Here is a 144,179-nt window from a genome sequence, read left to right as displayed (position 1 = left end):
CCGAAGTGCCGAATTTTGGAAGTGCCGAAGTTCTTCGGATTTCTGAAAAGTGGCAAAGCAGGAGAGGGAGGGAAAATTAAAGGAATGATGACAGGAATATAACCCTAACCCTACCCCTAAACTTAGCCCTAGACCTAAACCTACCCCTTCCCCTACCCTTCCCCTAACACTACCCATAACCCTACCCCTAAATCTATGCCTGACACTACCCCTACACTTAACCCTAACCCTAACCTTACCCTTAACCTAACCCCTAACCCTACCCATAACCCTAACCCTACCAGTAACCCTACCCCGAACCTAACCCAAACCCTAACTCTACCCCTACCTCTAACACCCCTACCCCTAACCCTGCAGTTTGGGGGGTTAGGGGTAGGGCTTAGGGGTAGGGTAAGGGTTAGGGTTAGGGAATTGCTGAAGTCCTGTATTCCCGAAGTCCTGTATTCCCGAAGTCCTGAAGTGCCGACGGCCTGAAGTGCCGAAGTCCCCAATTGCTGAAGCCCCGAATTTCGGAATTGTCGAACCAAACCGAAGTGCCGAATTACCGAAGTGCCGAATTGCCGAAGTGCTGAATTGCCGAAGTCCTGAATTTCAAAAGTGCCGAAACGAAACGAAAGGGCCGAAGTGCCAAATTGCCGAAGTCCTGAATTTCGGATGGGCCGAACCAAACCAAATTTTTTGTCCATGCACATCCCTAGTGTCCAAGATGAAATTTGTGTCTCCTCCTATCACAACTTTCCCTATTCTCCATTTGTCCAGTTTGTGAAAGATTTTTGTAAGAAAAGCTGCTTTGTCTGTATTTATAGATTAAGTAAAGTGAATGAGGCATTGTTCAGCAGGCATTGCAAAATTAAGTATCTCCTTTGTTTGTCTGTGTGTTTTTGAACTAGTTTGAATGCCAAATCTCTCTTAGAAAAGCAAGAGTGAAAATCAAACGGGTATAGGTGAGAATTGAATTTAGGCCTCTTACCACATTGAAAGTGGGTTTCCTAAAAAATGCAATTTGGACTTTTGCCTTTTTCACTTCTAAAAGTGCCAATCTCCTTTTGTTTGGGGAATTGAGTTTATTTGTGTTCAATGAGAGAAATGTCAGCACCATTTTGTCACGGATCTTAATTAGCAGTCCGTTCCATCTGAATATATGTCTATGGTCTTTCATCATGGCCCGCCTCTAACAACATCTGTGTTAGAACTAGCGCCCCCGTCAACCAATAAATGCCAAACCAGGGATTCTTAGGTCTGGGGTATCAGTCCCTTGCCTTTCTTTCCATCCTTCACTTCAACATACCGTGGTTATTTAAGCCATCCTGAATTTAGGAAATTTGGATCCCTTAAAAGAAAGTATAGAAAGGAAAATAGAGAGAACAACATAAGAATGAAACAGATAAACTTATGTACATTTGCCCGATTGTCATGTAATGGGCATGTGATAGGCACGTAGTAGGAGTGGCGCATACTGCATATGCCATTTTGGCCTGGACTAGGTCAATGGGGGGTGATGTGATGGAAAGTACCATCCAGTGGGTTTATCATGAAATCTAAAACTTTCCTTTACCAACTGTTGCTGTAACTTTCCAGCTCTCTAACAATGGGCCTAGATATAGATGCATTTGTGTATAAATATAGAGAACACACATTAAGCATAATGGTTATGCAGATTACATTGATATCTGCGATCGTGACCTGGGTAAATTTGCAGTACACCAAAATCATTTTAAGCATGAAAGTGCTCCAAACAAGTCAAGTTGTCCTAACTATTTCTTTTTTTTTTTGCTTTGTTTTTTGTACACAACTTTGATCTAACCTAGATGTGGCATTCCCAGGGCCACACTTCTTGGGACGGATTTTTCTGGCTGCAAGGGAGTCCGTTCTTCTGAACAATCAGGGCAATTCTAATTGGCACCCCTGCAGCCCCAAACCATCTATTCAACCTCTATGGGGCTGAAGATCCCTGTTCCACATTGAAACCCATGTTAACATGCAAACAATAACACATTCTACCCCCACTAAGTGAAGCAACCCAATTGTATATTGTTAGCCTTTCACTTAGCTGCGACGATTCTGTGCCAATCTCCAGCCACTCGGGGGGGGGCAGTAGTAGCCTTGTTGGTGAGTCCATCTGTGGTAGGGGGATATTCCATTGTGCCAGCATGTTCTTTCCATCCTCTGGGTGAAGGATCACCTTCTCAACTCCATTCCTCCTTGTGAACAGGCGAGTTGGGAAGCACCACTTGTAGGGTATGGATGCCTCTCTGAGTGCTTTAGTGATAGGGCCGAAAGCTCTTCTTTTCACCATCATCACCAGTGACAGGTCCGAATACAGTTGAACTCCTTTTCATCAATCTTCCAGGTCATGAGCATCTCGAGCCGCCATCATGAGTCTCTCCTTAACTGTATAGAAGTGTACCCATACAATGGCATCCCTTGGGAATGCTGCCAGCAGATTCTGGGATTTCATAAACCAGTGGATTCTGTACAGGTGTAGATCTTGATCTGATGCATCCAGTAGTAAAGAGCGGAAAAGTTGAGTGACGTAGTCTCTCAACTTGGGCTTCTTGATTTCCTCAGATATGCCATGAAGACGAATGTTATTCCTGCGGGCTCTATATTCGAGGTCCACAAGTTTTATTTCCAGCTGCTGTATCTGAGTCTAGAAAATGGTGTAGGCATCTGCCAGGCAGGGCCGGACTGGCCCACCGGGATACCGGGAAATTTCCTGGTGGGCCGCGGCACCTGGGGGCTGTTCTGGCAATATATGTGCCACCGGGTGGCCGGTCCGGTGGCACACACTTTGAGGGGGCCGGCCGGCAGGCGGCCGCATTGCATGCTGCAGCCTCGCTGGTCCGGCGGCACACCTAATGCTGAGGGCTGAGGGAGGAGCATGTCTCTCTACCATGCTCCCTAGCGGTTCCCACAATCCCCAGCAGCATCCGTGTTGGGGATTGTGGGAACCGCGAGGGAGCATGGTAGAGAGACATGCTTCTCCCTCCCCCTTCAGCCCTCAGCATTTACAGTGCTGCGGGACCGGCGAGGCTGCAGCGTGCAATGCGGCCGGCCCCCTGACTCCTCTCAGGTGGGTGGGGGGGTGAATAGAGCGAGAGGGGGGTGAAAAGAGAGAGAGAGACAGAGGGGGGGTGGAGAGAGACAGGGGGGGTGGAGAGAGACAGAGGGGGGTGGAGAGAGAGAGACAGAGGGGGTGAAGAGAGAGAGAGACAGAGGGGGGGTGAAGAGAGAGAGAGACAGAGGGGGGGTGAAGAGAGAGAGAGACAGAGGGGGGTGAAGAGAGACAGAGGGGTGGTGAATAGAGAGAGAGACAGAGGGGGTGAATAGAGAGAGAGAGACAGATGGGGGTGAATAGAGAGAGAGGGGGAGGGTTAATAGAGAGAGAGACAGAGGGGGGTGAATAGAGAGAGAGAGACAGAGGGGGTGAATAGAGAGAGAGAGACAGAGGGGGTGAATAGAGAGAGAGAGACAGGGGGGTGAATAGAGAGAGAGACAGGGGGGTGAATAGAGAGAGAGAGACAGAGGGGGGTGAATAGAGAGAGAGACAGAGGGGGGTGAATAGAGAGAGAGACAGAGGGGGTGAATAGAGAGAGAGACAGAGGGGGGAATAGAGAGAGAGACAGAGGGGGTGAATAGAGAGAGAGACAGAGGGGGTGAATAGAGAGAGAGACAGAGGGGGGGTGAATAGAGAGAGAGAGACAGAGGGGGTGAATAGAGAGAGAGACAGAGGGGGTGAAGAGGGAGAGAGACAGAGGGGGTGAATAGAGAGAGAGACAGAGGGGGGTGAATAGAGAGAGAGAGACAGAGGGGGGGTGAATAGAGAGAGAGACAGAGGGGGGAGAGTGCCACAGGGAGAGGGGGAAGAGTAAGACACAAGGGGGGAGAGAGGGGCGAATAGAGAGAGACAGAGGGGGAGGGAGAGTGCCACAGGGAAAGGAGGGATAAAGAGACAGAGGGGGAGAGTGAGACACAAGGGGAAAAAGAGGGGTGAATAGAGAGAGACAGAGGGGGAGGGAGAGTGCCACAGGGAAAGGGGGGAGAAAGAGACAGAGGGGAGAGAGTGAGACACAAGGGGAGAAAGAGGGGTGAATAGAGAGAGACAGAGGGGTTGGGAGAGTGCCACAGGGAAAGGAGGGAGAAAGAGACAGAGGGGGGAGAGTGAGACACAAGGGGAGAAAGAGGCGTAAATAGAGAGAGACAGAGGGGGAGGGAGAGTGCCACAGGGAAAGGAGGGAGAAAGAGACAGAGGGGGGAGAGTGAGACACAAGGGGAGAAAGAGGGGTGAATAGAGAGAGACAGAGGGGGAGGGAGAGTGCCACAGGGAAACACTAGCCCTGGAGCTATGGGCTAGAGTTCACTCTCACCACTGCGACCACCAGGGATTCCTGGTGGTCCAAGTGGTGAGAGTGAACTCTAGCCCCATACAAACACTGCCCACACACCATACACATTCACATACTGCCCCCCCATACACACACACAGACCCCCATACACACATTCCCCTACACACACAGCCACCCATACACACATTCCCCTACACACACAGCCACCCATGCACACATTGCCCCACGCACCCTACACACTGAACCTTTCACACACATTGCACCCCTCACACATTGCACCACTGCTCCTATACCCTACTACAGCCCCATATCCCAGCAGACCCCAGGTAAGTTGTCAAACTGTACTTAAACGGTTTGACTACTTACTCTGGGAGCGGGTCCCGGCACTCCTGGCACCATACCCACTACACAGAGCAGTAGTGGTTATTGTGCATGGATTATTTCTTTAAATAATCTATAGGTGCCCCTCCTGAGATCAGGCTCTGGATCTGCCACTGATTTATATTATATATATATAGAAAATTCAGAGGGATGGTTGCACTCACGTGATTTAAAAGTCCAAAGTTTAATGGAAAAATTAAAACATATCCAAGATCAACGTTTCAGTCACTACTGACTTTCATCAGGATCATATGTACATTTATATATGCATAATACACTAAGAAATGTCATTGATATGTACAATATGTAATAAGCAGATATTGGCCCAGTCTTGTTGCTAGGTGCATAATTATAATAATATAATATATTTTAAATTTAATTTGTTTTGAATTTATTTTGAATTGTAATTTGATTTATCTTGGTTTCCTGAAGTATATATCCCCCGTGGGCTTTGTACAACCATAACACGTCTATACTAGAGCAGGTCCATGCTCTATTTCATGTGAGTAAGGTACTTATTTTTTCATAAGCACATTCGTATGCACATGTTGCACTATTGGATATCCTTTTTTTTACATTTATTTATTTATGATTTCATCTATTATTTTAACACACAATACACTACAATAAAAAACATATCATACAAAGTGGCATTATGACAATCAATGTATGCATAAATCACATACAGTCATGAGCATGGTTCCCATACAAAATAAATAACCGAACAGCCACGTCACTTAAACAAACAAAAGACGAACACTGCGACTGAGAGACCGATCACTACTTTAACTCGTATTATTCCCATTGCATTAGATAAAAACAAACTATTTTTTTGACTCGATATTAAAGGGCAGTAACCTTTTCTATTAGTTCTCTGTAAATGGATGAAAATCTATATCCCGAGTGATAATTGTAAAGTAGCATATTTTATCCATCTCCGATAGATAAAGCAATTGTTTTATGAATAATGCTTTTGTTGGAATAATTACTTGTTTCCAGTGTCGAACAATTAATATTTTTGCTGCCATTAAGCAATGGGTGATAAAAAAAAATATATCATGTTTTTTTAACACCTATCGTACTATTTATATTTAACAAAGCAATTTCTGTTTTTTTAATCAACGGTCTCCCAATAATCTCCTTTACAGTTTTAAATACTAAGTCCCAAAATTGAACTATTATAGGGCAATTCCACCATGTATGATACATGGTTCCCTCCTGTTGTAAGCATCTCCAACAAACTGGATAATTTGAAGGGAAGATCCTTGAAAGCCTTACTGGCACCATGTACCACCTGTACATGACTTTTACTTGTGTCTCTAAGATGTTAAGACAATGTAAATGTGTAGAATCCCAAACCCTATAATTTATAGAGATCGCAAAATCTTTTTCCCATCGTTTCATAGCGGACTATTTCAATATCAAAGTTTTCATGTTTAATAATTCCATTGCATTAGAAATAGATAATTTTTTACTTGTACCATTGAATGTTTTCTAAAGTAGGTTAATTATATCATTATTCGACTTTAATAGATGTTCTTTAAGAAACCCTTGAACTCGAAGGTATTTAAATATATCTTGTTGCGAGAGGTTCAATTTCTGCTTCAATTTATCAAAAGATAATATTTGATAATTCTCACATAATTCCCCTATTGTACATTTCCGTTGTTTAGTCCAACTTCTTAAGTCTTAATGTCAGGCATTACTGTCTCCAAAATTCTAATATTAGAACCTTCATAAATTGTTTTATTAATTTTTAGATATTTCTTTATACCTTGCCATTCTTTCAATATTTGGGATATTATTAATTAATACTTTGTATCATTAATACTTATCTTCCTTCCTATATCATTCCACAATAGAAAATCTATTTTTATCAATGTCTACTCTACTTGTAATTTATGGGCGTGCATAATCACATTCACCTGATAGGTGTTTCTGATTATCGGATATCCTATTCCACACTGATGGTCTTTTTTGGACAAAATCCTAGAATTTATTTGGGGTCTTTTACCTCTCCATATATAATTAGTAAAGCTGGACTGTATGATATTTAACCATTGTTTTGAGATTGCCAGTGGAATCATTCAAAATAAGTATGCCCACTTGGAGAGAATACATGCTTTGATAGTATTAATTCTCCCCCACCAAGAGATTTCATAATATCTCCATTCCCTGAATAGCATGTTGGTATGTTTAATGAGTTTTAAAATATTTACTTCCATTATCACTTTTGGATCTGCAGTAATATCTATACCTAAATATTGTGTGGCCTTTGATGTCCAAGTAAAATCAAAATCCTTTTTAAGTCTTTTAAGGTTATTGGCTTCAATATTTTTTATTAGAACTGATGTTTTATTCATATTTAAGTTATAATTTGATACAATACTATATCTTTTTTTATTCTTTTTGCAAATTTTACATACCGTATATACTCGAGTATAAGCCGACCCGAATATAAGCCGAGGCCCCTAATTTTACCCCAAAAAACTGGGAAAACGTATTGACTCGAGTATAAGACTAGGGTGAGAAATGCAGCAGCTACTGGTAAATTTCTAAATACAATTAGATCCTAAAAAAAATATATTAATTGAATATTTATTTACAGTGTGTGTATAATGAATGCAGTGTGTGTGTATGAATGCAGTGTGTGTGTATGAGTGCAGCGTGTGTATGAATGCAGCGTGTGTGTATGAATGCAGTGTGTGTGTATGAATGCAGTGTGAGTGTATGAATGCAGTGTGAGTGTATGAATGCAGTGTGAGTGTATGAATGCAGTGTGTGTATGAGTGCAGCGTGTGTGTATGAGTGCAGCGTGTGTGTATGAATGCAGTGTGTGTATGAGTGCAGTGTGAGTGTATGAATGCAGTGTGAGTGTATGAATGCAGTGTGTGTGTATGAATGCAGTGTGAGTGTATGAATGCAGTGTGTGTGTATGAGTGCAGTCTGTGTGTATGAGTGTAGTGTGTGTGTGTGTGTGTGTGTGTGTGTGTTGAAGAGCCTTGCTGGGGGGGTGGGCAATTTTTTTTAATTATTTTAATTTTTTTTATTATTATTTATTATTATTTTTATTCATTTAATTTAATTATTATTATTATTATTGTATTATTATTTATTTATTATTATTTTTTTATTATTACTAATTATTATTTTTTTGTCCCCCCTCCCTGCTTGCTACATGGCAGGGAGGGGGACTCCTTCCCTGGTGGTCCAGCATTGGTAGTTCAGTGGGGGGAGAGGGGGGCTGGCAGAGCTGTACTTACCTTTCCTGCAGCTCCTGTCAGCTCTCTCCTCCTCCCCGCCGTCCGGTCAGCTCCCTCTGTCAGCTCACACTGTAAGTCTCGCGAGAGCCGCGGCTCTCGCGAGACTTACACTGGGAGCTGACCGAGGTGCTGAACGGACGGCGCGGAGGAGGAGAGAGCTGACAGGAGCTGCAGGAAAGGTAAGTACAGCTCTGCCAGCCCCCTCTCCCCCCAGTCTGTATTATGGCAATGCAAATTGCCATAATACAGACTCTGACTCGAGTATAAGCCGAGTTGGGGTTTTTTAGCACAAAAAATGTGCTAAAAAACTCGGCTTATACTCGAGTATATACGGTATGTAACATCACAGACAAAAACAGTTCAGAAATTAGAAATTAGGCTTTGATTTACAATAGAAGGATATATGAACTGTTGAGTAAACTTCACACACAAAAACACAAATATCACAATTTAAAAGGACTGAGCGGATTAGGCGGGCCTAAACTATAATAATTAGGTTACTTGATAACTTTCCTGCATACAGTACCATAGGGAAAAACTAGAGTGAGCTTTATATATAAGGATATTCGTAACAGAGAACGCAACAAGGTATATAGTTATATCAGATTATCTAGCCAAGGTAAGCATTTCTCATCAAATTTTAAGTGGCTATCATATTGAAAAGATATTCCCCTTTCCATATCGTGTTGGTATTTAAGATGAGTTAGCACTTGGGTCCAAGATGGAGTCTTTTTATGTAGCAAATATCTTGATATTTCTATTTTTATGGCCATCATAAGTTGAATTAATAGCTATCTATTTTGAGTTGAGAATCTTCTTAAATTAAAATGAAAAAGAGCAACCATTGAGTTATCTTCCAAATCTTCTCCCACTAAATCTGATATAACTCTAAATGCATTATTCCATACAGGGAGTGCAGAATTATTAGGCAAGTTGTATTTTTGAGGATTAATTTTATTATTGAACAACAACCATGTTCTCAATGAACCCAAAAAACTCATTAATATCAAAGCTGAATATTTTTGGAAGTAGTTTTTAGTTTGTTTTTAGTTATAGCTATTTTAGGGGGATATCTGTGTGTGCAGGTGACTATTACTGTGCATAATTATTAGGCAACTTAACAAAAACCAAATATATACCCATTTCAATTATTTATTTTTACCAGTGAAACCAATATAACATCTCAACATTCACAAATATACATTTCTGACATTCAAAAACATAACAAAAACAAATCAGTGACCAATATAGCCACCTTTCTTTGCAAGGACACTCAAAAGCCTGCCATCCATGGATTCTGTCAGTGTTTTGATCTGTTCACCATCAACATTGCATGCAGCAGCAACCACAGCCTCCCAGACACTGTTCAGAGAGGTGTACTGTTTTCCCTCCTTGTAAATCTCACATTTGATGATGGACCACAGGTTCTCAATGGGGTTCAGATCAGGTGAACAAGGAGGCCATGTCATTAGATTTTCTTCTTTTATACCCTTTCTTGCCAGCCACGCTGTGGAGTACTTGGACGCGTGTGATGGAGCATTGTCCTGCATGAAAATCATGTTTTTCTTGAAGGATGCAGACTTCTTCCTGTACCACTGCTTGAAGAAGGTGTCTTCCAGAACTGGCAGTAGGACTGGGAGTTGAGCTTGACTCCATCCTCAACCCGAAAAGGCCCCACAAGCTCATCTTTGATGATACCAGCCCAAACCAGTACTCCACCTCCACCTTGCTGGCGTCTGAGTTGGACTGGAGCTCTCTGCCCTTTACCAATCCAGCCACGGGCCCATCCATCTGGCCCATCAAGACTCACTCTCATTTCATCAGTCCATAAAACCTTAGAAAAATCAGTCTTGAGATATTTCTTGGCCCAGTCTTGACGTTTCAGCTTGTGTGTCTTGTTCAGTGGTGGTCGTCTTTCAGCCTTTCTTACCCTGGCCATGTCTCTGAGTATTGCACACCTTGTGCTTTTGGGCACTCCAGTGATGTTGCAGCTCTGAAATATGGCCAAACTGGTGGCAAGTGGCATTTTGCCAGCTTGCACGCTTGACTTTTCTCAGTTCATGGGTAGTTATTTTGCGCCTTGGTTTCTCCACACGCTTCTTGCGACCCTGTTGACTATTTTGAATGAAACGCTTGATTGTTCGATGATCACGCTTCAGAAGCTTTGCAATTTTAAGAGTGCTGCATCCCTCTGCAAGATATCTCACTATTTTTGACTTTTCTGAGCCTGTCAAGTCCTTCTTTTGACCCATTTTGCCAAAGGAAAGGAAGTTGCCTAATAATTATGCACACCTGATATAGGGTGTTGATGTCATTAGACCACACCCCTTCTCATTACAGAGATGCACATCACCTAATATGCTTAATTGGTAGTAGGCTTTCAAGCCTATACAGCTTGGAGTAAGACAACATGCATAAAGAGGATGATGTGGTCAAAATACTAATTTGCCTAATAATTCTGCACTCCCTGTATAGGTCTTAAAAGCTTACATCCTCACCAGATACGTTAGAGCTACCTTCAGCACAAGTACACCTCCAACAAAGTTTGGAATTATCAGGGTTGGTTCTATTTAGAATTTTTGGTACCCTATGCCATTGATGAAGAATTTTATAATGGAGCTCTATGATATTTAAACAATGCAATGATTTTTTAACTTTGTGAATTGATCTATACCACTGCTCTAACTCGATTGGAGACCCACTTTCTTGTTCCCAGTTTTTCCAGGCTTTTGGTTTAGACTATTTTTCTTCCTCTCTCAATATTTCATACCAACTAGATATCGATTTACGATTAGTATTATTTTTAAGTAGATAATTTAATTGTTTATTTATCCTAGTGTTGTCATAAAGCAGATGGTTATCCAAATAATTTTTGATTCTTAGGTATGAGAATAACTTTCTTGAATTAAGGTCAAGACTTAACTGAAGATATGAAAAAAACCTTATATTACTCAATTCTAATAAATCATCTATTTTAGTTGAACCAAATTTGATCCAATTACCTAAATTGAGGTCATTAATATTATATTCCATTGTCTTAATTGGACTATACTTAGAAATTTTATTTAAAATGTGATTTATTTTCCTGTATTTTACCCAAATTTCATAGATATCTTTTATGTATGAAGTTTCTATGTTGGAGATTAATTTTGCACTAGTCCCAACGTCAATCCATAACATATTAGAAAGATCTTTTGAATTACACAGAAAGGATACAATTTTATACCAAGGCTCTTCTATTGTTGTCGGGCCCTGCCATCTCCACAGATGGTACTGTGTAGAGGCTTCATAATATTTGATAAGATTTGGGACAGCCAGGCCACCCTTACTGGACTTTTTCATTACATGTAAGATCGAGATCCTTGACCTCTTATAATCCCATATGTAATTCAGAAATAATTTATGAATCTGCCTAAATTTAGTTATTGTTATAGATAAAGGGATCATTCTGAACAGGTATGACCAATGAGATAGAATATATGATTTGATGATATTTATTCTTCCCAACCAGGAAATTCCTATGTTTCTCAACTCTTTTAGTAATTTATCACTTGTATCTTTTATAAGATTATCCACGTTTTTATCGATCATTTCTTTTAAGCTATAAGAGAAATGAATCCCAAGATATTTAAAACCTTGTGATGACCAAGTGAAGGGATATTTAACTGATAATCTATTAGTTGTTGTAAAATATAAATTGATGGGCATAACTTGGGATTTACCAATATTTAATTTATAGTTTGAAACTCTACCATAGTCTTCAAACTCCCGAAACAAGGCCCCTAGTGATTTATCCGGATCAGACAATGTTAGTATTATCTCATCAGCATATAGGCTGATCTTAAATTCAGAATAACTCCTTTAATTTGATAGTTGTTTCTTATGCTCACTGCAAGCGGTTTAAGAGTCAAAATATATAAAAGCGGGGCCATGGGACATCCCTGCCTGGTCCCGTTAGAAATTGTAAACCAATCTACGGAGATGCCAGGGCCAACGGTTTTAGCCGTTGGAGTAGAATAAAGAGCCCTTATTGCAGTTTAATGGAGCCAACAAATCCAAATTTGTCCAGAGTCTGGTTCATAAAACTCCAGCTGACCCTGTCAAACGCCTTCTCAGCATCCAGTGACAGGGCCAGCATAGGGATCTTGCTCCTTGTTACATAATCAATCAGGGCAGTCAATCTTTGAGTGTTATTACTTGGATCTCTATTCTGAACAAAACCTATTTGGTCGTGAGTAATTAAAGTTGGAATAATTGATTTGCAATGACAGCAGAATACATTTTAATATCTGAGTTTATAAGAGATATAGGCCGGTAATTAGCCAGATTAGTTGGGTCCTTATCAGATGTTAATATCGGTGAGATATTAGCCTGTAATAATTCTTTCAAAGAGAGACCTGATTCTCGAATCTCATTAAATGTATCTACTAGATGTTGCAAAGGCTCATTTTTAAATTTCTTAAAAAAACTATTATTATACCCTGGGCTTTATTCAGCTTAAGCCTGTTAATTACCAGACTAACCTCAGATTCAGAGAAAGGTAAGTTTAACTCTTTCTGCTGGCCATCTGTAAGAAATGGCAATTTAATCCCATCCAGATATTCATATATATATATATATAATTCTTGGGGCCTGGAGGAGAGATTATAAAGTGGTGCATAGAATTTATAAAAGGCATTACCTATTGATTTTGGGTCATTATAACTATGACCATCTACTATGATCTTTTCGACTCTCGATCTAGCTTTTCTATTTTTTTTAGTCTATTGAAAAGCATTGTATCAGCTTTGTTGCTTTTATGGTACCAATTCTGATTTAGCTTTTGTAGAGCGACATTCACTTTTGCCAATAAAGTAGTATTGATCTTCTTGGATATTTCTGATATTTGTTGATCAAACTCCTTTGTAGGGGAAATTTTTTTTTTTTTTGTTTAAATTATAGAATTCAAGGTATAGTTGATTTAAAGATAGGCCTTGTTCCCTTATTTCAGACTCCAATTTATTTATATAACCCCTCATTACACTCTTAAAGGCACACCATAAGATTTGCTTTGAGATTTTGTGTCATATTTTCTTTATAGCATAATTTAATCCTCTCCGACATATAATCAATAGTTTTAGAATCAGTGAATAATCTCTCATTCAGCCTCCATTGTGATTGTGGTTCATTAGCAACTAATCCTATTTCCATAATCACAGCCAAATGGTCCGACCAGGTGATATTCTCAATTTTAATTAGGTAACATTGTTGAATTAACTGTATTTTAACCAAAAAATAATCTATTCTAGAATATGACAAGTGAGGTTTAGAGTAAAAAGTTAACTGCTTTTCATCAGGATGTTTTACTCTCCACATGTTATATAGATTAAATTTAGGTATGACATTCTGCAGAACCAATTTTTTTTATGATATTTTGTTGTTTCCTTTCTTGTGGAACCTTTTTTATCCATTTATACATCTACCACACAGTTAAGGACTCCTCCAACTATAAAGGACCCCTGTACCTTGTTTTCAAACTTGGTTAATATGTTATTAATACATTTTTCAGGTTCTTTATTTGGAGCATATATATTAAGTGGTGAATAGATTTCCCCCTGCAATTCACAGATCAAGAACACATATCTGCTATTCATATCCACTTCTCTATATAGTTCTTTATAAGTTACATTCTTTGAAATAAAAATTGCAACTCCTCTGTTTTTAGAACTGTAATTTGAGGAGACAAGAGTTGGATAATAGAAACTTTTCATTTTTGAGTTTCCAGCTTTCCAGTGTGTTTCTTGTATACATCCAACAGTAATTTTCTTTTTCCATAAGTGATCTACTAAAAGCTTACGTTTCTGTGGAGTATTCAAACCCTTAACGTTCAAAGTTATAATCCTAATCTTATTCCCCTCTAACATTAATCCTCCCTCTGCTACATAATTCCTCAGGTTGGCCACACACAATCTGCTCAACATATAAGACAAATACAACCATATAACAAAAAAAAAAACTCAAAGGGTTTTAAAAAGAAAAAAATGACTCTCGAAAAACCCTTACGAGCGTCATTGTCCCAAATAGTGTGTCTTACCCCCTTCCTGTTGCTAGACTCTTCCATTTATAAAGAAAACATTTTCTTGTACGCATTGATTCTTCTTTCTTACTTTAATAAACTTTTTCTAGACTTTCTTAATTTTATTTCATGTGCATTTACTTCTTTATTTAAGATAATTTAGCGTGTCTATATTCTCCTTGTTAATTTATGTGCAATACAAATATTTCCTTATTCCCTATTCATATTAGCAGATATTTAAACTCCCCCTTTTTTTTCTCTTTCCTTTCTCCTTTCTCCTTCCTTCCTCTTTCCTTTCCCTTTCCTTTCCCATTCTTTAAAATGAGCGTGGTCACATATATAGTACGATTTGCAATTAAATTGAATGTCTTAGTCTCAACCAATTTGAACATATACACTTAATCACTTTTATCTTCCTCGATATAGTTAGTAATCGTGAGGGCCCCAAAGCTGCAGAATAATACTCTAGTCGTTCTCTCTCCACCTATCTAATTGCAACCTTCTTGTTTCCCCTATTTTATTCTATCCCCCTAGTGAATAGTTACATTATTTATTCTACAATATTAATACACATTCATCCATTATTAAACATAAGTTATCAAAATTAGTTAAATCGTGAGTATATCCCAACATTTAATAGGTGTGAATATTATATTTAAACTATGATGTTTAATTAATAGATATTGCATTATCTATCAATTCTAGCAAACTTAGTCAAACTTTCCATAGTTGTGCAATTTCAATTAAACTATAAAAAATCCCATGTGAGTCTTGTTTAATTATTTTTACCCGTTATTGTAAATATTTAAATTATTTTATTCCATTATCTCCACTCCCTATCCATACCCTATCCCTCCCATCATATGTCTACTCCCTACCTCTCCCTCTTATTTTATCCCCTCTCATCCTTATTTTATCCCACCAACTCTGTTTCAAATTTTATCAAGTTTATAAGAGTGCCAACTAACTAATCATTTTGTCTAATTCATGCTTGTACATATTTGTGAAACCATTATCAATAGGGATTCTATGAAGTGCATTTATCATAGGAGGGGATAGGTATACTAAATTAACTATACTTTATAGTAGGGAGGAAAGAAAAACATAAGCAGAGCAATAATTAGTTTAACTATTGAGACTTTACATTTTACCATTCTCATCATTTAGGAAAAACATTTTTTGACTTCTGCCAAGAAGTGGCTTTTTGGACCGAGTCAAACACAATGGAGGAGTTCTCATAGTGAACAACCAATTTTGCTGGGAAACCCCAACTATATTTTATGTTGTTATTTCTTAGAGTGGTGGTAGTCTCATAGAAAGATCTTCTGAATATTCTAGTGGATCTGGACAAGTCTGGGAAACATCTTAAGTGTTGGAATTTCTTTGTAAATGCTGATACATCTCTGAAAGCTTGTGAGAGTAGTTCTCTGTGTTTGTAAGTATGGAATCTTATAATTATATCCCTTGGAACAGACTCTGGAACGCCTTTTGGCTTAGATATTCTGTGTATTCTCTCGAATAATATTTCTTTATATTGATCTCCAATTTTTAGAACAGATATAAATTCTGTGAAGTATTCTTCCAGATCCTGAGATTCTATATCCTCTGTGACACCTCGTATTCACAGGTTTATTCTTCTATGTCTGTCTTCTAGGTTCGGAACATTAAGCTCCAGTGATTTGATTTTATCATGTAAGTTAGCCATTGTTTCTTCAGCGGTATTCAGTTTAGTCTTACATACTGATAGTTGGATTTCATTTTTTAAAAATTTTCTTTCCAGTCTTTTAACTTCTGACATTATTTCTTTTGTGTTCTTGAACATATAATTTTGTAACTGAGCAAATTGTTTGTCCAAGTATATTTTTAGGGAGTCAAGGGTGGATACCTGTGATTTTGATTCCCCAGAGGAATCTAAATGAGATTTATCTAAGTCTGTATTACCCATTTCCATAGATTCATCGATTAGGCTATGTGAGGCATCGCTTGAAGTGGTTCTGGTAATAGTTGGAGAGAATATGGAGGCCAGTTTTTTATCTTTATCTTTCCTTTTTTTCCAAAGATTTCTCTTCCTTTTTCTTTTGATATTTATTCTCACCTTTATTATCTCCAGTTTTTTTAGTTGCCATTGATGTCATATTAGGGTTTAGAGAAAGTAATTTTATATCCCTAGTAGGACAGCCTTAGGTAATTTTTTCTACAATCTGGTAGTGGAAAAATTAGTCAGAATGGACCACCTCCCTTGAACTCCAGCGATAAAAATTGGAATTAGGCTAGTTAGGCTAATTAATAATAGACAATATGACTATGTAAAGTTAATCTTAATATTATAGGATCTTGAGAATAATTTCCGTTGCTTTGAAAATATGCTGTTTATCAGAGGATTTTCTCTCTTTTCTCTTTCTTTTTTTTCTCTTTTTTTTTTTTAGAAAAAAATCAAGAAGTCAGAGAATGTAGCTACAAAATTCGTAGTCATGTAATTTAAAAATAGATAGTTAGCTTAATGCAGCCCTTTTCTTTAAGATAAACTCAATTTTACAAGCTCTGGAATGCCATTAATCATTACCAAGTGTAACACACGCCAAGTGTGACAGATGTGGATAACAAAGTCATCAAGTTGATTTGGTTGCATCCAGAGTTTCTCTTTTTTTTTTGTAACTTTGCAGTTAACAATCAGCAGTGGAATTGAATCAATGTGTCAAGTGCTTAGCAGAAAAACTAAGATTACACTGCTATTAGTTTTATAGCATCTATACAGCAGCTATACAATTTATCTACCAAAAAAAATTAAAAGATACAAATTTCCTTATCACCTGACACTTTAAGTTCCAATCTGTTACCTCTCCTTGGAGTTGATCCTTTTGTTGAGGAATTCAGCCTTTGTGTGTTGCTTTCAGTTTTATAATTCCACCACTACAGCCAGGAATTTGAAGCAGGGACCTCCAGTTGTAATCTCAGCAATGCCTGCAATGCATGCTGTAAGGTTAATGAGCCCCTGTAGAGTTGACAGCAGAGCTTTCTGTGTTTAGGAAAAGTGACTGGGAACTGAGAACTCACTGCCAGATGTACTTGGAAAAAATATCTTCTTGTTCCAAATTCCTGTCCTCATGATAAGAAGAAAGAAGGAAAAATCACTGCTCTCAAAGTGTTCAGCGTTCAATGTTCAGCGTTCAGTGTTCAGCTCCATGAGGTGGACACAGTTTGAGAGACAGGTGCTGTCTTAGTGCATTTGCGCTTTCCTGTTGCCCTTAGCTCCTCCTTAGCGTCCTACATCACGTCCTGACAATCTTTTAAATTCCTGCATTAAATGTGGTAAAGAGAGATGTGGATCTGTTACTGAAATAAAAATGTAATCGGTATATAGACAAATCTTTAATTCCCTGTCTTTTAATAACACTCCTTTGATCTGAGGGTTGCTTCTTATTGTCAGGATTACTAAATGAACTAGTAACGTATTACCAGGTCTTAGAATGGCCGGACTTAACGCATCAAAGAATAGTCAGAATACTAGCCGAGGTCAGGGGGTACAGAATGAGACACAATGATAAGGGAAAGCCAGAAGTCAGGGATACAGGGAAGTCAAACGAAACCAAAGTCAAATACCAGAAATAAATGCTCAGGAACACACTCTCGGACAACCACCAAGGAAACCACAACCGGGCAATGAGGAAAAGTATAATTGAGCTTAAATAAGTGCTTTACATTTCTGATTGGCCAAAAACGGCCTTTGACCACAAAACGTGCACACGCGTCTCCCACGGCACGCATGTTCCGACGTTGTCATTAGAAACCTCAGAGACAATATTGTGAGGGATGCCATGTAATCGGACAATTTCACGTATAAAAATAAGAACCAAGTCTTGAGAGGAAAGCAATTTTTTGAGTGGAACAAAATGATCCATTTTGTTGAAACGGTCAACAACCATAAGGATGGTGGTATAGCCATTACAGCTAGGAAGTTCCACGATGAAATCCATGGACAAATGGGACCATGGAACACTGGGTACAGGAAGTGGATGTAATAATCCACACAGAAGTTTATGAGGTACTTTAGAAACTGCACATACAGAACATTCCTGCACATATTCTGCAACATCTTTCCTGAGAGAATCCCAGCAAAAAGGTCTCATGATCGCGGATATGGATTTATTAATGCCCGGGTGTCCAGCAGTCACGTTGTTGTGGAACACCTTCATGACATTTTCACTTTCTCCCAATGGAACAAATAATGTATGCGATGGTTTATTGCATGGCGCCTGAGACTGAGCCTCCATGATGGTGCCAAGCAGAGTAGAGGATAAGGAAAGGAGAGTGGAAGTGATGATAGGGGATGTCTCTTGTCCCTGCACTGATTTGGTATCAAATTGTCTAGATAAGGCATCCGCCTTTACGTTTTTGGGACCAGGTCTGTAAGAAATTAGAAAGTAAAAGCGAGAAAGGAACAGAGACCATCTAGCAAGTCGGGAAGATAGTTGTTTAGCATCCCCTATAGAGGCCAAATTCTTATGGTCAGTGATGATCAAAAGGGGGTCCTTGGAACCCTCTAAAAGATGCCACCACTCCTTAAGCGCAAGTATATTGGCCAACAATTCTCTATTGCCAATGTCATAATTGTGTTCAGCATGAGACAACTTTCTAGAGAAGTAACCACATGGATGTAAAGGGGTGTCCTGACTATCCCTCTGGGATAGAACAGCCCCTACCACCGTTTCAGATGCATCAACCTCCAGTATGAAAGGTTTGCTTGTGTTGGGGTGTCTCAATATGTCAGCCAAGGCAAATCTATGTTTCAGAAGTTCAAAAGCCTCTTTAGCCTCTTTAGACCATATCATACTGCTAGCCCCCTTGTGTGTCATATTGGTGATGGGTGGTATCACAGAGGAGAACCCTTTGATAAATCTCCTGTAATAATTGACAAATCCAATAAACCTTTGAATAGCTTTTAGTCCAGTGAGTAGTGGCCAATGTAGGACAGCTTTAAGTTTCTGAGGGTCCATCTGAAATCCAGAGGCAGAAATGTTATACCCCAAAAACTGTACTTCTGTTTGATCAAAGATGCATTTTTTCCAGTTTACAATAAAGTATATTTTTCAGTAAGGTTTGCAACACTTGTTTGACATGTTCATGGTGAGTCTGAAGGTCAGGGGAATAAATAAGGATATCATCTAGATAGACTAAGACAAATGAATAAATATAATCCCTGAGTATGTTATTAATAAAATCTTGGAACACAGCAGGAGCATTACACAACCCGAAGAGCATCACAAGGTACTCATAGTGCTCATTTCTCATATTAAATAATGTTTTCCATTCATGGTTTTCCTTAATCCTCACCAAATTGTATGCACTCCTAAGGTCAAGTTTAGTAAAGACTTTAGGACCCTGGAGTCTGTCAAACAATTCGGAAATGAGGGGAATTGGGTAGGGATTTTTAATGGTGATTTTGTTTAATGCTCTGTAGTCAATAGATGGACGTCACTCACCATCTTTTTTAGATACAAAAAAGAATCCTGCACCAGCAGGTGATGATTATTTACATATATGGCCCTTCTTAAGGGAGCCTTTGATATACTCCTCCATTATTCTACACTCCTGTGGCGATAACGCTTATACTGCTCCCTTGGGTGGCATAGCACCCGGTAACAGGTTTATGGAACAGTCATATGTCCTGTGAGGAGGTAGAATATTGGTCTGAGTTTTGTTAAATACCTCCTTAACTTCACAGTTTTGTTTGGGAACTTCGGAGGTTTGAGGCATAGTAGTAGGTAGTATAATGATGCCCACTCTCTTGGTATTGTGTAACATACACCTCTGAGTACAATCCTTGCCCCATTCCAATGTTTCCCCATTAGCCCAGTCAATATGAGGATTGTGCTTGGTAAGCCAAAGAAAGCCTAATATGATAGAGCATGAATGAGAAGCAATAACTTGAAAAGTTATGTCTTACTTGTGTAAGGCACCAATGGAAATGTTAATGGGAAAGGTTTCATGGATAATTAAGGATTGAGAGAGTGGTCTACCATCAATAGCCACAATGGCCAAGGATGATAGTCTCTCCTTGATATGTATTTTTTTTTTGTTACAAAATGTACATCAATGAAGTTCCCTGCCACACCGGAGTCCAGGTGCAGGAAAAGTTCTTCTTGTTACATTTAATTGTAATATCGAGGAGGAATCTATTTTTGATATTCCCAGAGGACGTATCCATTACACCTAAGACCTGTCCCCTTAAGGCTCTTAGGTGAGAGTTTTCTTGACATATGGGACAAGCACTCCTCATATGTCCTCTTCTACCGTAGTATAGACGTAGGCCCTCCTTTCTCCTATATTGTCTTTCTGCCTCTGACCGTCTAGTGTCCCCCAACTGCATTGGTTCAGGTTCAGACTGAACAGGAGGATCAGGAACAATAAGTCTGGAAAAACAAGGTGCTAATGACATAGCCATATGTCTAGTTTTATTTCTGGTAGTTTCTCTGGTTCTTAATCTATTATCAATTTGCATGACAAATGTTTTAAACTTGTATAATTTTTTAGGTAGATCTTTGGCAGCAATCTCGTACAGGATTGCTTCAGGCAATCCTTTTTTAAAAGCAGAGATCAACCCGCTATTAGTCCAGTATACCTCAGACGCCAAGGTGCGAAATTCTATGGCATGATCTGAGATAGACCGGTTCCCTTGTTTTATATGCATTAGGGCAGTGGAGGCGTTATCCTCCCTACCTAATGGTTCGAATGTTAATTTGAATTCCACAAGGAATTCTTGGTAGTTGTGTGCGATACTCCTATTACTCTCCCATAACGGATTAGCCTAAGCTGATATACTTTTAAGCCTTACTTTAAAGTTGATTCATTTGGTAACCAATCTTCACTCTATACGAGGGAATGATCCCAGTGAGGCCTAAAAATAATACTCAATTTGATTCATGAATCCCCGGCATTCTTGACTATTCCCATCACAAATGAGGGGGATAAGATAGGGAAATGATAGGTGCCTTATGTACTATAGGTGTGTGAGGATATTTATGGGGTGATACATATTAAAATAATATTTTCATAAAATTATCAAAAATTGATTTAATAATTTTTATTATGTCAAACATTGATATCTTTGCACTATTTCCCCAATTAATTAATTAAAGCTGAGAATTACCCACTATTTTAACTCTCCTAGATCCTAGAGTAAGTTTCATTAGTATATTTTATTTCACTAATTAATCACAAATGAATTATAACAATATAATTTATTGTGACAATAATAATAATAATAATAATAATAATAATAATAATAATAATAATATGTAACATGCATGACAATAATCAGTGACTATTTAGGTATACCATAAGTATACACCGTGGCAGTGGTTTAACACAATTAGACAACTAAATAGCAAGTTATATGCAACAGTTGTATGCAGTTTTCAAACAAGATTTACGACAGGACAAAAATCAACTTAACACAGAAAACAGCATCTCACAGCAGCATAGCGTGAAACAATAATAACTTTGGCTGACAGTCAAATCACACTGAATGAACTCTTTCACTGCTGGCTACAATTATCATAGGCAAGATATATTATTATATTGTAATTTTACAAATACAATATTTCTCATACTTGATCATTGACCATTCCTCTGTCCATCCAATAAGAATAATCCTAACTAGATTTTACGTTTGAAGAATTTTAACTTTCCTAAATAAGATTCACTATCCTTAATTTCAGAACAAATCAATACCTCTGGATAAAAATGTGGTATGCTAACATTTGGCAAATTTACCATTAATATATTGTTATCTTTATTCCACCTGCAGGAATTTTGAAATCTGACCCACATTTATCCAGATATATATTCCTGCTATTAGTAAAATGTAATTAATTGAATTTAATTAAATAAAACCAGCATCATTACCAGTTAGGTTGTAGATTTTCTATCAGATGTGTAGATATGTCCCAGGAATTTTTAATGCAAGTATGATGAGATAATTGTATGAAAATATATAAAAAATATTAGAATTCTGAAGTTATGTTAGTTGGAAAAAAATATATAAAGAATTAGGTGTGTTCAGCTTTGGCTCTAGATGTCAGATCTTAGATGTTAAGTGTGAGTCTTGAGTTTGTGTCTAAGAGTGAGAGTCCAAGAGTTTGAGTATGAGTCTAAGAGTGTGTGTCTTCAGTATCAAAGTTCTTCCTCTCTCCTTTGTCCTTAATTTTTAAAGGACAAGTTCCCTATAGGTCACTAGTTGATATGACTAATAGGGAGCTGTGGGTGTGTCTTCCCTACAGACTGCATGTAGCTGGGTGACAGTGGGGCGAGGAAACATGGGGGGAGAGAAGAGGAAAGGGCTAGCTAGTCCTGATTTGGTGCAACCTAGCAGATTTGCCCATTTGAGGGAAGATGTTGAGAGCATCAGCTCAGGAGTAGCTGTATTAGAGGAAGCTGTTACTTCTAACAGCCGAGCTAACAGCCCCCCTAGTACGGGTGGGAATCAAAATGTAAGGAAGGCAAGACAGGTTGTGGTGATATCATTAGGAGAGCAGATAGGGCAATCTGCCACTCTGATCGGCTCAACCGGACAGTTTGCTGTCTCCCGGGTGCTTGGGTCCGGCATGTTGCTAACAGAGTGGATGGATTATTGGGAGGGGCTGGGGATGACCCAGCGGTCATGGTCCATGTTGGTACCAATGACAAAGTAAGAGGAAGATGGAAGGTCCTAAAGAATAATTTCAGGGCATTAGGTAGCAAACTTAAGAAAAGGACCTCCAAGGTGGTATTCTCTGAGATATTACCTGTGCCACGCGCTACAGTGGAAAGGCAGCGGGAGATTAGAGAGGTTAATGCGTGGCTGAAGTCTTGGTGAAGTCTTGGTCTTTGGGTTTTTAGAGCACTGGGCCGACTTTGCGATTGGGTACAACCTTTATAGTAGTGATGGATTGCACCTAAACGGGAGAGGGTCTGCAGTGCTGGGGGATAGGATGGCTAGAAGGTTGGAGGAGATTTTAAACTAGTAGTAGGGGTGGAGGGTCATAACAATTTACAAAATGGAGATAGGACAGAAAGGAGATGGGCTTTAGCACAGTATATGGAGGGTGGAGACGGGGGAGGGGGAAGCTCAGAACAGAGAAGCTATGTAATGTTGATAATTCACAAAATATACAAGTGACGCATGATATTAAATGTATGCTTACTAATGCAAGGAGACTAAGTAACAAAATGGGGGTACTAGAGGCATTAGCATACACTAAGCAATATGATATAATAGGCATAACTGAAACATGGTGGGTTGAGACACATGACTGGGCAGTTAACTTAAATGGGTACATGTTATTTTGGAAGGATAGGAAATACAAGAAGGGTGGTGGGGTATGTTTGTATGTCAACCATGATTTAAAGCCAAATCTTAAGCAAATGGAATGTGATGAGGAAAATGTGGAAGCTTTATGGGTATATATCTGCTTGGGGGAAAAGAAGGGAAACCAACTATTGGTTGGGATATGTTATAAACCACCTAATGTTAATATTGACGAGGAACAACAGCTGTTTGAGCAAATTGAGAAAGCTGCAAATCTGGGTAACACTTTAATTATTGGAGATTTTAATTACCCGGACATAAATTGGGACAGAGGGACTAGTAGCTCAGCAAAGGGAATTAGGTTTTTAAACTTGTTAAATGACACCTTCATGTCACAACTAGTACAAGCACCAACTAGAATGGACGCTTGTCTGGACCTGGTTTTAACAAACAACGTTGATCTTTTGACCAACATTCAAGTAGGTGAGCACTTGGGAAATAGTGATCACAATATAGTGTCCTTTGAAATAAACTCAAAAAAACTAAAGCACATGGGTATACTAAAACATATAATTTTAAAAAGGCCAATTTTAATAAGTTAAGAGAAGCTTTACAATATATTGACTGGCATAAACTCTTTAGTGAAAAGAACACTGAGGACAAATGGATCATCTTCCAACAAATATTAGAAAGGTACATTTCTCAGTATGTACCATTGGGAAATAAATATAAAATAAACTAATTAAAACCAATGTGGCTTAGTAGAAAAGTAAAACAAGAGATTAAAAATAAGAAAAGGGAATTTAAAGCATTTAAATCGGGCAAATCAGATGCATCTTATAAAAGATATAAGGAAGCAAATAATGCGTGCAAAAAGGCAATTAGACTTGCTAAACTTCAAAATGAAAAAAATGATAGCTAAAGAGAGCAAAACCAACCCCAAAGCATTTTTTAAGTACATAAATTCTAAAAACCCCAAAAATGAAAGTGTAAAAACTGAAACGGGGGTGTTAGTCAATGTAGACCAGGAAAAGGCAGGAATTTTAAATAACTATTTCTCCTCTGTATATATTAAGGAAGGACCCATGGCAATAGATGTGCAAATGATTGCTACTAAAAACTTGCAGAATAATTGTAATTGGTTAACTCAAGACAAGGTGCTGCATCAACTAAAGAAAGTTAATATAAACAAAGCTCCAGGGCCTGACGGTATCCATCCATGTGTACTTAAGGAACTAAGTGTAGAAATAAGTGAAGCTCTGTTTTTAATCTTTCAAGATTCTTTTCTTTCAGGAAGTGTTCCAGAGGATTGGAGGAAGGCAGATGCGGTTCCTATATTCAAAAAGGGTTCAAAATCCTTGCCTGGAAATTATAGACCTGTGAGCTTAACTTCTGTGGCTGGTAAAATATTTGAAAAGTTATTAAGGGATAATATTAAAGAATTCCTTGAGAAGAACATGATTATCAGCAAAAATCAGCACGGTTTTATGAAGCACAGGTCGTGTCAAACTAACTTGATTGCATTCTTCGAAGAAGTAAGTAGAAGTATAGATCAGGGTGTTGCAGTGGATGTGATCTACTTGGATTTTGCCAAGGCATTTGATACAGTTCCACACAGAAGATTAGTGTTCAAACTCAAGGAAATCGGTCTAGATGAAAATGCTTGTTCTTGGGTAGAACATTGGCTTAAAAACAGAGTACAAAGAGTTGTCGTTAATGGTAAATTTTCAAGCTGGACAGAGGTGGCACATGGTGTCCCTCAAGGGTCTGTTCTGGGACCCCTTCTATTTAACATGTGTATAAATGATCTTGAAGACAGCATTGAAAGTCTTGTTTCAGTGTTTGCAGATGACACAAAACTTTGTAAAATAATACAATGTGAGCAAGATATTACTTTGCTGCAGAGGGATTTAGATAGACTGGAGGACTGGGCACTCAAATGGCAGATGAAATTTAATGTTGAAAAATGCAAAGTTATACACTTCGGCGTAAAGAATACACAATCAACGTATACCCTTAATGGAAGCGAATTAAGGATAACAACAAACGAAAAGGGCTTGGGAATTGTTATAGACAACAAACTATGCAACAATGTGCAATGCCAATCAGCAGTGGCCAAGGCCAGTAGGGTATTGTCATGCATGAAAAAGGGCATTCATTCTCGGGACGAGAATATCATTTTGCCTCTTTATAAATCACTGGTAAGACCACACATTGAATATGCTGTGCAATTTTAGGCACCTGTTCTAAAGAAGGATATTATGGCACTAGAAAAAGTGCAGAGGCAGGCTACAAAATTAATAAAAGGAATGGAACATATCAGCTATGAAGAAAGGTTAACACATTTAAACCTATTTAGTTTAGAAAAAAGTCACCTGAGAGGGGATATGATAACATTATACAAATATATTCGGGGCCAATACAAACCATTGTGTGGAAATCTATTCACAAACCGGACTTTACATAGGACACGAGGCCATGCGTTTAGACTGGAAGAAAGAAGATTTCGTCTGAGGCAAAGGAAAGGTTTTTTACTGTAAGAACAATCAGGATGTGGAATTCTCTGCCTGAAGAAGTGGTTTTATCAGAGTCCATACAGATGTTCAAACAGCTACTAGATGCATACTTGCAAAAACAGAATATTCAAGGATATAATCTTTCAATGTAGGGTAATAACTGCTTGATCCAAGGATAAATCTGACTGCCATTCTGGGGTCAAGAAGGAATTTGTTTCCTAGCTTGTTGCAAAATTGTGCTTCAAACTGTTTTTTTTTTTGGCCTTCTTTTGGATCAACAGCAAAAAACAAATGTGAGGAAGGCTGAACTTGATGGACGCAAGTCTCTTTTCAGCTATGTAACTATGTAACTATGTAACTATCATCTAGATTTTGATCTGTAGATGGCGCAATTACATCACCAAAAATTCTTGTCAGGGTGTCCATTTACCTTTTTGTATAATGGGTTAACTGTATTTAGTGATGCGTTTGACGTCATCTTGGTTATCTTTTATGGCTACTATACATCACAGAAGCTGTCATCTTCAAAGGTTTTTACCCAGACGGAGCATCTGTAATTTGGCTATACGTTAGATTCCTGACACGTCCTAATTCCTGACACGTCCTAAACACGTCCTTAATTTCACCCTTCCTTACAACTAATGGAACTTTGTAAGATTCCATTAGTTTTTAGTAAGTAAAATTAATTACTTAGTGTTATCTGTCATTTGGTGATCCTGTCTGGTTTTCTTGTGTGAAACTGTAGTTAAGATTACACATATTCCACTATAAGTAAATAATTGGCATTTCTTCATTGATATTACATCCATGGATATTCTATATTATTAACATAGTACTAATTATATATGATTAATATAATAATAGTAAGTTATATGTGGATAGTGTGTGTATATATATATTTGTGTTAGGTGCCGGAACCGAGGATGAGGTAGGATGAGGTAGGCCTGAGAAAGAAGAGGGCCTACCCAGGAAAAATAAATAGAAAGGAAATAAATGTTAAAATGTGGTGTGGTGGGAGGGTCATTCAACACTGACCTCGAACGGTAAGGAGCAAGGTAAGGGGAGTGCCTTTAGTACGCTAGGAGTGGATACCAGCACCTCCCACAAATCCAGGCCAAATACTTAATACTTGTGTTAGGTGCTTATGATAGTACAGTGTGAAATACCATAATTAAATGTAGGATAGTAAAAAGGGCAAGTTGGTTGTGGTGTGCCGTAACCGACGATGAGGTAGGCCTGAGAAAGAAGAGGGCAAAAATTAAGTAATCAAATTTATTACAGACAACCAAAAACAGATACATTTATCAACCAGACATGTTTTTGAAAGCATCCCTTAACCCCTTCAGGACCGGCCTGTTTTTGCGATGTTTGTACGTTAAGGACCAGAGCAGTTTTAACACTTTTGTGGTGTTTGTGTTTAGCTGTAATTTTCCGCTCTCTCATTTACGGTTCCCATACAAGTTATATATTGTTTTTTTCAGGACAAAAGGGGCTTTCTTTACATACCATTATTTGTATTATGTCCAATATTGTATTTAAAAAAAATAATAAAATATGGTGAAAAATTAAAAAAAAAACATGTTTTTGGACTTTTACTTGAAAAATCTTTTACTTATCTACAAAAGCTAATGAAAAAAACTGCTAAATAGATTCAAAATTTTGTCCCGAGTTTAAAAACACCCAGTGTTTACATGCTTTATTGCTTTTTTTTGCAAGTTATAGGCCTATAAATACAAGTAGGAAATTGCTGTTTCAATATATATATATTTTAAATGTATCAATAGTGACCTTGTAACACCGTTATCTGTCATAAATCCCCGAAACACACCTAACATGTACATATTTTTTTTAAAGTAGAATACCCAGGGTATTCAAAATTGGGTATGTCCAGTTTTTTTTAGTAGCCACTTAGTCACAAACACTGGCCAAAGTTAGCATTTATATTTGTTTGTGTGTTAAAAATGCAAGAAACGCTAACTTTGGCCGGTGTTTGTGACTAAGTGGCTACTAAAAAAGGCTGAACATACCCCATTTGCAATAGCTTGGGTTGTCTTCTTTTGCAAATGGTATGCCATCATGGGGCTAATTCTCATTCCTTGGCTACCATACGCTCTCAAAGACATCCTAACCAATCCGACAAATTTCAATAAAAAAAAAAGTAAAATCAAGCCTTATATTTGACCCTGTAACTTTCACAAACACTATAAAACCTCTACATGTGGGGTACTGTTATACTCAGGAGACTTCGCTGAACACAAATATTAGTGTATCAGAACAGTAAAATGTATCACAGCAATAATATCCTCAGTGAAAGTGCTGTTTGTGTGTGAAAAATGCAAAAAAATTCACTTTCACTGACAATATCATCGCTGTGATATGTTTTACTGTTTTGAAACACTAATATTTGTGTTCAGCGAAGTCTCCCGAGTAGAACAGTACCCCCATGTACAGGTTTTAGGGTGTCATAGAAAGTTACAGGGTTAAACACAGTGCTAGCAAATTAAATTATCTGGACTTTCGGCCTGGGTTGGCAGGCAGGTCCCTCAAATTGCAATCATTAAAATTACTTAATTAGGTAAAAATATTACATAAATACACATGTAGAATTTTAATATATATACATATTTATATATTTGACGTCTACGTGTATATTTATGAAATTATTTATGTAATTATGTATATGGACATATGTATATTTCGTATTGTTTTTATTTATTTATTTATACATAGATATATATATCATTACATTCTAAGTATATTTTGATATAAATATATATATATATATATATCAAAATACTGTTAGAATAAAATTGCATATATAAATATTTTTTTATAATTATTAAAAATTGTTTTTATTTTTTGTTATTTATTTTTATTAACATATTATTTGTATTTTATAATAATATATATACCATATATATATAGCAATTATATATATATTGTATATATTTGTGTGTAATTTAAATATAAGTGTATTTTTATATTAATATACGTATATATAAATATAAAAATACACTTAATATGACATTATATATATGATACATATACATATATTATATATAGATATAATACATGTGTATATATATCATATATATATATACACATATTATTTATTTATTTTTACACTGATTTTACACTTTTTTTTTTACTTTATTTTTTGGATTTTTTACTTGCAGGGAGACTGCCTGTCAGCACAGACAGTCCCCCTGCAGGCAGATACACAGACCCCTATTGCGGTCATGTGATCGAGTGATCACATGGCCGTGGGGTCCTGATCTGCCGAGGGGGGACTGCCCGGGCAGACAGGCAGTCCCCCTGGACCGGGTGGAGCACTGATCGCTGCCGTGGGACCGACGGCGATCAGGTAAGTAGCCCCAGACCGTTATGACGGTTCAGGACCGTCAGCGGTCCAAACGCACGTTTTACCACTGACGGTCCTGAACCGTCAGCGGTCCTGAAGGGGTTAATTCTTGTACTTACTCCTATATAAACACAAACAAGCCAGGTTGTATGTTTTAATCCATTGAAAAAGCCTGTTGGCAAAAACATATTTTGGATGTATTTATTTGCTTTTTTATGTAATAGATAGATTTTGGTTACTACATTTGTTACCTATGCCATTATCTATTATTATTTCACTTTCTACAAACAATCTGGTATCAACTTTTTTTTTTACCTGCTCTACTCCAAAGAATCCCAGGTGGGGATCATACCATCTATGTTGTTGTCATAGAGCCTTTGCTCTACCTTTGTGAGTATTTTTTTTTATAATATCTTACCGATTATTTAAATTTTATTGAGAGCACTATCATTGCCTTTTATCTGTTTTCTGGGTTCCTGGTACCATCACCCTCATATCCTATAAATGGGGATTGTACTGCTGTATGCTTTACACACACCAAAGTTTGCTTAAACTCTATCAAATGTGAGTGAAACCTGTGAAACACTGAATAATACATATTGCACATATTGCATATTAGTTTATCCGTCTCTTATCGCCCTTTTTCTGTATATACGGATATCTGAGAAGTGCAAGGACCACCATCATTTGGCTCAAAAAGACCTACATGGAACTCAAGTACCTTATACTATACTCTGTATTCTATTTGGGACTATATTTATTTATACTTACCTTTTGTTTGCTATATTGTTGTACTGTGACGGTTTTGAGGGAGCCCTTGCATAGGGTTGTTGCTCTCCTTTGTTTTTTTTAGCGATGACCCCAAGTGTTCTTTTTATCACAGGCTGTGGTGGTAGGGGGCATTGGGGCTGAGGAAGGGGGGCAGTGGCTGAGGGAGGGGGGCAGAGGAGAGGGAACAGGGGCAGAAGAAGGCAAAAAAACCTAAAGTGTATTCCCCCCCTCCCTGAGGCTTACCAGGGAGGGTTGGGACAGGTCTGGAGCATGCAACCTGCAGTCAGTGAAGTCGGCCGAGCTCTTCTGATGATGTCAGGAGGAGAAGGCATGACTTCGTCTGCTCTTCTCCGGCAGCAGGGGATTCGGATTTTTGTGCCTCCCCTGCTCTGGCGCCCTAAAGTGCCACTTGTGCTGCCTTATGGACATGTCGGCCCTACTTGTGGTGCCTCCCGTGATTAGTGGGCTAAGACCTACCTCACCTCCTCTTCACCAGCAGTAACTCCAGGGGTCAGCCGTTAGGTAAAAATCCACTTTCATGCAATAATTTGTATATGTTTATTACAAACAAATTATCAAACAACTAGCATGAATTTAAAAGATAAAATGGGCCCAAATAGTTACTTCTTCAGAGACACAATGAGGTAAGTTAAAATCAAACTGCAATAGTGCAAAAACAATTGCCAAACAAAAAAAAATCAGCAGAATAACAAACCCTCCCTCCTCCCCCTCCCCCAACCCCCTCTCCCCCTCAAGTCCTTATATAGGGTGAATCCCCAGAGTTCATTGGTGGCCTGGTGGGCGTTTTTCAAATACTTCTCCTTATTGGCTGAAGCTCCTCCACTTCATGCATCTTCGTGGGCTCCCCCTTTTGCTTCTAGCTGATTGTTATATATATTGAAGTCAAACATTTTGAGGGCATGGCTATGGATTAAAGGCATAGGATATAAAATGGGGAACTTAGAGTAAGGATAATTGCCCTGTTGTGATTTCTGTTTACAGTTCCCAAGATTGCGTTATATTCTGTCTCTATTTTTGTTATTTTGATCTTGGCTTTCCTCTGACTATTCTCTGTTCTGTTCTTCTGTGACTCGCCTATCGGTTGTTCGCTTCCCTGATTTCTGTCATCCCTGACTCGGCTTTTCCCAGAGCATTCTTTATCTAACAACGTATAACCTGGCCATTCTAAGGACCGGTAAACCTTGTCTCATCTGTTATCATATACACACTGTGTTGGGTCACTAGGTATCGTGACATAGGAAAACTATTGTGCCTGCATTTTGAGGCTGCTTGTGGGATTGCATGCTATATATTGTGAGGGAGGTAAGAGCAGAGCAATGTTATTTAAACATACACCCTGTTCCAAATTATTATGCAAATTATATTTTTCTCATTTACCTAAATAATTGATGTAAATAACAGTCAGCATAATTCTCATGTTATCAACTATTAAGAGTACAATTCAAATTGTATTGAACAAACCCCCTAATGATAACAGTATTTATTTTAAACATAAAAAAACTTGCAATGCACTGTTCCAAATTATTACGCACAGTAAGTTTCAAAACTCTTTATAGGTTGTAAAAAACTGAAAATTGTCATTTGTTGTGTTTGCAGCATATTTACTGAAATCAAAAGCTATTTCAATCAAACCTATAACAACATTTTAACTTTTTAAACATTTTAACAGGTAACGTTACATTTTAACATAGGACTCCTTATTTGATAGCAGCTTCACAAGTCTTGCATCCATTGAACTTGTGAGTTTTTGGACAGTTTCTGCTTGAATTTGTTTGCAAGATGTCAGAATAGTCTCTCAGAGCTGCTGTTTGGATGTAAACTGCCTCCCACCCTCATAGATCTTTTGCTTGAGGATGCTCCAAAGGTTCTCAATAGGATTGAGGTCAGGGGAGGATGGAGGCCACATCATGACTTTCTTTCCTTTTATCCCCATAGCAGCCATTGATGCAGAGGTATTCTTTGCAGCATGAGATGGTGCATTGTCATGCATGAAGATGATTTTATTACGGAAAGCATAGTTCTTCCTTCTGTATCAGGGAAGAAAGTGGTCAGTTAGAAACTCCACATACTTTGCAAAGGTCATCTTTACACCTTCGGGGACCCTAAAGGGGCCGACCAGCTCTCTTCCCATGATTCCGGCCCAAAACATGACTCCACCACTGCCTTGCTGACGTCGCAGCCTTGTTGGAACAGGGTGGCCGTCCACCAATCATCCACTACTCCATCCATCTGGACCATCCAGGGTTGCACGGCACTCATCAGTGAACAGGACTGTTTGAAAATAAGTCTTCATGTATTTTTCGGCCCAATGCAGCCTTTTCTGCTTGTGAGCAATGGTTAGTGGTGGCCGAATAGAAGGTTTATGCACAGTTGCAAGACTCTGGAGGACTCTACACCTTGATGTCCATGGGATTCCAGAGGCACCAGCAGCTTCAAATATCTGTTTGCTGCTATGTGATGGTATTTTAGCAACTGCTCTCTTGATCCGATGCATGGATCTGGCAGAAATCTTCCTCAATGTGCCTTTATCTGCACAAACCCGTCTGTGCTCTGAATCAGCCATAGATCTCTTAATAGTGCGATGATCACGCTTACCCATATTGCATGAAAATGGTGCTCTGCTTAATAATGTGGAACACCCACCTTTAGAGTTTTTCCTTAAATTGTTTTCAGTGATAAAGAAAGCCCTGAGACACAATGCCATCCATAAATTAAACTGAAAAACAAAATATTTAATCTTTTTGACACTTAAATAGAATTTGCATAATCATTTGGAACAGGGTGTATTTATTTTTGAAAAGAATAAACTGCATTTCTTACTCCCTGCTTTTTACATTGGCCAGATAGGGGGTATATGCCAATCCCAGGTCACAAGCTCTGGTCAAGTGTATCAGGTCAGTAAGGGAGATCCTTTATCTCCCCATTGGTCCATGAAGGCAAACAGCAAGGCCAGTGCTTGGATAGAATCAGCCCTGCATGTACTCAGAGTACAGAGTTTATAGTTAGTATGCAGTAAAACATTGGTCCATTGGTCCTAAAGATATAAAGATATAATAAAGATATACTAGATAGGAGAAGTATCAATCAGGAATTCATGAATGATAAGCTACCATTTTATATCACAAATAGTTAATCAATTATATTGATGTATTCACCCCAGTATGAATTGTTTTATGATCCTTATACACTTCTTACATTCTTATATTATTCAGAGAATTTCTAGCCACCACTCTTAAAAAAATGAGTCCTTACCTACCCCCGCCCTAATAAAAGTAAAGGGGGTGGCAATAAATCTAAAACTTGTTTAAATAAATATGATTACCACCATAAGTCTACCTTCTTCTAATCCTTCTCTTCTTCAACTCCAAAAAGGCCAAATAAAATTCCATAATTCCATAAAGGTTATTTAATAACTCCAATTACCACTAGATGTAAGCCCACCTGCTATATCAACGTGTTGAGATAACATTGAATTGAGTTTGAGGTGAGAAAAAAAACAATCAGCAATAAACTTTTGTTGACAATTTTATAACATGACAGGAGGCTTCGTATTTGCTTAAGTCTCTCTTTACTAGAACTCCACAGCAGCACAGAAAAACAACCAATCAGAAAAAAGTTAGGTAATATAAAACTCCCCTCCCCATACATAATTTCCTCTTTCTTTGCTGCTCTGCAGTCAGTACAGGTCAGAGTACCACTGCCTCCTGCTGATTTTAGTGTGTGGCTTTGGGATTTTATTTGTATTTCAGTGTTTTACATGTTGAATTATTTGGGGACTTGTTTGTATATCTAGCTTATGCACCACTGTCTTATGTTGCTCTGGGCTTTGTGGGGAGTTTTGATTTCTCTCTGGCTACTTTTTTCCTTTTGGGACTCTTTCCCCTTTGTCTGTCCCCTTATGTATATTGCCTTTTTGTTACTTTCCCGTTTTTGCCCTTGCGGGCGCTTTTTGCCGCTCGGGGGTTGCTGGAGGCCGGCCTGTTCTGCCTCTTCCATTCCCCCGAGCCTCAGGACCGCGGAGTGCACGTCCAGCGGTCCCATGTGTGTTTTTAGCTACGGTCGCGGAGTGCCATGATATCGATCGCGCCCGCCGACCGGAGCCTCCACACGTGGCCGGTGACCGCGACCGGCTCGATCCGCGGACCGCGTGTGTCGCCAGGTGAAGGAGGGAGCAATAACGCATGCCCCCTCCCCTACCTGTTAAATTAGAGAGGCTTGGTCTCCCCATCAGGGAGGCAGGAGTCATTTTAGACCGCGGCCTGAGGCGCTTTTCTAGCTGGCGGTCTGGGAGCAGTCCCTCCCCCCTGCATCAGGCCTGGGTTTCACCGGCCTTTAGTTCATTTGAATATATACATTTTTTTCTCAGGTAGTTATTCATTGGTGGCAGTTGGGGGTGCCCCACAGTGTATTACACCAAGCATCATACACATTTTCCAGGAGAGTCTGAACCCTGCATCCTGCCTATCCCTATATCAGAGGCTTATATCTGTTTTCTTAAGACTAAAGGCCCCTGGACCTATATCTACAGAAGGGAATCCTTCAATAAAGTGACCCTCTATGCTACCATATACATTTAAAGTGACTTGGCATGCTCTATCTGTGCCGCATTACCTGCACTTAACTGGAATTGCAGCCTGCATACACCAGTGACCAGTGCCTGCAGGGCGTTTGGAAAACAGCAGATTTCTTATTTAGTACTCCTAACACACCTTTACTCTACCAGGGAGGCTTGGTATTCGAGTTGGATTTGCATCTATTACCCCAGGATTCTATATAAATATATATAAGGGGGCTCTGACCCATTGATTGTGCCCCATTGATTGGCCTGCTATATCTGTTCCTCATTGATTGGCCTGCTATGTCTGTGCCCCATTAATTGGCCTGCTATGTCTGTGCCCCATTAATTGGCCTGCTATGTCTGTGCCCCATTGATTGGTCTGCTATGTCTGTGCCCCATTGATTGGCCTGCTATGTCTGTGCCCCATTGATTGGCCTGCTATGTCTGTGCCTTTTGTCCGACCCGCTCCGTGGTTGGTCGGTACCCGGACTCTCTTTTGGCTGCAGGCCTGAGAGAATATTACTGAGGAATGCCAAGTTACCCACTATTGACACCGAGATGGGGGGGTGTCCGGGTAAACACTGCTATCATACTATGGAGGTGACACCAGTATAGGTACACCTAAGTATGTTTGGAAGGGTGAAGGCCCAAAACCGCAGGCCCACGGGGCAAGCCTTCTACGTAAATCCCTGGACGGGCAGCCACGGCTCACACCAGCCCGGCGGCGGCACATCTCCACTGAGAGTTCTTTCTGATGCAGGTACAGGGACCAGTGTTCAAACGACGACAGGGGGACATGGTAATTCCTTGACTTTAGTAACAAATCCTTTAGCTGCAGATCCGGTATCCATTTGGGATCTAGGTAGTTTTTTTCTACGTCATTCTTAGTTCTCGACCCAGTTGGGTTTACCTGTCTTCTACCTTTCCTGTCTGTCATTTACCTTCCCCCCGAGGTAGAGACTGTTTGGAACTGGCAGCCTCGATACAGCTCCTAGGACTGCTACACTTTATGTGTACCCTATACACCCCCTGTTAGATTTACGCCGGGAGATTGTATGTCTGATGGGTGAACCCCAACTATTACAAGTGTGTAGGTTTTGGCATAACTGGTGTTGGCCGAACAAGCAAGCACACCCTGGTTAGGCTTTTACACGCCGTTTTGGACACACTGTCCAGACAAATTTTATTTAGATTTTTCCCCCTATCAAGGGTAGCATGTGATTTGAGGCCTTCATGGAATGTACAGACACTGCCTTTACTCGGGCAACGGAAATAGGGAAGCCCTCACCACGGTCTACAGACACGGCATATGCACTGGTCAAGACCGGAGTCCCGGTGTTTTTTGCGCTCCCTGACGGTTGGGATAGGTGACAGGACTGCCCCTACTCCTCCGAGAACATATCTGTAGAACACAATTTGGATATAGAGGACCTTCCTTCACGGAACCGTCTTGAGTTTTGAGTTTTACCGTCTATTGAGGTACCGTCAAGGAGGACTGTCGGGCTCTGGTGGAACCCTGTTTAACGTTGAATCGACCACGGACGTCACAAAGTCGGGACGCACCCTCTCACTGGAGTACTACCCAGGAACGGTGTCGGGTTCGAGTCTGTCTACCCAACCTTCTCAACCGGGACAGCCTCGCACCTGGTCTTGTTATATCTATTATCTGGAGCCAGCTGTCCTTGGTGAAGGGATTTCCCATTTTATCTACGTAGTAGAGAACGCTATGAGATCACGGTTCGCTAGGCGAAGATGAAGATATTCCTTTACAGGGATACCTAGACCGCAGACGCATAAGCCTGGGTCCCTCATCCGGCAATCCACTATTGGAGATAGCAGGTCCTGACAGTTAAGGATACAGAGTCTTAGATGCCTCTCCGTATTATACCCCAAGTCCTTCCACGGGCTTTTGGCAGGGCGGAGCTGGTACGGGATTGTACTAGCAGGTATTTGGATTATTCCACTCTCTCCCGAGTCAGTCGACAGTCTCGAGGATGGAGGTCCTAATCCAAACCCTTGTTCACCAGGACCGATTTGTTTTTTCCTTCAACTCGCCTACTCTTCGAACCGCTTTCAACTCCTTGGTGGTCCATACGACTACAGCTTGTGACAACTCCTACCCATCTAGGCTGGTCCCAGCTACCTCTTGGCTTCGGACGCCTTTTCATTCCTCGACAAGGATACTTTTGGATGAGATTTCTCAACTACTGGTTACGTTTACCTCTTTTTGGTATTTCTAGGGTAGAGCACCGTTTCACTACACAGATTCGGATTAAACAATGATAGGACGTCCCTTTGGGGTACTTGGCCTACCACAGTCACAAGTTCCACAGTCCAGTGGGAGTACTGGATTAATTTGGTAAGCGACTGACTTGGCCTGCATTTTTAACAGCATATTTGTTTCCTTCCCGGATGAGTCCACTTGACTGCTAGATCATGAGGGAACGAAAAGACCCTATCCGGTTCTTGGTAGGAATTGGTGATGGACTCAGATGCTTTGCCTGAGGTTGGAAATTTGCCTACAAGGCCACGTCACCTGTTGTTTCTGGCACGATCAAAGAAGCCATCTCCCACATCAAAGGTCGAGACCTGGTGGCAGTTTTTCTCACGATCCTGCATCTACGGATGACCTTCGGTATTTTACACCTACGGGGAAATGGCTAATAGGTCAGCTTTGCAGTTCACGGACGTCTGCTAGGAAACAGGTCACATCCCTATGTACTATGGATCTAACAGCGGATGGAGTTTTTTCCCCCTTGTTTTGGGGTACATCGACGGCTGGCATCTTCATCGATCCGTCTACTGTCACTTCTCGCAGTTTGAAGGTCCATTTGGGATTGCTCTAGTATCTCACGGAATAGGTACCAGTGAAACAAACAGCTTTAGATTTGTTGGCTGAGCGTTAAAACAGCAAATGCGAAGCTTCCTGTCATGTTTAAAATTGTAGATTATGCTAGCTTTAGTGTACCTATAATCTTAATTTTATTAATGACAGGAGGCGAGTATTTTCCACCCATTCTTATTCCTCCCTTGTTTAAATTTAATAGTCTGGATTCATCAGGTACATATGCAACTCTGTTTGTTGTCTCTGCTACTTGTCTCTGGTTCTTGAGTCAGTTTCCGAAGTAAGGGTTGTGATTTCTGTATATTATGATATTTCTGGTTGCTACACTGGGTTACTATCTGTTTTGTTCAGAGTACATTTCATTGGCTAACCAACCTTTTCGATTCTGTTTTCTCTCTCATTTCAGTTTACAGTCCATCAACTCTATCTAGATTGGCAGTTCTTCTCGGATGGTGGACATTGTTGTATTCATTGTATCTAGGACTTCGGCTCTTCCCCATTATTTTCTGCCTTTTGTTTTGTTTTGTTGCAGCTTGAAAGAGGAAATAATGTATGGGGAGGGGAGTTTTATATTACCTAACTTTTTTCTGTGCTGCTGTGGAGTTCTAGTAAAGAGAGACTTAAGCAAATACTCGCCTCCTGTCATTAATAAAATTAAGATTATAGGTACACTAAAGCTAGCATAATCTACAATTTCATTAAAGGACATCATTTTGACAATCACAGAAATATGCTTCTATTTTGAGGAATGCATAGTTTGATTCTACATGAAGACATAGCAATAATTGTACATTTTAGAAACAATCAGAAAATAAATTGAACTTGTTGAAAGCAAATTATATATATTTTTTTAGATTAGTAAAAATAATCTAATTATCTTTTGCAAAATGCAATAAAAAGAGGGGGAGAGGTTTGGCCTGCTAGATGTGCAGTCACCATTTCTTGTAGGGAAAATAACTCTCTAGAAGAGTGGGAGTACCAGGAGCTGGCTAGGTGACTAATGGCTAAAATACTACTAAATAGAGAATAAAAATATAAAAATATAAATATACGGTACTATGCCTTTAAATCTGGAATAGACAAAGTATCCCTATAAATGTGCAAAAATGTGTATAAAGGTGCTATGAGTGGAGATCTCAAATAAACGGGATATCCCTTTAAATGTGCAAAAATACAAAGACAATGCTGCTATACCTTTAAATATCCTTTAAGAATGTGCAAACATGCAAAGCAGTGCTATATAGGGGGATGAGAAATAGAAAAAAATTATATATATATATATATATATATATATATATATAATAAATACACAAGATCCAGCGCACTCTCCTATCTACTAAACAGCAACTTCAATGTTGACAGATTTTATTAGTTTGTAAAAGTTTTTTTTTAAAAACACCTAATCTAGGCAAAAAAAATGGGGATTTAGTTACATTATATGATCATACATTGCATAAGCCTGCCACAACGTCAATGTACCCAATCTTTGGCAGGTCCTACTCTCACAGTCTAATGTCTGCTCTTATGAGATTAACCACTTACTTGGGAAAATATTCCATCTGAGGCTCTCTGCAGTACAAGGCTAAATAGGGACCTGAGATGAGGCACCTGTAACAGGGAGGGGTGCAGAACCAAGGAGTTGGCTAGACTCCCAAATATATATAGGAAACATGGGGGGATGGTTGCACTCACCTAAACATGCTTAAAAGGGGTGCTGCTGGGGGCCATATTATACAATAAATACACAAGATCCAGCGCACTCTCATATCTACTAAACAGCAACTTCAATGTTGACAGATTTTATTAGTTTCTAAAAGTTTTTTTTAAAAACACCTAATCTAGGCAAAAAAAATGGGGATTTAGTTACATTATATGATCATACATTGCATAAGCCTGCCACAACGTCAATGTACCCCATCTTTGGCAGGTCCTACTCTCACAGTCTAATGTCTGCTCTTATGAGATTAACCACTTACTTGGGAAAATATTCCATCTGAGGCTCTCTGCAGTACAAGGCTAAATAGGGACCTGAGATGAGGCACCTGTAACAGGGAGGGGTGCAGAACCAAGGAGTTGGCTAGACTCCCAAATATATATAGGAAACATGGGGGGATGGTTGCACTCACCTAAACATGCTTAAAAGGGGTGCTGCTGGGGGCCATATTATACAATAAATACACAAGATCCAGCGCACTCTCCTATCTACTAAACAGGAACTTCAATGTTGACAGATTTTATTAGTTTGTAAAAGTTTTTTTAAAAACACCTAATCTAGGCAAAAAAAATGGGGATTTAGTTACATTATATGATCATACATTGCATAAGCCTGCCACAACGTCAATGTACCCCATCTTTGGCAGGTCCTACTCTCACAGTCTAATGTCTGCTCTTATGAGATTAACCACTTACTTGGGAAAATATTCCATCTGAGGCTCTCTGCAGTACAAGGCTAAATAGGGACCTGAGATGAGGCACCTGTAACAGGGAGGGGTGCAGAACCAAGGAGTTGGCTAGACTCCCAAATATATATAGGAAACATGGGGGGATGGTTGCACTCACCTAAACATGCTTAAAAGGGGTGCTGCTGGGGGCCATATTATACAATAAATACACAAGATATATATATATAATAAATAAATAAATACAAAAATACAAAAAGGAAAAAATAAGAGACCAAATTCTCTGCTGGATGACCAAAAAATATGTATGAAACTGGTGTCTATATCCCAAACAACATGAGGGATAAATGATACCTGTTGCAAATAATATACTTTGTAAAAGATAGAAGTAACAAATAAGCTATACAGTACAGGGAACTGTTAGCTTTAGGCAATAAAAATGGAAACAATATATCACTGGAAAACTGAAGCATAAAACTGGATCACTTCATATAAAAAATGCCAGTTTATTGAATATATTAAAATAACTTTGGAGAAGGTAAATATGATAAAAAATACAGGTCACACTAGATTCAGAAATGCATTACCAGACTGATGCATTGAAAAATAACAGCAAGGACCTTCGGATTGTAAAGGATGGATACGGATTGTGATGATTCAACATACAGCTGCCGGTGAGGATGGCTAGTGTCTGTGAGCACGTCCCGAGCAGGAGCCTCACTTCAGGGGACGTGCAGGACAGATGCCTCCGGTGATGGTACTTTCCAAACAGGTCCTGCGTGTGGAGATTAGTGGTGCTGCTGGTACATGCGTCTGATCCCGTGTGTTGCTAGGATGCCTGTATTACGCGTTTCGTAAGGAATGGGCCCTACTTCATCAGAGACATAATAGTGTCTAGTGCTTCAGTTCTTCTTTATATACATTGTCTAATTATCAATCATACGTTTAGGTGTTTAAACCAATATATTCTATACTAATAAAAACAGTATTTGTACCTGCATAAAATGATACATACATATATATAAAATGCAAATCATTGCCACTAGGGTAAAAACAATATTTATAAAGTCTCATAAAATGTAGACAAATACATAAGACCGGTAAATGCAAAAATACATAAAAGCAATATATGAATGTCCCAAATGAAAGAAACATATATAATGAATTAATTAGAGATGATGAAATGCTGGACATAAATTGGTATATATACATGAAGATAGGTGGATAAAATCATAATAGTATATTGACTACATATGGATAACCAATACTAGATAGGTACCATATAGGTATAGTGTGAATCCATCCTTCTAGGAGAAAACAGGAGAAAAATAATAATTAATGATAAATAATACTGGATACTTAATGCATATGAAAAATAAATAAAATATATATAATACATCAATATATAATATATATATACACAAAATAATAATAAATAATAAATAAATAATCCCTGGTGGTGGTCTGTAACTATAAATAAAGATGGAGAGAAAAAAAAAAAGGGGACTATAAATAAAGATGGAGAGAAAAAAAAATTTAGAAAAAAAAATAGGGACTATAAATAAAGATGGAGAAAGAAAAAATAAATAAATAAATAAATAAAAATGACCAATGGGGAGAAAATGATCAATGAACAGCTGGACAAAAATAATATTATAGGAAGGCATTAAAGGGACACTATAGTCACCTGAACAACTTCAGCTTAATGAGGTTGTTTAGGTGAGTGCTACAGCTACCCGGAGCCTTTTTCTTGTAAGCACTGTATTTTCTGAGAAAATGCAGTGTTTACATTGGAAGCTTGGAACACCTCTTGTTGCAGTCAGACGGCCACCAGAGGGACTTCCGAGTTCAGAGGCTCTAAAAAGGCCTCTCGTCCGATGCATTCTGGGTGAATGCATCAGACGGGCTATCAGCACACAAAGCACTGTGAACGCGCTTTGTGTGCTGACAGCCTGTCAGCACTGCTGTGGGCGTGGCTTCAGCTGACAGCTGAAGCCCGAACCCACAGGGATGCTGTCTGGCCACAATAGTGGTTGAAGGGGGGGGGGGACCTACTCTCCTCCCCCCCGGCCCCCACCCCTGAGCGGTGGGTGGGGGCCCTAAAATTATCAATAAGGGGGGACCTATTGTCCCCCCCCGGCCCCCACCCCTGTGCGGTGGGTGGGGGCCTTAAAATAAAAAATAAGGGGGGGACATACTGCCCCCCCCCGGCCCCCACCCCTGTGCGGCGGGTGGGGGCCCTAAAATTATCAATAAGGGGGGACCTATTGTCCCCCCCCGGCCCCCACCCCTGTGCGGCGGGTGGGGGCCCTAAAATAAAAAATAAGGGGGGCACATACTGCCCCCCCGGCCCCCACCCCTGTGCGGCGGGTGGGGGCCCTAAAATTATCAATAAGGGGGGACCTATTGTCCCCCCCGGCCCCCACCCCTGTGCGGCGGGTGGGGGCCCTAAAATAATAAATAAGGGGGGGGGGACATACTGCCCCCCCCGGCCCCCACCCCTGTGCGGCGGGTGGGGGCCCTAAAATTATCAATAAGGGGGGACCTATTGTCCCCCCCGGCCCCCACCCCTGAGCGGCGGGTGGGGGCCCTAAAATTATCAATAAGGGGGGGACCTATTGTCCCCCCCGGCCCCCACCCCTGAGCGGTGGGTGGGGGGACCCTAGTTAACCCTCCCCCCCAAAAAAAAAACTTATCTCCCTACCTACCCCCCTCACCCTAAAAATAATGGGGGGGACCCTTTAACTAAAAACCTGTAAAGAAAAAAAAATAAGATAAAAACAACTTACCATTCGATGTTTTCTTTCTTCTAAAATCTTCTTTCTTCAGCCCCAAAAAAGGCCAAATAAAAAGCCATAATAACCGACGCAATAAAAAAAAAAAAAAAAAAAACCCGAGCGCAAAAAAAAAAAATCCATCTTAACCCATGGAGGGCTCCGCGCAGACTGAGCTCCGCAGGGCGGGGGAAGGCTTATAAAGCCTTGCCCCGCCCTGCAATTAGGCTAAGAACACTCTGATTGGTGGGTTTAAGCCAATCAGAGTGCTCTTTGTCATTTTACAAGCGTGGGAAAGTTCTTTGGAATTTTCCCACGCTTGTAAAATGACACAGAGCACTGTGATTGGATGGATTTCAAGCCATCCAATCACAGTGCTCTTTGTCATTTTACAAGCGTGAGAAAGTTCTTTGGAATTTTCCCACGCTTGTAAAATGACACAGAGCAATGTGATTGGATGGCTTGAAATCCATCCAATCACAGTGCTCTGTGTCATTTTACAAGCGTGGGAAAATTCCAAAGAACTTTCCCACGCTTGTAAAATGACACAGAGCACTGTGATTGGATGGATTTCAAGCCATCCAATCACAGTGCTCTTTGTCATTTTACAAGCGTGGGAAAGTTCTTTGGAATTTTCCCACGCTTGTAAAATGACAAAGAGCACTCTGATTGGCTTAAACCCACCAATCAGAGTGTTCTTAGCCTAATTGCAGGGCGGGGCAAGGCTTTATAAGCCTTCCCCCGCCCTGCGGAGCTCAGTCTGCGCGGAGCCCTCCATGGGTGAAGATGGATTATTTTTTTTGCGCTCGGGTTTTTTTTTGTTTTTTTTATTGCGTCGGTTATTATGGATTTTTATTTGGCCTTTTTTGGGGCTGAAGAAAGAAGATTTTAGAAGAAAGAAAACATCGAATGGTAAGTTGTTTTTATCTTATTTTTTTTCTTTACAGGTTTTTAGTTAAAGGGTCCCCACTCATTATTTTTAGGGTGAGGGGGGTAGGTAGGGAGATATTTTTTTTTTGGGGGGGGGGGGGGGAGGGTTAACTAGGGTCCCCACCCCCTTTGTATTTAGGGCCCCCACCCAGCGCTCAGGGGTGGGGGCCGGGGGGGGGGCAGTAGGTCCCCCCCTTATTGTGAATTTTAGGGCCCCCACCCGCCGCACAGGGGTGGGGGCCGGGGGGGACAATAGGTCCCCCCCCTATTGATAATTTTAGGGCCCCCACGTACAGCTCAGGGGTGGGGGCCGGGGGGGGGCAGTAGGTCCCCCCCCTTATTGTGAAGTTTAGGGCCCCCACCCGCCGCACAGGGGTGGGGGCCGGGGGGGACAATAGGTCCCCCCCCTATTGATAATTTTAGGGCCCCCACCCGCCGCACAGGGGTGGGGGCCGGGGGGGACAATAGGTCCCCCCCTATTGATAATTTTAGGGCCCCACCCACCGCTCAGGGGTGGGGGCCGGGGGGGGGCAGTAGGTCCCCCCCCCTTATTGTGAAGTTTAGGGCCCCCACCCGCCGCACAGGGGTGGGGGCCGGGGGGGACAATAGGTCCCCCCCCCTATTGATAATTTTAGGGCCCCCACCCACCGCTCAGGGGTGGGGGCCGGGGGGGGCAGTAGGTCCCCCCCTTATTGTGAATTTTAGGGCCCCCACCCACCGCACCGGGGTGGGGGCCGGGGGGGACAGTAGGTCCCCCCCTATTGTGAATTTTAGGGCCCCCACCCACCGCTCAGGGGTGAGGGCCGGGGGGGGGGGCAGTAGGCCCCCCCCCTTATTGTGAATTTTAGGGCCCCCACCCACCGCTCAGGGGTGGGGGCCGGGGGGGGGACAGTAGGTCCCCCCTTATTGATATAGTTTTAGAAAGCGAGCTGAGCTGTCAGTCAGACAGCTCAGCTCGCGAACGCGCATTCCGCGCACATGCGCGGTAAAGCGCTCAGGTTCTTCATAGGGCGGCTGGCAATGCCGCTCTATGAAGAACGCGATTGGTGCAGCGCGAAGCCGCGCATGCGCACCACATCGCCCTGACGCTTCTCTCAGAGAAGCGTCCTATTGGGCCCCGCGATTTCGTCATTTTGACGAAAAAGGGGGCGCGGCCTGGCTGGGAGCTCGGCGCTGGAACGGAGGTAAGTTTTTAATATAAAAACACCTCGAATTTTTTTTTAATTAACTGTAAGTTCATATAAAAGCAAGAAGGAAGGCTGGGGGACCTGTCTTTCTTGCTTTTATATGTAGACTATAGAGTCCCTTTAAGCTCAAAATCTACTTTGAGTCCCTTAGGGACCAAAGTCCCTAACTTAAAAATCCACTTAGCTTCTGTCTGATCTAGAGCCTTATCAATGCTACCTCCTCTCCAGTGGGTATTCACTTTCTCAATTGGCATAAATGCAAGTCCTGTGGGGTCTCCCCCATGTATCTCTTTAAAGTGCTTGGAAAGATTATGCGTTGGAAGTCCCTTCTTAATATTTCTAATGTGTTCAGCAATACGTATTTTGAGGGGTCTTTTTGTACGTCCAATATATTGTTGTGGGCATGGACATGTTATTAAATAGATGACTCCTGATGTTGTACAGTCCATGTTGGTCTTGATATCATATTCCTCTTGAGTAGTGAGGGATTTAAATCCAGTGGTTGTGTCTTCTAATGATGGATTATTTCTACATGCTAGACACTTATTGCATCTTGTGAAGCCACTGATGGTACCTTGATCCAAATCAGCACTTTCAGATTTAGTGGTCGGTGCCAACATAAGTTGCAGGTTGGGTGCTCTAGTAAAAATAATCTGAGGTTGATTGTCGAGGAATTTAGATAGCGTTGGATCATTCTTAAGGATCCCCCAGTGCTTCCTTAGTGTCTTCTGTATTGTATGAAATTGATGATTATATTTAGTGATAAAGGTGGGTGCTGAATTGGATACGTCTGTGGTACTGGGTTTCTTGCATAAGGTATCCTATCCTCTCTTGGGGTGGTAAGTGCTATATCCATAGATTCTTCTAATAGCGTTGGGGGATAACCCTTTTTCATGAATCTCTGTTTCATTTCTTCCATTTGTGACTTGCACACTTAATTATTCGAGCAGTTGGTTTTGAAAACCTTAATAAGAGTCATCAGCCCTCTAAATTAATTCCTAAAGACAGGGAACAGTCTGCATTACATGATGGGCTACTTAAGGAGCATATTGATATTGGTATTAATATTACTTAAAGTATTGTCTGAATCACTGTATGCATGATTTTAGGATATACTGTCTTATGAGAAGCCTCTCCTTTCCTGTTTGTACATGCTTCAATCAAGGCATTGTAAATTATATTAATCTGCACAGAAAGCTGTTTTTCCAGGGACTACATTAATGTACGCATCTTTATGTCTCTAAAAAGGACCCAAACTTGATACCTGAATCAGAGGCCTTCACATATGGGTTCCCTGAGCTCTCAGAGACTTTGTAACTTGCCACACCACCCACCATGACCAGTTTTTTTTTCAGATCTGCATAAGCTTTCTGGGCTTATTCCTTTATTGTATTTATTAATTTGTTACTTACCTGGATGGTTTTTATTTCTTTTCTCAAGAATTACTGAGACAGTCTCTGCTGAGACTTACTGAATATTACACTTAACCATGTAGCTACAGCTCATGAGCATGGAAAAATGTTTGACTGTTGAAGACTCACCCGCGGGACTTGAGCCACTATGAACTGCTGTATGCATGGGATGTCATGGGCCTTGATGGAGATGGGTCTGGCAAAGAGATTGTCAATGTGAGAGGCCACATGGAAATCTTGTGATTCATTGGGGATCTGTGGGCTTTTTGGCACACTTGGAGGAAGCAGTGTCTTGAGCCTGTCCTATTGTGACTATGGTGTCTCGGTTCTGCCCTAATGGGACTATGGGAATCAGGTAGAACCTTCAGTAGATATTTTTCTTTTTCCCTTTCATAGCTGTTTTTGAAGTGGACATTGTCTAGAGACTGGACATTGTTTGTTAAAATTAACTCACTTAAACTCCTGCAATATCTAGAGTGGGCCAATGCAAAATGTCCCGAGCTACCTTATGTAGGGTCCAAATGAACTCCACACCATCTTAGTTTTATTTTGCCCCTACCTGCCACTGGGGATAGGATTCAGAAGATTCACAAAGCACAGGTATTTAAAAACTTTGGGACAAAAGGTTTAACAGGATGCTCGTTTTAAAATTATCATTCACTTGCTTTCATTCAATGCAAGGGTTAATTATGAGGTGGCTAGCCAGCCACCACAGTAAAAAAATTTTAAACTTCCATATACCCCCCACCTGCTATATGGCAGATGGTGTACATATGTACTGATGTGTTAAAACTAGAGACTGGGCAGCCAATGATAATTTTAAAATGTGCAGCCAATGCTGCTCAGTGGCTAGAAAAGGCCCAATACTCATGGGTATGGGGCCTGAGATATAATGAGGAGAGACGTAGTCCCTCGATGCTACCAGCAGTGGGCATCAGCTGGGGTGTTTTAAATAAGATTACTGCCCACCTCTTCTGTCCTGATATTTGGTGAGCATATTGGAATTTGTCATAAAATAAACAGGGGGATATCATTATGTTGCCCTTGACCTTGGTCAGCAGGTAGAGTCTATTATAAGATTCTGAGGTAGGACCTAGTGGCAGTGGGTGGGATTATTAATATTAATATGACAGGAATGATGATCTAATGTCCCCCCAAGCCTTCACTCCTAAGTGACAGGTGGGAGCCCTAATAATTATAATCTGCAGGGAGGTCAAAATATAAACAATAGTGTATGTGCCTCAAAATACAGATAAAAAAAAAATCACACTTTATGTGACCAACACAGACATGTGGCCCACTGATGAGTGATGGAAAACTCAGTAGGGGCCCATCACTAAGATTATAAATAATGCTGAAGGTAATTATATATCCAAAAGATGTTGATGGTCCGCGATACTGAATCAGCTGCTTGATGGCACACAACCACCGGAAAGTCTGTTACTTTAATCCTATAAGTGCCTGACTGCCATCCCCAAACTCCTGTTGAAATCACGGACAGCATGTTGGAGTGAAGAAGCGTTTCCTTGTAGAAACTAAAAATAATAATAAGTAACTTCAAAAATACATAATAATAATCATATATAAACCCTTATTAGAAAAATCAATGTTAAAACCTTCAAAAAATAGCCCTGCAAGATAAATTAAACGAGAATCGACTACATAAGTTTGGTCTCATACTAAAAAGAATGAAAACACACACCTACGTACAGGGCAACAAGGCGAGCAAGCTCATGGCCCAAAGACTAAAAGACAGACGACAACAAACGCGCATAGCTCACATAGTAAACAAAGAGGGACAAAAACTACACCTACCTGCGAAGATATGCACGGAGTTCGCACACTACTACAGACAGCTCTATAACCTTAAAAATGACCCAAATACCCCAAAACCCTCAGCCGCAAGTATAGGGACCTACCTAGCGGAGATTCCCTTATCAACCTTGACTGAAACCCAAATGCAAACCCTAGCAGCACCCAGCACAGACTCCCTAACCACAGGGTACAAATGCATACTACACAAAATTCAAACACCTTTTAACCCCTCACCTCACCACGGCATGTAACCATGTGATACGTACATGGGCTTTCCCCTCTGAATTCCTAGCAGCTAGGGTAATAACCCTCCCAAAACCATGCAAAGCACCAATGCACTGCCAAAACTTCTGCCCAATATCACTACTGAATTCAGACACTAAATTGTATGCCAAAATCCTGGCCACCAGACTTAAAACCATCCTCCCAACAATCATTTCAGATGACCAGGTGGACTTTGTACATGGGAGACAGGGGCCAGACAACAAACGGAAGGTGGTAGACATTTTACAAACAATCACATGTTCCAGACACAGGGATTTATAATCTCCCTCCACGCAGAAGAAGCATTTGACAGACTGAATTGGCTTTTCCTAGACGCAGTCCTTACAAAATGTGTCTTCCCGCATGAATATCTGACTTCTATTAAGGCCCTGTACAGCCTCCCATCGCCTCGGTATCAACATCAGGGTTCCAGTCCGACCCATTCACCATTTCCAATGGTACTCGACAGGGCTGCCCCCTGTCACCACTCCTTTACGTACTCGCTCTAGAATACACTAGCAGAAGCGATCAGACGCAACCCCAACATAAACGGAATTTCGATAGTGGACCTCAAATACAAACTCAACCTGTTCACGGACGATGTCCTGCTAACATTATTCCAATCAATCCAATCCTACTATCAACTCAATGTTATAAAAACACAAGCGATGGGAAAAGGAATTGAGGGGGACACCATGGAACGACTCCGAGGAGTGTTTAACTTTAACTGTAGACAAGATTACCTCACTTTTCTAGGCATCAGACTGACAAAATCACATAATTCTTTATTTACAATGAACTACCAGAAACTGCACACAGAGATAGAAACACATTAAAGACATGGGAGGGGAAATACCTGTCACGGGTGGGCTGTTGCGCAGCAATCAAAATGGTGATATTGCCAAAAATTCTATACCTGTTCCACACACTACAAATTAATGTCCCTTCCAAGTTTCTCAAGGCCCTACAGACAACCTTGATGAAATTTGGCTGGCAAAGTAGGAAACCGAGAGTACCCTGGAGGCTCCTGTCTCGCACCATACGAGACAGGGGATTGGGATTTCTCCAACAAGAGAGAATACCACAGAGCCACGCAGTTAGCCAATATTCTCGGGTGCCACTCCCAAACTCAGATCCCTCAGTGGGTGTCTCTGGAATCACATAGAATAGAAGGGAAACACCTACCACACTTTTTGTGGGCACCCAAAAAGCTAAGACCCCACACCCCCAAGATGTTACTGACCACCAGACTCATGCTTTCAATATGGGACAAAAACAGATTTAGGGTATGCTCGGCAGCCAGGTGGTCCCCTGCAACCCCACTGAAGACCCTACACATACTGAACCCCTCATTCAATTTCAAGATATGGCCAACACACAATGTAACCCACATACACCAAGTAACTCATCAGGGTGCACCTATGAGCTTCTCAGATCTGAAGACACAATTCCATCTCCCACACATGGCCCAATTCTCGTATATCCAAATGCACCACACACCCAGGGAGGAGAACCAACAGAACAGAAAAAAACTCTCTCATTTTGCTACTCCACGCTTATAGAAGAACCACAAACACAGATGTGGGGGTTTCAGAAAGAGTGGCACAAAGACCTGGGGAGGGACCTGACACCCAAGAGTGGAGCAAAGCCTTCACAGTGCACAGAGGCTTGTCGTCTTGTGCTTCACATTTTGAGATCTCGAGGAAGCTATTATCCAGGTGGTACCTGACTCCTAATAAACTATCCAAAATGTACAAAACAACAGATGACAAATGTTGGAGATGTCAGGGGTTCACCCGGGGTTACACTCCATATATGGTGGACGTGCCCACTGTTAAAGCCATTCTGGGTGGAGGTGGGAGAAATAGTCACTAAAAGTACAGGGACACAAGTGCCACTGTCTGTAGAAATGTACCTACTGCACTTCATGCCACATAACCTATTGAAGCCTATCCGCAAACTGACGTTTCTCATAATAGTAGCGGCGACAACACTGCTTGCTAGAAACTGGAGATCAGGAATAATCCCATCCATAGGGGAGCTGACAGACCTAGTCTCCACAAATGTAGACTATGAAAGATTCGCAGCAGTACACGGGCAAGCGGGGCACACAAATATAGAGATGCATAACATGTGGCAAGCCCATAGAGACAGCACCCTAGCACCGCTGATTGAAATAAACCATGACACCACGCGCTAAACTATAACGAGAAAAAGCAAAGGGATAGGCATAGCCAGGAGGGTTGTACTAAGCAACCAAGGAATGGTGTACCAAAATGGCCTGGGGACACACAGAGGAGCCTGGAAGAATGCTCACTAGCAGATAAGAGCAGGACATTTAGACAGTGAGTAAGACAATATAGACATACAATGTAACACAGAATGGACCATAAGTTGTAAATAAGTTTCTTCATGTGTAAATATGTTAAGTCTTTTGTATAAATGTTGCTTTAGAATCCAAACAGTGCACCACTATTGCTAACAACGGGCGCAAGAGCCGAAAGTATTGTAAAGAAAATGACAAGATGTGTCAGAATAACTACTATGCAATATTACCAACCCTTTATTTTATTATGTACCCCCTCCAATGTTTGCAGTTCTGCAAAAACACAAAAATATAAAATTGTCAATTAGCAAAAAAAAAACCTTCAAAAAATAATCAGTGGTTGGGACCTTCTGTTCCCCCTAGTCCACTCCCATAGAATGTAGATGGGGCCCTCATTAATTATATAATGGGAGGTGGACATGCCATTGTCCACTCTTCTAATAGTTGTATGCACACCACTTCTCCCTGTATGGCTAGGGGTCACCAATTTCTAGCCATACCCTCTTAAAAAAAAAAAAAATCAACGTTCTTACCTACTCCCCTACCCTAAGAATGTTGAATCCTGTTAAAAAAAATATGCTTAGCTTCAGCTACAAAAAGGCCAAATAAAAATCCATAATTCCCACATCAACTGACTAGAAAAAAAAAACTAAAAACAGATCACTCTGATAGTCAAGCCTCAAAAGAATGTATTTATTATTTACTTTATGGAATGCTGACATCACAAGATGTAGAATGTGCAGCACATAACACACACCATATTTGAAGCACCATCGGTGACCACAACTCATTTCTACATAGTTGTCTGACTGCTCTTCTAGCCAACATGACACCACACTCCAAGTTGCCTGCAAAATGTTATCTGACATGTGTTTCTCATGAATTCCTTCAGCATGGAGAAGGGAGGAATGGTAGCCTTCCTGATAGTACTCAAAGTCCCTGCTGATACTGTTGGTCTAGCAGTAAAAGCTTCCTTAGACTATTACAAGGTTGCCATCAAGGAAAGACAATTATGCTAGCTACTAGAAATACTCCACAAATATGTAGTGAAGTACATTGATTGACCAACATCAAGAGAGACGGAACTATTTTCCTGCTGAAAATGGATTGTGAGGAAAGATGGCATTGGGGATCCATGGCCTCATTTGTCTGCTTGAAGGGCTCCTTTTGCATCCAACAGTAATCACCTTGCCAATAATTTTGATGTTCTTATTGGTGTACTGTTTGGACAAGGCTCTGGAGTGAAATCACCATGTAACAGTGTGAGTTGTACTTGGGATGCGCCATCCTGCCTGAGTCATTTGCTGCCAGTATCACAAACTGTAGTATCTTCTACATTTCAAATCTGCCTAACAGTGGTCATAGTGGTGGAGCAATCTGGTGGAGAAATTACCTCTTGGATAGCAATACTTAGTTAATGTCCCCTTTCCTTCCCCCTAAAATCCCAGTTAGTTTAAGTTGATTTATTTTTTCTTGTTTATATCAATGGGTTACTTCTACTACTTAATATTTCACAGAAGGCACACAGCACAGAGCAGAGAGAACTAAGCCTGGATGAGTAGTTGATAACAGGTCACAAAGTAAAACTCATTCAAGTTAAGATAATGTATGATGTGATGACTGACCATTGTACATGTATACATTATATGTTCTATGTTAAAATGTCATACCAGGTAATGTATTATATTGGCAAACGTGTTATGGGCAAATGCAATTATTGTATTCCTCAAACTGTGTACTTTGTCTTTAAGAGATATTGCAAACTGACAAGGTGTTAGAAATGGAACATATCGTTTTTCATACATGTTTCTTTAAGCAATAACTTCTTACTTACCTTCAGTGCATAATATGTTGACGCCATTTTGTCCCAGATGAATTAGAATAACAATAATGCATAAACAAGCTTCAAGGCTATGCTACGATTCTTTCAGTACATAATATACTGTGGTAACCCTAAATAGATAAAGATGTTCGGACTTAAGATGCCATCTTGACCTAAGTCAGGAAAATTTCCATGACGTGTACACCCTTTAGTTATGGCCTTGTATTTTTGCCAAATTAAGGGAGGTCCTAAAATGAATACAAGTAAATGTTACTTTTTCATATATGAACTACGGTGACCCTAAAATGAAGACACCTAAGGTATAAATAAGTTTACTTTTAAATTTTAAGGAACAGAGGAGAAATTTGGAGAAAGACACTGCTCCATCTTACAATGACAGAGAGGCTGACATGTTCAGGAGGGTATATTAATCAAGTAAAAAAAGCAGATTGCAATGGGCACCATTACAATATTGCTTTACCGTTTGAGGTCAGAGCTTTAAAGAATACATAAATAAATAAATATTCTATGGCTTGCTAGACCACTGGCTTTTAATGAACAGTTGGCACAATACTTATAAAATAATTTGTTATACTGCACATTATAGCTTTGACAAAATAATATACAGGGTAAAAATGCTATTTCACTGTTTAATCGACTTACCCAGTATTTCAGTATTTAAGGACGACATGTTTCTTGCATGTGATTGGGACTTTGAGGGACTACATTTAATTAATTCATTAATTTACATTTAATTAATTCATTAATTTACTAAGAAAAAAAAAGGTTTGGTTTTCTTGCAAGTGAATTTTCAGCACAAGGTCATTTTGTGTTCACAGACTATTCAGTTTTAGAAAGCTGAACGTTATGAACTGCCTTGTGATTAATATGCACACTAAAAAAAAAAATTGATCTTTTAGATGCACATTGTTTTACTTTAAAATTCTATCGTTAATACAGGAACTAAAGTAATTTAAAGAAAGTATATTAATTGTAAAATATTTCATTTATCTATTTTGGTCCACTGTTCACTAATCTCTCGAGTCTCAGTCTGGTGTTCAAACTGTTTTTTTTACGATATGTCATGAGTTTATATCCTCATCTGTATATTACTTTGTGGAAACAAATTGAAAGCCTGGCATTGTAATACGTGTATGGACATGCTTATAACAAATAAAAAGAATAAGACAGCGCTAGATAACTTATGGCAGCAACCTTAAAAAAAGGGAATCCCTCAAACCCTTTGAAATAAGATAAATAAATACAATAAAAAAGGCTGCGCACAAATATAAAATCCAATGGTTAAACAAAAAAGGAGAGAGATAGTCCAGCTATTGTGTCCTTCCAAGTGTCCTTGGATGTTGAGGTCTTCTACTTGTATAGTGGTATCACTTGATATGAAAGATAAAAAGGAACAAGGAACAACCAATGGTGTAGTACGTAAAATTCAGGTATAGGTGTGAAAAGAAATAGTATAAAACTCACATTTACCAGAGCTAATATCCAGCTCTGGAGTGAAGTGCGTACAGCGGTTTAATCCCCGCTTATGGGATATAAGGCAGGTTCCTCTCCGTGAGTGGTTTTCGATTCTCGGAATAAAAAGAAGAAACAGCCAATAGTGCTCACTGTGTGGCAATATGAATAAGAATAATAAAAAAAATTTGTACTTACAAAATAAGAGCAGGCACACTGCTCTTTGATGACAGCTTGGGTGGATTGATCCCCACCTAAGGATTTCTTTGAGTACAGGAAACTTCCAGGAGTATTCAAGGTTTTTTATAAAACCAGTAAAAAAAGATAAAAATAACAATAAAAAGCCAGGGTAAAATAGAAATTATGTGTCTATAAAAAAGATAATTGGCACAAACAAATGACCAAATAATACTTTAATATATAAAACACAATATTTAAATATCCATAACGCGTTTCGTCACAAAAGGACTTTTTCAAATGGAAAAAGTCCTTTTGTGACGAAACGCGTTATGGATATTTAAATATTGTGTTTTATATATTAAAGTATTATTTGGTCATTTGTTTGTGCCAATTATCTTTTTTATAGACACATAATTTCTATTTTACCCTGGCTTTTTATTGTTATTTTTATCTTTTTTTACTGGTTTTATAAAAAACCTTGAATACTCCTGGAAGTTTCCTGTACTCAAAGAAATCCTTAGGTGGGGATCAATCCACCCAAGCTGTCATCAAAGAGCAGTGTGCCTGCTCTTATTTTGTAAGTACAAAATTTTTTTATTATTCTTATTCATATTGCCACACAGTGAGCACTATTGGCTGTTTCTTCTTTTTATTCCGAGAATCGAAAACCACTCACGGAGAGGAACCTGCCTTATATCCCATAAGCGGGGATTAAACCGCTGTACGCACTTCACTCCAGAGCTGGATATTAGCTCTGGTAAATGTGAGTTTTATACTATTTCTTTTCACACCTATACCTGAATTTTACGTACTACACCATTGGTTGTTCCTTGTTCCTTTTTATCTTTCATATCAAGTGATACCACTATACAAGTAGAAGACCTCAACATCCAAGGACACTTGGAAGGACACAATAGCTGGACTATCTCTCTCCTTTTTTGTTTAACCATTGGATTTTATATTTGTGCGCAGCCTTTTTTATTGTATTTATTTATGCTTATAACAAAGTTTGGTCCCTCTCCTCACATAGTTGGTCATTAACAGGCACTTTGATGCAATGTGTCTACCAACGCTTTTCTGTGGTCACTGAATCACAAAAACATACCCTCTCAGTCATGATGCAGAGTTTTTGCTTGCAAGGATAACCAGACCTAATCCACCTAGTTATCCAATATAAATACTCCTATCGTTTAGAGGGGTTAATTACAGTATATACTCGAGTATAAGCCGAGTTTTTCAGCACATTTTTTTGTGCTGAAAAACCCCAACTCGGCTTATACTCGAGTCACTGTCTGTATTATGGCAATTTATATTGCCATAATACAGACTGGGGGCTGGCAGCGAGCACTTACCTCTCCTGCAGCTCCTGTCAGCTCCCTTCTCCTCCATGCCGGTCCTTTCAGCACCTCTGTCAGCTCCGCGGGGTCATAGTGCGGCTCTCGCGAGACTTACACTGTGAGCTGACAGAGGAGCTGCACGGACCGGCGCAGAGGAGAAGGGAGCTGACAGGAGCTGCAAAAGAGGTAAGTGCTTCCTGCCAGCCCCCCTCCACTGAACTGCCAATGCCACTGGACTACCAGGGAGTGAGAGCCCCCCTCTTCGCCATGTATCAAGCAGGGAGGGGGGACGAAAAAAATTATAAAAATATTAATAATAATAATAATAATAATAATAAAATAATAATAATATAACAAAAAAACTATTAAAATAAAATAAAAAAATAATAAAAATGCCCACCCCCCACCAAGGCTCTGCATACCATACTCAAACACTGCATTCATACACACTGCACTCATACACACACTGCACTCATACACACACACTGTAAATAAATATTCAATTAATATAATTTTTTGAGGATCTAATTTTATTTAGAGATTTACCAGTAGCTTCTGCATTTATCACCCTAGTCTTATACTCGAGTTAATACGTTTTCCCAGTTTTTGGGGGTAAAATTAGGGGCCTCGGCGTATATTCGGGTCGGCTTATACTCGACTATATACGGTATATAATAACCATTGAAGTTTATATGTTGTTTGTTCTTACTATAAAGGAAAGAGAGTCTTGCCCTAAAAGCTTATTCATGGCTAGGACAAGCTCATATAGATAGAGGTAATGTACTTCTAACTCCTGAAAAGGAATATTTGTGGCCCAATATGGGAAATACTGTAGTTCATGTGTTTAGTAATCGTAAGTATTTGCTTATTGCCACATTAGTGATGTACTGTTTATTGAAATATTAATTTCGAACATACTTTTTGAACAACTATATATTGTAAGTTTGTCAACAACTCATGGTTATAAATATGTTTTTGTATGTGTTGATACATGTACCAGGTTTACTTGTAAAAATCCTGTGCGAAGTGCAACCTCTGATAGCACATTTGCTAGTCTCACTTCCTTAGTATGCATTTGGTAATCCCAGGATCATGCACTTGGATGGTGGTCCTGCAGTAACTGCAAAGGAAACCCAAAACTGGGCAACCACATTTGGGAATTTAGTGCGCCCAACCACCCCCTAATGTGGGGTTGTGTTCCGGGAAAAATGCTGAGGTTAAATGACTATTAACCAAGTTACTAGTTGCTTGCCCCCACACAGTGGTATCTACTTAATCCTATGGTACAGATGAGCATTAACAACATACCTGATGATACAAATGGTGAGACACATATTTCTGCACCAGGGAGAGCTTAGAACCATTGGTTATATTAGAGAAATTTAGGGATTTTTTTTCCAGCCCACCTGACCATGCACCACCACCTATTTCCTGCTGTTGGCCAGTTTGTCCTTGAGAGGGTCACTCCAAGAACTTAAAGTACAGAGAACAATCAGAGCCAACAGAGGACAGTAAGTTTTGATATTTTAAAACCTGCTAAATACATCCAAAATGTTCACATAACCACTGACTGATACAATGGATGCTGTTAAAGAAGGCAAGATGAAACAAACAGAGGATGACAGAAATGCCACTAAATCATAGCCACGTAACAGACTGAATCATGATCTGACATTTGAACCTGCAAATGTAAAGGATAAGGATGAACAGCCAGACGTCATACATTCACAGTTAACTTGGAATATATGAAAAATGAATCATCAACATCATTATCAGAAAGATTCTGGAGAAAACAGACTGTACCGGAACGGAATGCAAAGATGCAAGCAAAAGGATGCTATAAAATTGGTTATGGTGTCTCCTTCTTACAATCTGCAGCATTATCATAACATCAACCCTAGCTGTCGTTTTAAAACTGCATTGGGATTATGTTAACAAGCAAGAAGCACCTGAACTGAATTGGATGGCACATAATACAAGTTCTATGATCGTGATGATTACCTCCAAGAACCATCTTAAAAGGAGAAACACAGCTCACAGTGAAATGATTGCTAATGTGACCTACACTGGTACTTCACAAGGAACCTATTATGCATGAGAAAGATGTGATTGGACTATTTAAAGTCCTAATAATGGACTCAACGATGATGGCAAAGCATGCTGAAATCAGAAAAAGACGGGACAGATGCTTGTGAAAGATTTTGGATGCACCTATGAAGGTGATGCAAGAAAATACTTTGCTATATAGTTTATCATTGAATGACTACCGCAAACAGCCTTCTTATGCTGAAAAGAAGTGCTATGCTAATTCTGGACATTGCTATTATGTTTCCAGACAGAAGATGACCGTAAAAAGAAATAAAGACTGATAACTGTCAGCATCCAGCTATTTCTCAAGATGGAACATAGTACTGAGAATACCTGATTGACTGTAAAGGAATGCACCTTGATTCCAAGGCTCAAGCTTGTAGGCCCCATACGTGTTGTCCTATATTAAAATTGGCTAACTTGGAATCATGTATTGCCCTGTGCTTAAAGTGAACTTAGAGCTTAGAGTGAAAAACCATACTGGAACCATATTCTGTAATAATGAACTTTACAATGACATTTGGTGGCATGTGAATTTGAATTCGGAAGAAACACATTAATGAAAGAAACCTTGATGCAATTAATAAATAATAACAAGACTGGCCTACTAAGAGCAGAAGCCCTGCCAAGAGAATTAAATATAAAAGGCCAGCAAAACCTTTCAGAAGCTTGACATCATGGGACACTTGTACTAAAGCACGATTTGCAGCTTTTCTTAAACTCTACATATTATGTACATACCTGCAAAGCAATGAACTCCTGTAAACATAAACTCAGAGACATTAATACAACAAGGAATCTGTAATGGTTTTATTGCAGATGTGATCTACCGATGCATTCCTTGCTCTTTTGGTATAACTTTACCAATCAAACGTTAAATGGCTCCATAGAACCATAGACAAAGGATTCTTGCTATATTCTGGACTTCCAGGAATGTGGGGCATGGACAGAAAAAATATAATTACTAAAGCAATCATGCTATTTTTTTTCTCTGTATCAGAAATGTGTCAGTGACAAAATGTAATATTATACAGATACTATAATAAATGGTTAAAAAAACAACCACATAATGTGTTTATTACAAAGGTGGATAGACTTTGAAACGTTACCTCACTTTTCACAAACCTTTATTTATAATGATAAACATGTTCAGTCTGCCAGAGCTAAGGTCAGTGAATGGAAGGTAAAAGAGTATTATGGATTAACCGTTCCAGGTAAAATACATGATGAATTAGAAAATTCATAATTTAGGTCACCTATTGCAAACAGGTGAAAAGATGTAAAAGATATAAATTCAACATCCATGCCACTATATATATATATATATATATATATATATATATATATATATATATATATATATATATATATATTTGTGTAAGGGGCAAATAGCCGTATATGGAGTAAGGATCCAGCATAAGCGTAGGATAGTATAAAGGGAGCAAGTCGGTTGTGGTGTGCCGAGACCGACGATACGGTAGGCCTGTAAATAAAGAGGGCCCACCAAGGAGTAAGAAAGTAAAGTAAATGGAAAGAAAAGAGAAAGTGTTGAAATGAGGAGTGGGTGGGAGGGTCATTCTGATGCTGACCTCAAGCGATATGAGTCAGGTAAGGGGTGTCCCTTATATAGGGGAGTTAATTAATTTAAGCCCCTCCCACAAATACAGGCCAAACGGCCTTAATACTTGTGTAAGGGGCAAATAGCCGTATATGGAGTAAGGATCCAGCATAAGCGTAGGATAGTATAAAGGGAGCAAGTCGGTTGTGGTGTGCCGAGTCCGACGATATGGTAGGCCTGTAAATAAAGAGGGCAAAAATGAATAATCAAAGATTTAATACAGTCAACAAATATGTAACAGATCCCTCCCAACCTCTGGTGGATGTGAAACAAACAAGGGAATTACAATTTACACATCCATCCGTTTCATTCCTCTGTTCGTCTGGTTCCGTGCGAATTTCGCGTGTAATACAGAGGTGGCCGCCATTTCGGGACTTTGCACGTGTTCGCGGCCATCTTGTGTGCGAACAGCGGTGTTTGCCTGTAACCGCATGGAACTGAAAACGGATACGCAAACAGGCGAACACCGCTGAGTCCTCCAGACCTCCATAAGTTCGTACGGAAACTACCGAACGTCCCCTCGTTCGGTAGTTATATGCAATCATCTATGGGGATTCCAGCGAACTCCGCGATTCGCATGGATGGCAAGAATATCATACCTTTTTACCGTGCGAACGGAGACCGACCGCAAGGCCAAAACTCATGGAACTAATTTCGGCTAGTTGGTCTGTGCGGTCGGTCAAAACTTTGGAACGTTGTATCTCCCGAACTATACATCCGAATGGGGTGATTTTTGGATATATTGTCCCCCTGAAGGAGAGCTATCCAGCGCTACCGGATTTAAAGCTGTACCCCCTGTTTTTGGGGTACATCCAGAACTGGTGGAAAAATGTGGACATTTTAATTGGGTTATGTAGTTATCTGAGGGGAGGAGACGTGGGGGTGTTACCATCTGTATTATTGGTTGTTTTCATCCTCCCCCTGGGAGTGTTCTGTGTGTATCTATTTCTAATAAAAAGCAGGCTGGGTGTTCCAGTCCTCAGTTCTTCTTGACCCTTCAAAACGTAGCCTCGTCTCGTTCTTGGAAGGGGATTATTTGGGAATATTATTCTGCTCCTGTTTACAGCTGAACCTGCTCCTCACTCTGGATATCGTGGATGGGATTACATCAGCCTACTTCTCCACAGCAGCTTGCAGGGAAAAAGGACGTCTTCAACGGCAGAAACCCTCTCTCTATCTGGGTAGCCGTTACATTGGTTGGCAGCGGTGGGATGGTTCTTTTTGCCCAAGGAGCAAGTGCTGAATGGAGTCTCAGTATGCAAAGCTGAAAAGACCCACACTGAAAGATCTATTGGAAAATCGTGGTAGGAGTGCCAGTAACAGACCAAGGAGAGAGCTGATAGCTGACCTACTGGAGCTGGACGAAATGGATAGATCCATGGAGGTAACTGAACCTATTGCACCGGTCAGCGAGAACGATGTACTCACTGCTATTGTACAGCGAAGATTAGCATTATATCCAGAAAAGACCACGGAGCTATTAGACAGACTGTTCAAGAACGCAAAAGAGGAGATCGAGACTAAGAGGAGGCAAGACACGGAACATGTATTGGCGCAACAAGCTAGTACACATATAGTTCCTACTCCTCCTCCCGTTGCTGCAGGGAGGAAAATACCATTTACTGCATTTAAAGCGTTTGCAGAAAATGAGGAAGAAATTGATGGGTATTTGGCAGATTTTGAGCGGCAGTGCTCACTGCACCAGATACCCCCAGACCAATGGGTTACTATTCTGGCTGGAAAACTTTCAGGAAAAGCAAATGAGGCTTTTCGGGCACTCACGGCCGAAGATATCACACAATATCAGCGGGTGAAAGCTGCACTACTCACCCGATACGCAGTCACCCCAGAGGCGTATCGCCGTCGCTTCCGGGAGTCCAAAAAGAAGGCAGCGGACTCCCACATGGAATGGGCAAACAAGCTACAAAGGGTGGCATCACATTGGATGCAAGGGTGCAATGCTAACACCGGAGAAGAAGTGCTACAATTGTTCTTGATGGAACATTTCTTCCAAGATTTGGCGGCAGATACACAGGATTGGGTGAGAGATCGCCGCCCAGCCAACTTAAATGAGGCAGCACGACTAGCGGACGAATATGTGGAAACAAGAAAAGTGAGCCAAGGTACTACACGACCAGCACCTAGAACAGAGGCCCGCACCCCAACCTACGCTGCACGCACAGAATTCCGGGCCCCGGTACCCCCAGGACCTCCACGTCCTCAAGGGTCTAACAACCAGCCCCGGGAATCCTACAAAGTGACGTGTCATCGCTGCGGCAACCTGGGACATATTGCCCGTGTTTGCCCGTTGGGATCAGCCAATAATAACTGGAGGCGCACATCTAACACCGAAAGCCCATCTTCACGCCCCGCTGCTGCTCACTGCCTGGAAATTGAAGGGAGCCCTGAGGAATGTCTGGGAATATTATATGAGGCCAACCCCATACAAGCGGCTTCCCCAGATAATCGCCAGCACCACCGTCAGGAGGTGCGTGTAAATGGACAGATAGCACAAGGCCTAAGGGACACTGGCGCTACCATCACTTTAATACAAAAGCATCTGGTGAAACCAGAACTTGTGTCTAACCGTACTGTTGCTGTTCGGGTCGCAGGGGGGGCTGTCTTTCGCTTACCCACCGCCCGGGTACACTTGGATTGGGGAGTCGGGTCAGGAAAGACCACGGTGGGCATTATGGACAACCTACCCGCTGAGGTCGTGTTGGGCAATGATATTGGCCCTCTAGCCTCGGCCTTTTTACCCACTACTGCTGCGGCTTGCCCCGTGACCACCCGCTCACAGACCCGTATCGAGGACGATCCGCCAACAGGTCGGGAGACCCAGGTAAGCCACCGACAGACACCTAGCAATGACACTACAGATAGACCGCTAGCTTGGGACACCCCAGAGGAGTTTGGGAGGGAAACTAGACAGGACCCCACCCTCCGAAAGTACCGAGAACTAGCTGACAATAGAGGGGATGAGCGGGAACGTTTTATATGGGAGGGGGACCGATTATACAGATTAACCGAAGGCAGGAAGAGAGGCTGTGCTCCTTCGCAGAAGCGCCAATTAGTGGTACCTAGAAAGTACCGATTGGAGCTTCTCCGAATTGGCCACGACATTCCGTTAGCAGGACATCTAGGGGGTAACCGCACAACCTACAGAATCACTCAGACCTTCTTTTGGCCAGGAATCTCGAAGGACGTGCGCCGTTACTGTAGCACGTGTGATGTATGCCAGAGGGTGGGGAAGAGAGGGGATCATCCGAAAGCTCGACTGTCCCCTATGCCTGTGATCGAGGAACCATTTAGCAGGGTGGCAGTCGATCTAGTAGGACCCCTACCTAACCCCAGTCCCTCTGGTAAGAAATACATTCTTACCGTGGTGGACTATGCCACCCGCTACCCAGAAGCCGTCGCTCTGACGAATATCCAGGCTGACACTGTCGCCAGTGCGCTAGTCGGGATATTCACCAGAGTAGGGTTTCCCCAGGAAATCTTGTCGGACAGAGGGACCCAGTTTACCGCAGACTTAACCCAGCAGTTGTGGAAGGTCTGTGGTATTAAGCCCCTACTTAGTTCACCGTACCACCCCCAGACTAACGGTCTCTGTGAACGCTTTAATGGTACCCTAAAGCAATTGCTACGGACCTTTACGGCGGAATACAGAGACTGGGAGCGATTTTTGCCACACCTCCTGTTTGCTTACCGGGAGGTACCGCAGGAGTCCACTGGGTTCTCTCCCTTTGAACTGCTCTATGGACGGAGGGTGCGAGGCCCCCTCGACCTCATCCGAGAGCACTGGGAGGGAGAGACGGAACACGAAGGTGTCCCCATCGTACCATATGTGCTAGAAATGCGGGACCGTATGGAACAGTTAGCCCGGATGGCCCGGGATCATCTCCAGGCGGCCCAGGGTCGGCAGAAACATTGGTACGATCGGAACGCTAGGCTGAGAACATTCCAGGTAGGACAGAAAGTTCTAGTACTTAAACCCGTTCGAGGAAATAAATTGCAGACCTCCTGGCAAGGCCCCTACAAAGTAGTAGCCCAGGTCTGTGACACCACCTATATCATTGCCAGTAGCAAGGACGAAAAGATACAGAAGTCCTTTCATATAAACCTATTAAAGGAATACCAAGAACGGCCCGAAGACATAGCCGCCATATGCATCCCCGCCACTGAGGACCCTGACAGTCTCCCCATCCCTGATCTATTAGCCAACCCCGAGTCCAAAACTCTGCTTAATACAGTACAGCTAGGGGAGCGATTAACTCCCACGGAACGGGAACAACTCCAGCAACTACTAGTTGAAAAGAGATTAACCTTTTCCCAGGAGCCAGGTTACACACCTGTAGCGACCCATTACGTAGAAAACCCAGGACAAGCCCCGCTCCGACAAACTCCCTATAGAATTCCCGAAGCTGTAAAAGAAGAGATGAGGAAGGAGATTCAGGAGATGTTAAAACTAGGGGTTATAGAGCCATCCGACAGTCCCTGGGCATCTCCCGTCGTCCTAGTCCCCAAAAAGGATGGGACGACCCGGTTCTGTGTCGATTACCGACGCCTCAACGACCGAACTGTGACAGACGCATACCCCATGCCCCGAGTAGACGAGCTATTGGATCGCATTGCCAGGGGACGCTATCTGACCACCATTGACTTGTGCAAGGGGTACTGGCAGATTCCCCTGGCCAAGGACGCTATCCCTAAGTCGGCGTTTGTCACCCCGTTTGGCCTGTACCAGTTTAAGGTCATGCCCTTCGGGATGAAAAACGCCCCAGCTACTTTTCAGCGCTTAGTGGACCGCCTCCTTGATGGCTTCCAGGACTTCGCTTGCGCATACCTGGATGACATTGCGATCTATAGCGAGACTTGGGGGGAACACCTACAACACATAGAGACTGTGTTGGATCAGATTAGGGCCGCCGGCCTAACTCTGAAGCCGGAGAAGTGTAACTTTGGCATGGCTGAAGTTCAGTATTTGGGACACAGGGTGGGGTGTGGGAAACAACGACCAGAACCCGCTAAAGTAGAGGCCGTAGCCAATTGGCCCACACCCCACACTAAGACACAAGTGTTAGCATTTTTAGGGACAGCAGGGTACTACAGGAGATTTGTCCCTGACTACAGCGCCATCGCCAAACCCTTGACAGATTTAACAAAGAAGAACTTACCTAGGGTAGTCCTGTGGTCTCCCGCCTGTGAAACAGCATTCCAAACCTTGAAACAAGCCTTAATCAATGCACCTGTTTTGTCTGCCCCCGTCCCTAACAAAAGATTTGTCGTCCACACAGATGCGTCCATGTACGGACTGGGGGCAGTGCTAAGCCAGGTCGGCGAAGACGGGGGCGAACACCCTGTCGCGTATCTCAGCAGAAAACTGTTACCTAGAGAAGTGAGTTACGCGGCAGTGGAAAAAGAGTGCTTAGCCCTGGTCTGGGCCCTAAAGAAATTGACCCCATATCTGTATGGTCAAGAATTCACCTTAATTACTGATCATAACCCCCTTGTATGGCTGAACAGAGTAGCTGGAGATAATGGACGCTTACTGAGATGGAGTCTCGCACTACAGCCATACAATTTCTCCATCCAATACCGCCCTGGCAAGTTTAATGGGAACGCGGACGGTCTGTCCAGACAAACAGAACTATTGCCTTAACAAAGGACCGGACAGCCCCAAGTTGACCCGAAAAGGATCAATCCGGGTCTGCCGGAGTGTTCCACAAAAGGGGAGCAGTGTAACAGATCCCTCCCAACCTCTGGTGGATGTGAAACAAACAAGGGAATTACAATTTACACATCCATCCGTTTCATTCCTCTGTTCGTCTGGTTCCGTGCGAATTTCGCGTGTAATACAGAGGTGGCCGCCATTTCGGGACTTTGCACGTGTTCGCGGCCATCTTGTGTGCGAACAGCGGTGTTTGCCTGTAACCGCATGGAACTGAAAACGGATACGCAAACAGGCGAACACCGCTGAGTCCTCCAGACCTCCATAAGTTCGTACGGAAACTACCGAACGTCCCCTCGTTCGGTAGTTATATGCAATCATCTATGGGGATTCCAGCGAACTCCGCGATTCGCATGGATGGCAAGAATATCATACCTTTTTACCGTGCGAACGGAGACCGACCGCAAGGCCAAAACTCATGGAACTAATTTCGGCTAGTTGGTCTGTGCGGTCGGTCAAAACTTTGGAACGTTGTATCTCCCGAACTATACATCCGAATGGGGTGATTTTTGGATATATTGTCCCCCTGAAGGAGAGCTATCCAGCGCTACCGGATTTAAAGCTGTACCCCCTGTTTTTGGGGTACATCCAGAACTGGTGGAAAAATGTGGACATTTTAATTGGGTTATGTAGTTATCTGAGGGGAGGAGACGTGGGGGTGTTACCATCTGTATTATTGGTTGTTTTCATCCTCCCCCTGGGAGTGTTCTGTGTGTATCTATTTCTAATAAAAAGCAGGCTGGGTGTTCCAGTCCTCAGTTCTTCTTGACCCTTCAAAACGTAGCCTCGTCTCGTTCTTGGAAGGGGATTATTTGGGAATATTATTCTGCTCCTGTTTACAGCTGAACCTGCTCCTCACTCTGGATATCGTGGATGGGATTACATCAGCCTACTTCTCCACAGCAGCTTGCAGGGAAAAAGGACGTCTTCAACGGCAGAAACCCTCTCTCTATCTGGGTAGCCGTTACAAAATATATACAAATTAACCAGACATTTCCTTAAATGCATTACAGTATTTAATTCCTGGAAGAATTTTGAAGGTAGGAATCTAGGACCGAAAGTGAACACCATTTGTTGTGGGTAGGATAGTATGTTATCTCTACTGTTGGTCCGTGTTGACTCATTTCGGAATGTGGTAGAGCCAATAGGTAATGAAATATGTGTTTACGTACGTGGGATCGTTGAAGACAATGATCTGTCTGAGTGGTGGTGATGGTAGTGAATTCTCTAGCCTGAGAAAGGCATAAAAGGCAATGTGCATGGCTGGTAATGGCCGACTTGGTAGTATAATTGAATGGTTGTAGATCTAATAGGTCCGATAAGGATGAAAAGTTGGATGGCTATTGGTAATCTCTGAGAGGAACGTGGGAGAATGGATTCCTGAAAACCTCTGAGTATATTCTTGTCTGGTATGATAGCATGAAGTTATGGTAGTTTTGGCCATAGGTTATCCTGTGTTGTTGAATGCCTGTAAACTATATAATTAATGGTGTGTGAGATAGTTTAAGTTTAAGGTGGCAAAAAGAAGCAAAACCTAGGAGAAATGTTATGACACAGGTTGAGCTATGTCGTGTTCCAATGAGATTCTTTAAGCCAGGTGAAAAGCTGTGTTATGTGTTCTACAAGTATGGGACGAAAGTGCTAGGTGGGATAGTGCATGCTATGCTGCATGAGTATGTCTAATCCATGATTTTGTCTCTGGAACGAAAGCATGGCCGTGACTGTATGGGCAGCTGTAGGAAGCGTATGATGAACATGCCTGGAATATAAATGAGACAATTATCGGCAGGGATGTATACCCCCCTCTGGTACATGAAAGTGAAATGTGATAAGTGGCCAACCAAGTGAGTTCCCCAGAAATATCATGACCTTATGGATGAGTAGTGGCGATTGTTGATGATATGACATGTGCCTAGTTGTCAGAGTAATAACGGATTGATGACCCTGACCATGATTTACCCCATGCCACAGCAGCTGCTACAATGGGGTAGATCTCCCAAAGGGGCTGAGGTGGTGGAAACATTTCCAAACCTGGATGCCATGGCCAACAGCTCCAAAGCAATCGTTCCCGGTAGATCGCTGCCAAACCCGTGGTAGACGCCGCGTCTGACCATCTGGTTGGAGAAGTGTCAGACAATCCTGGAAGGAACATGCTTTTACCATGCCAAGTGGTTAAGAAATCCCCCCCCCCCCATTTGCAGGTCTGCTGTTGCTGAGGTGTCTAGGGACATCCTCTGATCATCATGTTGGAAGTGTGGAAAAAAGGGGAAAGTACTCTGGATGTGAAAGCGTGGTCTTGTGGTATGATTGGCATGGCAAAATTAAGGAACCTGGTAGGGATTGTAGTTCCTTGCAGTTGTAAGTACTAAGCAGGAGGTAGTGATTGATGTAGATGAGAATGTTCCCTATTTGTCTTGTGGTAACTTGCGTGTATGGATGCCGACTCAAGTCATATGCCCAGTAATGTGATGATAGTGTCTGGGCCTTCTGTTTCTTATGGGGTACTGGGACGCCCAAGTGGTCAACCAGACTAAGCTGCCGTGAGGCTTCTAGTGAAAAATATGTTATCTTTGATCAACAAGAAGTCTTCTAGATAGTGTATGACTGTAAGACCTCTGGATATGTTATCATAACCAGCACAGAGTATCTGCGAATATCGATAGTAGGCTAATCTGTAGCTCGAAAGTTGAGCGGGGAAAGGATTGCCCAATTTATGCCATGTAAGTGCCAGTGTGTAGGGTAGATGGTAGCCGTTTACTGCGTTGATGATATTGGTCTTACTTAACCAAGCTTCAACCCATGCTTGAGTGATAGCTGTAAAGGTAGATGAATGGTGTTGTATAGTAAGAAAACTCCTCGGAGGGTATGAGGGAGTTGAGACTTGGGGTAGCGGAGGTGTGTGGTGCCAATAAGTCTATGGTTAGTCTTTGTTTAAGGGAAGATTCCTTGTGACAATACCAATGTGTTTGGTGCCCTGCTGTAAATGGTGGAGATTGGAAGACCCCTCTGCAAATCTTGGCTATGAGTGTGTTTACAGCCAATGGTTTTGTTGTGCTGACTAAGTGAGGGCATACTATATTCCTTGAAGGTGTGTTTATGATACCTGTATGGGAGCCCTTTGAAGCTCCAGAGCTTTAGTAAATCTACTACAAGTCTGGAAGGGTGATGAGTCAGTAGTGTTGAAAATGCATTGGTGTGTACAGATGGTGAGTACGTTATTTGTAAGTTGTATTGGGACACATGGTTTGTCATGTGCCCTGAACCATTTGAACATATATGCAACAGTCTATATGCAATGCCACTACTCATATCAATGGTCTCTGGTAGTTCAGAGGTGCTGGTACCTGGAGCCTGAGAGCGCTCGTCCATTTGTTTGGGACAAAATCCCTTCTGTATGGGTACCTGCAAAAATAAACATCTCTACATATTCCAATTGCCAACCCAACCAAGGGATGGTCAGTTCCCGATTTACCTGGAATCCCTGGATCTGACCACCACAGATACATCATCATACATATATATGCCTTGCTTCCCCAATGTGCGGACATCATACGTGCAGGGTTAACGTCTTGTGTGTCATAAGAATTGATTGTACCAGGTAACCGAGTTTTGGTTGGTGCTGGTTGTACAGTAGCGTGAGGCCCAGCCTTGTGAGGGCTGTGGTGACCAACTCGAGATTGCCAGTCTGTCATAATTTTTTTTGGCTCATGAGTTTGAGTGAGGCTAGTATAGCCTGGGTGTCACCTGAGTTGATGTAGCTGGGCCTTCCCCTGCCTCCGTGTTGTCCATTGATGTATGGAGAAGTTTGAATAACTCTGCTTTCCTTGCTGTAGCAGGGTAGGGGATTTGTCACCTCCTTAGGTCGGTGGTAATGTGTGGGATCGTCCAGGATCTGATTGCTGCTGGACTAGCAACATCTCCTCTGCTTGAAGGTGTATCAATTCTAGCCGGGGTGCTAGGAAGAGGTGATTCTTCACCATCTTTTTGAGAAATACTTAAATAACAATAAAGACTGCAATTATTATTTGTACCCAGGGTTCTTGTACTGGCTTGCTAGCTAAGCCGTAAGGTGAAACGATTAGGCTTGGTGTTTTTTGGTGACTGGTGAGGCCCTGCTAGTTGCCAAGTGGCTTGAGAGGCTCTATCTATGCTTGGCGCGAGGGGATTTTGAGTGGCCACCGAACGTTGTGGCAGGATGTTGGCCTCTCGGTGACAGTAACCAGAAAATAGGAAGGGGAGTGACAGGTGAGGCCCTCTCTATGATACAATGCGAGGCGGCTAGCTCACGAGTGGCCCGAGGGGTGTATGCCTCTGAGTGTGAGGCGGGGTGTTGGCCTCGCGGGACCACTAACCGAAGCATAATGCAGAGAAAAAAAGGGGTAATACCTATTGGGCCCTAGAACCCTAATTGCCAGTATACTATTACTATTCCAGGGAAGGTAAGAGATGAATAACTACGTGAGCAGGTGTATGTACTTGGTAGTATGGTATTGAACCTGACAATCCCTATAGGTTTTTTAGTAGTAACTGTAACCTGAATGGATAAAACTGTATGGCATAAGGAAATATGGCATAGACCAAGCTTATCTTAATACGTACAGTATATGTGAAAAGTGCCGTGATGTGTAAATATTAAACATCGTAGCCATACTGGTTAAATATGTATCGATCTTAACCCATTAAGTGCCGTATGTACAAGTGAAAATGTGGTCTGTCTCCACCTTGTATGTTGTATGTCCCCTTGCTAGGGGAAAGTCTGTTGTGTGAGCAGCGTGCTGTGAAAAATGTATGTGAACTATATTACCAGTTACGTATATACAGATGCGTCTGCTATTGTGTAATAATATATGTATTTATACCAGATGTTGATATAGTGCTTCCTATGTGAATTGTTGGATGTCTTATTGAATGGTAGGGGTCAGTGAACATGGTGTTGCAAAATGCAAGTGCACTGGAGATCTGCCGAGTGCCCTATAGGTGGCAGTGTAGTTGGATACTGATTGGTATGTGAAATGTTGTTTGTCTGTTGACCTATAGGTGTCAGTGTTTTGGTGTTTGTAAAACCCCATTAAAATTGTCAATGTACTTGACAGACCTGTAGGTGGCAGTGTTGATAGAACCACTGTTGGTCTTGATGTGAAATGTAAATTATTGTGAATTAAACCTGAAGTTGAGCCCGTGCTGGAGTTTAATTTATGGTTTATGGTTATGTTTAAAACAATCTTATGTGTAATTTATATTGGCTGGTAAATTGTATATGACATGTGAAGACTGTTTTGCTGTTGACCAGTAGGGGTCAGAAATGCTGATTGTATGTTAAAATACCCTTTAACCCCTTAAGGACCAAACTTCTTGAATAAAAGGGGATCATTACATGTCACACATATCATGTGTCCTGAAGGGGTTAATCCTACCATTTGACAGATAGGAGTCAGTATAAAAGCGAAAATGCTGTAGTTAGTTTGTTTGCTTATGAAGTGAAATAAAGTCTGAGAAGCCTATAGTATACCGATTGACCGGTAGGGGTCAGCATGTAGGCGAAAATGCTGTGGTTAGTTGGTTTGTACATGAAGTGCAATAATGTCTGAGAAGCCTGTAGTACACTGAATGACCGGTAGGGGTCAGTGTGTAGGCGCAAATGCAGTGGTTCGTTGGTTTGTACATGAAATGCAATAATGTCTGAGAAGCCTGTAGTACACTGAATGACTGGTAGGGGTCAGTGTGTAGGTGAAAATGCAGTGGTTTATTGTTTTGTACATGAAAAGCAAAAACGTCTAAGAAGCCTGTAGTACACCGAATGACTGATAGGGGTCAGTGTGTAGGTGAAAAACGCAGTGTTTTGTTGGTTTGTACATGAAATGCAATAATGTCTGAGAAGCCTGTAGTACACCAAAAGACCAGTAGGGGTCAGTGTGTAGGCGAAAAAAGAGTTGTTCGTTGATTTGTACATGAAATGCGATAATATCTAAGAAGCCTGTAGTACACCAAAAACCGGTAGGGGTCAGTGTGTAGGTGAAAATGCAGTGGTTTATTGGTTTGTATATGAAAATGCAAAAAACGTCTTAGACGCCTGTAGTACATCGAAATGACCGATAGGGGTCAGTGTGTAGGTGAAAAATGCGGTGGTTGGTTGGTTTTTACATGAAATGCAATAATGTCTGAGAAGCCTGTAGTACACTGAATGACCGGTAGGGGTCAGTGTGCAGACGAAAATGCAGTGGTTTGATGGTTTGTACATGAAATGCAATAATGTCTGAGAAGCCTGTAGTACACCGAATGGCCGATAGGGGTCAGTGTGTAGGCGAAAATGCAGTGGTTCGTTGGTTTGTACATGAAATGCGATAATGTCTAAGAAGCCTGTAGTACACTGAATGACCGATAGGTGTCAGTGTGTAGGTGAAAAATGCGGTTGTTGGTTGGTTTTTACATGAAATGCAATAATGTCTGAGAAGCCTGTAGTACACTGAATGACCGGTAGGGGTCAGTGTGCAGACGAAAATGCAGTGGTTTGATGGTTTGTACATGAAATGCAATAATGTCTGAGAAGCCTGTAGTACACCGAATGGCCAGTAGGGGTCAGTGTGTAGGCGAAAATGCAGTGGTTCGTTGGTTTGTACATGAAATGCAATAATGTCTGAGAAGCCTGTAGTACACCGAATGGCCGATAGGGGTCAGTGTGTAGGCGAAAATGCAGTGGTTCGTTGGTTTGTACATGAAATGCGATAATGTCTAAGAAGCCTGTAGTACACTGAATGACCGATAGGTGTCAGTGTGTAGGTGAAAAATGCGGTTGTTGGTTGGTTTTTACATGAAATGCAATAATGTCTGAGAAGCCTGTAGTACACTGAATGACCGGTAGGGGTCAGTGTGCAGACGAAAATGCAGTGGTTTGATGGTTTGTACATGAAATGCAATAATGTCTGAGAAGCCTGTAGTACACCGAATGGCCAGTAGGGGTCAGTGTGTAGGCGAAAATGCAGTGGTTCGTTGGTTTGTACATGAAATGCGATAATGTCTAAGAAGCCTGTAGTACACTGAATGACCGGTAGGGGTCAGTGTGTAGACGAAAATGCGGTGGTTTGTTGGTTTGTACATGAAATGTGATTATGTCTAAGAAGCCTGTTGTACACCCAAAGACTGGTAGGGGGTTTAAACAAATGATATGCATGAACATGCAATAGTTTTAGAAAAGACTTAGACAAAATGCAGCCGTAAAGTGAGGACCTGACCCGTGAATGGTGCTGTGGGACTGATGCCTGGCGTAACGGGTAGGTCGACTTACGGTTTGTGAGTCACTTGGGCACCATCCACGGCGATGGATTGAAGAAAGAAGGTGGTAGGCCGGAAAAGCCTGTGGCTGGATTCCTGACACAGCTCTGCTTAGAAAACCTCATGGAGTAATCAGGTAAAATGGCGTCTGGATGACCCGGAAGTGGAAATCATTCTGATGCTGACCTCAAGCGATATGAGTCAGGTAAGGGGAGTGAATTAATTTAAGCCCCTCCCACAAATACAGGCCAAACGGCCTTAATACATATATATATATATATATATATATATATATATATATATATATATATATATATACATATATATATATATACATATATATATATATATATATATATATATATATATATATATATATATATATATATACGTCCCAGGTCCCAGCACCCAATGCTCCCAGTCTTTTAATGCTCCGGTGCTGTCTCCAACCAAATTGGATACGATCCCAGTAGAGAGCACTCAGGAGTCTTCCAAGGTAAATTTCATCTGTTGCTTTATTGAGCAATTACAAATTCACACAACGTTCCAGTATATATATATATATATATATATATATATATATATATATATATATATATATATATATATATATATATATATATATATATATATATACATGTGATCAAATATTTTATTTATATGTTTTTCTAATACCAAGAAAATGCTATGTGGTTTGTGATAATTAAAGGTACATATACCTTGTGGTAATGATCCTGCCACATCTATTGATTGTTTAATGAATACATCATACATATGATTATGAATTCATATTCTGATTGTAACATAACCCCACTTCAACTAGTTATAGTTACAACAGATTCTGATAACTATTGTTATGGAAGTGTTAAAACCACATATACAAAGGTAGAGTTAAAATATAAATACCTTCAAAGTTGTATGTGAGTGCTTTCTTAACTCACTTTTAGAAAAAAAGCATGGAAAATATACTTAAACAAATAAGATTCATATTGTTAAGCATCCAATCTCACGAATGTGACTTTGCACAATGGCTGTCAGATCTTGGTAAAAAAAAAAAAATGTAAGACAATTTTTGGGTGTTTCTGGTATTTTAAGCCACTAATAACTGTAGTTATTATATTTACGAATTGTAACTTAGGGAATAAGTTGTCGTCTCCCTAACAGGACAAAGAAAGATGAATAATGTCATGTTTCCAATTATCAACTATCTTAAATAGATTGAGAGATTTAGAATAAAATAGTATTTTTAACATTTAAAGAGAATGTCATTTTACATACCATTCTGAACAAAGGCGGTAAATACTTTGCTGCTTCAAATAATCTTTATATATCTAAATCATATACAAGGGTGTTTATCTTTAAAACAATACACTAGAAAGATTAACCTTTGCAATGTAACTGCTCTAAGATTTATTCCTTGGACACTCACAGCCCAGATATGTACCATATGTAAAATAAGCAATTGTTCATGCCAATAACTACCCTGCACAGTATTGATCTGGATGAAATCTTTAGTTTAGTATATAACTACTGTCCATTACCTGTTTAAGTCTGACGCTAGTCAGTTATATGTTACAATAACCAGTACACAGGAGCAGCTCAGAGCATCTAACCAGCTAAGTGGTAACCCTGATAAAACTCTCAGACTGTATTGCACTATATGCCTATTTGTGGTCTTTAGCAATAAGTACCACCACTATTTCGTGTAAGAGTTCCACAAAGGGATTACATATGGAGTTTTTTTTTTAAATAAACAGTGTTATGCTATATTTTACTTCTTTCCTGTCTCAAAGGTGGCTATTTAGTTGGAGACGAGAACTACAAAGTTACGATACAGAACTGTTTGTCATTCTACACCATACTCCTGCAATTTTATTTTTTTTTACCTTTTCCACTAACTTTGGGACTCTAACTATTTAGTAATTTGGTCAATAATGCTTTTTCCCCATAATCTTTCTGAGGGGAAGATTGCCTAAGCGCTGTTACTATTTATTTTGCTATTAGTGTGATACTTAATGTGTCTTACCAGTGGTTCTAGACATAGAATAAAAATAATCAGTGAAAAAGGGCAACCCTGGCTGGTGCCATTCATGATGGTAAATGATCGGGAGAAGAAACTCATGTTAATATAGGGCTCCAAAACGTATAAGGAAAGAACGTGGAATTCACATTTTTAGCAGGGTGGCGTTCATATGGTCCCAATTTAGGCGATCAAATGCTTTTTCCGCATTGAGTGCTAATAACACTGGCTGTTGTTTACTGTGATGGGCCCATTTGATCAAATTGATAAAGTGTCTAGTTTTGTCACCCACCTTTCTCCCTTGCACAAAGTCTGCTTCTTCTGCTGAGATTAAGTCATGAAGCATGGGTTTAATCCTATTCGCTAATAGTTTTGCATATACCGTATATACTCGAGTATAAGCCGACCCGAATATAAGCCGAGGCCCCTAATTTTACCCCAAAAAACTGGGAAAACTTATTGACTCGAGTATAAGACTAGGGTGGAAAATGCAGCAGCTACTGGTAAATTTCTAAATAAAATTAGATCGTAAAAAAGTTATATTAACTGAATATTTATTTACAGTGTGTGTATATAATGAATGCAGTGTGTGTGTGTGTGTGTGTGTATGAATGCAGTGTGTATATGAATGTTGTGTGTGTATGCAGTGTGTGTATGAATGCAGTGTGTATATAATGAATGGAGTGCAGTGTGTGTATATGAGTGCAGTGTGTGTATATGAGTGCAGTGTGTGTATGAGTGCAGTGTGTGTATAATGAATGCAGTGCAGTGTGTATGCAGTGTGTATATAATGAATGCAGTGTGTGAGTGCAGTGTGTATATAATGAATGCAGTGCAGTGTGAATGCAGTGTGTATGTATGAGTGCAGTGTGTATGCATGAGTGCAGTGTGTATGTATGAATGCAGTATGAATGCAGTGTGTGTATATAATGAATGCAGTGCAGTGTGTGTATGAGTGTGTGTATGAATGCAGTGTGTGTGAGTGCAGTGTGTGTGTGTGTGTGAGTGCAGAACATTGGTGGGGGTGGGCATTTTATTAATTATTATTATTTAATTATTATTGTAATATATATATATTTTATGTTATTATTTTTTTTATTTTTATTATTTTTTTTATTTAATTATTATTTTTATTTATTTTTTCGTCCCCCCTCCCTGCTTGTTAGCTGGCCAGGGAGGGGGGCTCTCACTCCCTGGTGGTCCAATGGATGGGCTGTAGGAGGGGGGCTGTCAGGAAGCTGTAACTTACCTTCACCGCAGCTCCTGTCAGCTCCCTTCTCTCTCCTCCGTCCGTGCAGCTTCCAGGTCAGCTCCCTCTGCAAGTCTTGCGGCCGCGCGGAGCGTTGCCACGGTAACCCGTGGCAATGCTCTGACCCCGCGGCTCTCGCGAGAGTTGCAGAGGGAGCTGACCTGGGAGCTGCACGGACGGAGGAGAGAGAAGGGAGCTGACAGGAGCTGCGGTGAAGGTAAGTTACAGCTTCCTGACAGCCCCCGGTCCTTGTCTGTATTATGGCAATGAAAATTGCCATAATACAGACAACTGACTCGAGTATAAGACGAGTGAGTGTTTTTCAGCACAAAAAATGTGCTGAAAAACTCGTCTTATACTCGAGTATATACGGTAACTTAATATCCGCATTTAAGAGTGATATGGGAGAAACAATCCCTGTTGCTTTTCTATTGTAAGAGTAGCGTAAGATGAGGGATCAGGTGATTTACCAGCTTAATATAATATAGTTGGAAAAATCGTCTGGTCCTAGCACTTTGTGTTTAGGCAGTGATAGTATCGCCCTGCTGATTTTCTCCTCGGAGAACGGAGCTGTCAAAGTCAGTCCTTGTTGTCGAGTGATCTTGGGTAATGCTATTTCGTCTAGAAATGAGATAATGGAAGATGCATTGGGTTGGGGTACCGTGGGGTTGTCCTTTAGGTTGTACAGATCATCATAAAATGTCACCAGTTCATTTACAACGTCATTAGAGTTGTACAATTCTGTATTTTGAGAGGATAGAATAAAGGGGATCTTTGACTGAACATATTTACATTTCAGTTTACGTGCTAATAATTTGCCTGCTTTGTTTCCTTGAGTATCATATTTTACTTTTAGGGCTCTCATTTGTTTTTCTGTGTCATGTAGTGCTAGTTCATTAAGACGTTGTTGTGTGACATATATTTTTTTGATACCTCCTTAATGGGTTTGGATTTGTGCTTATTTTCCAATTTTTGTAAATCTTTGGATAGAGTAGTTTCTTGGACAATTGTGTCCGATGTCCAATTGATACTCCTAGTCAATTAGAGAGTGCAGTTTTATCTACTATGCACATGTCAATCCGGGTGTAGGTGACGTGCATAGAGGAGAAATATGTATAGTCATGTTTATCTGGGTATAAGGAGCACCATGCGTCATATAAGTCATGGGTGTGCAGTGAATTGGCCAGGTGTCGGCTCTGTGTGTATGAGCTCATATTTGGACGTTTAGCTAATTCCCTTTGTACATCCATCTCAGGATCCAAAGTGCAATTAAAATCCCTGCCAATTAAAACTAAGTATTGTTTTAGGTCCCGAATCTTGTGAAATGCTTTCCTCAAAATGGATATTTGTATATTGTTTGGGGCATATAAGGAGGCGATGGTGACAGACACTCTATTCAGTGTCCCCACCAGGATCAATAGGTGGCCTAAACTATCCATGTATGACGTGTATTAAGATAGACACCGCTTTGGATTTGTGAGGGGAGTAAGCATTAAGCGCTTGGGGGTATTTGTAAATGGTTGAATATTTAGGTGGATCACGTTCACAGAAGTGGGTCTCCTAAAGGCAAGCAACCATTACTCCAGATTTATTGATTTCCCTGATCGCTAATCTCCATTTATATGGACTATTGAGGCCCTTGACGTTCATAGAGAAGTGTTTAAACACGTACCGCCATTACCATGTCTAATGAAATGTTTGTTCTGGCATTTTATTTTCCACCCTACTGTGTGAAATATGCTGTCATTGACCTCACATGTAACCCAATAGAGTATAGCTAGACGTCTCCTAGTCTTGGTATGCATGCTAACATAATTAGCGCTTAATATGGCTTTACGCCTGACACATGTGATTTTAGGTTGCAGTTTGATGTGACTCATTCCCCTGGATAGCAAATGTGGTGTACTCCTCTGGAGGGTTTTTGGGAAAGGTGGGGAGAAACTGGGGAGGTTTTGAAGTGGGGATACAAGAAAAAATATATACATAAAATCTGTGCGTTAGTGGCAAAGAATGTGGCTGAGTGGGGGAATACCCATAGCCTTTCCTATATTATCAGCCAGGGGGGTTAGTGAGAGGGCTCTCGGTTGGCCCAGTTTGGAGTAGTCTTTAGTGTATTCTAGTTCTGTGTCCTCTCGTCCAGGAGTGGGATAAACCAATAAGTTAACATTGTCATATACATTCCTTGTGGTTAACAGTCTAACAAGGCAACTAAATTATATTTTTAAAAATTAGACCTGTTAAGGTTGTGCAACCTGCATCTGTATAACTGGCTGCACATATAGTCTCACTGCTACCACATACTTATAGCGATGTTTAAGACTAACACCTTCAGCAACCTCGATCTAGCGTATGAGTTACTCTTGAACCCCAACATATAGCATCTTAACTCAAAATACATGACTTCAGTTGTAGTAATACTGGGGTGAAGTTCACCCAAGGAACATAATTGGAGTGTCGATGTTTCAACTGAAATAGTACATTTTAATTCTCCATCCTCTTTGAACTTTGTAAACATGTGTACATTTATTAAACTCGTTTTTTGTTTTTGTTTTGTAAGTAATTTTTGTTCAAGCCTGTGGTGCTACTTTGGTGGTAATATTAAACATTGTACAACATTATGAATTATTAAAGCAAATACTAAAGTGAACCCGACATTAGCTGGTGGCAAATTGATACCAAAGGCCATAGCAAGGGGAAATTCCTGACAGAGAAAATTCCTCACTATCAGTTCCCCTCACTGTTCTGGCTTTTTTTGTCAGCTTTTAGGGCTTCACCAGAGCACTAACCCATGCAGCCGCTTGCTTCTCTGGCTAAGCCACGCCCCCCCATAGAACTTTTTTTTTTTTTAAACAACTGTATTTTTTTTTCTCCTGATTATGTCTGGCCTCTATTTACTAGATTGGAATATAAATGAACACAAAGGAGGAACCTGATGATGTATTTAATAAATTGTACCAGTAGAACTGAATATATGTGCTTTAAAATAAAGAATGAAGATTAAGCTGTGTTATTTGTTCTTACAGATATTTACAATTTGTTTGTAAAACATATTTTCTAATTGGATGTATAAGTATTAAACCTGAACTTTTTGTTTGTACTGTATGTATGTGGGATTTTAGAAATAAGTAGCACAAAACTATTTTATGTTGATAACTTACAGTTGTAATCAAAATTATTTAACTCACATTGAAAATCAGATTTATTGGCATAATGTACAGACTTTTAGCTGTTTGCAATGAACACATAAAACAAAAGCAATTGAAATAGATCAACACAACAAATGCTTCAAGTGGTTTCCCAGAATTCAACTGAAAATGCAACTTATGATGACTTATGAATAACCCAAAGGTTTAGACTTCTTAAGGCTGCACCTCCTTATCAATTAATTTTCCTGCCAAGAAACTCAGCACTGTTCTTTGTAAACCATGTTAGTTCACACTGAGTTCCATAAATTCAGATACAGAGAGGATGCTAAAGGGAAAGCAAATATTAAAAAAGGTAATTCGTGTTTGGTATATCTAGCCATTATTTTTGTAATGTCTCGGCACAAACATGTACTTATGCAAACTTCATGACACTTAACATTGTGATGTACTTTAAGAATAGAAAATGTCTGTATTGAGGTTTCCCATGACCCATTCAGACCAGCAATCCTATGTCCAAGAATCCATATTTCCATTTATTTGAGTGGGCAAGAAGATTTACTATATATCCAGAATTGCATCGCTGGAGGTTCTTCATACATCATTAGTTCCCTAATACCAAGGGAGATACGCCTGAATTCACCTAAATCTTGTGAGTTTTCTACCACCCCCACCCTTTATATGTGTTAATTGTATTACACTATTTTTTATATCTCTCCCTATAGATATGTACCCCCACCCTTTCTATGTGTTAATTGTATTACACTATTTTTATATCTCTCCCTATAGATATGTATTTAAGGTAGAGCACATCAACGCTATACAGTTTGTACTTCTCATTATTATCACTTTGTTTTTTTCATTTTTACTACTATTGCATTTTGAGTGTCTGTAAGGGAACACTTTAAACCTTGGGGATTCTGTGCAATATATAGCACAAAACGTTGTCTTTTGTATGTCCAAGAATGAACTGAAATTTTGGGCTGAAATATGAGGGCATATAAGAACCTTACAAAATAATATTCTATGGTTATGGCATCTGATATTGAAAGCAAAGAAAACTAAACTTTTTGTTACTAGAGAGTAAAAATCAAACTAATAATAAAAAATAAATAAAACCAAATATAAAGTGAAATGAATAGAATGAAACATTTAAATTGACCTATAAGGTAAGAACAACAAGAAGAGAAGATTACTGAAACATAATAAACAATAAGAAAGAAACCTCTCATGAGATTTTAGCAAATGGTAAAAATATGTTCACCCAAAAGCATATCTAGCAAACAGCACATGTTCCATGAAGTCTGATCCACATAATGAGAAAAATAGAAGGAGAAAAATCTCTGTAATTTTGCAAAAAGTTTTTATATTTTTTTTTATACATTTTATAAATTTAGTTACAATTTATGTTTTATATAAAAATTAAAAGGACTCTTAATAATTGTTCCATAAAACAAATAGTTAAGGAAATTATCTGAATTTGAAACTGGTACTTCAAGATGTTATCTTCACTAAATGAAGATAAGCTGTGGTGAATCAATGATACATGCACAATTAAAATAGTTTTATTAAAATCAAACATTGACAGTTCTTATAATATAGCATTTTACACAGGTAAAAGTGTAGTCACAAGTCATGCTTAGTTCTCACAAATTATTTAACCTACAAAAAGTGATTTAAAAAAATGTGTGTAAAGAATGTTGAAGTACCGTATATACTCGAGTATAAGTCGAGTTTTTCAGCAATTTTTTTGTGCTGAAAAAACCCAACTCGACTTATACTCGAGTCAATGTCTGTATTATGGCAATTTATATTGCCATAATACAGACAATGGGGCTGTGTAGGAGGGGAGCTGGCAGGAAGCATTGACTTACCTTTCCTGCAGCTCCTGTCAGCTCCCTTCTCCTCCGCGCCGGTCCGGTCAGCTCCTCTGTCAGCTCCCAGTGTAAGTCTCGCGAGAGCCGCGGGGTCATAGTGCGGCCGCGAGACTTACACTGGGACTTGCAGAGGGAGCTGACCGGACCGGCGCGGAGGAGGAGGGAGCTGACAGGAGCTGCAGGAGAGGTAAGTGCTCTCTGCCAGCCCCCTCCACTGAACTGCCAATGCCACTGGACCACCAGGTAGTGAGAGCCCCCCTCCCTGCCATGTATCAAGCAGGGAGGGGGGAAGAAAAAAAATATAAATAATTATTAAATAATAAAATATTAATAATAATATTTTAAAAATAATAATAAAATACAAAATATTATAACCAAAAACATGATTAAAATAATAATTAAAAAATAATAATAATAAAAATGCCCACCCCCCACCAAGGCTCTGCAACACAAACACAAGCACACACTGCATCACACACACTCACACTGCATTCATACACACACACTGCATCACACACACTGCATCACACACACTGCATTCATAGACACACTGCACTCATACACACACACTGCACTCATATACACACACTGCACATACACACACTGCATTCATACACACACTGCACTCATACACACACTGCACTCATACACACACACTGCACTCATACGCACACACTGCATTCATATGCACACACTGCATTCATTATATACACACACTGTAAATAAATATTCAATTAATATAATTTTTTTAGGATCTAATTTTATTTAGAAATTTACCAGTAGCTGCTGCATTTCCCACCCTAGTCTTATACTTGAGTCGATAAGTTTTCCCAGTTTTTTGGGGGTAAAATTAGGGGCCACGGCTTATATTCAGGTCAGCTTATGCTCGAGTATATATGGTAAGTAGAAAAAAACATATATTAAAAATCAATAATGTCACAACTGTATTCAACCACATATTCCCATGAGTTTTTCGTTTTATATATATCCATCTTGTTTATCATTGCGATAGTGGTTTTATAATATATTTCCATTCCTTTTTTTGAGTTTCACCTTTGTGTAAACCCAATACAAATCAGTTGTTCAAAATAAATAGATAAATAAAGATGTATGGCTATAAGCACAGTGAGCTTTTGCCTTTATTTGTAATGTTATTTAAAAAGCTGTGAAGCAAATTCATTTAGATGTCCAACAGTGCAACCAATGTACCAAATGCTACTAGGGAGTCTCAATATTACATATTTTAATGCTATTTATTTTGTCATAGAAGTTTCAAATTATGTTTTTTTCCTCTAGTTTTTTTTTAAGTATACACATTTTAAACAAGTATCCATTCTAGAATCCCTAATTTTTTGTTTTAAAAATACTTACCTTTATCTGTAACAAAATGAAGGATAGACGTTTATTTATGTTATCTAAATTTTCCAAAAAACCTCTTACTGTTTTTTGTTGACTAATATTAATGAAAGAATAATCTTGAATCCCCTTTGAATCTTGAAAGCGGACGTATGAGGTACGTAAGACAAAAAATGGTCATTAAAGGACCACTATAGTGCCAGGGAAACAAACTCATTTTCCTGGCACTATGTAGTCCTTAGGTCCCCTCCACCCTCGTGGCCCCCCTCCTGCTATATATATATGTGGGCTCCCTCTGCGCTGGTGACCTCTTCTCCCCCTGCCAACATCAGCACGTCTTCAAACCGCCCATAGGAAAGCAATACTTAATGCTTTCATATGAACGTCAGCATCTTCTCACTATGATTTTCACAGTGAGAGTCGCGGAAGTGGCCTCTAGTGGCTGTCAGTGAAATAGGCCACTAGAGGCTGGATTAACCCTCAGTGTAAACATAGCAGTTTGTCTGAAACTGCTATGTTTTCAGCTACAGGGTTAAAATCTGAGGGACCGTGCACCCATATCACTTAATTGAGCGTAAGTGGTCTGGGTGCCGATTGTGGTGCTTTAAGGACTGTGGACGTAACTCATACGTCTGCGGTAAATTTGAGCGCTGGAAGCGATCGTGATCACTTCCAGCCGCTCTAGGGGTATTACACAATGCCTCGATATTGAGTGATCGCTTCCCCTGGAGTGATCACTTCCGGGTTGCTGCACGTGGCACCCGGCAGTGTAGGCAAGAGCATCGGAAGCCATCAGACAGGCTTCCGATGCTCTGCCTGTACTGTGTACCCTTGAGAGGTCGATGCGCCGGCGATTGGTCTTCTTCTCAGGGGGACTGTATGGGCTCAGCCCAGACAATTCCCCCTCTGCAATTTAGGAACCCCTTAAGCGGTCACATGGCCACAATAGGTGTCCACAGTGCAGCCAGCAGGAGGACTGCCTGAACTGACAGGCAGCACCCCTGCTGGTGAAAAAGTAAAAAAATAAAAATAAATAAAGTTAATAAATTAACAAATTTTATATAATACAATACTAAGTGTATTTTTTTTATTAATATATACATATATTAATATAAAAACACACTTAGAGTAAAATTACATATATATATATATATATATATATATACACAAAGTTTTTGGGACCCGGGACCCAAACACGGACATATCACTGTATGTTCGGGTTGGAGTTCGGTGTTCGGCGATTTAATGGCGCGTTTTCAAAAGCTGCAGGGCAGCCAATCAACAAGCGTTTGATTTGTTTGCTCTTAGAAGCCATCACAGCCATGCCTACTAATGGCATGGCTGTGATTGGCCAGTGCAGCATGTGACCCAGCCTCTATATATAAGCTAGAGTCGCGTAGCGCCGCACGCACATGCGGTCTTATTAGTGGAGGGAGAGGATGCTGCTGCTGATAGGGACAGCTTAGGAAAGAATTCTGCAAACTAGTACATTAGTGGGGTGGGGTTCACTTCATATCTGAGAGTCAAATAGAAGCTTCAAATACCGCGGTTACATCAGAGTTTTAAAAAGTAAATTTGTTTTGGTGCTAAATAGTACATTGGTGGTGTAATGGATCGATGGGCACCCCGACTGGGTAACTCCGTTGAAGGATGCTCCTAGCGCTTCCTAAGGACTCCAAGCACTGCAGCAGACACCACAACCACCGAACCGGAAAAGCATACGAATGCTCTCAAGCATATGAATGCTGTAAACAGCTGAACAGGAAAAGCATACAATCAGCTTACACTCCTGGCAATCAGCACACAATCCAATTCCCCCAATAACGAGATGACACTTTGTTTTGAGGTCAAGCAGAACTGACTGTAATGGCACATACAGCCTCTTTTATTCACAATCCACAAACATAGTACTGCCCACAGGGTTTTTAAATACAACCAATCAATCCGTACAATACACACAGACACTCCCACACAAAATCATCCCCCCTGCCTGTGATATGATTACTGAACACAATGGGTAATACAATTATCACAGGCAGAGGAATACAGTTTTATAAAACATATCACAGGGACCCCAAAACATGCAATAACCCCATGAAATCATATCCTCGGAACCGGGGGATCTGGGTGAACCACATATCCAAAATTCACCCAGATCCGTTCAGTAGTTTGGAAAATACAGTTTAATGCAGATTCCGCAGAACATATACAGGCTATATGAAAAATAATTACTGTATAATGTGTCCCCTATTGTATAGTTTAAAACTACTGCACAATGTCTTTGTGCACCAAATACCGGCGAGATGGCACCGTGTAGAAAAGTCACAACAGTGTCTGTGAGTTAAAATGGCCACCATCCATTGTTCTCACCATGTGCTTCATCCATTGTTCTCACTATGTGCCTCTGATACATGAAATGGTGGCCACCCAGTAAGTCCACAGTATGTTCCCAGATGGTTCTTAAAGGGCCAGTCGCAGCATAATACAATACAACATGCCCAAATCAGTTCCTAGAAGGGCAATACATCCCAGGGCCATAGTCGCAGGGCAAGAGGCTGGCAAGCAGTCCTCTCCAGGCACAAGTGGTGGTGCTGGTTCCGCCACAAGTGGGATAGTACATTAGTGGGGTGCACTTCATATCTGAGAGTGAAATAGAAGCGTCAAATACTGCTGTCACATTGCTGTTTTAAAACTTAAAATTATTTGGGTGCAAACTGCTAAATAGTATTTTAGTGTGGTGCACTTCATATCTGAGAGTCAAATAGAAGCGTCTAATAGTGTGCTTACAGCGCAGTTGTAAAAATTATAATTTTCTGGGTGCTAATCTGCTAAATAGTAAATTTTGGGGCGTGCACTTCATATCTGAGAATCAAATAGAAGCGTCTAATAGTGTGCTTACAGCGCAGTTGTAAAAATTATAATTGTTTTGCTGCAAATCTGCTAAATAGTACATTTTGGGGCCTGCTCTTCAAATCTGAGAGTCAAATTGAAGCGTCAAATAGTGTGCTTACTGGGCAGTTGTAAACATTCTAATTGTTTTGCTGCTAATCTGCTAAATAGTACATTTGCGGCATGCAATGCACTTCATATCTGAGAGTCAAATAGAAGCGTCAAATAGTGTGCTTACTGGGCAGTTGTAAACATTCTAATAGTTTTTCTGCTAATCTGCTAAATAGTACATTTAGGTGCTAGAATTCACTCTCCACTGGGCCATCAGGGAAAGCAGCAGGAACAAGAATCCCCCCTCCCTACATAAGGTAATAAGGGAGGGGGGATATTAAATGATCTGCCCCCACCTCCACTGGACCACCAGGGAAGTCAGCAAGGAACAAGAATCCCCCCTCCCTACATAAAGTAAGAAGGGAGGGGGGATATTAAGTAATGTATCCCCACCTCCACCCCCCACAATCACCCACATACACAGCACCCTCACACAGTGGTGTATCCTGGTTTTGTTCTGCCCTTTTAATTTATTTAAACAACCCCCCCCAGCCTCCTTACCTTTGGAAATGCTGGGGGGGGGGTCTTTTCTCTCTGGTGGTCCAGTGGCTGCTGGGCTGGGTGGGCGGCATTGGCAGGCGGCTGGCGAGGGAGCACTTCCTCTGAGCTGTCTGCTCAGCTCCCTCGCGCGCCGCAGAGTGAGGCTGGGAGGCGGAGCCGGAATATGATGTCATATTCCGGCTCCCAGCCTCACTCTGCGGTGCACGAGGGAGCTGAGCAGACAGCTCAGAGGAAGTGCTCCCTCGCCAGCCGCCTGCCAATGCCGCTCACCCAGCCCAGCAGCCCGCCGGCATGTCTGTTAGCCGCAAGGCTAACAAGACATTTGCCTTGGTCATTTGGGGGCGGCTTTTTTGCCGCCCTCCTGGAAAATGCCGCCCAAGGCAAATGCCTTGTTTGCCTCGTGGCTAATACGCCCCTGCCCTCACACACAGCACCCTCAAAAAAAGCACCCACACAAGCAGCACCCTCACACACAGCATACAAACAGCACCCTCACACATACACACACACACACAGCACCCTCACAAACACAAACGATACCCTAACAAACACAAACAAGACCCTAACAAACACACACACAGCACACTACCAGTACCCTCACACACAAACAGCACCCTCACACACAGTACATTAACAGCACCCTCACAAGCGCGCACACACACACACACAAACACCCTCACCCATATAGCACACTACCAGCACCCTCACACACACATCACACTAACAGCACCCACACACAGACACACAGCAGTGTATGTGTGTGTGTATATATGTGTATATATATATATATATATATATACATATATATATATATATATATATATATATATATATATATATATATATATATATACATACATACATATATATACGCGGCGTGTGCTTGTGCTTTAGGGTGCACACCCTAATGTAATAGGCTGCGCACCTATGGTCACTTGTAATATTGTTTCACACTTACAACACTTGTTACACAGATCTAAGTGATAGAAAACAGATTAATATTTTCTACACTAGAAACTACCAGATAACAAGCTGCTATATTTAAACCAGTTATCAATAGCTAAGAGGTACTTCAACAATATTGTAACTCTGGGGCAATACCCTCACAAGTCAAATAGGAGCCCTGGACTGGCGATCCATGGCGATCATGGTTCGAGGGCACTGCTGAAGACCCCACTAGTCCCCTGCAGTAGCTCTCACCACACTGGCCCTCCAGGGCCATGTGATCACCATGATCACATCGCCACAATAGGACTCTAAGAGCTGCCGGCAGTGGTCTGTCTGAGCTGAAAAAAATAAATAAATAAATATATATATATATATATATATATATATATATATATTTTTTTTATACATATACAGTTGGTCCTAATTTAGCCACCTACCTGTTTTACGACGGCTCGCACTTACGACCAGGCGTAAGTGCGAGCCGTCGTGGGGATTCCCTGCTCTGGTGCACATGTCTATGTTCGGGGAAACTTCCCTGAACATAGACGAAGGCACGAGAGCAGGGAATCCCTAAAATCTATGTTCAGGGAAATTTCACTGAAAATAGATTAGAGGGATTCCCTGCTCTGGTGTATTCGTCTATGTTTGGGGAAGTTTCCCCGAACATAGACGAACGCACCAGAAACTCCTCACTTACCGACTGATTCATTCTACGACCGGGTCATAGGAACGGAACCAGGTCGGTAAGTGTCAGGGTACCTGTGGTCTCTACCTCCGAAAGAGGTAGAGACTTAGCTGTTCCTCCATCCAGACGGCCTGATGGCTCCCTTCCCCAAGGTCTATCCGGTCATGCGCGAGGGAGTGACTGCCTTTTACAGCATCTAGGCAGGAAGTTGTCATCAGGACACTGATTGCTGCAATTGCTGCAGGACCAATCAGGAAGCCTCGGAGGCGTGATTACTGCTCTGAACAGGGTATTTAACAGAGCTTCTTTCATTAGCTCATTGCCCTGTCGTGGTTCTAGCTTGTTCTAGTCACTCAGTGCTTGTGTATTCTATTATCCCTTTTGGTTTTGACCCGGCTTGTTTACCTTACTCTGCTTATCTCTGTTACCCTTGATTCGGCTTGTCTCTCGCTTACCTGTCTTCTGTTACCCTCGACCTCGGCTTGTCTTTGACCATTCTATACTGTACTACTTACGTTAGTCCGGCCATTCTATGGTCCGGTATACGTATCTGGCTACTGTTTGTACTCTGCGTGTTGGATCACTGTCCCGATCCTGACATTACGACAGGGCCAATGGATCCTGCAAGTACAAACAGTCAGCTGGCTTCTCCTGATCCTAGGTTTGAAGCCATGGATCACAGAATGGATCAGATGGCACTTGCGCTACAGGCTCTATTATCTCGTGCCAATAACCCACCAGATGAGATACGTAATACCCCTGTTTCTCCTGTCGGTTCAGGTCTAGAGGTAGCCACAGTGGGTGCTTCTTCTCGCATTACCCCCCCAGTACGCTATGGTGGGGCTCCTGAGAAGTGTCGTGGTTTCTTAAACCAAATCAGTATCCACTTTGAATTGCAACCTCGCTCTTATCCTACAGATAGGGCAAAGGTAGGATTTATTATCACCCTACTTATTGAGAAAGCTCTGAGATGGGCCAACCCATTATGGGAGAACGATAACCCATTAGTTTATAACTATAACGCCTTTGTAACTGCTTTTAGAAGAACATTTGACCCTCCAGGTAAAAAGGTTAATGCCGCCAGATTACTGTTGCGTCTGAAACAGGAGAACCAAACACTGGTGGATTATGCACTAGAGTTCAGGTCTCTGGCGTCGGAGGTCAAGTGGAATGAGCAGGCGTATATGGATGTATTTTTGAATGGCTTATCTGAAGTAATCCTTGATGAGGTTGCTACCAGAGAACTGTCAGGATCGGGACAGGGATCCAACACGCAGAGTACAAACAGTAGCCAGATACGTATACCGGACCTTAGAATGGCCGGACTAACGTAAGTAGTACAGTATAGAATGGTCAAAGACAAGCCGAGGTCGAGGGTAACAGAAGACAGGTAAGCGAGAGACAAGCCGAATCAAGGGTAACAGAGATAAGCAGAGTAAGGTAAACAAGCCGGGTCAAAACCAAAAGGGATAATAGAATACACAAGCACTGAGTGACTAGAACAAGCTAGAACCACGACAGGGCAATGAGCTAATGAAAGAAGCTCTGTTAAATACCCTGTTCAGAGCAGTAACCACGCCTCCGAGGCGTCCTGATTGGTCCTGCAGCAATTGACTGACAGGTCGTTCCGGGGGAGTGTCCTGATGACTACTTCCTGCCTAGATGCTGTAAAAGGCAGTCACTCCCTCGCGGCCGGCCTAGCATGACCGGATAGACCGCGGGGAAGGGAGCCATCAGACCGTCTGGATGGAGGAACAGCTAAGTCTCTACCTCTTTCGGAGGTAGAGACCACAGGTACCCTGACAAGAACTCCCTGAGAATTTAGAGGATTTAATTTCGTTCATCTCTCGTATAGATGAACGTTTAAGAGAGAGACAGAACACTCGAGAGAGGAACCGGAGACCTTCTTTTAGGTTAGCCCCCGCTTTTCCAAGTCCTGACTCCACGGTATCTTTGCTTCCTGAACCTATGCAGATAGGGTATACCCGCCTCTCTGAGGAGGAAAGACAGTACAGGAGAAGAGAGGGTTTGTGTATGTATTGTGGAGTTAAGGGTCATTTACTCTCGAACTGTTCTAACCGCCCGGGAAACGCTCGCATCTAAGTCTCTCTAGAGGACAGGCCTTGGGTGTTTCTATTTTGTCCTCCACTCCTAATTATAAAGATCACAGGCTTCTGCTACCAGTTTCCTTAACTTGCGGGAGGGAAGTAGTAAGGGCTATGGCTTTGATAGATTCCGGTGCTGCTGAGAATTTTATCGACCAAGCCTTTGCTAGTAAAAACAATTTCCCATCCCAGCTAAGGGAGACACCCTTGGCCGTTGAGGCCATAGATGGTAGACCACTACTAGACCCTGTGATCTTTCGTGAGACCATACCCATTGAGTTAGGTGTTGGTGTCCTACACGTGGAGAATTTATCTCTTCTGCTCATTTCGTCTCCTTCCGTTCCCATAGTTCTGGGGTACCCATGGTTGAAAGAACATAACCCTATTATCGATTGGGAGTTAGGGGAGATACTCTCGTGGGGCCAGGGCTGCCAGGATCGGTGTCTGTGCAAGGTTTCTCCATTAGCTAATATTAACATACAGGAGAATCCTACTCAGTCCACAGAGAGACAAATACCAGACCTTTACCTAGACTTAAGGGCAGTGTTTGACAAGAATAATGCCGATTCTTTGCCGCCACACAGGTGTAGCGGTACTTACCTTATCCGGGGGCCGGCCGCGGTCCTCTCTTCAAGCCGCGCGCGGTCCTGCGGCTGCACGAGCCGCGCGCGGCTCATCCGACTGCTCAAACAGGAAGGCGGGCAGTGACCGCGAGAAGCGGTCACGTGTCCCGCCTGCAGCTAAGAGCGCGCCGCGAATCTCGGGCGCGCTCTTAAAGAGACAGTGGGAGCCTAAATTGCAAAAAGGCTCCCATTGGCTCCTGTCACGCCAATCACCCCATACACTTACCTGTTGGGGGAGTGGAAGTGACAGGAGCCAATCACGTTAGTTTGAAGACTACTTATACTTACCCTTTTCCCTTAGTTCCTTGCCCTATCGTGGTTTCTGCTACAGTTCCCTTTAGTGCTTGTTGTATTCAGTTGTGTTTCTCCGTACTTGACCTTGGCTTTGTATTCTGACTTCGTTTTCGCTTTATCCTTGTCTGTACTGTTTGCCGGCTTGCTGATTCCTGTGTACCAGACCCCGGCTAGTTCTCGTTTACGCTGTCTCTTTGTGCCCTTGACCTCGGATCGCTCCTGACTCTGTACTTCTCCTTTACGTCGAGTCCGGCCACTCTAAGGTCCGGTAGACGTATCTCTCCTCTGTGCTGTCTTCTGTTTTGCTGGATCCTGCGTGTAGGGGTATATACTCGTTACATTACGATAGGGCCATGGACCCCGCAGATTTAGCTCAACAGATGGCGACCCATGGGGCTAGATTTGTAGAGCAGGATCACCGTATGGATCAAATAGCTCAGGCTCTCCAGACGCTCTTAGCTAGAACCATTCCAGCAACCGCACCTAACCCTCCTGCACCCCTGCTTCCTGAAGTATCGACTATGCCTAATGCTACAGCACATTTAACGCCTCCTCCTAGGTATGGAGGGGATTCTAAGACATGCAGAGGGTTCATTAACCAAATAGAGTTTCATTTTGAAATGTATCCACGTTCATTTCCCACAGAGAGGTCCAAAGTTGGGTTCTTTATGCACCAACTTACCGACAAAGCACTTGAATGGGCAAACCCTATTTGGGAGGCTAATGGACCTATGGTGCATAACTTTCACAGTTTCCTAACAGCTTTTCGCAGAACTTTTGACACTATGAAAAGGTCTAAGAATGCCGCTAGAGCATTAATGAGGGTTGAACAGGGTTCTAGGTCTGTGGCTGATTACGCTATACAGTTTCGTACCCTTGCCTCACAGGTCGATTGGACCAATAATGGGTTAACTACTGCCTTCATGGAAGGCTTATCAGATTCTATATTGGATGAGGTAGCGGCTAAGGAACTTCCTGTTGCCTTAGAGGACCTTATTGACTACCTCATCGATATAGATAATAGGATTCGGGACAGGCTCTATACCAAGAACAGGAATAGAAGTTTTGTTACGCCTATTCACCCCAGAGTTAATCCACCGGAGAGTGTAAAAGTATCTGAAGAGGAGCCAATGCAATTAGGGGTTGCCAAACTCTCTGATAATGAAAAATTACATAGGAGAAGAGAGGGACTCTGCCTATATTGTGGTAGGAGAGAACATATGGTAAAGGAGTGTCCTCTGCTCCCGGAAAACTCTCGCACCTAAGACCTTATAGGGGACTGGCCTTGGGTGTGATTTCTAAGTCTCCTACATTGCCTCCTAACCGACTGCTTCTCCCTGTTTCTTTACATATGGGAGAGAGTTGTATAGTTGAAAACATATACGCCCTGGTTGACTCTGGGGCAGCTGAGAATTTTATAGACTCTGGTTTTGTAAAGAAAAACAATATTCCCATCAGGGAGAAGGAGATACCCTTGGCCGTTGAGGCCATAGATGGTAGACCATTGATATCTCCAGTTGTTACTCACGAGACTGCACCGCTACACATGTACACAGGGGTTCTACACTATGAAACCATTCGGTTCCAGGTCATCACCTCTCCCTCTTCACAGTTGGTATTAGGGTATCCATGGTTACGTGCCCACAATCCCATTTTTGACTGGGAGACAGGGCAGATAAAATCATGGAGTGAAGCCTGCCATGAGTCATGTACTATTGAAGTCACGCCTGTGAATTCTATTAACGTTCCTACTGTTCCTCCTTTATCTACGGCTATACCCTCTCAGTATTTAACTTTAAAGACTGTCTTTGATAAAAGAGAGGCTGACAAATTACCGCCTCACAGACCCTACGATTGTGCTATTGATTTGTTGCCTGGTACTATACCTCCCAAGGGCAGGGTGTACCCCCTATCGGTTCAAGAAAACCGTGTCATGGAGGAGTACATTAAAGAATCATTAGACAAGGGATTTATTAGGAGATCCTCTTCTCCGGCTGGAGCGGGGTTCTTCTTTGTATCGAAGAAAGAAGGTGATTTAAGACCTTGCATTGATTATAGAGGTCTTAATAAAATCACCATCAAAAATGCTTACCCTATACCGTTAATAACAGAATTGTTTGACAGGCTCAAACATGCTACGGTATTCACCAAATTAGATCTTAGAGGAGCATACAATTTGATACGTATAAAAAAGGACCACGAATGGAAGACAGCCTTTAACACTCGGTCAGGTCATTATGAGTATACCGTCATGCCATTTGGGCTTTGCAATGCCCCAGCAGTGTTCCAAGAATTTATTAATGATGTCTTAAGGGACTTTATTCACTCATTTGTTATTGTGTACTTGGATGACATTTTAATATATTCTACAGACATTCACACTCATCACAGACATGTTACGACAGTTCTGAAGACCCTTCTTGCTAATGGTCTTTATTGCAAATTAGAAAAATGTCTATTCGACCAATCCGAGGTCCAGTTTTTAGGGTATTTGATTTCCGCTGAGGGTTTTCGGATGGATCCCCAGAAGCTCGCTGCGGTCATAGAATGGCCTCTGCCGCAAGGTCTGAAAGCCATCCAGCGTTTTCTGGGTTTCTCTAATTATTATAGACGTTTTATCAAAGGTTTTTCGTCTATAGTAGCGCCTATTACTCGTATGACTAAAAAGGATGGCAATACACGTGTCTGGTCTACTGAGGCACTTCAGGCTTTTGACTTTCTTAAGACTACGTTCGCCTCTGCCCCTATTTTACAGCATCCTGTCCCCTCATTGCCATATATACTTGAGGTTGATGCTTCCGATATAGGGGCAGGTGCTGTCTTATCCCAAAGAGAGTCTCCTGACAAGCCATTGCATCCTTGTGGCTTCTTTTCTAAACAAATTTCCAAAGCAGAAAGGAATTATGATGTGGGTAATCGCGAACTCCTTGCTATCATTTTAGCACTCAAAGAATGGAGACATTTGTTAGAAGGCACTAAGGATCCCATCCTCATATTTACGGATCATAAGAACCTGTCCTACCTTAGCGAAGCTAAAAGATTGTCTTCCAGGCAGGCTAGGTGGTCACTGTTCTTGTCTCATTTTAATTATATAATAACCTATAGGCCAGGCGACCGGAACACTAAAGCGGACGCTCTGTCCAGACAATTCGAGACTATTGACAAACAGGAGATTGATGTCACTCCTGTCATTCCCCCAGACAGGATAATAGCAACTACTATATTGTCTATTTCCTCGTCCCTCTTGCAGGCCATACAAGCGAAACAGAGCATGGCACCTGGCGAGAGGCCTAATGATAAATTGTTCGTTGACGTTCCCGAGAGACGGGATATTCTGTCACTGTATCACGATACTAAGACTGCTGGACATCCTGGTATTTCCAAAACAGTGTCAGCCGTTTCTCGGTATTTCTGGTGGGATACCTTACGTAAGGATGTTACTGACTATATAAGTGCTTGTTCTACTTGTGCATGTATGAAAACCTCTCGTAGAGTTCCTTGTGGGCTGTTGCATCCGTTACCCGTTCCCGAGAGACCTTGGTCTTATCTATCAATGGATTTTATTGTTGAATTACCCCCTTCGAATGGTAACACAGTCATCCTAATGATAGTAGATCGGTTTTCCAAAATGGCTCACTTTGTGTCTCTTCGCAAGTTGCCCACTTCCAAGGAACTGGCTCTTATCTTCGCTAAAGAAGTGTTTCGATTACATGGTATTCCCTTATCTATTGTATCCGATAGGGGTAGCCAATTTATTTCCAGGTTCTGGAAAGCCTTTTGTTCGGAGATGGGTATTTCCCTCTCATTTTCTTCCGCTTACCATCCCCAGTCTAATGGAGCTGCTGAACGTGCCAACCAGTCTCTGGAGCAGTACCTCCGTTGTTTTGTGTCTCACCATCAGGACAATTGGTCTGACCTGCTCCCTTGGGCTGAATTTGCTCGGAATAACGCCACTCATGATTCTTCCGGCAAAAGCCCTTTTTACGTTGTCTATGGCCAGCATCCCGTTGTTCTTCCGGCTGCATTCTCCTCACAGGGCATGCCAGTTCTGGATGAGCATTTGGCTGGTTTGCGTAATACTTGGGAGCAGGTTCAGCGTTCTTTGGTGGACTCTGCTGCCCGCCAGAAGGCTCAGGCTGACAAGCATCGCAGAGCGGCTCCTTCCTATGTTGTGGGGGACAGGGTTTTGCTTTCCACACGGAATATTCGCCTCCGGGTGCCTTCTATGAAATTGGCTCCCCGCTTCATTGGTCCTTATCGCATTATACATAAGGTTAATCCCGTTTCTTATGCCTTGGGTCTGCCTAAAAATCTGCGTATACCCAATGTATTTCACACCTCGTTGTTGAAGCCTTACGTACGCAACCGCTATACCCGGAGTACACCCCCTCCCCCTCCTGTCTCTGTGGAGGGTCATGAGGAGTTCGAAGTGTCTGCTGTTATTGACTCTCGTTTCCTCAGGGGTCGGCTTCAGTACTTGGTACATTGGAAGGGTTATGGGCCTGAGGAGCGCAGTTGGATTTCTGCGGATGCTGTTCATGCTCCCCGCCTTGTACGTTCTTTCCATTCGCGTTTTCCTGCCAGACCTGGTCCTGCCCGCCCGGAGGGCGTGTCCTCAGGGGGGGGTACTGTAGCGGTACTTACCTTATCCGGGGGCCGGCCGCGGTCCTCTCTTCAAGCCGCGCGCGGTCCTGCGGCTGCACGAGCCGCGCGCGGCTCATCCGACTGCTCAAACAGGAAGGCGGGCAGTGACCGCGAGAAGCGGTCACGTGTCCCGCCTGCAGCTAAGAGCGCGCCGCGAATCTCGGGCGCGCTCTTAAAGAGACAGTGGGAGCCTAAATTGCAAAAAGGCTCCCATTGGCTCCTGTCACGCCAATCACCCCATACACTTACCTGTTGGGGGAGTGGAAGTGACAGGAGCCAATCACGTTAGTTTGAAGACTACTTATACTTACCCTTTTCCCTTAGTTCCTTGCCCTATCGTGGTTTCTGCTACAGTTCCCTTTAGTGCTTGTTGTATTCAGTTGTGTTTCTCCGTACTTGACCTTGGCTTTGTATTCTGACTTCGTTTTCGCTTTATCCTTGTCTGTACTGTTTGCCGGCTTGCTGATTCCTGTGTACCAGACCCCGGCTAGTTCTCGTTTACGCTGTCTCTTTGTGCCCTTGACCTCGGATCGCTCCTGACTCTGTACTTCTCCTTTACGTCGAGTCCGGCCACTCTAAGGTCCGGTAGACGTATCTCTCCTCTGTGCTGTCTTCTGTTTTGCTGGATCCTGCGTGTAGGGGTATATACTCGTTACAACAGGTCATTTGACTGTAAAATTAAGCTTCTACCCGGGACTATGCCTCCGAGGGGCCATGTATATCCTTTGTCTGTTCAGGAAATCTCGGTTCTAGAGGAGTATATTCAGGAGAATTTAGAAAAGGGATTTATCAGGAGGTCTTCTTCTCCGTCCGGGGCGGGGTTCTTTTTCATTAAAAAGAAGGATGGCACGCTGAGACCTTGTATCGATTACCGAGGCTTGAATAAAATAACTGTCAGAAATGCCTATCCTATCCCACTGATTACCGAGTTATTTGATCGTCTTAAGGGCTCCAAAATCTTCACCAAGTTAGATCTCAGAGGGGCTTACAATTTGGTGAGAATCCAGCAAGGTCACGAGTGGATGACGGCATTCAATACCCGGTATGGCCATTACGAATACACTGTTATGCCATTTGGACTATGCAATGCTCCTGCAGTATTTCAAGATTTGATTAATGAGGTACTTAGGGAGTTTCAGCATGATTGTGTTATTGTTTACCTGGACGACATACTAATACACTCTAAGGAGATTGAGACTCACCATAGACAGGTCAGAAAGGTGTTACACAAACTTCTGCAACATGGTCTATACTGCAAATTGGAGAAGTGCAGTTTTGATCAGGCTCAGGTAGACTTTCTTGGGTACGTGATTTCTGGGGAAGGTTTTAAAATGGATCCTGGTAAACTCCAATCTATTTTAGACTGGCCTTTGCCCAAAGGACTCAAGGCTATCCAAAGGTTTATTGGGTTTTCCAACTACTATAGGCGCTTCATTAAGGGTTACTCCTCTATCATTGCGCCTATTACCAATATGACCAAACAAGGGGATGATACTAAGTTCTGGTCTGAGGAAGCTCTTGCTGCTTTTAAGACTCTCAAGGAACTTTTTGCCTCAGCTCCCATTCTAGTTCATCCTGATACGACTCTGCCTTTCTTGCTCGAGGTCGATGCTTCTGAGACAGGAGTTGGGGCTGTTCTGTCTCAAAGGTTAAGGGTGGATAAACCGTTACACCCTTGTGGTTTCTTCTCTAAAAAAATTTCTGGGCCTGAGAGCAGATATGACATCGGGGAGAGGGAACTATTAGCGGTCATTAAGGCTTTAAAGGAGTGGAGACATTTACTGGAAGGGACACTACACCCTGTTACTATTCTAACGGATCATAAGAACTTGTCTTATATTGGGGAGGCGAAGCGCTTGTCTGCCAGGCAGGCTCGCTGGGCCTTGTTCCTCACTCACTTTAATTATGTACTTACGTATAGACCTGGTTCTAAGAACTCTAAAGCCGATGCATTGTCTCGTCAATATGAACCATCCACTATAACTGAACCACTTCTGTCCTCCATAGTTCCTAAGGGGAATATCATCGCGAACACGAATCTCAGGATTCACTCTCCATTGCTTTCTGAGATCATGAAGTTTCAGCATTTGGCACCCAAACAGACCCCTGGGGATCGACACTTCGTTCCTGCCGCTCTCCAACTGGAGGTGCTACGCTGTCTCCATAACAGTAAGGTGGCTGGGCATCCTGGCATCCGCAAGACTTATGCGCTGGTCTCTAAAGATTTTTGGTGGCCTGACTTACGTAAGGATATTAAGGAATTCATCGGGGCATGTGAAGTTTGTACCAAGACCAAGCTACCCCATTCGCTTCCATGCGGATTTCTACACCCTTTAGAGGTTCCTGAAAAGCCTTGGTCCTGCCTGGCAATGGACTTCATTGTTGATTTGCCTATCTCTAAAAAGCAGACTGTCATCCTCACTGTGGTAGACAGATTTACTAAAATGGCTCACTTCATTCCCTTACCTAAACTCTCATCTTCGCCCGAATTAGCGGAGATATTCGCCAGGGAGATTTTCCGTTTGCATGGGATACCTTCCCAGATTGTCTCTGACAGAGGCTCCCAATTTGTTTCTCGTTTTTGGAGTTCATTCTGCTCCCAACTAGGCATCAAATTGAATTTCTCACCGGGCAGCACCGGTGTTTGTTCCAGGCGATAGAGTATGGTTAAGTACTAGAAACATTCGGTTAAAAGTGCCGTCCATGAAGTTTGCTCCTCGATATATTGGACCTTACAGGGTACTGTCCCAAATTAACCCAGTTGCGTATCGTTTAGCGTTGCCTAATGCCTTACGCATTCCTAATTCATTTCATGTTTCCTTGCTAAAACCATTAATATGTTACAGGTTCTCCTCCACGATCGCCCCTCCCCGCTCAGTTCAGGTGGAGGGTCAGGAGGAGTATGAGGTCAATTCCATCGTTGATTCTCGAATCTCCCGGGGGAAACTGCAATATCTGGTCGATTGGAAGGGTTATGGTACTGAGGAGAGAAGTTGGGTACCTCAGGAGGAGGTGCATGCTCCCCGTCTCCGCAGGGCGTTTCACTCTCGATTCCCTTCTCGCCCTGGTGTATTCCGCCCGGTGGGCGTATCTGAGAGGGGGGGTACTGTCAGGGTACCTGTGGTCTCTACCTCCGAAAGAGGTAGAGACTTAGCTGTTCCTCCATCCAGACGGCCTGATGGCTCCCTTCCCCAAGGTCTATCCGGTCATGCAAGGCCGGCCGCGAGGGAGTGACTGCCTTTTACAGCATCTAGGCAGGAAGTTGTCATCAGGACACTCCTCCGGAACGACCTGTCACTCAATTGCTGCAGGACCAATCAGGAAGCCTCGGAGGCGTGATTACTGCTCTGAACAGGGTATTTAACAGAGCTTCTTTCATTAGCTCATTGCCCTGTCGTGGTTCTAGCTTGTTCTAGTCACTCAGTGCTTGTGTATTCTATTATCCCTTTTGGTTTTGACCCGGCTTGTTTACCTTACTCTGCTTATCTCTGTTACCCTTGATTCGGCTTGTCTCTCGCTTACCTGTCTTCTGTTACCCTCGACCTCGGCTTGTCTTTGACCATTCTATACTGTACTACTTACATTAGTCCGGCCATTCTAAGGTCCGGTATACGTATCTGGCTACTGTTTGTACTCTGCGTGTTGGATCCCTGTCCCGATCCTGACAGTAAGTGAGGAGTGTCTGTATTATATATGTATAATATATTATAAAAGAATTAAAGCTTTGTATAATATATTATACATATACAATGCATATATTTGATTTCATTATAAGTGTACTTTGAGATATATACACATATATCTAAAAAAACACTTATAATGAAATCATATATATGCATTATATATGTAAAATATATTATAAAATGCTTTAATTATAATATATTATACATATATAGGAAATAAAAGTGTGTGTTTGTGTGTGTGCATATTGTAACAAACCACCTCTTTTGCAGGTAGGATTTTGTCACAAATCTTACAGTAACCACAGCCTTCTAGGGTAATCAAAGCCCAGGACACATCCAGTTATTTTTTTTATTTTTATTTGATAAGAAAACAGGTGCTTTAACCCCTTAAGGACACATGACATGTGTGACATGTCATGATTCCCTTTTATTCCAGAAGTTTGGTCCTTAAGGGGTTAAATAATAATAAACAAAACAAAATTCCTTGCTCTTACTTGAGCTCTTACTAGACAGAAATAATTATCTGTAATTGGCTGGCTTTCCCACTTACCAATTTTCAAAAAAAAACTAAATGGATTTGCAATAAACACAGTTGTTCTCTCTCCTAGCTGGCTTTTTCTCCCTCACTTTGCAGCAGGCTGATCTCTTCTTTTAAAGGCCTGACTGCTAATTGACCAGCTATTGTGGAGTGTCAGTTAGTTCACATCTCTGGAACTCGTAAGTAGAGATGTCCTGAACGGTTCGCTGGTGAATAGTTCCTGCCAAACATAGCTTGTTCGCGTTCGCCAAGGATGGCGAACATATGCGATGCTCGGTCCTCCCCCTATTCGTCATCATTGAGTAATCTTTGACCCTGTACCTCACAGTCAGCAGACACATTCCAGCCAATCAGCAGCAGACCCTCCCTTCCAGAACCTCCCTCCTTTTTTTATTTTTTTTATTTTTAGACAGAAGTGTGTTATATTTGAGCATGCTAGGCTGAACGTGCGTATATCATGGCTAGTGGCACTGAGGGTATGAGTATATAGCAGTACATTGTTGTGAAAGATGGCTGTCATGTTTAGGGTGTAGCTTGCACGTTATCAACTGTGTATTTATATCAGCAGCTCCACCACTAGTTATAAATCAAGTGTGAGTTGCCCCATGAGATGAGACTAGTGAATAACATAATACATGAACGGTTAAGGTAAAGGCATGTAAGGAACTACGACAATAAACTCTTTAGGAGGTGACATAATGACATGTTTAACCCCTTAAGGACACATGACGTGTGGGACACGTCATGATTCCCTTTTATTCCAGAAGCTTGGTCCTTAAGGGGTTAAACGCTTGCTACTTTACGATTAGTTAATGTGCAGAGAGCAGTTCATGTGATCAAAGGCATGGTATGGAGGATCGGCTATAGTGGGACATGCTTGGCAGGCTGCTGTTTACTGCTTGTGCTCATCCGATCCCTTCTGGGCGCCATGTGCAGACCCTGGGAGTCCCTGATACCTGGAACAACAAAGGCAAGTCTCTGGCTGAGTGCCGGGTTCGCGGCTTGAGGTGGTGGAAGCTTGTTTTGTCGGGTGGTCGGATCTGTCCCGGTGGTGCTTTACGTCCGGTGCGCGATTGTGGTGGCTTAAGGTGGAGGCGAGTGCTTGACGTGGGCAGGCTCTGCATTTCTGTTTGTTCCTCCGGTCCCGTTTTTGACGCCTTTTGCGTTGGTGGATTTTAATGGGGACTGCTTCGCTTAGCTGTGGTGGAGCTTGTTGGGGCTGTGGTGGAGCTTGTTGGGGCTTCCTGCTTGTTATTTGCTTCAAAAATTGATTAAAGAGTCTGTCCAGCTTTGACTCAATATCCTGCCATACTTTGCTGGTACCAGGAGGACACGCGGCTGCCGCCATATTGGGAGAGTCGCAGATGAGTATGTCAGCCTGGGCGGCTGTGCTCTGTGCGTCCATTAGCTCCAGACAGCCTCTCAGGGGTGGACCGGGATAACCCCCACCGGTCCGAGGAGCTCCTGCCGGGAAGTAGCTGCTCCTGGGCATCCCAGGATCGGGAGATCGGCCGCCTCTGCCGCCCGGTGAGCACTAGGCCACACTTGCCACGCGGAGGTAAGTAAGACTCTGTCGGGTTGCTTACTGCTATTAAGCATGTCGGGTCTGTCAGGTAGGAGCAACATTGCTGGGTCATGCCCTTCTGGGGTGAAATTCGCTTGTTGATAGCTGCTTAAAGTGAGATATTGAGGGAGCTCACACGAAGTGCGTCTTTACTCCATGACACCTCTTAGGTGGGCCCACTTTTATCACAGGCTTACTGATTTGACGGTTCCGGCATACCACAACCGACTGATGTCAATTGGTATATGTTTATTGGTTAGAATATGTTATGTTACCTTTTCATCACGGCCAGATTGCCCCGACTACAAATATATATATATATATATATATATATATATATATATATATATATATACACACACACACACACATATATATATATATGTATGTGTGTGTGTGTGTGTGTGTGTGTGTGTGTATATATATATATATATATATATATATACTTTTATTTCCTATATATGTATAATATATTATAATTAAAGCATATATATATACACAAAAACACTTTGGCCAGCGTTTGTGACTAAGTGGCTACCACAAAAGACTGGGCATCACCCCATACCCTGGGTTGTCTACATTTGAAAATGGCATGCCATGGTGGGGTTATTTCACATTCCTGGGCTACCATATGGTCTCAAAAGTCAACACAGACCCAGCAAACCAATCTGGCAAACTGAATCGGGCAAGCCCTATATTGACCCTGTAACCATGAGGGTGCACCGGCCCGGGGGCGCAAGATATGAGGGATCAGCAAGAGGGAAGAGCAAATCACTCCCTCCTGCCAGTTCCTCAGTGTAGTGTGGCCAAGCTCCGGTCCGGCCAGTGTTGCAGGAGCATCCATTTCCAGGGGAGGGTATGGGGAGAAGAGACTACTAAGGGTGGGGGTAGGAGAGACAATGGGGGGAGAGGAGAGACCACTAGAGGAGAAGGGGGTGCGAGAGGAGAGACCTTTAATGGAAAAGGGGGTAGGAGGGGAGAGACAAATAATATGGAAAGGGGGGAGGAGACACCACTGGGGGGGGGGGGCAGAGAAGAAAAGAGACCACTAAAGGGGAGGGTGGAGAGGAGAGATCACTAATGGGGGGCAGGGGGGAGAAGAGGAGAGTACATTAAGGGAGGCTGGGGAGGAGAGTAGAGACCACAGAGGGGAGGAGAGGGTGGGAGAGGAGAGACCACTAATGGAAAGGGGGAGAGGAGAGATGACTAAGGGAAAGGGGGGAGGAGAGACAACTGGGGGGGGGGCAGAGTGGAAAAGAGACCACTAAGCAGGAGGGAGGAGAGGAGAGACCACTAAGGGACAGAGGAGGAAAGGAAAGACCACTAAGGGGCAGGGGAGAGCTCTATTGGGGGGGAAGGGAGAGCTCTAAGGGATTGGGGGAGCACCAAGGGGCAGGGGGGGAGGGTGGGAGAGAGAACTAGGAGACAGGAGGGGAGAGCTCTAAGCGACGGGAGGGGAGAGCACTACGGGAAAGGAGGCGAGGAGATCATTAAGGGACAGGGGAGATCACTAAGGGACAGTGGGGCATGGGAGAGCTCTTAAAGACAGGAGGGGAGAGCAGTAAGGGACAAAAGAGAGAGGCTGAGTAAGGGGGGGAAAGAGAAGCACAAAGGAACTGGTATGACCCAGCCCCTATCCTACCCCACAAACTCTCTTTTTCACTCTTTCACACTACACACACAATGCTTCTCTATACATACACAGAAACACACAATGCATCCCTACACACACAGAAACACGCCATGGTTCCCTTACACACAGAGAAACATACAATGCATTCATTACACACAAAGACAATGCATCCCTTGCACACATACACAGAAACACACAATGCTTCCTTACACACATACACACACACAGAACCACAATGCATCTCTTACACACACACTCAATGCACCCCTTACAGACACACACATGGCATCCCTTACATACACAGAAACACACCTTGCATCCCTTACACATACAAACACAGATTTACACAATTCATCCCTTAAACACAACCAGAAACAAACAATACATCCCTTACACACAAACACACACTGCTTTCTATCCCTTACACACAAACATACTGCATCCACTATACACTATACACACACACACACACTGCATCACCTACACAAACTGGTATCCCTATACATTACATTCCATAAGCACACACTTTAGATCCTCTAAACTAACCTGTAACACATCCCCTACACACTCCACTCCCTGTGAGAAAACTTATGGGTGAAACATGTAGGTGGACATATGGGTGGGACTTATGGGCATACTCATCGTCAGGTTCTGGGGGCCCAGACCTTGAGCTGTGCAAGGGGCCCAAAAAATGGAGCTGCTTCACGTTCCCCCAGAACATTGACTTTTGTGACCACAGTTACAAACAGCCACCAGAGAGCCTGTTCTACACCAGACCAGTGGAGTCAGACTGCAGCCAAAGTCCATCATCATCCTCATCTGGTTGTAAGTAGGCAATCTAGTATATTATTTGTGGCACTATAGTCCCCATAACCACTGCAGCTTAATGTAGTGGTTCGGGTGTCTATAGCCTGTCTCTGCAGGTTTTTTAATGCAAACACACTGTGTGCAGCACTGGCTTTAGTTCATATGGCAGATCATATGGGTGGGGCATTGTGATGTCGCATGAGGGAGGGGAGGGAAAATTTTCTTTTGCCTGTACATGGGGAGTATTGTTATACTTGGGAGACTTTATTGAACACAAATATGAGTGTTTAAAACAGTAAAGCTTAAGTGCATTTTTTGTGTAAAAAATGCAAAAAACAAATAAAAACACTAACTTTGGCCAGTGTTTGTGACTAAGTGGCTACTACAAAAGACTGGACATACACCCATTTTGAATATCCTGTGTTGTCTACATTTACAAATGGTATGCCATGATGGGTTTAATTTTCATTCTTGGGCTGCTATACTATCTTAAATGCAACATAGGCCCAGAAAAACCAATCTGGCAAAAAAGGGGAAAGTCCTACATTTGACCCCTGTAAGTTTGCAAAAAGCCATAAAATCTGTACATTGGGGGCACTGTTGTACTCGGGAGATATTGCTGAACACATATTGGGTTGTTCTTCGTCAGTAACGCATAACAGGAAATGAGAATCAAGGCCTAAAGTACAATGTGAGAGAAAAATAACACAAAAAATGACTACCCAAAAGTTTGGCAAAGACTGGTGGTAGAATTAGTGCATGGAAAGTGTTAAAATACCACCACTTGAAATACCCTAGGGTGTCTACTTTTCAAAAATATATCGTTTGATTGGGGTAAATTACATTGGCCGGCTTAAAGAATTTCCCAAATAGGACATGGGTGCACGATGACCAGCTGTGAAAATTCCAAGTTGGAAAACTGCAATGTGCACCCTCCAAATAAGGTCTTTTAGCCCTAAGAGAACCCAACACACCTATACATTGGTGATATCACTGTACTCGGGAGATGTTGCTGAACACATATTGGGGTGCTCGTTGGCAGTAATCCTTAACCCCTTCAGGACCGGACTGTTTTTGCGATGTTTGTACGTTAAGGACCAGAGCTATTTTAACACTTTTGTGGTGTTTGTGTTTAGCTGTAATTTTCCGCTCTCTCATTTACTGTTCCCATACAAGTTATATATTGTTTTTTTCAGGACAAGAAGGGCTTTCTTTACATACCATTATTTGTATCATTTCATATCATTTACTTTAAAAAAAATAGTAAAATATGGTGAAAAAAACCCAAAAAAACGTGTTTTTTGACTTCTACTTAAAAAATATTTTACTGATCTACAAAATCGAATGAAACAAACTGCTAAATAGATTAAACATTTTGTCCTTAGTTTAAAAACACCCAATGTTTACGTGTTTTTTTGCTTTTATTTGCAAGTTATAGGGCTATAAGTACAAGTAGGAAATTGCGGTTTCAAAATTTACATTTTTCAAATGTATCAATAGTGACATTGTACCACTGTTATGTCATAAATCTCCAAAAAACACCCCACATGTATATATTTTTCTTAAACTAGATAACCCAGGGTATTCATCTAAGAATATTTTGATACTTTCTATGCAGCCATTTTACCATAAACCTTTGTCAAACTTTGCATAGGTAGTTTATTTTTTTTTATTTTTTTCACATAAATTGCAATTCAGGTATAAATTCACAGATTTTGTTAGGTGTCACTACCAAACAACACCCCAATATGTGTTCAGCAACATCTCCCGAGTACAGGGATACCCCCCATGTATAGGTGTTTTGGGTTGTTTGGGGGCTAAAAGGCCACATTTTGCAGGTGCGCATATCAGTTTCCCAGCTCGGAATTTTGACATGTAGTCAACCTGCATGCATGTCCTATTTGGGACATTTTTGAAGCCGGCCAATGTATTTTACCCCCATCAAACCATATATTTTTGAAAAGTAGACACCCTAGGGTATTTCACATGGTGGAATTTTTACACTTTCCATGCACTAATTCTACCACCAGGCTTTGTCAAACATTGAGTTAGTAATTTTCTTTCAGTTTTTTTCACACACATTGTACTTTAGGCATGAATTAACAGATCCTGTTACGTGTCACTGCCAAACAACACCCCAATATGTGTTCAGTAACATCTCCCGAGTACAGGGATACCCCCCATGTATAGGTGTTTTGGGTTGTTTGGGGGCTAAAAGGCCACATTTTGCAGGTGCGCATATCAGTTTCCCAGCTCGGAATTTTGACATGTAGTCAACCTGCATGCATGTCCTATTTGGGACATTTTTGAAGCCGGCCAATGTATTTTACCCCCATCAAACCATATATTTTTGAAAAGAAGACACCCTAGGGTATTTCACATGGTGGAATTTTTACACTTTCCATGCACTAATTCTACCACCAGGCTTTGTCAAACATTGAGTTAGTAATTTTTTTTCTGTTTTTTTCACACGCATTGTACTTTAGGCATGAATTAACAGATCCTGTTATGTGTCACTGCCAAACAACACCCCAATATGTGTTCAGTAACATCTCCCGAGTACAGGGATACCCCCCATGTATAGGTGTTTTGGGTTGTTTGGGGGCTAAAAGGCCACATTTTGCAGGTGCGCATATCAGTTTCCCAGCTCGGAATTTTGACATGTAGTCAACCTGCATGCATGTCCTATTTGGGACATTTTTGAAGCCGGCCAATGTATTTTACCCCCATCAAACCATATATTTTTGAAAAGTAGACACCCTAGGGTATTTCACATGGTGGAATTTTTACACTTTCCATGCACTAATTCTACCACCAGGCTTTGTCAAACATTGAGTTAGTAATTTTGTTTCTGTTTTTTTCACACACATTGTACTTTAGGCATGAATTAACAGATCCTGTTATGTGTCACTGCCAAACAACACCCCAATATGTGTTCAGTAACATCTCCCGAGTACAGGGATACCCCCCATGTATAGGTGTTTTGGGTTGTTTGGGGGCTAAAAGGCCACATTTTGCAGGTGCGCATATCAGTTTCCCAGCTCGGAATTTTGACATGTAGTCAACCTGCATGCATGTCCTATTTGGGACATTTTTGAAGCCGGCCAATGTATTTTACCCCCATCAAACCATATATTTTTGAAAAGTAGACACCCTAGGGTATTTCACATGGTGGAATTTTTACACTTTCCATGCACTAATTCTACCACCAGGCTTTGTCAAACATTGAGTTAGTAATTTTGTTTCTGTTTTTTTCACACACATTGTACTTTAGGCATGAATTAACAGATCCTGTTATGTGTCACTGCCAAACAACACCCCAATATGTGTTCAGTAACATCTCCCGAGTACAGGGATACCCCCCATGTATAGGTGTTTTGGGTTGTTTGGGGGCTAAAAGGCCACATTTTGCAGGTGCGCATATCAGTTTCCCAGCTCGGAATTTTGACATGTAGTCAACCTGCATGCATGTCCTATTTGGGACATTTTTGAAGCCGGCCAATGTATTTTACCCCCATCAAACCATATATTTTTGAAAAGTAGACACCCTAGGGTATTTCACATGGTGGAATTTTTACACTTTCCATGCACTAATTCTACCACCAGGCTTTGTCAAACATTGAGTTAGTAATTTTTTTTCTGTTTTTTTCACACACATTGTACTTTAGGCATGAATTAACAGATCCTGTTATGTGTCACTGCCAAACAACACCCCAATATGTGTTCAGTAACATCTCCTGAGTACAGGGATACCCCCCATGTATAGGTGTTTTGGGTTGTTTGGGGGCTAAAAGGCCACATTTTGCAGGTGCGCATATCAGTTTCCCAGCTCGGAATTTTGACATGTAGTCAACCTGCATGCATGTCCTATTTGGGACAGTTTTGAAGCCGGCCAATGTATTTTACCCCCATCAAACCATATATTTTTGAAAAGTAGACACCCTAGGGTATTTCACATGGTGGAATTTTTACACTTTCCATGCACTAATTCTACCACCAGGCTTTGTCAAACATTGAGTTAGTACATTTTTTTCAGTTTTTTTCACACACCTTGTACTTTAGTCCTGAATTATCAGATCCTGTTATGTGTCACTGCCAAACAACACCCCAATATGTGTTCAGCAAGATCTCCTGAATACAGTGATACCACCCATGCATAGGCTTGTCGGGTTCTTTGGGGGCTAAAAGGCCGCGTTTGGCAGGTGCGCTTATCAGTTTCCCAACTTGGAATTTTGACATGTAATCAACCTGCGCCCATGTCCCATTTGAGCCAATGTATTTTACCCCCATCAAACCATATATTTTTGAAAAGTAGACAACCCAGGGCATTTTAAATTGTGGTATTTTAACACTTTTCATGCACTGAATTCTACCACCAGCCTTTGTCAAACTTTTGGATAGTAATCTTTTTTTGTTTCTTTGTCACACACATTGTACTTTAGGCATGAATTAACAGATCCTGTTACGTGTCACTGCCAAACACTGCCCAATATGTTCAGCAACATCTCTTGAGTACAGTGATACCCCCCATGTATATGGTTGCCGGGTTGTTTGGGGGCCAAAAGGCAACAATCAGAACTTGTACATGTCAGTTTTTCAACTTGATATATAGGTATGCTTGGTCTATCTTCAGTTTGACATATTTTTGTACCCCCCAGTTAATGTTACCATCATGCCAATATGTATAGTATATATTTTTATAAAGTAGACATCAAATGTTATAGAGGATGGGGTGTTTTGACTTCTTTCCCCCAACCATTTTGCCCCCCAAAGAAAGTGTAGTGGTATTTTCTTTATTCTGGTTTTTATGCACACGTCATCTGGTTTTGGACAGCTGGTTATGTGTTACTGCCAGAAAACTTGTTAGGCCAAATGTGCAGGTAGCAAATGTACATTTAGCAGCAATCTTTAAACTGACTCCTGCAAATAGAATCTAAATGGAGATTTGGGGGAAGGAAACTGACTAACAAAAAAATGGCTGCTTTCCAAAGAAACAGAAAATAAAATAAAAATTCAGGAACACTTCTTACAACTGTTCTGTGTGGTACTGCTTGAAACATGTTCCTACACAGAGTCCTGGTTTCGAAGGACAATAAGGACAGTGAAAAGGGGTGTCTGTCCTTTTCCCGTTTTTAAAACAGAAACGGCAACGTTTCTGGGGGGTTTTTTTTCTAGCAGTTGGCGGTAACTTAAAAATAAAATGTCTGGACTCAGCTTGCACCGTTGTTGGAACTTGTCCATCTCCATAAATTGTTAAAGAAATTATTTTCAATTGAAATTGGAGAAAGGTGATTTTCCCTGGATTATTTTTTTTAAAAAGTAAAAATGAGTTGTGGGTTGCTATTTGCATCAGATATATAGCCACCTTTTTATACCATGCTTTGGTTTTTCGTAAAATAAGATACGGCTGCATAAGCTGATCAGCCAAATCAACACCACCCATGTACTTATTATACGCCCTGATGCAAACCGGTTTGGACTCTACTCTGCCCCGGACAGAGACGTCGGACATGCGTTCATCATGGATGGTGGTGAGCATTTGGACATCCTTCCTGTCCCTAAATTTTAGTGCAAGCACCTCAGCTTTCCGAAGTGCTTTACATTCGCCTTTTTTTAATTTTGCATCTATGAGAGATCGTGGAAAATCTTTGGAATTTTTTCTGGCAGTGCCGCAGGCCAGTGTCTGTAAAGCATAAAGGGTTTTAAATAGACGGACACTACTATAAAAATTATCCACATAAAGGTGGTAACCTTTATTAAACAAGGGGTTTAGTAGGTCCCATACAAGTTTCCCACTTGTCCCCAGGGAGTCAGGACAGTCAGGAGGGTCCAGTTGACCATCTTTCCCCTCATATACACGAAAGGCAAATGTGTATCCGCTTTCGCTCTCACACAGTTTGTACAGTTTAATGCCATACCTAGAGCGCTTTGAGGGGATGTATTGTCTGAACCCTAATCTCCCTTTGTATTTCATTAGAGATTCATCTATGGATAAATTTTGTTGGGGGGTATAAACATCCGAAAATTTGTCCTGAAAATGGTCTAGCAGTGGGCGTATTTTATAAAGCCTATCGTATTGGGGGTGATCTCTAGGGTGACAGAGGGTATTGTCACTGAAATGTAAAAATCTCAGCAGTAACTCGTATCTGGCTCTAGGCATGGTTTGGGAGAATACTGGACTCGACATTATTGGGTTGGTGCTCCAGTATGAGCGAATCGATGGCTTTTTTATAATCCCCATGAGCATTGTGAGAGCCCAGAATTTTTTAAGCTCTGGGACATCTGTGGGATGCCAGTCATGCTCCCTGGCTGTATAGCTACCTGGATTGTTGTCAATAAATTGGGTAGCATACAAGTTAGTCTGGGAAGCAATCTCCTCCCAGATGGTATCCCCTAAAAATAGTTCTACATACTGCATTGGGGAGAAGCCATCCACATTAACATTAATGCCTGCGTTGGCACTAAAAGGGGGGACGTTGGGCTCGGCTAACTGTGGAGGTACCCAGTCCTCCTCCACATTTGGCATAGCAGAGGAAGCACAGCTTCTTTCTTCAGCCGGCTCACACACAGATGACATGTCGTCTTGACTAGACATGTCAGAAAACTGACCTGGGTCAAAATCTGACGCAGTGTCAGTGGCGTCAGAGTCTGACGCCAAGAAGGCATATGCCTCCTGCAAGTTATACATACGCTGCATGTTTTACACACGACTAAAACAAATTACAAACACACAAATTTTTTTTTATACTTTTTTTTTTTTTTTTTTACTAAAACAGACTAAACAGCAATCCCTAAACTAACTCCTGTCACAAAAATCTAATGGAGATTTGGGGGAAGGAAACTGACTGACTACGACAGACTAAGACAGACTACGACAGACTACGACAGACTACGACAGACTACGACAGACTAAGACAGACTAAGACAGACTAAGACAGACTAAAACAGACTAAGACAGACTAAGACAAATATTTTTAAAACAAATTTAACCCTTTAAGGGCAAAAAAAAAAAAGACAGACAGTACAAATGCACTGCTGAAACAGATCTGGCAGGGAAGGGGTTAAAATGGATTTTGAATTCACTGCTGATACTTTTTACAACTCTCTGGAACACTCTGCTGCAACAAACTATCACGATCTCTGTCTCTCTCGCCTCACAAAACGCTACAGAGGAGAGAGGGGCAGAGATCACTGTCAAAGTGAGTGTTTGTAACACCCACTTTGACAGCAGCCAATTGTGAGCGATCGCGGATCGCTCACACACTGTAATTGGATGTTACTATCTGCCTGGGATGTCTGGCAGATAGTTACATCATTGTACGGGCAAGAGCGATCTTTGATCGCTTCCTGCAGCCCGTTTTCCGCTATGACGGTTCAGGACCGTCAGCGGTCCAAACGCACGTTTTACCGCTGACGGTCCTGAACCGTCCGCGGTCGTGAAAGGGTTAAAGTTCTCTGTACATGTATTCTTAAATTGCTATGTGTGTCAAAAAAATCAGCACATTGTTTATATTTTTTTATATGGTATTTGGCATAGGTTGGTGGTAAAATGGTTGCATGAAAAGTGCCAAATAACCCATGTTTTATACATATACATGTGAAGGGTTATATAGGGATTACTGATAGATATCAGTGTTACAATGTAACTTGTGTTAATTTTGAAAAAAAAATGGTCTGGAAATAGCAAAGTGCTACTTGTACTTATTGCCCTATAACTTTCCAAAAAAGCTAAGAACATATTAACATTGGGTATTTCTAAACTCAGGACAAAATTTAGAAACTATTTAGCACGGGTGTTTTTTGGCGGTTGTAGATGCGTAACAGATTTTGGGGGTCAAAGTTAAAAAAAAAGTGTGTTTTTTTTTATTTTTTCATCATATTTTATAAAAAATGTTATAGTACATTATATGATATGATGAGAATAATTGTATCTTTAGAAAGCCCGTTTAATGGCGAGAGAAAAGGTATATAATATGTGTGGATACAGTAAATGAGTAAGAGGAAAATTACAGCTAAACACAAACACCACAGAAATTTAAAAAGAGCCCTGGTCCTTAACCCCTTAAGGACACATGACGTGTGTGACACGTCATGATTCCTTTTTATTCCAGAAATTTGGTCCTTAAGGGGTAAAGGTAAGAACATTGAAACACGTTCTGGTCACTAAGGGGTTAACAAGGACCCACTCTATATGTGTTTGTACATTAAATTGTTTAACTCTGCTTATTGAAAACTTAAATAAAATAAATAAAAAAATAATGAATAATACTGGTAACAAACGCAATACGCAAATATATTTTGTCCTTTTAGTCTTTTCAAAAAAAATTTTTACGCATTTGGAAGCATGTCTGTTAAACTAAGCACTGTCCTCAACCCCTCTGTTCCTGTGTGTTCAACTTGTCTGGTTTCAATCATGTGTCTGTTAATCCACTCATTGCACAGTCCTACTGAATTTAATGGCGCTATATAAATATTACAGTAATAGTAATTCAATTATGTCAGCGAGCCATTTAGTCATTTGCATTTTCCATTATTTGGATTCTGACTAAATACTGAAAACCTAAATTTTCTGTAATTTTATGATTCATCCAAATATAAATGCACAAGTCTATAGAAAAGCCAAGCATCAATATGTAGCATGTTAGCAAATTTGCAGTATTTAAGTATTATGTAGTAGCATAACCTTATTTAAAATAACATCATATAGTAAAAGTGTAGCATTTCAAATATTTCCACCGCTATCATAAAGACGGGTTATTTTTTTTTAACATACATTTATTCACTAAACAGACAGTATTTTAGTATATAGAAGGTTGAAGTATCCATATCCCATTTGAAAACCCTACATATTTATTTTTCCCTTGTGGATTTTAACCTTTCTTGTTGTCATGACGACTGGTTGTCACTTAAATTATTGCAATGGCTTCTCTGCAAGGTCTAATTTGACCCCAGGTAAAAGTGGGTAGACCTGCAGCAATAACTTCAGTTGATCAAGACCTAAAAATCTATAAATAGACGAATTGGAAAAATTTGAACGTTTCCCACCTTCGCATACACAGGGCTTATGAATAATAATTTTGAAAAATTACTAATCATGCAACATCTGACTGCTATTTCAGGGTCAAGAAGGAATGTTTTCCTAGTTTGTTGCAAAATTGGATGCACTTCAGACTGGGTTTTTTTGCCTTCTTTTGGATCAACAGCAAAAACATGTGAGGAAGGCTGAACTTGAAGGACGCAAGTCTCTTTTCAGCTATTTAACTATGTAACTATGTAACTATGTAACACTTGCTCAATGTTTTAGTCTCAATTGGGACCCTTTCAAGACAGCGGTACAATGGTATAGTCATAAGTAGTGAATTAAAAAGGCTTAAGGATCTTCCCAACCATGTTTGTATACCATCTTGATTAGGGTCTGTAAACATTCTCTCAATACACCGTTAGTTTGTCATGAACAAATAAAACTTCAAGCGTACGGTAAAAATGTATAAGAAGATATGTAGACTGAATATAAAATAAATGCAATGACTGCAGTTATAAAAAACTTGAAAAAGTCACACATATTGTTAGAATAGTCTTGCTACATAGACTTATAGTAATGTTAAAATCATAAGCTAAATTACTGATATATGTACATGAGCATCATGCATCTCTATATTTTAGAAAAAAACATGCAGGGAATAACGTGATCATTAAAACAACAAAAAAGTGTTGTGGGTTGCAATCTGCATTAAGTAAATTGCCACCTTTTTGTACCAGGCCCTTATTTTCTGTATACATAATTAGGTAGGTCTGCAGCAGCTGATCTGCCAGATCAACCCCACCCATATGCCGGTTATATGCTTTGATGCACACTGGTATCCTTGTGCTCTCAGCTCTGCCACGTGCAGAGACCTCCACAGTCCTCTCAGTGTGGATGGTGGTAAGAAGCTACACATTCTTCTTGTCTCTGTACTTAACTGCCAACAGCTCCTCTTGACGCAGAGCTGAGGTCTCCCCCCTGCGTAGCCGGGTGCGTACAAGTTGTCCTGTGAAACCTGCGTGGTTCTTTCTGATTGTACCGCAAGCTACTGTATCAAAACAATATAGTAGCTTGAACAAAGGGACACGTGTATAAAAATTGTCTACATACAACTGGTACCCTTTATTCATCAGGGGGAATATCAGGTCCCAGACAATCTTGCCACTGGTTCCCATATGTTCTGGCCAACCTGGAGGGTCAAGGTGGCTATCCTTTCCCTTGGACACCCAGAAGGCCTGAGTATACCCAGTCTCGCTCTCAAAGAGCTTATACACCTTTACACCCTGCCTGGAGCGCTTGGAAGGAATATACTGCTTGAATCCCAGCCTTCCCATATACTTCATCAGGGTTTCATCCATGCATATATTCCATCCAGGTGTATAAGCCTCTGCAAACCTGGCAGCAAAGTGATAATCAGGGGGCAGAATTTATACAGCCTGTCAAACTGGGGATGCTCCATAGGGGGGCACATATGTTTACATACACTGGGAGTAAATAGGGTAGAGCAGATGGGGCTCCAGTAGGAGCTTGTAGCGGAGAGGCAGTACCATCTGCAAGATCTCCGCTGGTATACAGGAACACAGGTGATAATCAGCATAGGCAGGTACAGCCTACAATATTCCAGGTAGCGTAATACGAATCCTTCCCTCCCAAGAACTAGACGAGACTTAGGCTGGGAGTCAACTGAGTGCTTTATTCCAAGTTGCAGCATTTATGCAGGTCCCCATGCAAGGGGTTTCCATAATGACATAGCAGGGGTATTTCCCACATTTCTCCCTTTATGCATTGCATTTCTCCCATCAGGCACTGCTGGACAAGAGGGATACTCCCACTGCAATATACAGTTAAGTGGATTATCCCCTCGTGCAGCAGAACTGACAATTTACATTTAAAATACATCACTTGGGTAATATTCGGTATATTAACATGGTTGGACGTTCGGTAGATAGCTGGGGTCTGAGCGCACATTCCGTGAAAGTACCGCTCTGATCCCAGCTTATCTAACCGAACGCCGCACGAAATACATATTATACTTATGCTTGCTTCAAACTACCTATTGAGCTTAGGAGACCACATTACCGAAAGACCGGGGCTCCCGAACGGCTTGGAAGTCCAGCGGTATTCGTGCCATCGAGTAGCCGATTTTAGTTCCAGGCGCTCGACGACCAAATACTGCTGGACGAACAAAGGATCCAAAATGGCCGACCGCCGCATGGTCGGTTGTCGAACGACGGCCACCCTGAATGCTCTTAAATACCGATTGCAACATTGTTGCAATCCTTAATTGGGGCCACACGACCTCCATTAGGTAGTCTGTTTATTTCACGAATGGTGTTGAAATTCACCGTTCGGGAAACGATTACCTGAAGGCTGGCGCTTTACATGCCCCCAGCATACGAATGCCAGCATTCCCCTGAACCAAAATATACATAATACATGCACGCTTGGTTCTTTTAAAGGGGTATACACGTACATTAACAGTGGTTATACATACAGGACAATATATAGTGGCTGTATTTGCCACAGAGCTGATGGAGGGCTTCTTTATGATGCCCATCAGCATAGTCAATGCCCAGAATGTTTTAAATTCTGGCACATCGATGGGGATCCATTGCTGCTTTTCCAAAAAAGAGTCAGGCTTTGAAACACGGAATTGATGGGCATATAAATTAGTTTGGGTGACAATGTTCCCCAATAAATGATCGCCCAGAAACATCTCCATATACTGTTGGGGGCTAAATCCTGAGACATCCACATTGATGCCAGGATTTGCGGTGACGGGTGGGTTATCTGGCCCCTAGCGATGAGGCACTACCCACTCCTCAGCAGCACTGCCAGCTGGAGCAGCACGTCTCCTTCTGGCAGGAGGCGTAGCAGCCACAGATACATCACTAGATACATCACTAGCCACAGACACTGTATCTAGTGATGTATCTGAGCACCTGGCAGGGTAAAAAATAGGGTTGTAATCAGACATAGACACGTCAGACTCAAACACAAGGATGGCATATGCCTCCTCAGCGCTATACAACCTCTGTGACCTCTGTGACATGATCACAATCACTTTATTTAGTGATCTGTAACAAAAATAAAATCATTACAAAAAATGAACCCCTAAAAAATGCACAGACAGCAAAATAAATGCTGCCGTGCAAGAGCCAGTGATCTATACAGTGATAACTGTCAGGATAGGGGTTAATAGCTCTGAATGAGCCTTTGGGTCTCACAAAAATAAAATCACTAAAAAATTAACACCTAAAAAAATGCACAGACAGCAAAAAAGTGCTGCTGTGCAAGAGCCAGTGATTTGTGGACTTAATGTGCATACACATGAATCTACACGATGCACCATTTAATTTAGCAAAGTGTCAAGAGACTATTTTGAGAAAGTGATTGGTGATTGTCACTGACCAGTTGTGTTTGTTTCTACTTATCACTCTCAGACTTCAAGAACAATTTAGGAAACAGTTTAATTTAGATTTTGTGTATATGATGAATAGTGATGTACCGAAATGTTCGCTGGCGAATAGTTCCTGGCGAACATAGCGTGTTCGCGTTCACCGCCGCGGGCGAACACATGCGCGGTTCGATCTGCCCCCTATTCGTCATCATTGAGCAAACTTTGACCCTGTGCCTCACGGTCAGCAGACACATTCCAGCAACTTAGCAGCAGACCCTCCCTTCCAGACCCTCCCACCTCCCTCCCAGCATCCATTTTAGATTCATTCTGAAGCTGCATTCTTAGTGAGAGGAGGGAAAGTGTAGCTGCTGCTCATTAGATAGGGAAATCGATAGCTAGGCTAGGGTATTCAGTGTCCACTACAGTCCTGAAGGACTCATCTGATCTCTGCTGTAAGAACAGCACTCCAAAAAGCCCTTTTTAGGGCTAGAACATCAGTCTGCTTTTTTTTTTGCTTTCTTTCTTTGTAATGTAATTGCAGTTGCCTGCCTGCCAGCTTCTGTGTCAGGCTCACAGTGGATACTGTGCCCATTTGCCCAGTGCCACCACTCATATCTGGTGTCACAATAGCTTCAGCTTGAAATTTAAAAAGAAAAAAAAAATTCACTGTAATAGATTGAAGAGCAGTTAGTTGCCTGCCAGCTTCTGTGTCAGGCTCAGTGGATACTGTGCCCATTTGCCCAGTGCCACCACTCATATCTGGTGTCACAATAGCTTAAGCTTGACATTTAAATAAAATCACTTGTTGGCATTGTACCCAAAAAAATCTTTAATATTATAACTTGTGTTGGTTCTATTTGATTTAAAATGGGTGACTTTGGACTGGGTGGAAGGATCAGTGCTCCTACATACAATGTATATTTTGCATTTATAAAATCATTTTATTCCTTCTAAAAATGTATGGTGGGTAATGGGATTATTTTCTTTAGTATAATTATTAGTTAGAATAGTTTTAAAATGTGGTGCACCTCTAAAAACAATATTAGGTTTCTCAGATAAGATTCCTTTAAAAAGACCATCTTGCATTAAAAGATGGCAGTGTTTTTTGACTATTCTTTTTATAAAACCACTTTTGTAATAGGGAGGGAGGGGAGATCGGAGGATTTTTTCTCTTTGTAGGTTAAAAGATTATCCCTTTGTTGATTTTTAATATTCTGTATAGTGTTATTTAGTTTAGTAAGAGAGTAGTTTTTTTCAATAAATCAAGTCTTGAAAATGAGAGCTTGATCATTAAAATCATCTATCTTTAAAGCCACTATTTGTAGTGACAGCTTGTTTGATCAATGGCTGTTTGTGCATACTTGTTTAAAAAAAGATTTTGTTTGAATGATCCCATTTTTTATTAAAAAAAATATGCAAATCTAAAAAGTTAATAGACTCCTTGCTGTGCTCCCATGATAAAATGATACCTCTATTATTGGTATTTAAGTGTGTAATAAAAGAGTTGAGTTTTTGTTTTTGTTTTTTTTACTGTCCCATTGTTTATAAAAAATATGTAAATCTAAAAGTTTAATAGACTCCTTGCTGTGCTCACAGGATAAAATGATACTGATACCGGAGAAACTGACGGAAGCCAAGCACAGAGAGATGGACACAGGTTTCTTCAGGAAGGAAGAGATTCTTTATTGGATCACCGATCGGGACTCAGAGGGACTAGCGTCACCAAAATACAGCAAAGTCTGAGTACTGAATACATAGAGTACATTCCTTATATAGCACTGTAGCTCCTCCCACAATTAACTACACCCACACATACCCTTAACCTATTTAATAAATAGAGTCTAAACTCATCCATCCGGTCTAACCACGTGGCTCATCTGATACAAAGGAGAGGGACGCGTAATTCCAGTTCTTACATTCCTGCACCTGGTCAGTACAGTGATAACAGTATCTTAGCTACGTGTAATTAACTAACTGATACTACAAACACATATACATACATATGCCTTGTGGCAATCTTAGCCTGCTAAACTTGTATTTTACTGGAATTACATCACATTCCCCCCTTTGATGCCTCTGATATTTCACAATTACTTGAGGCATCACTTAACCTTGGTTTGCATATACCTCAGGTTACCATGAACCAGACCAGACTTATCTTATGATGTGAATCTTTTAACACTCATCTTCCTGCATTGGTTCTCCTTGATCTAGAGCCTTATACTTATATATCGCCATTATCTGTGCAGCAGCCTTCCTCTCTGCTATACTTCCTATCAGGCTTTGCACAGACCTAACTACTAAGGGTATAAGACACGGTAGGAGTAGACACAACAGTAAAATCAGTAGGACTCCACCTACCACTGCCTTAAGCCCTCCAAACCACTCATACCAGCTACCAAACCAACTACTTGGATTGTACCCTTTCCATACCTGAGTAGGCACATGCACTAGTTTAACCATATGGCTAGTAAGCTCAGCTATTGCTTGCCCTTCGTCATCTATTTGAAGACAGCAATTGCTCAGGTTAAACTTCCCACATACACCTCCCTCTACTGCCAAAAGGTAATCCAAGGCTAATCTATTTTGGTACACTGCTGTCCTCATCCTGGTATTATGCTTCGCTAGAAGATTGAGTGCTTGTGAGGTCTCATTAGTAATAATCTCAACCACCGCCTGTAATCTTATAATACGGTTGAGCATATAAATTGGGGTTCTATAACCAAAGGTACCATCTTCTGCCCACGTGGCTGGCCCATAATAATCTATGATACGCTGGGGAGGCCATTCATTATCTTCCCAGGTGCCTATCTCTAAGGGTCCCCTTTTCTTCCTATGATTCACATCATACACTTTAACACCTAAAGTCTCACCTGTTTCAATCGGTAACAAGAAGAAGGATGGTTTGAGCATACCCAACACACATGCCCCTTCCCAGTCCTGTGGCAACTCCGAATAGGCTTTCTTACCACAGATCCAGTACAAATTTGCTGGGGCTCTCCAGGTAGATGTGATGGATAAATCAAACCACACATCCTTTAAACTGGCATATCTAGCAAACGGGTTAGATGGTTCTGAGACATTTGAAGCCGACCACCAAGTTGTATTTTTAGTATCATCATCATAAGCTTTTTGCCCTAGACAAGTTAATTCTCCTACAGAAGTATTATACATTATTCCTTTCCTTGCTATGCAAACATAACCTATGATGGAGGTCTTTAATCTCCACTCAGATTTACCTCTAACACTCAAATGATAATCGGCTTGTGTAGATATTAGTTGGTCAACTGCCTCAGAACCGGACATTACCTCCTTTGCTTCCCAAGGCCATTGGTCTCCCATGTTAGTACCTCCACACACATAGCAGTTGGTAACATTAAGACTACCGGCAATACTTTCAGCTAGGTCAATGAACAGGTTTTTAGCGTTATGGGGGATCTTATTATCTATACTCATCTCTTCATAAAAGGAATGGTATACTTGATGAGTCTGGGAGGATACCGTATCAGTCTCTATTCCTATAAACAATAATGTCCCAGGATCTAAACCCGTCCCGTATATCTGAAACCCAAATAAATTTCCATACTTATCTAGGAACTTGTCGGGGTTATTAATAAGTATATGGACTGGGTTGCATTCCATAGACTTACAATAAGGGCTAGTCGGCAACTTAGTCACTATCATGTCTTTATCTACTGTCTGTCCCCAAGTCGCCCACCCCACACAAGACCAATATGGACAAAAGTTATAGTCTTTATTTGGGCATCTAGGACTCACATATTTATTTTTACTACTGGGACAAATATATTTATCATTAGACCCATACGTCCTCTCCCATCTAAGATCCCCACATACATTCCACGGTTTTCTACCACTTGATATCGCCTTACATGCATCAAATAGCAGAACACCCGAAGAATGTACGGATTCTAACACCGTCTTATTAATTAGGGTCCCCTGAGGATCTCCATTCCTGAGAGTCAACCAAATTGTACGAGGTTGATACTCTGGACTGAAGCACTTAGGTTCTCCTACTCCTAAATGGCACACACTATAGTCTATATTTAGGTATCTACATCTTGATACCTCTCCTTTACATTCGTATTGTGAATGCCAAATTAGGGTTTGGGAAATATGGTTACCTGTTCTCGTAGTCTTAATGCATACCTCACAGCTAGGAGTGTCGGTACCTCTACCTTCCTGAATATAAAAACACATATAAATAAACACAATCAAAAGCACATCTTTCGCCGTCATCCTCAGTCTTCGTCCGTGCGATGGAACCTCAGCTTCCAGGATGTGAGGGCTGCAGGGAATGGAGTTCTGCTCGTCTTCACAGGTGTCCCTTCGAGACTTTCCTGGCTTATACACTATGTGTTGGTAAGCGGACAGGCTTTATTATGGCCTTCTCACTCACACCTGTAACAATAAAATTTGTAATCCACAATAATTCCTCGTTACTCCGACTGAGTAGTGCGTTTCAACCGGATCTTGCAGGGATTCTCTGGATCTGCTGTAATTTGCCAAGAATCGACTGCTGCTGGTTTAACCCTGGAGTGATGTATCCACGGAGTTACTTCGGCTACTTTTATCGCTGTAGGGGTAGACAAAAGAACAACATAAGGACCTCTCCACTTGGGCCCTAACGGTACATTATTCCACTCTTTAATCCACACTTGGTCTCCTGGATGATAACTATGAACAGGGGGATAAATATTCACAGGTAATCTATCTTGTACCCATTTCTGTACCTCCTCCATAGTCTTACCCAACTCTACAACCTGCTGCCGGGTAATTCCTTCTCCCAACTGACTCAAGTCCCCCCTTAAGTTACCAAGTACGGGAGGTGGTCGCCCATACATGATTTCAAAAGGAGAGAGGCCCATCCTTCTGGTAGGGGTACTGCGGATTCGCAATAAAGCTATGGGTAAGAGAACGTTCCACTTAAGTTGGGTTTCCTGACACATTTTAGCCAACTGGTTCTTTATAGTTCTATTCATTCTCTCTACCTTACCAGAACTCTGGGGTCTATATGCAGTATGAAGCCTCCACTTTATACCAAGCATATGAGTCAGTTGTTGTAGGCACTGATGAACAAAAGCTGGACCATTGTCCGATCCTATAGAACAGGGTAGTCCATATCGGGGTATTATTTCTCGTAGCAGGAATCTTACAACTTCTCCTGCTTTCTCTGTACGAGTAGGACATGCTTCTACCCAGCCTGAATAGGTGCACACAATTACCAACAGGTAACGATGTCCACCCGATTTAGGCATTACTGTAAAGTCTATTTGTAGATCGGACATGGGGAGTCCCCCCATAAACTGGACTCCTGGTGGCTTTACTGGTCCTTGTCTTGCATTATTCTTAGCACACGTTACACATCTGCGTACAATGGCCTGAGTCAAGTTGGACAATCTTGGTATGTAGAAATGTTTCCTGAGAGATTCTTCAGTACTGTCTCTCCCAGAATGTGTCCCGTTGTGATAATTTTGGACAATTTCTACCGCTAGTGATGCTGGTATGACTATTCTTCCATCTTCTAGCTGATACCACTTGTTCTCCAAATACTTTCCCGGTTCAGTCTTTAACCACTCCTCTTCTTGAGCTGTATAAACTGGAGTCCATTGGGACAGTGGAGTTGGTATAAGAGCAGCTATATGCCCCACATACTCCTGTCTTCCTGATTCAGCAGCACGCTTAGCTGCACTATCTGCCATCCGATTTCCCTTGGTTACATCACCATCTCCTCTCAGATGCGCTCGACAATGTATGATACCGACTTCTTTCGGCTCCCACACTGCTTCCAATAGTTGTAGGATTTCAGCTGCGTACTTGATTTCTTTGCCTTCTGAATTCAGTAGTCCTCTTTCTTTATACAAAGCTCCGTGGGCATGAGTGGTTAAAAACGCATACTTAGAGTCCGTATAGATATTTACTCTTAAACCTTCAGCCAATTGTAACGCTCGTGTTAGTGCTATTAATTCTGCCTTTTGTGCTGATGTTCCTTTCGCCAGTGGCCGAGCTTCTATCACCTTGTCTATTGTTGTCACTGCATATCCTGCATAGCGGATCCCTTCTTTCACATAACTACTGCCGTCGGTGTAATATTGAACATCGGGGTTCTGGATGGGAAAATCACGAAGATCTGGTCTACTTGAAAATACTTCATCCATTACTTCCAAACAATCATGTTGACTTTCAGTAGGTTGCGGCAAAAGGGTAGCTGGATTTAAGGTGTTTACAGTCTCTAAATGCACTCTTGGGTTTTCACACAACATTGCTTGATACTTGGTCATACGGCTGTTACTAAACCAATGATTTCCTTTGTAATCCAACAACGTCTGTACTGCATGTGGGACTCGTACATAAAGTTCTTGACCCAGAGTGAGTTTATCGGCTTCAGCTACTAGCAGGGCGGCTGCAGCTACGGCTCTTAGACAAGGTGGAAGTCCGCTGGCCACTGCATCCAGTTGCTTAGACATGTAGGCAACAGGTCTTTGCCATGATCCCAAGTACTGTGTCAATACTCCCACAGCCATTCTTCTTTGCTCGTGTACATATAAGTAGAATGGTCGTGTGTGATCAGGTAGACCTAATGCTGGGGCACTCATCAAAGCCTTCTTCACATCTTCAAATGCCGTTTGCTGTTCTTGGGTCCATAAGAAGGGGTCGTGCTCTGTACCTTTGATGGCTGCGTACAGAGGTTTTGCCAGTATCGCATAGCTGGGAATCCATATCCTACAGAAGCCTGCTGCCCCCAAGAATTCTCGCACTTGTCTTCTATTCTTGGGTATTGGTATTTGGCAGACAGCTTCTTTTCTCTCTGGCCCCATAATCCTTTGACCTTCAGAGATATGGAATCCCAGATACTTGACAGTTGGCAAACACAACTGAGCCTTCTTCCTGGACACCTTGTATCCTGCCTTCCAGAGAATATGTAGTAGATCGTGCGTTGCTTGCTGACATTTTTCTTTTGTAACTGCTGCTATCAACAAGTCATCTACATATTGTAACAATACACATTCTCCTGGGATAGACTCGAAATCCAGTAGATCTTGACTTAGAGCTGAACCAAATAGGGTAGGTGAATTTTTAAACCCTTGGGGCAGTCTTGTCCAAGTCATTTGGCGTTTTGAGCCCGTTACAGCGTTCTCCCATTGGAAAGCGAAAATACATTGGCTTTCTGCGGCAATTCGGAGGCAAAAGAAGGCATCTTTGAGATCTAAGACTGTGAAGTAAGTAGCCCCGCCCGGAATTAAAGCAAGCAGGTTATATGGATTGGGTACAACTGGATGTATGCTAACAACCGCATCATTGACTGCTCTTAAGTCCTGTACAGGTCGATACTCATCTGTACCGGGCTTTTGAACAGGCAGCAATGGGGTGTTCCAGGGGGAAGTACAGAATTTTAGGATACCATACCGTATGAACTTATCCAGATAGGATTGGATGTTCTTCTTAGCCTTCTGCGGAATGTGATATTGTCTTAGGCTCACTGGATAAACCCCATGTTTCAGTTCAATTTTTATTGGTGGAATATTGCGGGCCAGTCCTGGTGGGTTGTTCTCTGCCCAAACTCCTGGTATGTTAAACAATGTCTCATCACTCCTAGGGTTTTGGCTAGTCAACACTGTATAAAGTCGCCACTCTTCTTCCTTTGGTACGGATAAAGTCATAATACCTGAAGGTCCATTAAACTTTAAGGATGTTGTTCCATTTGGTAGGAACGTAATCTGCGCTTGTAATTTTGATAGCATATCACGTCCCAGCAATTGGACTGGACATTCAGGCATATAAAGGAATTGGTGTTTTACTACGTGGCCTCCCAATGTACAGAGTCGACTTTTAAGAACCGGTTTTTCAGCACTTCTTCCAGTTGCTCCTATCACAGTAATAGTCCTTCCAGATGGAGGAGCAACTAGATTAGTCACCACTGAATGTTCAGCACCAGTGTCGATCATGAACGCACTCCTTTTCCCCCCTATTGATACATCGACCATAGGCTCCGCTCGACCAAGGGGGATGGAGCCCGGTCGGTATCAATAGTCCTCCATGACAGTGTCAGCCAATCCTACAAAGTCCCTACCTTCTCTATCGCGGGACCTTTGCGCTGCTGGAATATACCTGTCTTCCCTAACACTTCCTCTGTTCCCATTACTCCCTCTATAACCATTACTCCCTCCGGGGCCTCCTCTACCTCTCGCTCTACCTCTAAAGTTTCCGTAGCCTGCCCTGGGTTGGTCTCTCTCGTACTGCTCTCTTTGCGGACATTCGTTCCTCCAATGCCCTTCTTCCTTGCAATACGCGCATTGATCCCTACTCAAAGGCTCCCTACTCCATCTATTATTGCCTCTATCTGGGCCCCGTTTATCTACGCCTGCGATCGCTACCGCTAGCATATCAGCCTTTTTACGCATCTTGCGCTCTTCCTCTTTCTTACTTTCTGTATCCCTGTTCATATAGACCTTATTTGCTACCTCCATTAGTTGGGTGATGGACATACCTGCAAACCCTTCTAACTTTTGTAGCTTGCGCTTAATATCTCCGTATGCTTGGCTGACAAAGGCGGAGTTAACCATTCGGGAATTGTCTGCGTCTTCCGGATTAAAGGGGGTATACAAGCGGTATGCCTCCAATAATCGGTCATAAAAGACACTGGGCGCTTCATCGCTTTTCTGGATCACCTCAACTGTCTTCGACATGTTAATGGCTTTCTTTCCTCCGGCTTTCATGCCAGCAATTATAGCGTCTCTATAGGCTCTGAGTTGAACCATATCAGCACCATTTACGTTCCAATCGGGATCGGTGTTGGGATAGTGTGTCGCGGCCCATGCTGCTGGATTGGCTTGGTTCAAAGCACGGGCTCTATCCTCTAATGCTTTAATGGCTGCTTGATTTATTCTTGTCCTTTCCTCATTGTTAAATAAAGTCATTAGTAACTGCTGGCAATCAGCCCATGTCGGATTATGCGTCTGTACTATTGAGGTGAACAGATCAGTCATAGCTTGTGGTTTCTCAGTATACGAGGAATTATGGGTCTTCCAGTTTAAAAGATCGGTTGTGGTAAATGGGACATATACGAAGACTGGGTCAGCGTGTGCCATTTGACCTGCGGCATCGATATAAGCTGACCCGGGATTCAGACGAAAAGGCATCTGATAGTGCTTTAATTGTTGGGCACCAGTCAACTGTCGGGTTTGGATGGGGCTACGTAGAGAGGCGTCAGTCATGGGTTCCGGTCGGGGAGAGATAGGGTATGGGGATGTGGGAGGTCGGTTTTGGGAAAAGGTCGTAAATAAAACACTTCGAGCCGAGCTAGATGAAGCTTGACCGGAAGTCTGAAGTGGCGCCAAATCAGGATATTCGTTTCTAATGGGGGTGGATTCTGGTTCCGGAAGGGGAGATTTAGTACGAGGGGGGGTGGATCCTGTACTGGAGGAGGAAGCGGAAGTGGATGAGGGTAATGAGGGGAGGGGTGCAGGACTTCCTGCGTTTGCGTCACTTCTTCTTAACGGAAAATAAGGGGGCGGCAAAGGGATCTCGGACTCAGGGGGCGTGTCCAAAATGGGCCTAACACCAGTCCTAGTGGACGAGCAAGTCCTAGCTACCATGAGGCGACACTGCTCCTCGTGGCATGTCTGGAGCCATTTTGGCGAGTCATTTACGGCCTGTCTCCAACAGTCAATATAAGGAAACTGGCCGTAAAGTTCAGGCCTACCCGATACAGCCACGTGTAAGCGCTGTACCAGAGTTGGATCCAAACTGCCACGTGGCGGCCATGCCGCAACCAAAGTAGGCCACTCCCTAGTACACAAAGTGACCAAACGTACAGGAGACATCTTTACCCCAAAATCACAAACTTTGAATCCCTTTTTAAAATTCTTAACCATACATCCTAAGGGATCCGGAATCGTTGACTGCGACGCACCCATACTTAACAATGGAACGTCGTCGACAACGAATACTATACACGCGTACTATTCAACAGTCACACCCGTTTCCTCTGGCAACAGCACCACGTGGTACGGTTACCAAGTGAAACGTACACAATAACAATAAACACTCAGGGAATTCCCGTACACACACAGCTGTTACACCAGTCACTATATAATCAATATTATGCCCTTTGGCGTAACTATACAGTCACCCACGCTATAATTCTCTATATACGAATTACCCGTCTATAACACACCCCAGTAACATCGTCTTTTACAAATAGCGGTTACAGTACGGTTAGCATAGGTCAAAGCACAAGTTAAGGTCACAATACAATTATTAGTGGTTATGGTGTTAAACATGCAATGGACGACAATGATTAGTACTTATTATATAATGTCAGTAAATATACAGGGTTATGGTACCGTGCACTATAATACAGCAACACACTATTAACACTCTCGCTAGACGGCTGAGCTCGCGCTATCTAACAAGATATACACTTTACTAAAACAATCGTTAACACATTTACATTTCCCAACTAAACTATTGGCCAGTACCTTGAATGGACTACCTAAAACTATATACACCCGTTTTGGTTAGCCACACTGCCCAATCACCACATATATAGCGAGCTAGAGAACCGAATTTACACAGGCGCCTCTTAGTCGCACTATCAAAAGTCTAGTGGGTTCCAAATTTACACGCCTTCCCACTTAGCCCAGATAGGATGAGAACTAGCGAACCGAATTTACACAGGCGCCGCTTAGTCTCCCGGTCCCTCCGACCTAGCGAACGTAATATACACCCTAGAACGCTAGTCTAGACAAGACACCGGTGTCCGGCTAGGGCTATTTACACCAGGACCCCGCCTGACTAACCAAATCAAACGGTCTGACTAAAGAGCGTTCGATCGAGCGGTGCGCCTTCGCTCCTTCCCTCCGACAGAGGGGGCAGATACACAGATTCAAAACCCCTTTGGGCCTACCGCACAATCGGTATACCCCTAGTGGGTCCTGCCGTCTAAAACAGCAGTTGTCTTACCTCCTCGTTCCTGAACCTGAGTTCACACTCATCGACGGGGACACCCCAGCACTTCTCACGTAGAGGCCGATGATCTCCTGGACAACAGACCAGTGGCGCCGAGACGAAGGGAGGTCCACGCAGAAGTTCAGGGGTGCAGCCGTAGAGAACGTGGGCAAAGATAGACCGTCTCACGCCTCTGCCTCTCAGCTACCGTTGAACGATGAGCTTCCCGGCCAATGCACCAAATGATACCGGAGAAACTGACGGAAGCCAAGCACAGAGAGATGGACACAGGTTTCTTCAGGAAGGAAGAGATTCTTTATTGGATCACCGATCGGGACTCAGAGGGACTAGCGTCACCAAAATACAGCAAAGTCTGAGTACTGAATACATAGAGTACATTCCTTATATAGCACTGTAGCTCCTCCCACAATTAACTACACCCACACATACCCTTAACCTATTTAATAAATAGAGTCTAAACTCATCCATCCGGTCTAACCACGTGGCTCATCTGATACAAAGGAGAGGGACGCGTAATTCCAGTTCTTACATTCCTGCACCTGGTCAGTACAGTGATAACAGTATCTTAGCTACGTGTAATTAACTAACTGATACTACAAACACATATACATACATATGCCTTGTGGCAATCTTAGCCTGCTAAACTTGTATTTTACTGGAATTACATCACAATACCTCTATTATTAGTATTTAAGTGTGTAATAAAAGAGTTTAGTTTTTTTCAGTTTTTTGTGTCACACCAATTGTAATGCCTGAAAACTGCATTTTTTACTATGCAAATATGCGTTTTGTTTATATTGCTATTCCTATGGAGGCCTGTGTTCTCTACTTTGTATTTTTCTTATTTTCTGCAAAACTTTTTCACAAAAAAACATAGATATAAAAAAAAAAAAAAAAAAAATAGATGTCAGTTGCCACAGCTCTGCCCATTTTTCTTGTTTAAAAACATTTGCCATTTGGCTTATCCCTACTTGAACATCAATCTTGTTGCAAATGTTTGTATCATCAGCAAAAATATATATTTTACCATCAAGACCTTCTGCAATATAACTAATAAAAATATTGAAGTGAATTAATCAGAGCATTTATATACACATACACAGAGTATATATATATATACACATATTTTAAATAAGTTGCTACTGCTACTTTATGGTGCAATAAAATAAACCACAATTGTAAATATGGTTCCTATTTCTTTATAGAAAAGCATACTCAAAGTGCATAGCAACCATTAACTTTGAGTAGAATTGCGACATAAAGCATATAATTATAAATTGCCAGGTTACCGGTAGTTTGCTCATTGCCAGTATAAAAGTGTAAAATGTTTTGTGTATTCAAAATACAAAAAAAGCTTGTAAAATACACTAAGGGCTATTGTTCACCCACAAGAGAAAATATGACTCATAAAAATACAGTATCCCAAAGTATAAATAGAACTGATAGTTGTCATTAAAATGAATTGTAGCTTTAAATCTTGAACCTCTGGTTAGTTACAGCCATTACTGGGCAGGTTGTTATCCTTGTAAAAATGACACACAGCACATAATAGCAGAACAAAGTCATTTAGATAAAATGGAGGATGACTTTCAAAGAAAGCCAGATTTAGGATTTTAAAGTGTTATCTTTCCAAGCATCAGAGGAATATGTACACAATCGTCATAGCCTTCCCAGCTGGAAAGAAAAAGAGATGCATTAAGTTAGTCAATAAATCGCTGATATTTCTATGTTCAGCAGTAACCCTTTGGGTGATGAGATGGTAATGTTTATAGGTTTGACAAATTGATTTAAAATGAATGTTGGCCAAAAAATATAGATCATTTTTATGAGAGAATTTAAATCTTCACTAATAGTAAATGCGTATTATCAGGGTTATTCACTAATTATGCAGACAAAATCTAGTGAAAAAAAAACAAATTCAGAATTTAGTTGGCCAGAGAGAATATGTAGCAATTTTACAGATGCGTATGGTGTATGAATTAATATCAGTGGATTGATATCAGTGCTTTCACATCCAAATCCTGTAGAAAATGTAGGATTCGGAAGATTCACAAAGCTCCAGTTTTAAACTAAACAGAGACTGAATCTGGCAGGATGCACATCACAAATTATCAATCACTTGCTTTGTATGTAAATAACACATTTATTTTTTAAGTACTATTTGCCCGCATGCAACAAGCAGGAAAATAGTAAAATAAAAAATTTGGTGGCACAAGGGTTAATTATGTGGCAGCTGACCAGAGCTTGATAGCCAGCCACCATTTAAAAAAAAAAAAGCATAAACAAATAAATAAAAAGCTTCTAGAGGTCAATAGGACCCCAATTTAACTGTAAGAGATATTTTAAACCTCCCTATACCTCCACCTTCAATACAGCAAGTGTGGGCATATCTACTCAATCTTTGAAACTAGCAAACAAGGAGTGTATAATGGAGGGTTGACAGATTACTGTCTATTTGTCCTACCCCAAGCCTTGGTCAGTGTGTGCCGGTTATTCAATAAAAGAAAGCAGAGCCACATAATTAACCCTCAGATTTCTTTTTAAATCCAAGCACTGATTTGAAGCATTCAAGTCCAGATTTCCACGGCTTTCAGTCCGACTGAAATCCAGACCAAATTCAGGCCTATTCAGTGCCTGAATTGCAAAATCAAAACCTTGTTGGAAAAATGTCCTGATTTTGCAATCGAGATTGGAACTTTAGTAAGCATAACAGAATTTTGTTAAATTCATACGTTTATGAGAATTAGGGAAACAAATTATTTAACCCCTTCAGGACCAGACTGTTTTCACCATGTTGTACGTTAAGGACCAGACCTGTTTTAACAGTTTTGCGGTGTTTGTGTTTAGCTGTAATTTTCTACTCTATCATTTACTGTTCCCATACAAATGATATATTGTTTTTTTTATTTGTATCATGTTAAATAATTTACTTTAAAAAAAAATAAAATAATAAAATATGGTGTAAAATTGAAAAAAAAAAAGTTTTGGGCTTTTACGTTTTTTTATTTTTTTTTACTTACCTACAAAAGCTAAAGAAAAAAAACTGATAAATAGATTTAAAATTGAGTCCTGAGTTTAAAAACCTGCCTTTTTTCTTTCAAGTTATAGGGCTATAAGTACACGTAGAACATTGCTGTTTTAAAAAACATATTTAAATTTTTTATCAATAGTGACATTGTAACACTGTTATCTGTTTTAAATCTCCGAATCACACCTCACATGTCATATTTTTTTAAACTAGACAACCCAGGGTATTTAACCCCTTAAGGACACATGACGTGTGTGACATGTCATGATTACCTTTTATTCCAGAAGTTTGGTCCTTAAGGGGTTAATATGGGGTATGGCCAATATTGTTTAGTGGCAAAAAACAAGATGTAGTTTATACAACTCCGTAGGAAAGTTTGAAACAAAAGGTGATAGAGCACAATGAAATATATAGAGAATGTAACCTGTAATAAACAGGATGTGATATAATGGAGATCTGAAAATATAAAATCACATATAGTGAAGTATATAAAGATAAATGACTAAATCCAGGAGGTAGAGAACTTACAAGAGAACATAGATGTTCTGCGCATATCTCCCCTCAGGGGTAATCTTTAGATGGTGGAAGCTCGTTCCAATTAGCTGAATCCTCAGGGGGATCAAGAGAAAAAAGTGCAGATAGTATAATATTGTTAAAATGTGACAAATATTTATTCACTGTTTGCACTTACATCAATGTTGAAATCAACTCTCATATCTCCACTAGCAAGTAGACAACCCAGGGTATTCAATATGGGGTATGTCCAGTATTTTTTTAGTAGCCACATAGTCACAAACACTGGCCAAAGATAGCATTTATATTTGTTTGTGTGTTAAAAATGCAAAAAACAATTATGAACATTAACTTTGACCAGTGTTTGTGACTAAGTGGCTACTAAAAAATACTGGACATACCCCATATTGAATACCCTGGGTTGTCTACTTGCTAGTTGAGATATGCGAGTTGATTTCAACATTGATGTAAGTGCAAACAGTAATACCTTGGGTTGTCTTCTTTTGCAAATGGGGGTAATCTCATTCCTGGGCTACCATATGTTCTCAAACATAGCCAACCTGGCAATTATTCAACGTAAAAAAGTTTGACCCTTATATTTGACCCTGTAACTTTCAAAAACACTATAAAACCTGTAGATGGGTGATACTGTTATTCTCGTGAGACATCGCGTATCACAACAATGATATCATCAGGGAAAGTGCCGTTTGTGTATGAAACATGCAAAAAATTTCACTTTCACTGGCAATATCATCGCTGTGATATGTTTTACTGTTTTGAAACACTAATATCTGTGTTCAGTGTCTCTAGAGTAAAACAGTACCCCCATGAACAGATTTTAGGGTGTCATAGAAAGTTACAGGGTTAAATACAGTGTTAGCAAATTGAAGTATCTGGACAGTTAGAATAAAATGACATATATATAATTTTTTTAAAAATGTTTTATTACTTTTATTTTTAAAATTTGTTTTTATTTACTTATTTATATTTTATAATAATATATATATAAAATATATATAGTTAGTACATATATATAAAATATATACGTGTGTAATTTAATTATAAGTGTATTTTTATATTAATATATGTATATATTAATATAAAAATACACTTAGTATGACATTAAATATATAAGATATGTAGACATGTATAATATTGATAAGGTTATGACCCGTTAGGTCTTGAGAAAAGTCCCTGGAGGACTGAAACATTGACACCATTTACTGGAAATTTGATGCTTTGAATAAACCGCACGATTTGAAATAATTATATTTTTTATTTATTAACAATTTTTATTTTTTTATTTTACAGATGCCTGTCAGTTTAGGCAGTCACCCTGCAAACAGATTTACAGCCTATTGGGGCCATGTGACCACTCTGTTAGAACGATCACATGGCCGAGGGGCCCAAATTTGCCGAGGGGGGACTGCCTGGGCTGTCAGACAGTCCTCCCAGACTGGGAGCAATGCCAATCGCCGGCAGGGGACGGTGGCGATCGGATAGGTAAATATTACCATTATGCCGGTTCAGGACTGCCATCAGTCCTCAAGGGGATGTTTTCTGATGACAGTCCTGAACCATCAGAGGTCCTTAAGGGGTTAAATAGTTACCATGTGAATTATTACTGTATTCATCATATGAAAGCTCTACACTGCTGGGCTGATATCTGTCTACACAGGTATATTTATTTTCATTAGTAGCAATGATAGTAGAAATTAAGAAGGGTTATTTTCTAAGTTTTGCATGGCATTTTAACTGTGAATGCCACAAATATGGTTGGTTTTACTGCAATAAATAACTCATGTGTGTTTAGCAATGTCTCACGAGTACAACAGGGATGTTGTTCTGCACTGGCATGCTGCAAAGGGGCCCCACAAGCAGAAGGGCACCACTGCGATGTCCATGTACCCTGCACCCCCCTTTCACACACACAGAGCATCCCTCACATACACAAACAGCACCCTCACACACACAGAGCACCCTCACATGCACAGAGCACCACTTATACACACAGAGCATCCCTCTCACACACAGTACCCCTCATGTGAGGAGTGCTCTGTATATGTGAGGGGTGATCTGTGTGTGTGAGCACCCTCACATACACACATTGCACCCCTCACACACACAGCACCCTCACACACACAGAGCATCCCACACACACACAAACACACACACACACACCACCCCTCACACACACACACAGCACCCATCACATACTCACACACACACAGCTCCCCTCATGCACACAGAGCACCCATTGCATACACAGAGCACCCATTACATACACAGAGCACCACATACACAGAACACCCTCTCTCTCTCTCTCACACACACACACACACACAGAGAGCATCTCTCACTCACACACCCACAACACTCATCTCACACACACAGCACCCCTCACACACACAGAGCACCCTCACACACACAGAGCACCCCTCACATACACAGAGAGCACCCCTCACACACAGAACACCCCTCACATACACACAAAGCACCCCTCACACACACAGTAAGCCTCACACAAACTGCCAGATTGGTTTTCTGGGCTTATGTTGCCTTTGAGACCGAATGATAGCCCAGGAATGAAAATGAACCCCTTCACAGCATATTATTTGCAAAGTAATAAAACCCAGGATATTCAACATTGGTTATGTCCAGTCTCTTTTACAAGCCACTAGTCACAAACCCAGACCAAAAATAGGGTTCATATTAGTTATTTAGATATTTTTCACATAAAACTGTACTGTCAATGATGATATCAGCATCATGATTCATTTTACTGTTTCAAAACACTCATATTGGTGTTTAGTAATGTCTCACAATTAGAAGAGTACTTCCATGTGCAGCTTTTATGGTGTTTTGTAAAGTTACAGTGTTAAATATAGGGCTTGCAAATTAAATGATCTGAACTTTCTGGCAGTTTTATATATATATATATATATATATATATATATATATATATATATATATATATATATATATATATATATATAAAATTTTGTCCATAATATTATTTTTTTCCCATTATTTTTTTCCCTATTATTTTTAGCTTTGGGTGTCTGACAACTGAGGAAGTCCACCCTGCAGGCAGAACTGTAGACAGCCGATCTAGCCATGTAATTGCGAAGTCATTGCAATCACATAGCCCTAAAAGGCTGGATTGGCTGCAGGGGGACTGTCTTGGTTGTCAGACAGTCCCCCCGATCAGGATCCCTGAGGGTAAGTTTAGAATGCTGAGAGGGGCAGTGATCCCCTGGGCATGCTACGCCTCCATGTGGCGTTAAATTGCACATTTAACAGCATAGCACACCATCCTTAACCCTGCAAGTGTAATTATTGCAGTTTTTTTTATAAACAACAATAATTACCTTGCAGGGTTAAGTCCTCCTGTAGTGGCTGTCTATCAGACAGCCACTAGAGGGACTTCCGTGTTCTTAGAACACAAAAAGTGTTTTAAACAATGCTGGATGTCCTCATGCTTTGCTTCGCCGGAATCCCCATAGGAAAGTATTAAGTAATGGTTTCCTATGGGGGGGTCTAATACCATTGCCGCGCATGCGCGTTAGGTCTTCCCTGCCGGATGACGTCGGCGGGGGAGGAGTGTGGGCGGAACCTGACCCAGAGCCGAGGGACATCAGAGCTGGATTTAGGTAAGTCACTGAAGGGGTTTTAACCCCTTCAGCAATGTAGGATGGGGGTGGGAGGAAGAGGTGCACTGCAGAGTCCTGCAGTGCCAGGAAAACGGATATGTTTTCCTGGCACTGGAGAGTCCCTTTAAGGCGTTATGGCTATTGTTGTTTGGAAGTGCTTTAACCTAGCTCACTACTTCCATGGCATCCAAGGTAAGGGTCTGAGCCTGGCAATTCAGGTGTGCAGACTTTGGAAAGATGATAGGCTTCAGATTGCATGGCTTGAAATGTGAGCTCTGTTGAGGTAGTAAAATATTGCTGGGCACATGACATACCAGTGGTAGCCTGAGGGTTTGTAGGAGCTTTAAATAGTTAATTAGCTGAAAAGAGACATCCATCAAGTTCAGCCTTTCTATATCCATTTTTTGGTGTTGATCCAAAAGAAGGAAAAAAAATCCAGGTTGAGGTGGGGGTCCTGACTCCTAATATGGCCTGACATATCTGCCAGTGACTCCAGCAAGTCTCAGTTAGTAAAAAATTAAATTGACCTATCCTATGGCTGATGGCACTCTCAAATTTATAGTAGAATCAACTTTCAGCTTAGCAGATACTATAGAGCTTGAAACTGCTCCGACTGGCACACTCTGCATCTTGCCCAGCAAACTTCTGAGACACGTGGCCTACAACTGGTGGATGCGGCCGACCCTTGTCTATGGTAGAATGCTTACAGCAACTGCAGCCCCGTCATCACCCCCCCTCCCCCTTTGGACCAGTGGGGGATATCCTGGTCCCTGCTGGGGCAACTTACCTCCTTGAAGCAGCAGATTTGTTACCATCTTATCCCAAGAAGCACTCACATACTCATTGAAGCGCTACCAAGATGACCACAGTTTTAAAATCATAGCAGAGCAGAATGGGCCTATTGGACGAAGAATAGAGGGAGGCTTTCAATGCTAGGTTTGACGCATTTTTCCAGGCACCCTGACACAGAAAAAGTGCTAGACTGTCTGATTGCCCCTATTGCCTAGAGAATGATCAGAGGATGATCAGCGTTTCGGTCATGGCTGCTCACCCGTCTCCTGGGCCTAGAGTTTACTCCACAATGATGTCCATATATCCAAGGGGAAGTCAAGTTTGAGGAGAACCCATGGGCCCATGATCATTCCCCTGGAAATGGGAGGATCCATGGACATGAGGTGAGGGCTACTATCGAGGCCTTGGGACGAAGATGTGGTGGAGTTTGGCTAGTGCAGCTTCTCCCTCATACTGCGGCAGACTCCACTGCACAACATATATGCTCCTAAATCTGCAAGAGGTTATAGAGAACCTGGTGTGGGGTCTTCTTTTGTGGAACAGCCTGACACAGTGAATGTTTATATTTTTTTGACCGGCTTGTGGTGTAGGATGATGCCTGGTTGACTATTTATTATTACCCCTAAGTAGCTCCCCAGCTAGTATTATAGGGATTTTTCCTACTCTATTTATTGTTTATTAATGTTTTGTTTCTTTCCTTTGATCTACTCACTAGTATTACAACTCATCTGCCTTAACTAATATGATGTTTTACTATACTGCTTTGACGAACAAGACTGTCAGTTTGTATAATCTGATATATATGCTGCTTCTGTTTCTTCATATTCTTACTTATTATGCTTGTTCTTATAAATTTATAAAATTGTGCATGTCTTTCTAAATATCTTACAACTTGTAAACTCTGTATTTTGGCGTGCTCGATGCTTGCTGTTTGGGCATATTGAGCTTGCTTGTGTCAGGACAATACAATGGCCCAACACACAGCCTTAAGTCAAACACGGAAAATAATAAACCAAGGAAAAACATATTACCGGGCCTTAGAATGGCCTAAATTAATGTATATAGAATAACCAGTAACAAGCCGAAGTCAGGGATACAGACAGAAGCATAAACAGTAAGCAAAGGCTAAAGGTTCAGGAAGCCACAAATATGGATAGTCAGGGCAAGCCAAGATCGAAAACCAGATAAACAGTAGACAAAAACGTGCTCTCGGATAACCAGAAAGAATGGAAACCACGGCAGGGCAAAGCGAAAATACATTCAGGGGTTTAAATAGCCTAAACCTAATTGCTATTGGCAATCAAGAATTAAGTGGTTCCAAAAAGTGCATGCGCGGCAATGACGCGGCAACGCACGCACGTCCTCATGACCCCAGACCTTTGCCTTCTTTTGGATCAACACCATAAAAGAATGCAAATACAAAAAGATAAGTCCTGCGCTCACTCCCATCACGCCTGGGTTGCAGCAACGACCACAGTACACATCAGCCCCAATATATAGTAAAAAACAAAGAAAAAGTTACCTGCACTCTCTCCTAAATCCCTATGAATATTTAAACAAATGGAGGTAATTTAGTTACTCCAATGGTAACTAAATGACCTCCAATTGTTTAAATATACAGAGGGATTTAGGAGAGAGTGCAGGTAACTTTTTCTTTGGTTTTTACTACAGGGAGTGCAGAATTATTAGGCAAGTTGTATTTTTGAGGATTAATTTTATTATTGAACAACAACCATGTTCTCAATGAACCCAAAAAACTCATTAATATCAAAGCTGAATATTTTTGGAAGTAGTATTTAGTTTGTTTTTAGTTTTAGCTATTTTAAGGGGATATCTGTGTGTGCAGGTGACTATTACTGTGCATAATTATTAGGCAACTTAACAAAAAACAAATATATACCCATTTCAATTATTTATTTTTACCAGTGAAACCAATATAACATCTCAACATTCACAAATATACATTTCTGACATTCAAAAACAAAACAAAAACAAATCAGTGACCAATATAGCCACCTTTCTTTGCAAGGACACTCAAAAGCCTGCCATCCATGGATTCTGTCAGTGTTTTGATCTGTTCACCATCAACATTGCGTGCAGAAGCAACCACAGCCTCCCAGACACTGTTCAGAGAGGTGTACTGTTTTCCCTCCTTGTAAATCTCACATTTGATGATGGACCACAGGTTCTCAATGGGGTTCAGATCAGGTGAACAAGGAGGCCATGTCATTAGATTTTCTTCTTTTATACCCTTTCTTGCCAGCCACGCTGTGGAGTACTTGGACGCGTGTGATGGAGCATTGTCCTGCATGAAAATCATGTTTTTCTTGAAGGATGTAGACTTCTTCCTGTACCACTGCTTGAAGAAGGTGTCTTCCAGAAACTGGCAGTAGGACTGGGAGTTGAGTTTGACTCCATCCTCAACCCGAAAAGGCCCCACAAGCTCATCTTTGATGATACCAGCCCAAACCAGTACTCCACCTCCACCTTGCTGGCGTCTGAGTCGGACTGGAGCTCTCTGCCCTTTACCAATCCAGCCACGGGCCCATCCATCTGGCCCATCAAGACTCACTCTCATTTCATCAGTCCATAAAACCTTAGAAAAATCAGTCTTGAGATATTTCTTGGCCCAGTCTTGACGTTTCAGCTTGTGTGTCTTGTTCAGTGGTGGTCGTCTTTCAGCCTTTCTTACCTTGGCCATGTCTCTGAGTATTGCACACCTTGTGCTTTTGGGCACTCCAGTGATGTTGCAGCTCTGAAATATGGCCAAACTGGTGGCAAGTGGCATCTTGGCAGCTGCACGCTTGACTTTTCTCAGTTCATGGGCAGTTATTTTGCGCCTTGGTTTTTCCACACGCTTCTTGCGACCCTGTTGACTATTTTGAATGAAACGCTTGATTGTTCGATGATCACGCTTCAGAAGCTTTGCAATTTTAAGAGTGCTGCATCCCTCTGCAAGATATCTCACTATTTTTGACTTTTCTGAGCCTGTCAAGTCCTTCTTTTGACCCATTTTGCCAAATAGGATACATGATGGGGAATTACTCATAGCTGAAGGCAGCAAACTCATTGCATTGTAACTAATTACTTTTGAATAAATCTGATGTGATTACATTATGGCTGTTAAACTAAAAACCTTACACCATTTAATAAATTACCGTATATACTCGAGTATAAGCCAAGTTTTTCAGCACATTTTTTGTGCTGAAAAACCCCAACTCCGCTTATACTCGAGTCAATAGTCTGTATTATGGCAATTTTCATTGCCATAATACAGACTGGGGGCTGCAGAGATGTTACTTACCTTTCCTGCAGCTCCTGTCAGCTCTCTCCTCCTCCGCGCCGTCCGTTCAGCACCTCGGTCAGCTCCCAGTGTAAGTCTCGCGAGAGCCGCGGCTCTCGCGAGACTTACAGTGTGAGCTGACAGAGGGAGCTGACCGGACGGCGCGGAGGAGGAGAGAGCTGACAGGAGCTGCAGGAAAGGTAAGTAACATCTCTGCAGCCCCCACAGCCCCCCCACTGAACTGCCAACCCCACTGGACCACCAGGGAAGGAGCCCCCCTCCCTGGCCAGCTAGCAAGCAGGGAGGGGGGACGAAACAAAAATAAAGTAATAATAAAATAATAATTAAAAAAAAAAATAACATTACAAATAATAAATAATAATAACAAAATATGAAAATAATTAAAAAAAATAATAAGTAAATAAAAAAATAATGAAAAAAAAAATTAAAATAATGTAAAAAAAAAAGAATAAAATTGCCCCCCCCAAGGCTCTGCAACACACACATACACACACACACACACACACACACTGCACTCATACACACTGCACTCATACACACACACACTGCATTCATACACACTGCACTCATACACACACACTGCACTTATACACACACACTGCATTCATACACACTGCATTCATACACACTGCACTCATACACACACACACACACTGCATTCATACACACACTGCACTCATACACACTGCACTCATACACACTGCATTCATACACACTGCACTCATACACACACACACACACTGCATTCACACACACACTGCATTCACACACACACTGCATTCATACACACACTGCACTCATATACACACACACTGCATTCATACACACACTGCATTCATACACACACTGCACTCATACACACACACTGCATTCATACACACACTGCACTCATACACACACACTGCACTCATACACACGCTGCACTCATATACACACACGCTGCACTCATATACACACACACTGCACTCATACACACACTGCATTCATACACACACACTGCATTCATACACACACACACTGCACTCATACACACACACACTGCATTCATACACACACTGCACTCATAAACACACGCTGCACTCATACACACACACTGCATTCATACACACACACTGCATCCATACACAGACACTGCATTCATTATATACACACACTGGAAATAAATATTCAATTAATATAATTTTTTTAGGATCTTTTTTTGTTTAGAAATTTACCAGTAGCTGCTGCATTTCCCACCCTAGTCTTATACTCGAGTCAATAAGTTTTCCCAGTTTTTTTGGGTAAAATTAGGGGCCTCGGCTTATATTCGGGTCGGCTTATACTCGAGTATATACGGTACATTACGTAATTATAAATGTTTAAAATAATGAGTTACCAGCAGGGCCGGAAAAATTCAGCCCGGGCATTAAAAGGCAGAGCAGCCCTAGGAGGGAAGAGGCTTGAGAGGGTGCATGTTGTGTCCTCACCAGTGACATGCATGCCTCTCCAAAGTGGGTATATCTGTTTAGTGCCCCCAGGACAGACAATGTGTAGTGTGGGGGGCAAAGAGATGTGTGAGTGTGGGGTGAGAGGATAGGGAATGTTGTGTGATAGAGAGATAGTTGTGTGAGAGAAGATCTAGAGTGTGGAAGGGAGACATTAGACTGCAGAGTGTGAGAAGAGGACATGGGGCTACAGTGTGCGAGAGGGGCTGCAGGGTGTGAGAGGGAGGACATGGGGCTGCAGAGTGTGAGATGGGTTCATGGGGCTGCAAGGTGTGAGAGAGGGTCATGGGGCTGCAGGGTGTAAGAGGGGGGTATGGGGCTGCTGGGTGTGAGAGGAGGTCATGAGGCTGCTGGGTGAGAAAAGGGGACACAGGGTGAGGAGACAAGAGCAACTGAGGGTAAGGTGGGGTTGTGTTAAGAGGAGAGTTGGGCTGCTAGGTGTGAGGGGGGAGACAGGGGCTGCTGGGTTTAGGGGGTAGGGGTAGGGGCAGGTTCTGCTGGGTAAGAGGGGGGCTGGGGCTGCTGGGTGAGAGAGGTTAGGGGCTATTGAGTGAGAGGGGGCTACTGGGTGAGAGGGATTAGGGGCTGCTAGGTTAGTGGGGGGAGGCTGGGTTTACTCCCCCACCCCTTCCTTATCCTGGGCATTCATAGGAGGAAGAGAAGGCGGGGAGGAATCATATTACCTGGTGGTCCAATGGTTGAAGTATCTGGTCTACACCCCTAGTAGGTGTAGACCATGTGCACGGGGTCCACACAGTCTGCACAGGAGCATATAGTGTGCAGGCTGTAAAAGAGATCTAGAGCTCACTCTATGGGCCGGAAGTCAGGAAGCACCAGCCCTAAAGTTGCTGGCCGGGAATATCCCTTTTTCCATTTGCCTGGTTTGCCCGATGGCCAGTCCGGGCCTGGTTACCAGCCTAAAGAGAAATATAATTGTATAGTATATGGAGTGGCTAGGATACATGTTTGTTTTTTAATTCAGATGATAAAAACACATACTGATGTATGAGCAGCAAGGTAGATAGGTATTAGCGCTGATGTAAACAATATAGTAAACAATATCCAAGCACAGTATACTTCAGTAGCAGCTAAACATTCATATGTAACTTTTCCAAATAACACAAACAGATAAACAAAAATGAAAAGAATCCAGCGCTTATTATAGAAGGAGAATAATACGTAAAAATAATTTAATAATCACCTTTGCAATAGTATAGAAGGAGACCCTGGAGTAATTTACCAGATAAGATGAATATCTATAAGTACAAATAGCAAAACATACAGATTAAAGGTATCTATGGAAATGTGATATTTAAAAACTCACAAATGGAGAGCTAAGAACCTAGCTCTGGTGTGGATAGCGTCCGGGTCCGTACCGGTGACCCACCCCTACAAGAAATATATATTCTGTCCTCGGGGAGATATATACAACTCAGACATAGGGTATTACAGTGATATATTTAGGCAGGACGGTGCTCGGGCACCCCCTCCCCCTTAATTAAAATTCCCCCCACCCCTTCCAGTCAAGGCCGCACTTTGACTGACAGACGCACACACTCACTTATAGATGCATACAATCATTGACAGACACTGACAAACAATGACAAACACACACACTAACTGATTTGACACACTGATAGAAAGACACACACTATTACTCGGACACACACTGACAGATGCACACTCTCACTGGCAGACACACACACTGACAGACGCACAAACTCACTGACCGACACATACACACTCACTGACTGACACATACAAATTCACTGACCGACACACATACACACATTCACTCACAGACACACACATTCACTCACAGACACACACACACACACACACACACACATTCACTTAGACACACACTTACAGACACACACACACATTCAGTTAGACACACACACACATTCACTCACAGACACACACTCACAGATACACACACTCATTCACTCACAGATATACAAACACACATTTACTCACAGACACACACACAGACATTTCCCCCAACACTCACAAATTATTATAATTTTTTTTATTATTGTAAATCCACCCAGCCTCCTGGGAGAGCTGGAGTGGATTACTTACCTGTCCAGTAGGGCTGCTGGGTGGGCAGTCAGGGGGCGGACAGGCAGAGTAGGTGGCGAGGGAGCTCTGATTTTCCTGCTCAGCTCCCTCGCGCGCCGCTTATTGATGCTGGGAGCCGGAGTGACGTCATATTCCGGCTTTCGGCTTCATTAAGCGGCACAGAGGGAGCTGAGCAGGAATAGCTCAGGTGAGTATGCTCCCCTGCCACAAGTTGAACACTTGTAAAAACAAATAAAAGGACACTGTCCATATAAAATACCGGAACGCGTTTCACTACTTTGTGTAGCTTCCTCAGCCCGGTATAATGTCTAATCTAAGCATACTGATGTAAATTCAAAGAATTATCGAAACACATACAAATGTATATCTTGATATGGTTCTTACTGACTTTAGAGAAAACAAAATAGCAGCAGGAAACATTTTGTTTATGGATATGTATTACATTTGAAAAGATTTTTGTTGTTTTGTTGGGAATGTTGCATGGTCTTGTGGGAGAAGTATAAACTAGTGATGTGTTATGAAATGCAAATATTAACTGACATTATATGTTTATGTCTAGATACTTATTGGTTTAATTTAGTCAATTCTGTTACTGATGCTTTACATGTTCTTCAGGAGAATATTAGTAGATGTGTGCAATCAATAGTCCCCGTAACATTTGGAAATGTGCCCTTAGAAAAACATGATTTGTTAGTCTGCCACATTATGTTATTATTTATAAAAAAAGGCTACTAATCTACTTTTAAAAAAAGATACCATAAAGCAAGGATATGTATAACTGAGAGATAAAAATTCAAACATATTTTAAATGTCACAAAGAAATCCAGAAAAAGATTACGATACAAATAGAACTGCAGATGATGCATAAATAAATGCTAACAGAAATATCTTGCAAGTACAAATAAATAAACAAAACGGTTTTATCAGTGTTACTGTCTGATATTAAGCACTGATGTACCATGTTACAAGGTGTACTGTATTTATTTTCAATAATTTGTTTCTCAACCATTCTACTTTTCAGATCTTCAATAAACTTGGCCTCTGTGACACAGTATTTTCTTTGTTTCAAGGAGTTAATGCCGTTTAGGATGTTCCCTTCCCGAATGCGAAGGCAGCTAACGAACACTCCAACCAGCCGAACAGGAATCATACGAACACTCTCCACTCCAAACAGCTGAACAGTAAATCCATACGAATCAATTCCCCCAAGTACGAGGCCAAGCACCGTATTGAGGGTCAGCAGAGATCATGTTTAATGGGGCTACCTGCCCAGTATTTATGCAGGTCTTCCACCAGGTGGTCACTCCCTTAGGGGACTTGTGGAAAACTGGGACAATAATAATACAGTAGCCAATCATAGTATTACAGGCATAAACACTCCCCTTTAGCTGTGAAGAACCCTCCTCTCTATCCTGGAGATAATTGGGAAGTAATTCAATTATCTCCCAGGATAGAGGCAAAACTCCATTTTACACGTGGCAGTACAAACACATAAAAATATATAACATAAAAACTACCGAATGCACTAGGTACAATAAACGTATCCCTAGATAGCTTAGATCTGAGCGCACATTATTACCGAATGGCGCTCAGATCATATACATACAGTTCAATCGCCATGGAGCCAAAGTCTTTCACGTAGTCTTTCATTATGTGAATGGGCTCCATGGCATAGCTATCTGGGGTAAGTCCATTCGTGCAGAAAAGTATCTAATGGGCCGGCGTTCGTATGCTGGATGAACAGAAGAAGGGAGGTCGGTGGCTTCAGTGGTGTTCGTGAGAAACAGTGTCTGTTTTTAGTTCCATGAAATCATTGACGAACACCGCTGGGCATTCGTACGTCCAAGATGGCCGCTGCCTCGTGGTCAGCATAGATCCGCGACCACCCAGTCGGCATTCGAAAATTAGGAAGTGTCTGCAGTTAACCACAACATTCTGATGAGTCCAAGAGGTTAACCAGCAGCACACTTCCTTGCTGGATGGCCGGCCGTTTGGCAGTTGTTCGGTAAAAGAGTAAATATGACATAGGGGCTGCACGGACAGGGGAAATAACCGAACAAACAGACGAATGGAGGGAAAATAAAAGTAATTCACAGACAGATGGGTCTGTCACAGTTTCCATCCTATCTTTCTAAATAACTAATTTAATCTTCCCAATGGCTTCTCTGATGCCACCTCTTCCCTAAAACCCATCTCAGTTGGTGCCTCAAAGTACTCAGTTTGGCCTCTTATTATTCTCTATTTACGCTGCCTCTCTTGGTAAAATTATTAGTGCCTTTTGATTTCAGTATGATCTATATGCTGATTACACTCAGATGTATCTCTCCTCCCCTGACCTCTCTCTTGTCCTTACATGTTGTCTTCTAGATCTAACGCTATGTCTTCCCATTTTCTAAAACAAATTGCTTCAAAAACTTTAACTTATTAGTGACCATGGTTTAAATAATACACCCCCATCTAACTCACTTCAGGCTTTAATGAATGCTGCTGACACTGCCCTCACACATGAATTAGAATAATGAAAGCATTATTTAGCCATATACTAAGTTCAGATTTTGGGGGAAAGTAACAGGTAAAAAAAATATTACATGCTGACCAATGCATACAGCCCTTTTTGATAAACATTAAAAGAAGGACCCCATACAAGAAAATTGCAATCTAAATAAACCAGATTGCAATTTTCAACTTCTATATGCTTTACAAAAAGGAAGCTGTAGATAGACCATACCCATCTCTAGATTTTGTGGTAAAAACTTTGCCTGAAATTGTACTTGCCTAGGTCCTCTTTAAAAACTGAAGATGTCCAAATACATTTTGGCAAACATTTTCCTTCCCAAATATCCCCACATGCTGTAAAGGATCACCCCTAAGAAAGTGCTGTGTTTGCTGGAAGAGAGGAGTCCGAAATGACTCCAGTTATTACTGCCCTTCCTGCCGATCCCTACCTGCCCTCTGCATAACAAACTGTTACAAAGTCTACCACACAGAGCTGAACAATTAAATCTGATCTATTCAATTGGCAGTTTATTTTTTCCTGGATATCTGACCTCATGTCATGATCCTACCCTTACAACCAAGTTGTTATTCTGTTTATTTCATGCAATACTTGTTTCTCGCCTCTTGTGGCCTCCCTAGCCACTAGTCTCCTCAGTCACCGTATCCTCCTCTCCTGCCTGTACTAATGAAGAGGCTTCATAAGGCTACACCCTGC

Source organism: Pelobates fuscus, chromosome 2 (genome assembly GCF_036172605.1).
Source record: "Pelobates fuscus isolate aPelFus1 chromosome 2, aPelFus1.pri, whole genome shotgun sequence".
NCBI classification, from domain to species: Eukaryota; Metazoa; Chordata; class Amphibia; order Anura; family Pelobatidae; genus Pelobates; species Pelobates fuscus.
The sequence above is the reverse complement of the archived record's forward strand: the minus strand, read 5'-3'. Positions refer to the sequence as shown.